Below are 136,292 nucleotides of genomic sequence, written 5' to 3' on the forward strand. Positions count from 1 at the left end.
GCAGAGCAGGCCTGAAGTCAATGGTGCTCTGCCAGCTTCCCCCGGCTGCGCATGTAACCCCCTGCGCAAGAGACCCTCCCACGCCGGAGAGGGATGGCAGGGGATCAATGTGACACGCACCCTTGCGGAGGAGGCGTAACCTGGAGCCCGGTGTTGCACCCGCCGGCGATTCCAAACACCGCTTGATGGCCGGCCAGCGTCACCAGACTCTGATGGAGGGGGCAAGTCAGCGGATGCAATCGGTGATATTCTCTATTAGACCAGTGGTGGCCCACTGGGGCGCCACCTGTGCCCCCCCCCCCCGCCCCCATGTGCCTCGGAGACACTGGAGTCCAACACTTCCTGCTCCTCCCCCGTTCCCCCCCCAGCACTGTCGGAGGAGCTCTGAATCGTGCTCTGTCCCTGCTCCTGCCCCTCCCTCCCAGAGCTGGAATGCCACGAGTCAGCTGTTCCCAGCATTCCGGCTCTGGGAGGGAGGGAGGGAGGGAGGGAGAGGAGCAGGAAGTGCGGGGGGGCGGGAGGGGAAGGGAGCAGTCAGGGGTCCGCAAGCCACAGGTGGAGCCCCTGAGGGCCACCGGCGGCTGCGGCCACTGAGGTGCAGGAGGCCACCCCTGCCGCCCACCCCCCATTCCCGGCTGCCCATCCCTGCATTAGCCCCTCCCCCCCATCAAGAGGCTGGGAAGGAAGGGGGAGAAAGTTCTCCCGCACATGGAGGAATCGGGCCCCGTTACCTTACCGATGACGGTGGGTTCCAGGTCTATGAACACCGCCCTGGGCACGTGCTTGCCGGAGGCCGTCTCGCAGAAGAAGGTCTCGAAGGACGAGTCCACCTGTTCCGTCTCTGGCTCGGCCGGCGGAGCTGCCCTGGCGCTAGGAATGGTCCCATCCGGCTGGATGCCGTGCTCCATGCAGTAGAGCTCCCAGCAGGCGTTGCCCATCTGCACGCCCGCCTGGCCGATGTGGATGGACAGACACTCCCTCTGGAAGTAGGGACACGTCTCGTTACTGTTTGGGGTTAAGGAGACACCGAGCCGGGTGGCAACTAGGTGCTGGCTTGAAGACAGCAAAACACAACTGCCGAGGCGACTGTCGACCTGCCCATCAAACGCCGCCAGGCCCCGTTGTCTGCGGGCGGACTCGAACCGGGGACCTCTGCTGACTAGTGCAGAAGCCTCTACTGCAGGAGCGAAAAGCCAGCTGTTACAGAGGCTAAACGGTCCCAGTGGCACTAGACGGGACAGTGCCCCACGCCCAGGAGGTGTGTGGGTTACACAGACACTTAGCCCCACTACGTACGCAGCAGTAACACACCCTGCTGCTCCATTATATACGATTCCTGGGAGACCGTGCCTCTATCTCCAGTATTTGCAAGGGTTTTGGCCAGCTGGGGTTGAGCCCCAGTTCGAGTCCGCCTGCAGACAACGCGGCCTGGTGGTTTAACAGGGTGCCAGCCTGGGGCTGGTGGGGGACACAGGGCATGAAGGAGAGGAGAGAGGAAATTGTTCTCCTTGGCCTCTGAGGACAGGACAAGAAGCAATGGGCTTAAACTGCAGCAAGGGAGGTTGAGGTTGGACATTAGGAAAAACTTCCTACCCGTCGGGGTGGTTAAACACTGGAGTAAATTGCCCAGGGAGGTTGTGGAATCCCCATCTCTGGAGATATTGAAGAGCAGGTTAGATAAATGTCTATCAGGGATGGTCTAGACAGTATTTGGTCCTGCCATGGGGGCCGAGGACTGGACTCGATGACCTCTCGAGGTCCCTTCCAGTCCTAGTGTTCGATGAGTCCATCCCAGCATTGCAAATGGGCACCTGGTGTCGCACGGCACGAGGCAGCCGGCCCTTTGAACGCCACTGGCCTGTCTCTTGCACGGGTCCATACTGAGACGGCCCCAGGCTGCGGGTTCCGTTCCCTGCCCGTGCGTCTCTTCTCAGCCCCAGCAGGTTCTCAATGCCTCTTACCAGGGGATGCTTCCTGGGAACCGGTTAGCCAGCCTCCCTGGGCCAGGTCCCCTGCAGGAGGGTACTTCACTGGCTAAATGCAGCCTTCCACCAGCGAACGGATGACACAGGCTTGGACAGCCCTCCTCATAGGGCCCCGCGCCCAAGCGCCCCTCACACCCGATCTCACTCCCCCTGCACAGTGCCCAGCAGCATGTGGCTGGCGAGGGAGAACCGAGGAGAAGCCACGGGGGTGGGGTGTGTGTGTGTGTGTGTGTGTACTAAGGAGAAGCCACGGGGGTGTGTGTGTGTGTGTGTACTAAGGAGAAGCCATGGGTGTGTGTGTGTACACTAAGGAGAAGCCACGGGTGTGTGTGTGTACACTAAGGAGAAGCCACGGGTGTGTATGTGTGTGTGTGTGTGTGTGTGTGTGTGTGTGTGTACACTAAGGAGAAGCCATGGGTGTGTGTGTGTGTGTGTGTGTGTGTGTGTGTGTGTGTACACTAAGGAGAAGCCATGGGTGTGTGTGTGTGTGTGTGTGCGTGTGTGTACACTAAGGAGAAGCCATGGGTGTGTGTGTGTACACTAAGGAGAAGCCACGGGTGTGTGTGTGTGTGTGTGTGTGTGTGTGTGTACACTAAGGAGAAGCCGTGTGTGTGTGTGTGTATACGTACTAAGGAGAAGCCACGGGTGGGGGTGGTGTGTGTGTGTGTGTGTGTGTGTGTACTAAGGAGAAGCCACGGGGGTGTGTGTGTGTGTGTGTACTAAGGAGAAGCCATGGGTGTGTGTGTGTACACTAAGGAGAAGCCACGGGTGTGTGTGTGTACACTAAGGAGAAGCCACGGGTGTGTATGTGTGTGTGTGTGTGTGTGTGTGTGTGTGTGTGTGTGTACACTAAGGAGAAGCCATGGGTGTGTGTGTGTGTGTGTGTGTGTGTGTGTGTGTACACTAAGGAGAAGCCATGGGTGTGTGTGTGTGTGTGTGTGCGTGTGTGTACACTAAGGAGAAGCCATGGGTGTGTGTGTGTACACTAAGGAGAAGCCACGGGTGTGTGTGTGTGTGTGTGTGTGTGTGTGTGTACACTAAGGAGAAGCCGTGTGTGTGTGTGTGTATACGTACTAAGGAGAAGCCACGGGTGGGGGTGGTGTGTGTGTGTGTGTGTGTGTGTGTACTAAGGAGAAGCCGTGTGTGTGTGTGTGTGTGTGTGTGTGTACTAAGGAGAAGCCACAGGGGTGTGTGTGTGTGTGTGTGTGTGTACTAAGGAGAAGCCACAGGGGTGTGTGTGTGTGTGTGTGTGTGTGTGTGTGTGTGTGTGTGTGAACTAAGGAGAAGCCGTGTGTGTGTGTGTGTGTGTGTGTGTGTGTGTGTGTGTGTGTGTGTGTGTGTGTGTGTGTGTAAGAAAATGTAGAAGACAGATGGGTAGGGAGAACCATGGAGAGAACCCATGGTTATAGCCTCGCCCAGTGCAAGGAGACACGGGGGCCCGGCCAGCATCTATGGAAATTGGCACTGGAAGAGTTGTCGCCTGGGTTGCAAAGGGCTAATCTGAAAGAGTCTTGGCTCCTAGCTACAGCGTGTGACTGAGGGTCCGATCCGCCAGTAAGATTGTCCTGAGTGGGCGTTGTGGGTCTTACGGAAGAGCTTCGGGGGTTCCGAACCCCCCCCCCCCAAAAGCAGCATTTCTTCAATTGCCACCGATCTAGAGACAGACGCAATGGTGGGGCAAGAGCGTAGCTACCCACCAGCGGCGCAGCAACTAGAAGAGCTGTAGCGACACCCTAGACTTCCCGGCCCGTTGGATGCCTGTTCTGTACTGGAGCAATTCTAGTGGGGGACAGGTCCCTCGGACGCATCCCTTCGAGATCTCAGGCCCGCGCTCTACGCGGCAACCCAAGGGAAGGAAGGGGACGGCCACACATTTGTCAAGACACACAATGTGAAAGCCAGCGGCCAGCTGGCGGGATTGCCCTTGGGGATTGGAAGATCGCCCCCTAGCACCGTAGCCTATGGTTGCCAATTTCACTCCAGGCCTCATCTCTCCCCACAGCTCTGGGGTGTGAGCAGGCCAGTCCCCGGCCATCTCCAGAGGGCGCGGCCAGGCCTGACTATCTGGTGGATATTTGAGGTTACGCCTCTCAGAGTGCTGGCATTTGTACTATGTGCCCAGCCCTGCCATTTCCAGCCTTGCGATAGTGCTTAGCCACATTTTGCGAAGATCACCCCCACGGCCGGTTTTCCCCCCAGCTTTAGCAGAGACAGCTGTTTGGATGACTGGCCTATTATAGCTCACGAGAGACAGCACCTGCTCCCTCCCTAGCATGGTTAGTGGGATTTTAACATGAGTGCGTGGCAAATGGAAAAAACCCTGGCAGAATAGCAGGAAACGCAAGCTGGAAGAATGGTTTCCTTGGGGATGCAGTTAAGAAGTACCAGCTCAGCAGGGTATGCATTCTGTCTCTCTGCACCAAGACAAGCTGCATTTTACACCCTCAGGCACCACACTGAGACAACATGGTTATCCAGATTTTTGCATTTACATTGCCAGGAAAGAGTTAAATTCTTGTAACTAGAGTCCTTAGACCAGCACTTTACGGTCTGCAAAAAAAATTTTCAAAAGCCCCTTTTCTTCATATTTTACAAGATGATTATATCCCCGCCAACAGGCAAAAAACCAAAAATCCACAAGCCTCCTGGAGAATATACTTAGTTTACAATAAGGTGACCCACTTGTATTATTCTTCCTGGGTGGGTATGCGGATTACATGCATACTTAAAAACTTGTCTGTGAAAGCACTTGAGTGTCAGAGCTGTAGAGTCCAGATTAAATCAGAGACGCTAACGGACAATTGTAACTTTACTCACTTAATAGGGATAAACCCTTAGGGATACCACAGACAAAGGCAATATGGCAGCTCCAAAGGAAAAAAGTTAGCCTCTGCAGAAAGAGTTAGTTTCATCCATTATTACACCGCAGTGTTAATTTCCAGGAGGAAGCTCACAAGAAAAACCAAGAGCCTGTCAGAGATTTTGCAGTTCACCAGAAAAAGAAAACCCCAACTCCTAGGAAAAGTTAGACACTTCAGAACTCTTCAGGCACCAGCTGCTCATGAGAGAAAAACCAGAGCATGAGGACCACTTACAGCCATCCAAGTCTTAGCTTTTACCTTATAAGGAGCACATCTCGGTTCAATAAGCTATCAAGCAAGCAACAATTAAAGCAGAAACCTGCTTCCAATTAACACCCCCAGAGGAAGGGCTAGATGGGGAGACCAGCTCCCTGTAGTTAGCAGGAATACAAACATGCATGCCTTACCATGATGACTTTGAGAGCTTCCTAAGGTTTAAGCAAACCCAGCTGCCTCGCCTCTTCCTGGAACTTTATATCCCAGTAAGAATTGACTCCACCTGAATGGAAAGGGGCCCTCTGCTCATTTAAAGCGGCAGAGGCGCCTTTTTGGGGGCTTGCCCAACACACATTCCTTAGGGGCCAGATTCTGGGCGTGGAAGGATGAGGCTGATGTGAAGAGGGCTGGGCGGGAGGCGGTTTGGCCCCCAGCTTTTGCAAAGGGAGAAAGTGGCTGAAAAGTAAATCAATAAGCAAACCCACCCGGTTTGGAGAAGGAGGCTTGTGCTGCTTCGGAAGAACAGACTGGCCCTCCCAAGACGCAGGCTGGCACCTGAGCAGGCACCGGTCTGGTTATTGAACTCTGTTCCACATCCTCATGAGTACAATGGATTTCCGGTAATCCGGAACCATGGGACCTAGGTGGTGCCGGATTATCAAATATGCCGGACTATCAGGAGGTACTATAAGCTGGATATACATATAGGTTACGTCTACACTGGCAGGATTTTCCGGAAATGCTTTTAACGGAAAAGTTTTCCGTTAAAAGCATTTTCGGAAAAGCGCGTCTACATTGGCAGGACGCTTTTCCGGAAAAGTACTTTTTGCAGAAAAGTGTCCGTGGCCAATCTAGACGCGCTTTTCCGCAAAAAAGCCCCGATCGCCATTTTCGCGGGGCCATTTCGCCATTTCGAACTATGCTGTCTACACTGGCCCTTTTGGCCAAAAGTCTTTCCGAAAAAGACTTTTGCCCGAACGGGAGCAGCATAGTTTTTCCAGAAAAGCACTGATGATTTTACATGAGATCGTCAGTGCTTTTGCGGAAATTCTAGCGGCCAGTGTAGACAGCTGGCAAGTTTTTCCGGAAAATCATCTGATTTTCCGGAAAAACTTGCCAGTGTAGACACAGCCACACTGTATACATTATATACTGTATATAAAGTGTTCCTAGCCCTTTTGATTGTACATACTGTATACAGTATACTGTAATGTTTTCGGTTTTTTAAGCCTTTTTTACCCTTTTTGCTCAGATCAGCTGCTGCCGCTGTTACCTTGTGACTCATTTTTGGCCAAAGCTCACTCACTCGTCTCTTGCCATTTTGATGCCGGACTATCAGAAGTGCCGGACTATTGGATGCCGGACTATTGGAGTTTTACTGTACCACACGCTGCCACCAGTGTCATGTGCCCGATGGGGGTGGGGGTGCCACCTGGCCACAGAAGTCTGCCCATGCACTTACCAGGTCAGGTCTATTCTGTCTTATCCTGCCCCCCTTCCTGGCCGTGGGTGGCATTTTGCCTTGCGCAGGGTGCTCGGGCCAGCCCTGTGCAGCACCAAGGAGCCCTCTCCCCCGGACACTCACCTCTCCCTCCCGTGCGTCTGCTCACATGCTTAGAGTTAAGCACCCATGTTCCAGGCCTGGCATTAAGCCCCGCGAATATGAAGGAAGTGTCTAGCTCCGAGGCGAGTTTCCTCAGTCCTCAACTCCTCAGGCTGCAACCAGCCTCCTCGATTTCCAGGGGTGAGGGTTAACTTGGGGACTGAAGTGGCCCACGTTACCGTGGTATCGGGGCACCTCGCAGGCTTCTGTGTGTTTATCCCGTCCGCACCCAGTGAGGTAGGGCAGGTTAGTATCCCTGTTTTACAGATGGGGAAACTGAGGCACGCAAAGATCAAGTGACCCAGCTGAGGTCCCCCAGGAAGCCGGTAGCAGAGCAAGGAATGGAACGCAGGTGACCTACCTCCCAGGCTCAGAGCCTGATGATTGGACTATCCCCCATGGACCTCTCCCCAAGCATTCAAGGCAGCATTCAAACGGGTGGCATAATGGCAAAAGGGCAACAAAAATGATTCGTGGTTTGGAGCAGCTGCCATATGAAGCAAGATTAAAAAGACGGGGACTTTTCAGCTTAGAAAAGAGGAGACTAAGGGGGATATGCTAGAGATCTATACAATCACGGCTGGTGTGGAGAAAGGGAATAAGGAAAAGTTGTTTACTTGTTCCCATAGCATAAGACCTCGAGATCATCAAACAAAATAATAATATATAGAGATATGCTATCTCATAGAGCTGGAAGGGGCCTTGAGTCCTGCCCCCTGCCCTCACAACAGGGCCAAGGACCATCCACAACAGATTTCCCCCAGATCCCTAAATGGCCCCCTCAAGGATTGAGCTCCTAACCCTGAGTATAACAGGCCAATGCTCAAACCACTGAGCTATACCTACCCTGCAAGGCCTGGGCAGAAGGTTTAAAACAAACAAAAGGAAGGTTTTCTTCATGCAGCACACAGGCAACCTGTGGAACTCCTTGCCAGAGGATGTTGGGAAGGCCAGGACTTTAACAGGGTCCAAAAAAGAGCTGCCCCCCTTCCTGGCCGTGGGTGGCATTTTGCCCTGCGCAGGTACTCGAGGGGGGAATAAATTAATGGGGGAATCAATGCTTATTAGGATGGGTAGGAATGCTGCCCCAGTCTCTGTTTGTCAGAGGCAGGAAATGGGTGACGAGAGGGATCACTTGATGATTCCCTGTTGTGTTCACTCCCTCTGGGGCACCTGGCGCTGGCCACTGTCGGCAGACAGGATGCTGGGCTAGATAGGCCTTTGGCCTGACCCAGTCTGGCCGTTCCTGTGGCATAGAAAGGCTGATCTGTTTTTAAAGAACTAGTAGCAAGGCGTTAGTGATATTCGCCCCCTCGAGTACCAGCCCCCCTGGAACCAGGTCAGTATCGGCAGGGCAGGCCATCAAGCCTGGATCCACGCTCGGGCCGTGTCTACGTGGCACCGTTTTGTCGGCGAAAGAGCGGAGGTGCACACACGGACGTGCTGCTCCCGCCGACGTCACTCCGAGCACGTCGGTGTCGTTGGGGGGGGAGGGGGGCGTGGCTTTCCTTACGTTGCCTGGTGGCTGTCGTTCTGGTCAATCTCACGGCTAAGCCGGCCAGCTGGCCAGAGCCCAGCTGCCCAGGAGAGCTGGGTGGCGGGACCAGACTTTGTGTGGGAGCCGTGGACAGCTGGACCACGCTCCCAGCAGGGGGCAAGAGAACCAGGCAGCTGGATCCTGCTACCATCTGGGCCGGGGTGGGGGCTCCCTCAGTCTGGCCCACAGGCTCCGCTGTAATGCACATTATGGCTGCACAGTGGCCAAACCTGGGTCGACTTATCTTGGTCACGTTGCCACAGCCTGCGGCTGGACGCTCTAGGCCAGTGATTCTCCAAGGGTGGTCCCTGACCGTCCCGCAGGTGGGCCACAGGGTCAAGGCTTGGCCAACCCCCCCCCCAGTGGGGAGCCCCAAGCCTTGTGGGCCAGATCCAGCTTGGGGGGGGGGGAAGAAGTTGCTCCTATTGGCTGAATCTGCCAGAAACCAGCCAATGAGAATGGGCTAGGGGTGTGAAACGTCCCCCCTCCCCTCTAGTTTCAAAGCAAAGGGAGCCCTGCAGCCGCATGGGGGTGGCCGGCGGGGTGAGCTAGGGACCTGCCTGGGGCTCCCCGCTGCCTCCGTGGGCCGGATCTGGTAGCTCGGCCGGCTGGATTCGGCCCTCGGGACGTATTTTGCCCAGGTCTGCTCTAGCAAGACTGGCTTCCCTGGGGGGCCCTCTGGGGTCACAGACAAGGCCCTGGAGCCCAGCCTGGCAATGCCTGTAGGGGGGCCCCTGCCTGGTTCCCCTTTTGTTCCAGGCAAAGCACTAGGAGAGGCTCAATGCGCTGGCGTCTGCGCTGGAGGGGCCCAGGGCTCTGGCTGCGGGTGCTGGGTGGCTGCCATTGTCCCACTAGCTCCTGCATTTCAATTCTCCACGCAAGGTGCTTAAGGTTCCAGGCTGGGATGCGGGACCCCCGGCTCTTCCACAGCCTCCCTGTGTGACGCTGGATGAGTCCCTCAGGGCCAAGCAGCCCCCCAACACGTGCAGGGACGTGGAGCCATCTGGGTCCCTTGGGAAGCTGGACCCAGGCCAACAAACCAGGTTTTCCCAGAACCAAAGGCCCTGCCCCATCCCAGAGCAGGCAGGGCTCCACCCCCAGAGCAGGGACCTATCCCCGGCAGGCTGGGACTGTGAGAACGATTTTGGGGACACGCAGGACACGCAGGGCGCTGCTGTGGGGAACGCGGCTCCAGGCGTCACTAGGCCCGTGGGCAGAGGGGTGAGCAGGCCGGGAGGCGACAGAGCCTCCGGGAGACGGAGATTGGAGGCCGCGGCCGCCTCCGGGGCCACATGGACACAGCTGTTGGAAAACAGGAGCTGGGGCAGCAAAGAGCCCCCCGTTCTGAGGGCTGAAGAAAACCCCTCTGCTTAGCGTCTGCCCAAGGACGCTGAGAGGGGACTCACGGACGTGTCGAAAGGCTTCCTGGGGCGACAACGTCCCTGAGAAAGGGCTGGTTCACGGTGCAGAAACGGCAGAACGAGGCTGGTGGCTGCAAGGGGCAAACAGACGAGCCCAGGGGGGAAATGAGGCACAAATGTTTCCCGGGGAGGCTGAGGCACCGTTGGCACAAACAGCCAAATCCAGGGAGGGATTCCCCCTCGTTTGGTGCCTCCAGTGCAGACGAGCGGCCAGTCCGGTGTGTGCGGGGTCAGAACGTGGGTACGGGGGCTGGGACGTGCGGGGGGCAGATCTGACGCTCTCATGGGCCCTCGGGCCTCACGCTCTGCTAACGACTGAGGAGCTGGGGGGGGCGGAGGGAGCAGCCCCTGGGGCGTCACTGCCCAGCCCGCTGGGCCCCAGACCCAACTGCCATTCAGTGGGGCTCCAGGGGAACCCCTCAAACAGCCAGAGGGGCCGGCCAGGGCCAGGACACCAGCCTAGCAGAGTGGCAGTGACATCACAAAGGTGGCAGTGACATCACAAAGGGCCCATTGCATGACCACAGCCTATTGGGGGACAGCGATGACCTCACAAAGAGTCCCTGGCAGCAGCCAATCAGGACGGAGGTGCAAGGGCGGAGCAAGCGCCGAGTTTCCCGCGGCTTGGCAGCAGCGCGGCCCCTTCCCAGGGTCTCTGCGGGGGCCGGATGGAGAATCGGGACCGAGGGGCGGGGGCAGGAGGAGCCTCGGCGGCGTTTCCCCTTCCCTGCGCCCGGTCGTGTGACCCCGGTGGGACGGTCGGAGCCTCGGAAAGGTTTGGAGCCTGCTCGGTCTGCTTCCCCTTTGCCCCCTGCCCCCCGTCTCGCCTTCTCCTGCGTCTTCCCCCTTTCCCTGCCCCGCCAAGCAGGGGGGGTGTTGGGGGGTTGGGGCGGTGGGAGGCGTCACACAGAGCTGGGGCTGGCAGAGCACTGGGAGCAGGAGGTGACCTGGGCCCTCCGTTTGGACGTGTGCGGAGACCCACCCCCCACCCCCCGGGGTCTCGCTGCCGACTGGCCGAGCGGGTGGTTACTGACGGGGGAGGCTGGCGGCCTTTTGTTCCCTTCCAAACCGTTCTCGGGGAGTCGTTCTGAACGGCGCCCAGCCCTGCGGGGAGGGCCTAATGCCTGGGGCTCCGCGGGGGTCTGGCTTGGGACTCTTCCCTATCTGCACCAGCCTTTCAGCTATCAGCATCCAGAGGGCGCTTGGTACGTTGGCAGATGATCCCAAGCTGGGAGGAGTGGCCGGTGCTCGGGGGACAGGCTCATACTGCAAACGGATCTGCACAACGTGGAGAAATGGGCTGAGGCAAACAGGATGCAGTTGAATGAGGAGAAACGCAACGTGCTCCGCTTGGGACGGACCAACCATTTGGCACATGGCGCATGGGAAGCGACTGGGAAGGATCCTGCGGGAAGGGATCTAGGGGGCAGAGCGGATCACAAGGGAAATAGGAATCAACAGGGTGACACTGTCGCAGAAACAAGCAAACAGGATTCTGGGCGGCACGAACAGGAGTGTCGTGAGCCAGACTCGGGAAGCGCTTCTTCCGCTCTGCTCTGCGCTGATTGGTCTTCAGCTGGGCTGTGTCTACACTGGCCAGTTATTCCGGAAAATCAGCCGCTTTTCTGGAATAACTTGCCAGCTGTCTACACTGGCCGCTTGAATTTCCGGAAAAGCACTGATGATCTAATGTAAAATCATCAGTGCTTTTCTGGAAAAACTATGCTGCTCCCGTTCGGGCAATGACGATCGGGGCTTTTTTGCGGAAAAGCGCGTCTAGATTGGCACGGACGCTTTTCCGCAAAAAGTGCTTTTCCGGAAAAGCATCCTGCCAATCTAGACGCACTTTTTCCGAAAACTTTTTCCGAAAAACTTTTCCGTTAAAAGCATTTCCGGAAAATCATGCCAGTGTAGATGTAGCCCTGGAGTCTCGCTGCGGATTAGGCCTCTGTTGGATTAGTGTCTCCAGTTCTGGGCCCCACATTTCAGGGGAGTGGGTTTTATTTCCAGGAAAAGTTATGGAAATAGAGAACAGCAGTTTGAATAGTGTTTTTTTTAAGAGGCATTTCTGGAGTTAAATGTCAGTACAAACCCTCTTTCCGAAGCTCCCTTCTTCCTGCTGGGAGGAGGCAGACTGGGCTTCCGAAACAGTGGATTTGCACTTCCACAAAAAAATCAGAAGAGCAAACGTATTCCCTGGATGCGGGGGGGGGGGGGGGGGGGGGGGGAAGGGGGGGGAAGGGGGTGGTTCTGGGATACCACTGGATAGAGCAGGCCTGAGACGGGCCATGAGAGCAGTTTTCAGGTTCCTAACACTGGGTTCCAGGGAGGAGGCGAATTGTTCCCCTTGGCCTCCGAGGAGAGGACAAGCAGCAATGGGCTTAACTGCAGCGAGGGAGGTTCAGGCTGGACATTCGGGAACACGTCCTGTGCGGGGGTGACACACGGGGATATTTCCGAGCAGACGCCGGGCAGGGATGGTCTAACGGGGCTGGGTCCTGCCGGAAGGGCGGGGGGCTGGACCCGACGATCTCTGACGACTGGTGCCCGTTCGTGGGGGTTGGGCGGTGGCTGGGTGGAGGGGGTTGGGCGGTGACTGTCCGTGTGTCCTCAGGGGGTGGTTGGGGGCAGGACATCAGCCTGACTGGGGGGGAGGCAATGACACCACAAGGGCCGGGGGGGGAAGGGGCTAGGGAAGGGCTGAGCTCATGGAGATCCCCTGACATCAGCTGCAAGGCAGGGCAGCCTCAGAGTCATCCCCCCCCTTCAGGCTGTGTGGGGAGCCCCCCAAAGAGGCGGGGCTGGAATCGCTCTGAGACCGACCCCTCTGGGGTGACCTGGGCCAGCCCTTGGGACGTCCCCTGAGACCTCTCGCCCCCCCCCCCCCCAATCTCACTGCTGATTGGCCGAGCAGGGGGCCATGGACAGGGAGGAGGTTTCCCGGGTGTGACCCCCCCCCCCCTTCCTTTGCAGGCTCTGCACGGGCGGGGTCAGGCCTCCAGCTGGCCCGGCAGGGGGACCTGTGGGCACAGCCCCACACAGGCGCCAGGAGAGCTGGTAGGTGAGCCTGGGCGGGCGGGGGGCAGTTTTCCCTTAGCGCTGGGGGGGAGGGGAGACTGGGGACCCTCGGCAGGGCCGGCAGGGCAGGGCTGTGTTGGACCGTCGCTCCATCAGGGTCAGGGGAAGGAGATGGACGCTGACGTCAGGGCCTGGCTGCCCTTGGGGTAAGGACCCTCAAATCCCCCACACCCGGGGGGGGAGGGGCTCGCTGGCACAGCCTGGGCGCTGGCCTATTGACCGGCCCCACCTCTCCCCGGCAGCGCGGCCGCTCCTGCATCGCCCAGGGTGTCCCGGGGAGAGCCAAGGCCCCGGATGAGACCCCCCTCCCTGCATTGGAGGGGAGTGACCCTGAGCAGCCCTTGGCCCCGGGGGGGCAGGTGGCTCCCACAGGCCGCAGGGCGGGGGGCCGGCAGCGACCCCTGGGGAGGGCAGAGTCAGAGCCGGGCCTGAGCAGGGGGGCCGGGGGGCCGGTTGGAACCGGGCAGGCCGGGAGTTGAGCTCTCCGTGCGGGACAGAAAGGGAGCCAATGGGATTGAGCCAATGGGAACGGCCGGGATCCCCGAGGACGATGGAATGTCGGTCGGGATGGAAGGTCCCATATTGTTGAAACCGTCTGGCAAGCCCAGGCCTGAGCCAGACGGGGCCCAGCTCATCTCCTGGCTCGGGGAGACCCTGGGACGTTACGGGCCCATGTTGCAGCCAGGTTCCCGCCCCGCCCTGGGTCCCTCCTTGTCCCCCCGGGGCAGCTGGGGGTGCAAGACCCCATGGAGGGCCCTGCCCACTGCCCTTTGCCCCAGGAGCTGGGGGTCTCCTTAGCTCCTCTCCCCAGTGGCTCCAGCAGAGGGAAGTGGGCACCTGGCCCAGGGGGGTTGGGAGCTGGCTGCAGGACACTGATGGGCCCGTCTCCTCCCTCCCATCCCAGCTCAGCACTAGAGAGCTCGGGGCCCAGCTGGGACTGTCCCTCGGGGGCCCAGCCGAGGACACCGGCCGGCCAGGGAGGGGCCCGACCCCTCTCCCCACTACTGCTGCGCCAGAGGTAAGGGACCCGCTGGGCACCGGGCCCCTGAGCGCTGACACAGACAGACACCAGGCCAGGGGCCCTGCTGGAATGTGGCTCCCCCAAGCCTGCACCCCCTCCCAGGAATGGGAGCCCTGTCTGTCTCCCCTCCCCCACGCTCCAAGGAGGACCAGCCCCTCCCCAGGCACCAAGGCGCCAGGTCTCTGTGGGGCCAGGGAGGCAGCCCGCTGGGAACCCGGCCCCAGCCAGGGCCCTGGGGCAGCCGGACACTGCAGGGGAACAGCTGGCGGGGGAGGGACGGGGGTGGGAGTAGGGCGGGGGAGGGTGTCGCCGATAGGCTGGGAGGGGTCTGGCCCTGGGGGGCACTGGAGAGGCGCCGTGCCCATCCCAGGCCCAGCTCCCACTGCCCCCTGGTTCCCAGGTCCCGCGTCTGACCAGCCCTTGCTCTCTTGGGACAGAAGGAGCCCGGCCACGAGGACGCGCCAGCTCCCCTGTCTGACCCTGGCCCCAGGTGCCCCAGCTCGGCAGGGGCTGCCCCAGGCAGCTGGGGAGGGAGCCGTCGGCGGGTTGCAGCTTTTCCTGCTCACGCCGGGACAGGAGCCGCAACCGCGGCCGGGCGCCAGAGGAGAGGGAGGGGCTGCCCCCCGCGGGGGATGGAACCCCCAACCCATCCCCTGTCCCTGGACAGGGACCTGCACAGCCTTGTGAGTCAAGGCCAGCTTACGGACAATAGCCATTAGGCTGCACTGCCCTGACTACAGGGGCAAAGAACTGACACTGGCCATTGGGCCGCACTGCCCTGGGAGAAGGGGCTAGTACTGACACTGGCCATTGGGCCACACTGCCCTGAGAGAAGGGGCTAGGTACTGACACTGGCCATTGGGCCGCACTCCCCTGGGAGAAGGGGCTAGGTACTGACACTGGCCATTGGGCCGCACTCCCCTGGGAGAAGGGGCTAGGTACTGACACTGGCCATTGGGCCGCACTGCCCTGGGAGAAGGGGCTAGGTACTGACACTGGCCATTGGGCCGCACTCCCCTGGGAGAAGGGGCTAGGTACTGACACTGGCCATTGGGCTGCACTGCCCTGGGAGAAGGGGCTAGATACTGACACTGGCCATTGGGCCGCACTGCCCTGGGAGAGGGGGCTAGGTACTGACACTGGCCATTGGGCCGCACTGCCCTGGGAGAAGGGGCTAGGTACTGACACTGGCCATTGGGCCGCACTGCCCTGGGAGAAGGGGCTAGGTACTGACACTGGCCATTGGGCCGCACTGCCCTGGGAGAAGGGGCTAGTCCTGACACTGGCCATTGGGCCGCACTGCCCTGAGAGAAGGGGCTAGTACTGACACTGGCCATTGGGCCGCACTGCCCTGGGAGAGGGGGCTAGGTACTGACACTGGCCATTGGGCCGCACTGCCCTGGGAGAGGGAGCTAGGTACTGACACTGGCCATTGGGCCGCACTGCCCTGGGAGAAGGGGCTAGATACTGACACTGGCCATTGGGCCGCACTGCCCTGGGAGAGGGGGCTAGGTACTGACACTGGCCATTGGGCCGCACTGCCCTGGGAGAAGGGGCTAGGTACTGACACTGGCCATTGGGCCGCACTGCCCTGGGAGAGGGAGCTAGGTACTGACACTGGCCATTGGGCCGCACTGCCCTGGGAGAAGGGGCTAGTACTGACACTGGCCATTGGGCCGCACTGCCCTGGGAGAAGGGGCTAGGTACTGACACTGGCCATTGGGCCGCACTGCCCTGGGAGAAGGGGCTAGGTACTGACACTGGCCATTGGGCCGCACTGCCCTGGGAGAAGGGGCTAGGTACTGACACTGGCCATTGGGCCGCACTGCCCTGGGAGAAGGGGCTAGTACTGACACTGGCCATTGGGCCGCACTTCCCTGGGAGAAGGGGCTAGGTACTGGCACTGGCCATTGGGCCGCACTGCCCTGGGAGAAGGGGCTAGGTACTGACACGGGCCATTGGGCCGCACTGCCCTGGGAGAAGGGGCCGGTTACGGACTCCACCCACTAGGCCGCCCTGCCCTGCGCCAGGCTCTGCTGGAGGGAAGCTGGGAGCCCGCAGGCTTTGTGGCGGGAGAAGCTACCGTCCCCTCGGCACCAGGAGCGGCCGAGGGTGGCGATTGCAGTCCAGCACGGGGCGTGTCGCGGCGCAGACTGACGGCTGAAGAACCGGCCCAGCGGCCGCACACGGGACAGGCCCAGGCCAGGTCGCACACGGGACCAGGGCAGCGGAGGAGGAACCGGCCGGCCGGGGCAGAGAGGCCAGACGGGGGCTGCACCTCGGGGACCTGCTGAGGCCTGGAGCAGACCAAGGGGCCTCCCCGTCGCGCCGCTTCCCCCAGACCAGAGCTGGGGCTGCCGGTGCCCGTCAGCCGGAGCGCTGGGCGGAGAAGCCACCGCGACCCCGGCGCCTCGCAGCCTGGCCAGGCCGTTCCCAGGGACACTCCCACCCAGTGCAGACCCTATGGCGGGGGTGGGGAACCTCAGGCGCGGGGGCCGGATGCAGCCCCCCATGGATCTCTCTGTGGGTCAGTAGCCCCGACCCAACAAACATTCCCCACCCCGCTCTGTGGGGGGTAAAGGTCCCTGGGAACCTGACTAGGGCCCCCCCCATTTCACAGCCAGGAGACGTGCAGCGGGGGGCGGAGCGGGGGGAGTCTGAGCTCCCCACGTGGCGAGGGACCGGGGGCACCAGCTGCTCCCTGACCGGGCAGGGATGGGACAGGAGTGGTCCTGCCCCAACACGGGCTCTCTTGGAGGGGCAGACCAGAGCCACCCTGAGGGGCGGGGAGTAATGAGGGTGGAACGGCTCCAGACCTGACCCACAGGCTGCTGGGAAGTGAAATTGACGCTCTTGGGACGCCCCCCACCCCTACCGCACACAAACCTAGTTTGGGCCAGGACCCGCCCGGTCAGGGAGCTGGGAAATTTCCTCCGGAAACCCCCGGGAGCGTGCCAGGGAGCAGCGTGGAAACGGCCTGGCTGTGGGATGGGCGAGGGTGCAGGGGGACGCGATGGGGCCCTAGTTCCGGCGTAGTCCCTGGAAGTTGTGGGAAAGGGTCTGCCGGAAACTCCTGGCCCTGTTGGTCCTCAGGGTCATTGGGGAATCCCCAAGTGCAGCCTTTCTCCAGCGGGGGCTCCCCACCCAAAAGGGGGTCCCAGAGCCAGGGGAGGGGGCTCGCGAGCAGGGGTTAGCTGGACCTGGGCCCTCCTGCTCCACTGGGTCCAAGCCCCAGGTCCTGTTGGTCATGGAGCAGGGACTCTGACCGCCACATGCTGAGCTCGCAAGGAACAATTCCTGCCCTGGCGCCTTCCTACCAGCTCTGGCGCTTCTCTCCCGTCACGCGGTCTCTGGGCTTCCGTGGCCGTGGCTGCTGCTGGAGTCTCCCGCCACCCCCTGTTACACAGAAATCATGCCTGGCTGAAGATGAGTACTCATGGCTCCCCCCTCCCAAAATAGAATTTTCCCCAGTGGGGAGCCCTCCCCGTCCCCAGGGTGAAATCCCATTTCAGGTGTGTTCCAGCACCAGCTGGCAGGGCCACATGTCTCTGTGGGACCGACCGCAGCTTGGGCTTCCAGGGAAAACACAAAGCCATTCACAGATCATTGCCGTGAGCACTGGGCCATTAAGGTCCTTACACATCACTAGTGTCTTTGTCTACGAGACCCAGATTAATAACACAGGGATTGGGGCAGCTGGAGCCATTTTAGTCTGTATCTATGAATACAATGAGGGGTCCAGTAGCACCTTAGACTCGTGGATTTATCTGGGTATCAACTTTTATGGGCAAACCCCACGTCGTTGTGACTTTCCTACGTGCCTCCAACTTCCATCCAGGACACGTCACATGCTCCGTTGTCCAACGCCAAGCCCTGAGACACACCCACACGGGCTCCAGTCTGTCGGAGACAGACACCCCCAGAGTCTGTGCTGGGCATTCTGCAAACTGCACCACGCGCTTGGGGCCGGGAGGACACCGACAAACAGAACCAGACCAGCAACCAGAAGTCACCTCCTGCAGGACAGACCCAAGAAGGAAGCTCACAGAACACTCCTGTGTCCATGTACAGCCCCCCACTCACAGCCCTCCAGCAGCCCCTCCGCCTGGTCCGTATCGCCCGATGACCCCCTCAGCCTCGCACCCACTGCCTAACAGCTGCTCAGGACCCACAGAAACCGCATCCTGCTCCCATCGCCTCCCCAGCTGGGCCAGGAGCTGGGGGTCTCCAGGGACGAGTGTCTCTGGGCAGGGCCGGCAGCACTGGAAGGACACGTGTCGCCCCTTCTGGGAATCCAGCTGCTGCTCGTCCCCAGAGCCCGGATCCTTCCCTGCCATCTCAGCACCCCGCTTGGGTGCTAACCCGCCCACCTCAGCCATTACCCCCCACCTCTGGCCACTGAACCCCCAACCTCCATCATAACCTGCCTAGCCTCTAACCCCCCTACATCAGCCATTAGCCCTCCTGGCCACTAACACGCCCCAGCCATTGACCCCTCCAGCCGCTAACCCCCACCTAGCTCAACCATTAACTGTCCCAGTCACTAGCCCTCCTCAGCCAATAACCTTTAACCCCCCTGGCTACTACTCCCCCCCCACCTCAGCCATTAACACCCCTGGCCACTAACCCCACTTAGCTCAACCATTCACCATCCCAGGCACTAACCCCCCACCTCAGCCATTAACACCCCTGGCCACTAACCCCACCCAGCCATCAACCGCCCCAGCCACTACCCCCCTCACCTCAGTCACTGACCACTCCCACCACTAACCCCCCTCACCTCCAAACCCCCACCTCAGCCATTAACCCCTCTAGCCTGCAATCCCCTTCCTCAGCCTTTAACCCCCCTGGCTATTAACAACCCCAGCCACTAACCTCCCCCCCACCTCAGCCACTAACCCCTCCCCCATCTCAGCCATGAACCCCCCTGGCTACTACCCCCCCCCCACCTCAGCCACTAACCCCTCCCCCATCTCAGCCATGAACCCCCCTGGCTACTAACCTCCCCCCCACTTCAGCCACTAACCTCCCCCCCACCTCAGCCATGAACCCCCCCGGCCACTAACCCCCTCCACCTCAGCCATTGACCCTCCTGGCCCCTAAACCCCTACATCAGCATTAACCCCTCTGACCCCTAGCTCTCTCCGTCCCCCTCAGACACTAACCCCCCCCCCCACCACCTCAGCCATTAACCCTGCTGGCCTGTAACTTCCCTCCACACACAAACCTCAGCCACTAGCCACCCAGACTGCTAACTGCCCACCTCAGTTCTTAGCTCCCCCTGTGATACCCCCCCCAGTTATCAACCCTCCCAGCACTCAACCCCCCCACCTCAACCACTAACCTTCCTGGCCTGTAACCCCCCCCCCCCTCAGCCAATAACCCCTGCCCCCCAGCAGCTAACGTCCCTGTGCTGTCACTTCCCCTCCTCCGCCATTAACCCCTTGGCCACTAACCCCACCCCGCCATTCATTGCCCCCTACTGACCCCCCCTCCTCCGCCATTAACCCCCTGGCCACTAACCCCACCCCGCCATTCATTGCCCCCCCACTGACCCCCCCTCCTCTGCCATTAACCCCCCTGGCCACTAACCCCACCCAGCCATTCATTGCCCCCCCACTGACCCCCTCTCCTCAGCCATTAACCCCCCTGGCCATGAATCCCACCCAGCCATGGGCGTCTGCAGAGTCTCCCTCTGCTCCTCCTCCCTCCTCAGCATGTGCAGCTTGTTCAATCCAGCCCAGTCGTCTCCCACTTGGCCTGCACGTCGCTCTGGAGAAGGAAAAGCCGAGAGGAAACGGGCGCCCGGGGAGCAGAGAAGATCCGATCTGTGGGCGGGGGGCGAGGAAAGTTGCTTTCTTGGGAAATGTACCAGAAAGTTCCCACCAGGGAGCCGGGTCTGTCGCTTCCCCAGAAACACGGAGTCCGGGCTCCGGGTTCTCTGTATCCTGGAGGGTTTGTTTGAGCTCAGAGTTCACAGGGACAGCTCCATAGTGGGGAAACTGAGGGCACAGGGGCGAGGTACAGGGGGTGCATGGGTGTCTGGGGGGGATTTGGTTGCCCGGGGCTGGGCGCACACACACCCGGGGGAGCCATCCCAGCGGGATGCAGGTGATGCTTGTTCTTTGACAACCTGTTCCCACTGTTGAGAATTTGCCCCAGGGGAGGGGCTGGGTGAGTCTGCACCACCGGACAGAGGCCAGGAGGCGGCTGTGCTGAGACCCCCCCAGAGACACAGCCGGATGGTGCCGGTGTAGCGCTGTCTCCCAGGCAGCCACCGGGCTGCACAGGGCAGTGTCCCAAGCAGGCTGCGGCGCCGGAGGCTGCCCAGGAGGGCACAGGGCACCCCTGCCCCTGCCAGGTAACATGCCCTGGGGAAGGAGCGGGAAGCCCCTTTTAAGCCCCACTCTGCTGCTGGGCTTCTGCCTGAGTTGCTTTTCCTCCTGGCATAGGCGGAGGTGGGTGTGCACTTCTTTGGGGGCGGGCATGGGAGGAGGGGGGATTGGCTACTGGCCTATGCGTAGAGATGCCCGGGGCCCTCTGCACTTCCTCCCAAAACTCACCTGTTTGCTGCTCCTGGTTGCCAGCCTCACAGCTGTGAGCTGGCTTTTAAATCCTTGTTCTCCTTGAGTTAGCCCTGCCCCTTTGTCAATGTCAAGGGTGGCAGATGACAGCCTCCTTCAGAAGCTCTCTGCCTTGCCACCAGGTAGCTCAGCTAATAACCCCAAAGGGTCACCGAGTCGCTCCTCCTTCACCTGGAGAGCCCTCACCCTGGCTGCCAGCTCCTGTTACCGCCACCCCAACGCAAGCGTCATGAGGCAGCGGGCCCCGCGTATTAACCCACAAAGCCTATACCTATCTAGCTCACGGTAATAGAGATGTAGCTGTGTTAGCGTGGTCTTGCTGAAATAAAAGATGGGACTATGCAGCACTTTAAAGACAGCTTATTAGGTGATGAGTGTTCATCACCTAATAAACCATCTTGTTAGTCTTTAAAGTGCTGCATAGGCCTGTCTTTTGTTTTATCTACCTCCTAGAGCTGGAAAGGACCTTGTGTTTGGTCCACTGCTTTCTCAGCAGGACCAAGTACCATCCCTGACAGATTTGCCCCATATCTCTAAATGGCCCCCTTGAGTATTAAACTCCTAACTCTGGGTTTAGCAGGCCAATGCTCAAACCACTGAGCTATCCATCCTCCTTAAGTGAGAGTGAAAGGTTCCCACAGAACACAGATGTGATCCTCTTACAGCTCCCAGACACCTCAGGGGATAACTTTGAAAAGCTTAACCCACGTAAGCATCTCTTGGCAGAGTCACCATTGCGGCTTTTCAGGGCGAACTCTTCCATCACCTAAAGCTTGATGACTGACTGTGGCACTCGGGTGCAACTCTCGCTTTCATCTCGAGGAGGTACCTAGGAAGTAAGTGCAAGCGCTTTGCATAGAGAAGCAAATACAAGAAGGCGGTTTTGAAATGGCGTTAAACACTGAGCCACAAAAGCCCTCCTATCACTTGAGCCTGGATGACGTTAAGACTTTCGTCGTCGATTCCAAGGGCAAAAGAGCCCACTGGGGTCATCTAATCTGACCCCAGAATATCCCCAAAATAATTCCTAGAGCAGGTCTCCTAGAAAACTGCCAGGGATGGAGAATCTTCCACCACCTTTGGTCAAAGTGATTTGTGGCATTCTCCAGCAGCAATGGGCAACCAGTGGGACGTAAGTTTGTCGCCACCCAGGCGGGCTCCTGGGATAGGATCGTTTTGCTCACGGCGCTTGTGCATCTAGAATTTGCGGGGTGGGCCGATTGCACCGTAGCGACACTGTGATTGGCTGCAGAGGGCGCACACGGCTCTCACGATGTTGTGTGCTATCAGCCCGCCCCTCACTTCATGTGCCCTGGCTTTATATGAGTGTCCCTTTAGTAAAACGGGCAGGAAAAAAACCTACGTGAGGGGGAAACCAGCAAAATCCGGCAACTCTGTTCATGGGCAACGCTCAACACAATATCTTGCAGGCCACACACAGAACCCCACGGGCTGCATGTGGCCTATGGGCTGCTGGGTGCCCACCCCCCCCCCCCCCGCCTTTGGGTTCAAATAGTGCTCTAAAGATCTAAGTTGTCTCGAATCCACTGGCTAGCAATCTTTGAAGGCAGCATGTGTAAGCGACCGACAGCGCCAAGTGTGTAAATTCTGCAAAATGGGTCACTTGGCATCCTGAAAGCCAACAGGCATCTTCTGTAATCCGCGCACTTAACCATGCGTATGATCTTGAAGTGTAAAGAAGCCGATTTTGAATGCAAACGTGCAGAAGCCCCAGGATGTAAAATCTCAGTTCATTAGTTAACTGGTTAAACACTAGGTTTAACCAGTAAGCTAGGATCCCAGTGGGGGGCTGCCATTGCTGCCTCCTCCCCCGGAAGCACTGGGGCTCCTCTTGCCTTCTCCCAGTCTCCCCATGTGGGGGGTGGGGAGCAGGCTGCTCCACACAGAATGGAAGCAGCCCTGTGCCCACGTACGTGTTAACTGGTACTCAGTAAACATCACCCAATATCAGAAGGGTACTATGTTAGTCTGGATCTGCAAAAGTTACAAGGAGTCCAATGCATGCATCTGACAAAGTGGGCCTTTGCCCACGAAAGCTTATGCTCCAATACATCTGTTAGTCTATAAGGTGCCACAGGACTCCTTATCACCCAATAATCATAGAATCAAGAACCTCGAGAGGCCATCAAGTCCAGCCCCCTAACCTCATAGTGATGCTTCCCAAGTAGCTGGTTAAGCGGTTACCCATTCACATCCCTATGGAAGACCGCTCTCTAATCCAGCCCACGTCTAACCAATGTCTATGAGCCTAATTTTTGCTGAGCAACATGTGCTCCTACAAACCAGCATCGCTCATAATTCCCTTCCCTGCGGGTAGCAGTAAATGTGGTTGGGCAAAAAATAGCTGCAAAGATCAAATGAGCAGCGGCATTAGCGGGGCGTGGCAAGCGGTGGTCAGCCCCACTCGCCAGCCGTGCGGTTTGGCATGCTGTGCGTGAGCTGATCGCACTGCGGCACCGTGCCAGCTTAAAATCTACTCGCCCCGCGAGAAGATTGGGTAATTTGTCGAACCCTGGGCATTAGGCACAGGTAGTAATGAATGGTCTCTAGAGTCCAGCATGGTACGAACTTAGTAGCGCAAGTTCTCATGCATGAGAGACCATTACAGTTGGCTTTCAGGCAGCATCTTCTGTCAACGGCTGCTTCCCTCCTCGGGTTTTAATCTCCTCAGCTAACTACTAGCTTCAGCACATCAAAACGCAGAACAGCAGTTACACTGCCATGACAAGCAGCGCTGTTGATTCATCCTGGGACGAGCTTGGCCCTCCAATGAGAGATTTTTGGAACATCCCCAGGAACAGGCATGTGCTCGCTGGCTGGAGCTATTGTGCTAACGTAGCAGTGGGGTCTGGAACTCTCAAGCTTTGGGGAGCAAGCCTTTATTTTCTGTCCCTGGGGTGCAGATTCTGGGGAGACCGGGGAGCCCCTCCCCCCAGATGCCGGGGGGGGGGGGGGAGAGGGGAAGACAGGGAAGCATCTCCCCCACAGATCCTGACAAGGGAGGAGCCTCAGATCCCGCCAGTCTGCCTAGGGGGCTGGGTCCCAGCATCTTACATGCCCCTTCTTTCCTGCCCCCCCCCCCCCCCCACAGTTTGCATGGGCAAATCTTTGGCAGCGCGGCAGCTGTGGCCGTGGTGATGGTGGGGCAGCAGGGCCATGGGTGCCAGCTGCCCAGGGGGGGCAGTGTGGCCCAGTGGGTTGGACAAGCAGGCCTGAGCTGCCGCTTCTTGCCTCAGTTTCCCCCCATTGAGCCCATAAGTCTTGGCTTGACAAAGCCCTGGCAGGTTGATTGAGTTGGGTTGGTCCTGCCTTGGGCAGGGGGCTGGACTTGATGACTCCTGAGGTCTCCTCCAGCCCTAGGATTCAATGGGGCTATGAGTCTAGGATAACGCATGCGCAGCACCGAGCACGGGGCGCCCAGCACCAGCCTCGCCCCTGCTCTCCCCAGACAGCCCCGCCCCCTGGATGGCCCCGCCCCCTGAGGCCGCAGGGGCCTCAGCCCCGCCCCTCGGTCCCTCCCGTCCCGCCGTCTCCTAGCAACGAGCGGCGGCGCCGATTGGCCGGGAGGAGCCGCCGCCATTTTCAAACCGCTGCGGGGCCGCCGCCGCCATTAGCCCCGAGCTGCCGCGGCCCGGCCCCTCCCCCCCCCCGCGGGCTGCCGGGGCCCGGCCTGGGCATGGAGAGCGGGCCCGGCCCGCGCGGGGACAGGCCCCCCCGGCGGAGACGGAGCAGGGCCAGCGCCCGCCCCCCCGCGCCGGAGGCGGAGACCAGCCCGGGCCGGACCGGGGCCCCCGAGGCCGCCGCCTGCAGCCGGTAGGTGCGGCCCCTCCCCCAGAGCCCGGCTTGCGGGGGGGGCCCAAGGGGGAGCGCCCCTCCCCCCCCAGATCCCGGCTTGCGGGGGGGGAGCCCAAGGAGGAGCGCCCCTCCCCCCCCAGATCCCGGCTTGCGGGGGGGGGCGCCCAAGGGGGAGCGCCCCTCCCCCCCCAGATCCCGGCTTGCGGGGGGGGCCCAAGGGGGAGCGCCCCTCCCCCCCCAGATCCCGGCTTGCGGGGGGGGGCGCCCAAGGAGGAGCGCCCCTCCCCCCCCAGATCCCGGCTTGCGGGGGGGGGGGCCCAAGGGGGAGCGCCCCTCCCCCCCAGATCCCGGCTTGCGGGGGGGGGGCCCAAGGAGGAGCGCCCCTCCCCCCCCAGATCCCGGCTTGCGGGGGGGGGGGGCCCAAGGGGGAGCGCCCCTCCCCCCCCAGATCCCGGCTTGCGGGGGGGGAGCCCAAGGAGGAGCGCCCCTCCCCCCCCAGATCCCGGCTTGCGGGGGGGGGCGCCCAAGGGGGAGCGCCCCTCCCCCCCCAGATCCCGGCTTGCGGGGGGGGCCCAAGGGGGAGCGCCCCTCCCCCCCCAGATCCCGGCTTGCGGGGGGGGGCGCCCAAGGAGGAGCGCCCCTCCCCCCCCAGATCCCGGCTTGCGGGGGGGGCCCAAGGGGGAGCGCCCCTCCCCCCCCAGATCCCGGCTTGCGGGGGGGGGGCCCAAGGAGGAGCGCCCCTCCCCCCCCAGATCCCGGCTTGCGGGGGGGGGCGCCCAAGGGGGAGCGCCCCTCCCCCCCCAGATCCCGGCTTGCGGGGGGGGCCCAAGGGGGAGCGCCCCTCCCCCCCCAGATCCCGGCTTGCGGGGGGGGGGGCCCAAGGAGGAGCGCCCCTCCCCCCCCAGATCCCGGCTTGCGGGGGGGGGCGCCCAAGGGGGAGCGCCCCTCCCCCCCCAGATCCCGGCTTGCGGGGGGGGGCCCAAGGGGGAGCGCCCCTCCCCCCCCAGATCCCGGCTTGCGGGGGGGGCCCAAGGGGGAGCGCCCCTCCCCCCCCAGATCCCGGCTTGCGGGGGGGGGGCCAAGGGGGAGCGCCCCTCCCCCCCAGATCCCGGCTTGCGGGGGGGGCCCAAGGGGGAGCGCCCCTCCCCCCCCAGATCCCGGCTTGCGGGGGGGTGCCCAAGGGGGAGCGCCCCTCCCCCCCCAGATCCCGGCTTGCGGGGGGGGGGGGGGCCCAAGGGGGAGCGCCCCTCCCCCCCCAGATCCCGGCTTGCGGGGGGGGGGGGGGCCCAAGGGGGAGCGCCCCTCTCCCCCCAGATCCCGGCTTGCGGGGGGGGGGGGCCCAAGGGGGAGCGCCCCCCCTAGATCATTTGGTGATGTTGATTTGTCTGTGTTATAATCCACAGCAATGTTTTTGTGATTATGCTATTCCAGGGAGGTGTTCATCTTTGTAGTTAAGTTTCTATCCTGTCGTCATGAAGATATTTGGGAGCACGTATAAACCTTTAATAAATATGCTTTCTTGCCAGCAATTTGCAATAAATTAGACCCCTTTTACCAGGGATCTTAGTTTCCTGTGATTAAACAAACACACACGCACAATTCTCTGTTTTTAAGAAGATGCGAAAATCCACATTTTTCTATCATTAAAATGTAATGCCATGGAGAAGAACCACAGCCTTGTGTGGGCCAAACAGATTCTCTGCCTTCAGAGCTGGGCAACCGGAGCATGGCAGCTGCTGGGCAGGCTCACGGCTCTGAAGGCAGCACTCCTGCCAGCCGTGGAGAAGTAAGGGTGGCGCTACCCAGTGCTTAATCTGTGCCAGCGCTGAACCCTGGAACCTCTAGGCTTGCCAAGTCAGTTAGGAAAGTAACAGAAATGAGGCATGACAGTGATGAAGGCGTTAGGTTGTTGTGTAAGCTGGTGGGACACTTATTTATTATTTGTATTATCGTAGTGTGGCTGTTCCTAACCCTGAACCCCTCTCTGGGCTGTGGCACATTGTGGAGCACGGCTGCCCCTGCGATCCCGTTCTCCCTCCTTCACTCCCTGCTCAGCAGGAGTCTTCCCTTGGCCTCCAGCTGCTCCCTGCCAGTGGCACACACAGTATTATTATGCATTATTAAGTGCCTAGGAAAATATGAATGTGCAGAATGTGTCAGCACGGTCACACCTGTTCACTCCTGCCTCTTTCATTCTGGTGCAATTGAGGCAAAAGCTTTGGCCTCTTTAACAAGTATTAGCAACTATTTTATTGCTTTTTTAAAGTGTGTGTGCAGCAGTTTTTTAAATTCTTGTTAACTTTCATGTGCCTCCCTCCTTTGATTTGCCTGATATACCATGGGCTAAAGTTACTATAATGAATATACAAACAAATTGCCATAATGAATATGCAAATGTTTCAGTGCCCATCCGCCATCCGTTTTGAATGAGTTTGCCAGTCCGTGGTATAAAAAAGGATGGGAGCCACTAATTGTGGTGTTTAGGAGACTTCAACAAACGGAATGAAAAGATTGTTCCTGCTCCAAAGAGCTTGCAATCACAGACAAGACACAACAGGTGGATAGGAGCAGGCTGACTAGAATACAAGGAGACACTGTGACTAGTTTGTGGAAAGGCTGTTTTTTCCTGGCTTTCATCCAAATTACATAGCACTTCTGTTGTGGCAGTCTCCAGAGGCCCCAGGCAGAATCAGGCCATCACTGTACTAGGTGCTGTACAGATACATAGGTATTGATTGGTTGTGTAAGATGACAAAACACATGCAGTGGGCAAGGAAGAGGAAAAAAAACAATCAACTATGCACTGTTATATACAGATTTATTACAAAAAGCAAATTTTCCTCAGAGAGCCTGATTATCATTAACTGGATGGCTTCTTTCAGGCCTCACAAAAGAGATTAGCCTCAAGGAAGATTAGAAAGACAAATAGTGACTCGCAGTGCCCTCCTGGAACTGAGCCATGAAGACAGGGGCAATGCAAGAAGAAACCGTTGTTTCTCCGCTTCTTAAGTCTGGCATCATTGGAGATCAGTGAGCGGGGGAGAGTGTGAGGCATGAGCTCGAGCAGGGCGTGAAGGAAATTGAAGTTGGGGACGCGAAGTTTTACATCTGATGGGGTGCAACAGAAGAGTCACAGGAATGATTCCGAGTAATGCGTGTGTTCGATGTGGTCAGCGCAGCAGGCAAAGACTATCTTGGCAGCTGTATTGAACACAGACTGGGAAAGGATGATGTGGCGGCTAGAGAGGTCAGAAATGAAGGAGTTACTGTGATCATGATGGAAAATAAGGGCCTGGCTGTCAGCACAGAAAGGAAAGGGTGAATTTTCAGGGGAGGGCAGAATGAACAATCTCCTCCCTGAACTATTTTTTCTTCCACTATTTGATCTGAGGAAGTGGGTCTGGCCCACGAAAGCTCATCATCTAATAAACCATCTTGTTAGTCTTTAAAGTGCTACATTGTCCTGCATTTTGCTTCAGCTCCCTGAACTAGTATGAGTCGTCATTGCCTTTTTTTCTTTTTTAAATCCCACCCCCACCCTCCCATACACTCCTCTTCTGCAAGAAGTTCTCCGTTTAGCTCTTAGGTTTATTCATTCTCTCCATTTATCTCGTGCTTTAAATATCTGTTACATTGGATTTTTTATTAGTTTAGCAGCCAAGTAATGCTAGTGGTGTCACCTCTGTCCTTTTCCCCCCTCCTTCCCCTTTCTCTTTATACCCCCTGGCTGTGTCTAGACTGGCCAGTTTTTCCGGAAAATCAGCCGCTTTTCTGGAAAAACTTGCCAGCTGTCTCCACTGGCCACTTGAATTTCCGCAAAAGCACTGACTTCCTACTGTAAGAAATCGGTGCTTTTTGCAGAAATACTATGCTGCTCCTGTTCGGGCAAATGTCCCTTTTGTGCAAAACTTTTGCGCAAAAGGGCCAGTGTAGACAGCTCAGATTTGTTTTCCGCAAAAAAGCCCCATTCGTGAAAATGGCGATCGGGGCTTTTTTGCGGAAAAGCGCGTCTAGATTGGCCAGTGACGCTTTTCCGCAAAAAGTGCTTTTGCGGAAAAGCGTCCGTGCCAATCTAGACGCTCTGTTCCGAAAATGCTTTTAATGGAAAAGTTTTCCATTAAAAGCATTTCCGGAAAATCATGCCAGTCTAGACGTAGCCTGTGACAGGGCTGGATGGATGGAAGGGGGGAGAAGCAGCTCTTAAGAACAAACAAGGGCCCTGGCTAATCAGGGGCAGTCGATATAGCGGCTATAAATCCATTAAGGGCCAGGTGAGCTGATTTCAGGCTGCCATGAGGCCTCTTTAAAAGCCTTCCCTGTGGGAGAGGGTAGAGGAGAGTGGAGGAGGAGAGGAATGAATAACTGATAAGGAGACTCGGAGGAGCTGAGCAGATATTTTGGCCTTGGAAAGGGTTCAGAAAAGGGCAACTAAAATGATGAGGGGTTTGGAACGGGTCCCATATGAGGAGAGGTTAAAGCAACTGGGACTTTTCAGTTTAGAAAAGAGGAGACTGAGGGGGGATAGGATAGAGGTCTATAAAATCATGAGTGGTGTGGAGAGGGCTGATAAAGAAAAGTTATTTATTAGTTCCCATAATAGAAGAACTAGAGGACACCAAATGAAATTAATGGGGAGCAGGTTTAAAACTAATAAAAGAAAGTTCTTCTTCACACAGCGTGTAGTCAACCTGTGGAACTCCTTGCCAGAGGAGGCTGTGAAGGCTAGGACTATAATAGAGTTTAAAGAGAAGCTGGATAAATTCATGGAGGTTAGGTCCATAAAAGGCTATTAGCCAGGGGATAAAATGGTGTCCTTGGCCTCTGTCTGTCAGAGGCTGGAGAGGGATGGCAGGAGACAAATCGCTTGATCATTGTCTTCGGTCCACCCTCTCTGGGGCACCTGGTACTGGCCACTGTCGGTAGACAGGATACTGGGCTAGATGGACCTTTGGTCTGACCCAGTACGGCTGTTCGTATGTTCTTATCAGCGCTGCAGGGGGAGGTAGGGGATCTGACACGGAGTGTTTGGAGGCTCCCATGCCCCCCAGGTGGCCAGAAACTTCAGCCAGGGGCTGAGGAGGACTGTTTACTCAGCCTGGACTGGCCAGGGGCATTGGCCCCAGCACCCCTTTGTTTTGCCAAGAGACAGAAGGCCAAACGCCAAGAAAAGGCAAGTGGGACTTGTACTATGGCCCCTAAACTGCGGGATAGTGGGCAGAACAGGGGTCTGGGACCGAGGAGTGGGACTGACCCTGCCATACCCCTTTCACTGTTCCCTTTACTCTGTGCACTTGTACAGCTGCTCAGGAGAGATTCCAATGCTGCCCAGCTGCACTAGTGGCTCATAGCTAGGTTTGTGTTTCTCCTGGTGGTGCACCTGCCCATGCCTCAGTGGACATAAAATTATTCTGCACATGAATGGAAAAAATTAGAGGAAACATTGCTCCCTTGTGGTTTGTCTGAAATTAGTGATTTAGCTCCTTGGGTCAGAGCTTCCCTTTTATGTATGTTGGGAGGAGCCATTTGGTGGTTGGTAAAATGAGGCACCAGTGCAAGGTTTTCCTTTTCTCTAACTTGGTTGTAACATTAACAAATAAAATGACTTTCCAACTGCCTGGAGAAGTAGTTATTTGTGAACATAATCAGTGTTTGCAGTGCAGCTTTCCAAAAATCTAGACATTTTAAAAAAACCCTTACAGCCACACCGTCCTGTATTATTTTAAGAGAACACTTAACTTGAATCATGAATATGAAATCCTAATTGTTTAAATTATTTTAGAGTCTGTAATTGCACCCAAGTAGTCTTGTCAGTTTTGACAGTCTGTTTTCTTTCCCTGTTGCTTTTGAGCCTCCTTCCATTCTCTGCCTTGGTTCCCTCTTCCTTTCCCCTGTTTGTGTCCTCCCCTGCCTCTCAGGGATCCTTTATCCTCTGGCAAGGGAGACACGCACCACAGCACTTCACTTCATCTGCTGCAGGGAAGAAGCAAAAGAGATAAACCCTATGTCTAACATTAAATCTGTCAGTGACTTCAATTACAAATTCACTGACCTACTTCCTGCATTCTAGCCTTTGTGGATTATTTTTCAGTGAAATTACTTTGAGAACATGACAGTAATTTGAAGGGGTTTCCCAGTCTCTTTAACACTACCTGGATGCATCTAATGATGGATTAAAATTTTTTCATCTATTTTCTTTTTCCATGCTACATTTTTTAAAATTAAATCCTGACCCCTTTGTAATTAATGAGTTTTGTAGTTGCTTTCCATGGAGCCAGGACTTTGCTCTTTGTTGTGAACAAGAAGCAGCATGCCTGATTTTGTATCTTGCCAGCTGATGTCAGCAGAGTTCTGGCAATAGGACAGAATTGTTTAAAAACACACCTTCTGATTCAAAAACAATGAAAATGTAGATTTACTACACCAGGTGGCTTCTACATATTCCCATTCAGCTGTGCTGACAGTGCAGCTCTGGTGGTGGAAGCTAGCGAAATGGGAATTGAAATAGACAATCATAAGGTGAAAGGCCTGCAAAACTACACACAGCCTAGTTACATACACCATAGTAGAGGCTCAAACAAAACCTGTTCCCAAGTTAAAAAAAAGCCATGGGTTGCATCTCCCTATTCTGGGACTCTCAGGTTGTCAACATCCGTGGACCAGCAGGATCACAAATGTTCCTGCACTATAGAGCCCAGCAACAGGGAGGTCTGGCCGTGGGGCAGGAGCATGGTAACAGGACCGGTGACTCATCCAGGAGTCAGGGGGAGGGGTCCGGCCTCCGGGAGCTCTGACCCAGCCACAGCCAGGGAGCTCTGGCCCCAGCTGCGAAGTTCCAGTTCTGGCGCCAGGCAGCTGCGGAGCTCCCTTGCTGCTGCCGGAGCTCTGCAGCTGCCTGGCTCGGTGGCCAGGGAGTTCTGGCTGCAGGCCCAGGTGGCTGCAGAGCTCCGGCCCTGGCAGCAGTTGAGCTGGGGGCAGCTGGAGAGGCCTGGGGGGCTGGGGCCCTAGGTTTGGGGGCAGACGCGCAGTACAAGGCATTAGGGGAAGGGCCTCCCCATGTCTAGCAAATCCCCTTAGGGTGCTGGACCAGAGAGGTCCAACCTGTACAAAAAATGAGTGTTGCTAAAGAGCAGAGTAAAAGAGATGGATAAAGGCAAAAAGGTGTCCTTTCAGAACTGGAATTTAAGTGAAATTAGAAAGGCGCACAAACTCTGGCAAGCCAATTGTCATTAGGCTGGCCTAGGAAGAATTTGAAGAGCAACTAACAAAACACCTTGAACGCTGCATGCAGTTCTAGTTGCCCTCAAAAATATTAGAATTGGAAAAAGTACAGGCAAGTTCAGCAAATGATTAAGGTTACGGAACCGCTTCTGTACGAGGAGAGATTAGAAAGACAGCAGTGGTCAGTGCAACCACCAGCTGACTTGAGAAGGATAGGATAGGTCTGTAAAAGCACCTACATTATGGAGAAAGTGAATGGGGAAGAGCTATGTCACGAGAGCTAGAGCTCACCTGATTAAATTAATAGGCAAGTGGATTTAAAACCAAAAAACAGTAACTCACACAATATGCAGTCAACGGGGTCACAGAGTGCCAAACTTACAACTGCATTCAGAAAAGAATTAGACAAGTGTTTGGTGAATGGGTCCATTAATGGCTATTAGCCAAGATGGTCACAGACATAACGGACGGACACATTATCAATAAACTACAGCCTATATTGGAACAGGATACCATACTCAAAGAGGCTCTGGGAGACAGACCCATAATCTCCTATAGACAACCACCTAACCTCAAGATGATTCTTACCAACCACCACAGGACATACCACACTAATACCAACCCTGGTACCTTCCCTTGCAACAAACCCCGTTGTCTGCTTTGTCCACATATTCATTCTGCTGATACCATTATTGGACCTAACCAAGTGAGTTATAAGATCAAGAACACATATTCCTGCGCATCCAGAAATATAATCTATGCTATCATGTGCCAAAAGTGTCCGTCTGCTATGTACAGTGGACAAACATCTCAGACACTTCGCCAAAGGATTAATGCCCACAAAACAGATATCAGACAAGATCACAAAGAGAAAACAGTTTCTTGCCATTTTAACCAGAAAGGACACTCTCTCAATGACTTAACCACCTGCATTCTGCTACAAAGACCTTTTACATCTGCACTTGAAAGGGAATCCTCTGAACTGTCATTCATTTTAAAATTCGACACTTTCCAACAAGGACTTAACAAACATTTGAACTATCTCACCCATTACCAAGATAGTTTCCCCAATTATCACCTCTAATACCATTAACTCACAAACATCCCACTCTCCCTACCTCTAATATCATCAATTCACAGACACTTACCTTCCTTCCTCCCCCCCCCCACATCCCCCTCCTGTTCTGCAATGTGATTTGTCATATTTGTTCATTTTTTTTAATTGTATCCTTTGGTATATATGGTTGTATGGACTACTTTCTTCCACTATTTGATCTGAGGAAGTGGGTCTGGCCCACGAAAGCTCATCATCTAATAAACCATCTTGTTAGTCTTTAAAGTGCTACATTGTCCTGCATTTTGCTTCAACTACCCCAGACTAACATGGCTACATTTCTATCACTATTCTACAGACATAACGGATTGTCTGAGTGCCACATAACCTTTGAGTGCCAGGCACTGGAACTGGGCAACAGGAAATGGATCACTCAGAATTCCCTGTTCTGTTAATTCCCTCTGAAGCGTCTGACATTTCCCATTGTCAGAAGACCGGTTACTGGGCTAGATGGACCATTGGCCAAACCCAGAATTCCTGTTCTGTTGTCAACAACAGCCCGTTGCATAATCTGTTCATGCTACAGTTAAAAATATTCTTAGGGTGAGTGTATTACTGATGGCTTGCAACATATTGCCATTTTATAATGGTGTGAAACTCTGGGTGGGTAAAACTATCCTGGCTGAAGCTAGAATATCTTAGTCCTGTGAATTTAAGGATAAGCCCAGGATCCTTCCCAAATGGCCATTCTACTCACATCAACTCAGAATTCTTCCTGTACAAGAATAAATATCCAGGCACCTCTCACTTACCTCAGAGGATCCTCAACATCATGGGCAATATCTCGTGGAAAAGACCTTTCAATCCTAGATGCTCTTAGACTAGAACATAAGAGCAGCCGTACTGGGTCAGCCCAAAGGTCCATCTAGTCCAGTATCCTGTCTGCTGACAGTGGCCAATGCCAGATGCCCCAGGGGAGGGATCACAACAGGGACTCAAGTGATTCCTCATTTGTCACCCATTTCCAGCCTCTGACAAACAGGCTAGGGACACCATTCTTACCCATCCTGGCTAATTGCCATTGATGGACCTAACCTCCATGAATTTATCTAGCTCTTTTTTGAACCCTGTTAAAGTCCCGGACTTCACAACATCCTCTGGCAAGGAGTTCCACAGGTTGATTGTGTACTGCGTGAAGGCTAGTACTATGAGTAGCAGCACTGGCTGGTCCCTCTCTCAACCAGGAACGTAATGGCTGAAATGCCAAAATATCTGAATTGGAAGTTAAACATTTAAAAAAAACTGTACTGAAAAGACATAGTTTGGAATGTGCCCTCTACTTTGTCATGATGCATCTCTCTGATTATATTAATAAATAGAAAGCAGTGCAACTTAAATAGGGGGTGAAAAACCTACTAGTGTAACTAGAATACAGAGAATCTCAGAACATGCAATTAAAAATGCGAGACTTTACAAAAAGACCTAATGTTACTTAAGGAAAGGGTGCTTGCTGTGAATGTTTGGCCACTGTGTAAAAGAGGGGGTGCAACTAAATTTTCTTCCACTGGGTGTCACTATAAGACAGTGATGCTGATATTTTAGAGTAATTAAAAGCTCGGTGTTTTCTTTGCTGTGCTTGCTTGTACTTTGAACAATGTTTATGTTAAACATTCAGCGGTTGGACTGCATGTGGATTTCATTTGATTTTTACTAATAAGAGATAGTGTAGTTAGGTTTTTTCCAGTGTAAAAACAAAAACCACCTTTTTAAACATAGTGGTAGAAATAGCTTCTTTCCCTTCCCCATCGCATGATTATTTTTTTCATGACAATTCTTTCTTATGACCAGCTTCTTTCTAACCCACACTGTCTGGCACCAGTTAAAGGTGACTTGCAAAGGTAACCTGAAAATTAAGCCAAGGATAGAAATATGCGCTAACCACCCTAAGCGCTTTGGGGGCGGGGGAGGAAGAATGTAGCCAGGCATGGGGTGTTGATCACATACGTCTAAACTTATAAATAAAAGAAAATCTTTAGTACATTCTGCTGTGTGGCTCCAGCATAAATCCTTCTGGTTGTGGCACTGAGACAAAACTCTGCTATTGCATAATCAGTACGTAAGGTTACAATCAAAGTGTTTTTGCAAATGAGACCTTTTTTTGCAATGATGTCCATGTTTTGGTTGGTGAGGACACTCCATGCGTGTTACTGTGTTTGCTCACTTTACACCTGCGGGTCTCAACATGTGAGATTTTTGTGAGAGCCCAACTGACTTTCAGTGTGGATTGTGCTCCTGAGTCATTTACGCTCTTCAGAAGATTCCAGCCCATTTTGCAAGCCATGTCTGTGTGATTTCCTCTGCATTAGGAGCTTTGTACTCTGTGTGTGTACAGGATAGGACGCCCTGGTGAGAGGGTATATTACTAAATTCATTTTATTACTGATGGGGAAAAGACAGTGACTGAACTGAGGGTCATGCACAGGGCTCGACATATCGCTGAATCTACTCACCCGTGGCGAGCAGATTTCAGCTGGTCACCCCCTTTACCAGCGGGGCGCGCATGCGCAATGCGGGTATTGCGCATGCGCAGTGCGGGGCTGGCGAGTAGATTTCGCTGCCATTTATCAAGACCTGGTCATGCAAAAATTCTGGCTGTCAGTTTATTGCACAAACAGCTATTCAGCATTGCCTTTACTTCCTCACCTAAGTGGTTGCATATTACAGGCAGTCCCCGAGTTAGGAGGCAGCGGGGCGTGAGGGGAGGTGGCTCTACACCCATGCTGGTTCCTGGGGAGAAGCAATTTACTACATTCAAATGGCAACAAAACATATTAGCATTTGATCAAGATGCTTGCAAGCAGATGAAACCCTGGGGTGCGTAGACCTAAGAGTTCACTTCAGTGTGATCAGGCAGGTATTAGCAATGAACTCTCGAGGTATTTACTTCTTTAGACCCTTTAACAAACAAGTTATTGCTGGTTACTTATCTTATATTAGTTAGTTCTTAGCTGAAGGCAGTTCACCCTTATTTCCAGTCCTAATTCAGATGAGATTTAGATCTCCTTTCTTCCCTATTTCTTCCTGACCGTTTTTCCTTTTCCTTTGGATTCATATAGGCCCTAACTTTGGAAATAACTGCGAGGATGGGAAAGTCCATGTTGACTCTTTGTAAGGCATAGTCTCTCTTATTTAAAAACCTTTGCACTCAGCCCTGTCAGTCAGAGGCCACTTTTTAGACTCATCTCTTATTTCATTAGTCATCCCTTCTGGCCTTAGAACTCTTCCCTTTCAAGGCCTTTCTTTTGCCTGCTAGTTAGTGTCTTTACAACACATCGCTTTAGCCAACCGTAAGCTAACTTCAGTTCTTTACTGCTGGGCAAGACAATAGCCGATGAAATTCCATGTTGATAACTGTAAACTAATGCGTGGCTGGAAAGTATAATCCAACTATATGCACAAAATCTGCTCCTTGTGCATGCGCCTTGTCGGGGCGGGGCAGCTTGCGTGTTCTTATGATCCCGGGAGCTATGCCGGCAGGAGCTTAGTGCTCCTGGTAGGTTCAACCAAGCCGGAAAGGTCAAGGGGGGAGGAGCCAGACTAAGCATGCACACCGATCTTCCAAGGCTAACAATCCTGACCTAGAAAAAGTTTTTGTTACGGAAACAGCAACAAAGAATTCCTTCATGTGTGACGGCCTTCCACAGTCGCTTACAGTGACTTGTATGACTGCCAGTGGTGAAAGCAGAAATGAAGCTACGGACATGAAGATGGTAGTCCTGAGCGCCAAGATTAAGACCAGAATTGGGTTCTGGAATGACCGTACCATGTATGAAACGGGTACGCTTGCACAGATTGCAACGAAACGTTACGAACTCAAATCAGGACCTGCGTGCACAGTGCAAACAAGACAACATGACTACCATCATTATGAAAAGATGCTGGAGATGGATTGGGCACGTGCTCAGGAAAGATGGAAGCTCTGTCACAAAGGTTGCTGTGCGCTGGACCCCTGAAGGGAAGCAGAAATGAGGACGACCCAAGACAACATGGCGTCGGACTGTTGAAGTGGAAATGAAGAGCATGAATCACACTTAGGGCACTATTGAGAGACTGGCCAGAGACAGACAGAAGTGGTGTGGATAGTTCTCTGAAAACATCAACTCAGTGTGCAACAACTGCCAGAGTGTTAAGAACCATTACGAAATGACAGATAAGACCATGCCACTGTATACATTAAGGATGTTAAATTTAGATTAATTAACTAATCAAATAGTCGATGGGATTTCTATTTGATTAGTCTATAAGGGCGCCTCTACCTTTGAGCTGTAGCAAGAGTCTGGTCGGCTCAAACACTGGTTCAAAAGTAGAAGCCCTGCAGGAAGCCAGGGGCCAGTGCGGGGACTCTTGCTAGCCCCGTGCTCCCTGCAGCGTCTCAGCAGGGGCTCCTGTATAGTTCAGAAGGAAGCCCTGCAGGGAGCGCAGGTCCAGGTCACCCAAGGAAATGGATAGGCAGCAGGTTCAAACCAAACCTAATGAAGCGCTTCTTCATGCTGTGCACAGTCGGCCTGTGGAATGCATTGCCAGCAGACCTCATGAAGGCCAAAAGTATAAGTGGGTTCAGAAAATAATTAGGTAAGTTCTTGAAGGACAGGTCCATCAATGGCTGCTAGCCAAGATGGTCACAGGGACATAGCTCCATGCCCTGGGTCTCTAAACCTCTGACTGCTAGAACTGGGAGTGGACAACAGGATGGGCCACTAGAGAAATTGCTTTTCTAGTCAGTCTCTCTGAAACATTGGCACGGAGCCGTGCAGTGCGGCTGCTGTGGTGGGGGGGAGGCCCCGAGGCCCAGCAATTTAAAAACACCCAGGGCTCCTAGTCCTCACCATTACTGCTGTGGTGGCAACCAAAGCCCTGGACCCTCTAAATTGCCTCTGGAGCCCCACACAGCGTGGTCCAGGCAACACTGAGAGCTGCGCCTGCCCCTTCAGCCCGAGGCTCCACCCCTTCTGGGGGGCCCAGAGCGGAGCCCCTTCTTGCTCAGGGCATGGCAAAATCTGTCGCCAGCCCTGGAATCCGAAGACAGGATACTGGCTAGACCCATGGTCCCCAACGCGGTGCCCGCGGGCGCCATGGCGCCCGCCGGGGGATTTCTGGGCGCCCGCTGGAACATCTGGGTTGGCCCCGCCCCCGGCGCGCGGCACACGCATGGTGCCGGCTCCAGGCCCGGGACGCATGGGCGGCCCCTCCCCTGGTCGCACGGCACATGCGCAGGGCCGGCCCGGGGCGCGTGGGCAGCCCCAGCCCCGGCCCCAGGGCACATGTGTGGTGCCGGCCTGGGGCGTGTGGCTCGTGGGCGGCCCCGGGCGCACGGCACATGCGCAGTGCCGCGCCCGGCTCCCGGGCGCCCGGCTCGTGGGTGGCCCCGCCCCCGGGCGCCCGGCTCGTGGGTGGCCCCGCCCCCGGGCGCCCGGCTCGTGGGTGGCCCCGCCCCCGGGCGCCCGGCAGCCACGCAACGTTGGGGACCACTGGGCTAGACAGACCACTGGTTTGACCTAGTGTGGCAATTCTCATGGTCCCTCCTGCCAGCTAAAACACTTGTCCAAGCCTCTCTGCCCCCATTTTCCATCCTAGTTACTGCTGCCACCTTCCTTTGGCCTCCCAAGAAGCTGTGTTGCTTTCTGTCTATACAAAATGATATGGGCAGCTGTATCTTCCTTGCTCATTGGCCCAGTCTCTGAATCCTTCCACTGGCTCCTCGCTTAATCCTGTGCCGTTCCAGAGTCTTATCCTAGCATTTCAGCCCTTCCACGGCTCTGTGTCTCTGTCTGTATGATCAGGTGCTCAAATGGCACAGAGCGCAGGACTGGGACAGCAGATGAAGGAAGGGAGTGTTGAGGAGACTGGGAGCTAGGCATGTACGAGGAGGAAGGCTATTCTGGGAGCAAAAGGCAGCATGGGATAGTCACAAGAGAAATGAGGAGACACCAGCTGTGTCTCAGCACAAAAGTTGCTTCAGTTTAACACAAATCTCTCTTACCAGTCGAATAAAAACCGCACAAACTCTGTGTGTCCTAATAGGCCTGCTGCTGACTTAGTGATCTAGCATATCTGCCAGCAGTGACTGTCAACACCATTTGTTTCATTGTTGACATGCGGAGTTGCCTAGAAACCCAGCAATAAGAGGTGGGTGCTTACTTACCTTGCACGAGGTAAGAACAGAGGTAAAAGGAAGCAGGCACGCCTCATGCGCAGCTCCAGCAAGAGCTAGTTGAGCTGTGGTAAAAGCCAGCAGGGAGCTATTTCAAGAGCTGGCAGGGATCCGGGTTGCAATAGGATAGTGCCTGTAAGAAATGTTAAGTTAGGATGCATCTACCTTGCAGGGCTTAACTCAAAATAAGCTATGCAAATTGAGCTATGGCAATGGTGTAGCTTATTTCAAATTTGGGAGTGTCTACACAGCACTTATTTCAAAATAGAGCACTCTTTCCCCCTACCTCCCTTACTCCTCGTACAATGAGTGCTACAGGAGTTGGAGTAAGAAGTCCTCTAGCTTGACAGTATTTTGACACTTTCAACATAACTGCCTTCTGTGTAGATGCAGGCTAAGTTATTTTGGAATAGCGTTGCAGTGTAGACGTATAAGAAAATAATGCGAAAAGGACTCTCCCAAGAGAAAGCAACCCATATTCAATAGAAATACTTTTCTTATAAGGCTAAGGTATATCTTTAATTCATCAGAGTTTTAAAACATGAGGTCATTGTGCTGCCATGCCACCCACGCTCTACTGTCTGTGTTTATCTGAACCTCATCTGCTTAAATTGTACAGATGCTGCACTTAACAGCCCCACCCAGCAACGCTTTTCCGCCCAACCCTCAGGCTTGTATTCTCCTTGGCCTTCAGTAGCTTCTAATTTTTCCATCTCCCTTTCAGCGTCCCCCCTGCTCTGTATAGCACATGGGACCCAATGTTTGTCTGTTACGCTGTCCTTAATCCACATGCCCAAATCAGATCTCACTTCTGCTCATAGGTCCCATTCTCTCTACCCTCCAAAGCAAGCTGGATGCTCCTTTGCTAGCCGCTCCCAGGATCAGCAGGTGAATTTTAGTTTCCCAGCAGGATGGGGGTGGGAGAAGGATGGCCCCACACAGCAGCAACTGATGTGCCTCCTAAGCAGGAAGCAGCGGTGGCATGATCCTTCCTGTCCCCCCCCAAGCTGAGTGCCACTGTGTACGTAGACTGGGCGGGCACTCAGTGTAAATAAAGATTGTCTGGATTGGGGGATGTAAAGTCCTGTTTCAAATGTTAAACTATGTTTAAGTGGCCCACGGCGCAGGTGGGGGCTTGTCTGGCCAAGGGCTGGTTAACCGGGTACCTCGGTAAGCATGCTGGCAAGGCAATGCTTACCAGCTAACTCTTTACCTCCCTACTCTGGATTGCTTCCGATCCAAGCAAATGTTGTTTGTTTTTTATAAAATAAATCCACATACTGTGCTCTAGTTATCACAAATCCCCTGCTCTAATGCTGTACAAAGGGTACTGAGTGCTTTTTATGGACAACAGTTCCTTTTTAACTATACCAGCATAGTTAAAGCAGCACTCCTGGTGTAGATATACTGGTATGCAGCAGGGATGTGAATGGTTAACCTGTGGGCTGGAGCAGCCCCCCGCCTGACATGGGCTCCAGCCCGGCAGGGCCCGCCATGGTCGGGGGTACTACAGCCAGTCCGGCTGGAACAGTCCCTGCTCATGCTGCAACCCTGCCAGAGCAGCTCGGGCCTGGCGTGTTGGGGTTAGAGGCGCTGTGGGGTCCCCCATCCTGTCCACCTTTGTTTAGGCAATTAACCGATTAAATATAATGTTTGTGATTAACTGATTAAATGGGATTTTACATCCCTAATATACAGGTGCCTTTTCTTGGTATAGCTTATTCCTGAACAAGAATGGGAATAAGCTACATTGTGTATGATGCCTTACATCAGGTTAGCTGCATCTACGCTGGTGGTGTATTATTAAGTTGTTTTAATTACTTAAACCACTAACTGAAATAGTTATGCAGGTTGGACCTCCCTGGTCCTGCGCCCTCAGGACCTGACTGGTCCCAGATGAAAGATTATTCTGGACTAGGGGATATCGTTTCAGGTCCCCTGCTTCCTGCTTCCTCTGTGCCATCCTCCCACCTGGCTTCCTGGCCCTCCATAGCCCATCTGAGCCATGCATCAGCTCCTGGCGGGCCCCCTCCCCTGCATCCCAGCTGAGCTGTGCGCCAGCTCCCGCCCCCTCTCCCGCAGCCCAGTTGAGTCATGGCGCCCACCCCGCTGCAGTGTGCCGGGACAAATCTGTGGTCATGCTGGACCACGGATGTTAGTGGACTGGAGAATCCCGGATTTTAGAGGTGCAACATGTACCAGTGCGAAATCGGTGTAGACCAGGCCTTAAATAAGAGAGAGTCTGTGCCATCCAGCTTTAAAAGTGAGTCTGAACTGGTCTCTTGTGATGGCTTCTTATGTGTTTTTGAATCAAAACTTGTTCCCACAAGAACTCAAAATATCTTCTCTAGTTTTGAATATAAACATTCTCAGCTGGCATAGCACGTGGAGTGGAAATCTTGCTTTTGTGTGTTCTGGGCACATTGAATTAGTTGGTCCTTCTTAGTCTCCCATGAGAGCATTCAAAATAGAGACTTGAGGCTTAAGTGGAGAAAGTCACATAAAATACAGCTAATACCAGCTAATTCTGGAACACGCTTTTTGCCCTCTTACTGGAAATTTTCCACTGGTCTGAAGTTCACTGGAAACACAAATAAGTTTTAAGACCATGTTTGGGCTACAAACTTTTGTTGATGCAAATGATGATGGCACACAGTTGTCAATGTCTGTGTGTCGCTTGTGCACATGTATGCCTGCCTGTATTAGAGCAGTACATACTCACCAGGAAATGCACGTGAGGATGCAATGTGCATCACTAATGAGTATCCTAGTGCAGTGTTTCTCAAACTTTTTTATAAAGTACCCCTTTAAAAAAAAAAAAAAAAGTACCCCCAGTACCTACAGTTTTCAGACACACCATTTTTTTTTCTACCATTGCAACACATTTGTTTAAACAACTTAATCATAGCCAGGCGGGCGATGAAATTTTTGGGTGTAAAAAGTACAAAAATAATTAAAGCGCTGTAAAACTTAAAACAAAACTTCAGGTTTCTCCAAATTTCAGTTGTTGACGTACCCCCCAGACTTCTCTTAAGTACCCCAAAGGGAACTCGTACCACTGGTTGAGAAACGTTGTCGTAGTGTGCCGGGCTCTGCTGCCTGCTGCAATGTCTTTTGGGAGCTTTTTTTGCTGTTCTCTGGGTAGAACTGAATTGGGCCTGGATCTCTGGGAGCTAGAGGTCCAGTTCTCTCTGACAGAAGTTCTGTGCTGGGAAGCTCTGTTCTGCTCTCAGCGGTGCTGTAAGTACAGGACACATGATCCTCTGGGATGTGCGGGGCTGCGGGAAGGACTGCAGGATTAAGGTTTCTCTGATGGCAGATTAAGGGACATTCATAGAATCATAGAATACTAGGATTGGAAGGGACCTCGAGAGGTCATCGAGTCCAGTCCCCTGCCCTCATGGCAGGACCAAATACTGTCTAGACCATCCCTGAGAGACATTTATCTAACCTACTCTTAAATATCTCCAGAGATGGAGATACCACAACCTCCATCTACCCTGACAGTTAGGAACTTTTTCCTAATGTCCAACCTAAACCTCCCTTGTTGCAGTCCATTGCTGCTTGTTCTATCCTCAGAGGCCAAAATGAAAAGTTTTCTCCCTCCTCCTTATGACACCCTTTTAGATTCCTGAAAACTGCTATCATGTCCCCCCTCAATCTTCTCTTTTCTAAACCAAATAAACCCAATTCTTTCAGCCTTCCCTCATAGGTCATGTTCTCTAGACCTTTCATCATTCTCGTTGCTCTTCTCTGGACCGTCTCCAATTTCTCCACATCCTTCTTGAAATGCGGTGCCCAGAACTGACACAATACTCCAACTGAGGCCTAACTAATGCAGCGTAGAGCGGAAGAATGACTTCTCGTGTCTTGCTCACAACACACCTGTTAATGCATCCCAGAATCATGTTTGCTTTTTTTGCAACAGCATCACACTGCTGACTCATATTCAGCTTGTGGTCCACTATGACCCCTAGATCCCTTTCTGCCGTACTCCTTCCTAGACAGTCGCTTCCCATTCTGTATGTATGAAACTGATTGTTCCTTTCTAAGTGGAGCACTTTGCATTTGTCTTTATTAAACTTTATCCTGTTTACCTCTGACCATTTCTCCAATTTGTCCAGATCATTTTGAATTATGACTCTATCCTCCAAATTAGTCGCAACCCCTTCCAGCTTGGAATCATCTGCAAACTTAATAAGCGTACTTTCTATGCCAATATCTAAATCGTTGATGAAGATATTGAACAGAGCCGGTCCCAAAACAGACTCCTGCAGAACCCCACTAGTTCTACCTTTCCAGCAGGATTGTGAACCATTAATAACTACTCTCTGAATACAGTTATCCAGCCAGTTGTGGAAAAATAATTTAGGATTGATAGTGGCAGTTAAGGTGCAGCTGCAGACGATGGAGCAGTTTCTTGTGGAACTGAGAAATGAGCACTGATTAGGAGGGTTTCATGATCATGCAAGTTATGGATGTAAAATCCTGTTTAAACAGGTAAAAGCAGTGCTGTCACTTCAGTTAGCCATTGAGCCAATTAAGGGGGCCAGCAGGGGTCTGGTTAGAGCAGCCTCCGCTACAGGCAGGGGCTGATCTAGCCCAGCTGCTCCTGGCCCCTGTGTGGGGGGCCCCCCACCACCAAGGTTCCAGGCCCCTGCAATTAAACAGTGGCCGTTGGGGGGTGGGGAAGGGGCCTGGTTCCCCCAGCACAGGCGATGGCTGCTCGGGTGAGGCTGGAGCACCCCTGGACCTGCAGTAGGCACTGGGGGGCTGGAGCAGCCCTCTGCCCGTAACCAGTAAGCATCACCTGGTTAGCCATTCACATCCCTCCTATGAAGATCTTCCACCTCCCTTTTTTCTTTCCAGGATTTCAAGCTCTTCTGTCAACTAGTTTCTCTTCGGGTAAAGTTTTCTTTTTCTAGGTGTGGTCTTAGATCTGGGAGCATGGTGAGTGCGGCCCCAAGAGTCTTAGTCTCATTTTTACTCTGTGTCGCACGTTGGGATTCCTGATTGGGGCCGTCAGTTAATACAGAACTGGACTTTTTTTAACATGGTGGGACCATTTTTGTTAGGTGTTAAATTAAGATTCAAAGGCATAAGGATGAAGGCTTGCGCCGTTGGAGATCTCAGGTGAAATGTCATTCACTGGGATAATCTACCTGTTTCATAATGTTTGCATCACTGTAATACACATAATCAAATAGCAGTGAACTGATGTGAATGCAAAGAGCAAGCTGCAGTGAAAACAAGAAAGGGTTGGGAGTGAGCGGGGAAGGAAATACAGGCAGTCCCCGACTTACGTCGGATCCGCACTTACGAACGGGGCTTTCTCGCCCCGGAAGTCGGGGCGAGAAAGCCCCGTTCGTAAGCTGCTCCGGTGCCCCTGGTCTGCTGGAGACCGTCTCCAGCAGACCAGGGGCACCGGGCGGGTTCCCGCGCTTCTGAGGCTTTGCCAGAGCAAAGCCTCAGAGGCGTGGGGAACCGCCGCTGCTGCCGCTTCAATCTGGGTGCCTGTGGTCTGCTGGGGACGGTCCTCAGCAGACCACAGGCACCCAGATTGAAGCCGCAGCAGCGGCGGGGTCCCTCCCTCTGAGGCTTTGCCAGAGCAACGCCTCAGAGGCTCTGCTCCCCGTGTCCCTGGTCTGCTGGGGAGGGGGGGGGCGCAGCTAGTGTGCTCCCCTCCCCCCCCCCCCCCCCAGCAGACCAGGCTTTTGTTTTGGACTCTGGGGCAGAGCAGCTGGGGCGCTGCCGATTGGTCCTGCAGCGCCCGCTCTGGGCACTACTGGACCAACCCTGCAGCACCCCAGCTGCTCTGCCCCAGGTCTTGATTCAGCCGCTGCTGGTCAGTTTCAGCAGCGGCTGAATCAGGACCCTGGGGCAGAGCAGATGGGGTGCTGCTAGGTTGGTCCAGTAGCACCCAGGAGCGGCGCTACTGGAGCAACCCAGCAGCACCCCAGCTGCTCTGCCCCAGGCTCCCCAAGTCAGCTTCTGCTGAAACTGACCAGCGCTGACTACAGGAAGCCCCAGGCAGAGTTGCTCTGCCCCGGGCTTCCTGGAATCAGCTGCTGATCAGTTTCAGCAGCAGCTGACTTGGGGACGCCTGGGGTTCTTAAGTTGATTCTGTATGTAAGTCAGAACTGGCGGTCAGTTTCAGCAGTGTCTGAATCTGGACGCCAGTTCCGACTTACATACAGATTCAACTTAAGTACAAACCTACAGTCCCTATCTTGTACGTAACCCGGGGACTGCCTGTAAAGAATTGCTGCCCTGTCTAAAGAATTTATTTTGGATCTTTAGTTGGACTTAACCTTATGGGAACTACCAGATGAAAGTGTTTCTGCAGCTTCCCGAGTAAGTCGTGAAATACAAGTACAAAGATCAGGTGCTGACTAAGGGGTACACATTTAGTTAAAAAAACCTGAAATAAGAAAGCTACATTAAATATGAGTTGGAAAGACGTTGCATTAGCCAGGAGGGTGCGGGCTCCCTTGTGCTATATAACGTAAGCCCGGAAGGATTTGATTTTTATCAGAAAAGGTCGATAACCCCATACGCACCCATCAATAATAATAGAAATGTACAGACAGACAAACCTGAATTCTGCCAAGTCTCTCTCTACTCTGTAGGGATGTTAAATTGTGTTTAATCAGCTAATTGAGTAGTCGATGGAATTTCCATCAACTACTTGATTAGTTGATAACGGGTGGAGCTGCAGAGCTAACCTGGGAGCTAATCCCATTGAGGCCCTGCCTTTTAAATGTATTAAGCAGGCTCTTAATACATTTAAAAGGCAGAAGCACAGCTGGGGGGACCCAGCGTGAGCCAGGAATCCGCTATCCCAGCTCCCATCCGGTTCCCCCGGCTACGCCTCTGTCTCCCCTGCCCCTCCATGGAGACAGTGTTGGGGGGGGAGGCAGAAACTGCCTTTTAAACTGGTTCCCGTTTGCTGCCTTTCTCTGATAGATGCAGCGGGGGTGGACTAGTCGAGTCACTGCTTGACTACCTGATAAGCATGTGCTTATCGGGTAGTTGACTCATTGCTTACATCCCTAATACCCTGTTGAAACAAATCCAGATCCGATGCGGGATGCCCATCTTGTGCCCCTTGTGGATTTTTACTTATGGCTATTCTGCCCAAATAGAATTAAAGGCATGGAGCCCTGATATGGCATTAATATGTACACAGTCTTTTGTGTCCATCTTTCCTTTTCCCCTTCCCCCCAGCCCCTGACTTGAAACAGTGAAACACAGAACACTTTTCAGCCGGTCAAAGAAGTACACTTAAAAACCATTATGAAAATAATTTGACCAAAGTATTCAATTTTCTAAGCTCCTCCTAGATGATTACAGAAAATACGCTGCGGATATACCCGTCGGCCATGCCCACGCCAGGCGTACAGAAGTGGCCGCTTGTTGTTCACTGCTATTTATCCCTCGGCACTGGAATTCTAAAGGCCATCACTTCACTTTGTTCTGGGATGAGATCGTTGGCCTAAATTGTTTCTGCAGTTGTCTGGGGTCGAATTCTGAGGGCAAATTCTATGCGCTCTTCATGGCTTCAGTAGAAGCCACTTACACGCATCTGAAAGTCCCATTGTTTACTGCAGAAAGACACTGAACACTGACAATACTTCCTTGGGCTTGTAACTTGTCATGCTGGCTTGTTTCCTCTCCTAGGCTGTTCTATCTTCAGTGATGTGTTAAACAGCAAATAGCCCAAACTCCCACCAGCAAGGTAACACTCGTCTCCTCTGCTACCTTGCCAAACAGGGGTAGGTCCCTTTGCCTGCTTACATATGGATTTCTGGTTTTGAGAGTCCTTTGCAGCTTACTTTTCGGATCCAATGCCAACGCCCCATTTTTGCTTTTTGGATTTTGGGCATTAAGCTGAGCGTACCTTTGACATGGAGATCAGGACTGCAGGAGGCAAGCCACGGTATTTAATACAGACTCCTATGTTCTCCAGCCCTGTGGGAAAGGCAGACACGACACGACTGATGGAATTATTTTTGGCTGGTTTTGGTAAGCGCCTCATTTCCTTAAGCAGAGGCAGCACACCTCAGCCAATGTCTCTGGGCTTTCAGGCAGTCTCAATATCCTCTCTCAAATTTGGAGAGCTTTGCCTCTGCAGAATATAGTCGGAGCTCTTACATCTGGAAAACATTTAATGTGTTCACTTACCCTCTCCAGTTCTCTCTACAAAGTTAATCCGGAAAATACCTTCTTTTAAACCCAATTGCTCCCTGCTTCAGCCTCCTCCTAGTGGTCTCTTTCCATTGTTCTTTAAGCCCCTTGTGAACTTGGGGAGACTACCTGGTGCATGTTACTTGTATGCTTGTGTTCCCTCCAACTGTGTCTGCTCAGCCTGTCGTGAAGGGAGGGATATGGGGAGGAATGATACAAGTTCATTGTCTACCAAGAGCAGTCTCCCTTTTCAGGAATGCAAATGAATAACTAACCGCAGCTAGGAGTCATTCACTTCTGGGTTTCTTGGAGAAAACGAGCCGGTCCCCTTAATGTGGCATTGTTCAGGATAATTGGACTCCAACGGGTCTGTCTGCACTGCAGCTGGAAGCAACCCTCCCAGTCTGGGTTGACAGGCTCACGCTAGCTTGGCTTCAGCTAGCGTGCTAAACGCTGCAGCAGAGATATAAGCGACTAGTTGACTATCCGATAAGCAAAAGCTTATCAGATAGTCACCTAGTTGCTTTCCCCCCTTGCTGCCTCTATCAGAAAGAGGTAGCGGGGGAGGGAGGAGAAGAGAGGGTGCTGGGGGAGCCAGTTTAAAAGCCAGTTCCCTCCAGCTCCGTGGGAGGGGGTAAGGGCACGGCGGTCGCATTCCACCTTTGAAATGTACAAGAGTCCCTACTGGGACTCTGCTGGCCTCAGGCTCCATAAGGTGTTTCAGTCTTTGGGGCTCTTGCGCATTTCAAAGGCGGAACTTCCGTCTCTTGCTACATTTCACAGCGTAAGCGCCCCTATCGACTAATCAAATAGTTGATGGACATTCCATCGATTAGTTGATTAATGTCATTGTAACATCCCTACACTGTAGTGCTGATGTTGCAGTTCTGAGAGACACTCTGGCCAGCCACCCGAGCTCAGATGCTGGAGAGCCCAAGCTGCCACTCAAACCACAGCGTCCACACAGCTCTTCTTAGTGTCTAAGCTCAAGCCAAGTTAATCGGGTCTGAGCCAGGCCGGGAGACTTGTTCCAGCTGCAATGTAGACATACCTTCATAGCTTGTCTGGATGGGGAGGTTGCATCAGATTAGTTTGTTCACTCTACGTGCAACAATTGAACTATATCAAACTGACATGCCTCCACCCTGCTTAGTTATGGTACTTTCCTTAGTCAGCCTTGCATCCGTGCATCTCCCCACTTGTTCAGATTACCAGTGCAGCACGCCAGGCAGAGGTCTGTGCTGCTCTAATGTGTCTTGCCATGCCTTGTGGCCTGGCCTGCCTCGTGAAAGCTGCTGGAAAACTGGGGTGTGAAGGGCTCAAACTAGCAAACGCCCGTGATTCCTCTCCAGGGCGTTTGCTAGTCACAACTTCCACTGATTTCAGATCTTCAGCATCTTCGCCTCCCTTCAGCTTACAGAGACGTGCCTCTGAAGAACGCCAACAGAAGCCTGAGTCTCTTGTGGTGTCCTGCTGGGGCAGATTATGTTGAGCATGGCCTATCTTCTTGGCATGGTTCTGTCCAGGCCAGGAGCTATCCATTTGGAACGAGTTCCTGGATGTTGGATTTGGCTATTGTATGTCAGTTACCTTGAGTTGAAAACCTCTACAGGAAAGGGATTTGTCCCAGAGGATACAAGTATTGAGAGCAGATTGGGGATAGGGATATAAAGGGTTAACCGGTCACCCAGTAAGCATCACCCTTACCCTCGCTGACTGGAGCGGCTCCTGCCCAGGCATTCCTAGTTAACCAGTTAAACTTAACGTTTAAGCTGTTAATTTTTTAAACAGGATTTTACATTTGTAGTTTGGGACGCTTGCTCAGATTTGACCTGGTTAGCGTGGGATGTTACATCACAGGCTTGTAAAACAATTCAAAGGGAAAGGGGGATTGAATTGATGACTTCCTGACATCTCTTCCAGCTCTATGATTCTGTGAACTGCAGCTACTGTCTCAATTGCGTTCTCAATTGATGTATCTTTCTCCATTCTCAACTCTCAGATACCCTTTGCGACGAGGCAGCTCTTTCACTTTCCTGACTCCTGGGCCCCACTGGGACTTCACGCTGGTGAGTAAAGCCTGTATTGTAATTGTTAACAAGCATTTGACATGCCATCAGAAATAATCTAAATAAACAAGCAGGTAATGTTCCTTCTTCCTGGATGAGGGAGAAAGAAACATGCTGTTCTCTTTCTGGTTAGGCAAATACAAACGCTTCCTCATTGAGCCATTCTGAGACTCTTGAGTGGCTATTGTTGGCCTTCACTTATTTGTACGCTTGTGGGTCTCTCAAGATAGTCCTTGTGTTTATTTGGGCTACAGCTTTTGCTCACTTGGCAGGAAAAATGTGACTGGGCTGGTACTTGAAACAGGATTTAGAACAGGCCTACAGAGTAATCTTTTGTAACAGAGAAAATCTGTATCTGATTTACAGGTAGAATAACTGAAGCAACCATAAACCTTACTGTAGTAACCCTGGTGCTATATTCTGCCTAATTCCTTCTTTGGCTTGCCTTCCTTTGGTCACGCATTAGGGCAGGTTGTGTAAATAATAATGCAGCAAAGTAGGGGAAATTAAAAGCTGACTTAATTCAAAAAACCCTCAAGTTTTAGCTGGTGGATACAAATTAACTTAATATTCATTTTTGAACCACAATGCGGATTAGATTCACTCAAGCCATCCTGCTCCTGTGTCACAGATTGAAAGCATTTGAAGCAATAATGTTATTTCTGTTTTCTGTGTGTGCTTCCCTCTGCTTTTTTCTTTGGTATGCTACTGCTTTATTCTCTGATGTTAAGTTAATGTTGCTAGATTTCATACCTCACCAATGAGAACTGCAAGGAGACTGATGATGAACAAATTAACTGTTTATCTACATTCCCCCACCAGTTCCCCCTATCAGTCACAACTACCTGTTCTTAATCTCTCAGTGCACTTTGTTTCTCCTTCATCCTGTGACTTACTGGAGACAAGTTCTGGGTGAACTCGAGAGAATTCTTCAGACTGGGGCTTCTCTCCGCATGGTTACCAACAGTAAGGAGGGCTCACGTGTTTAAGGAAGGATTCACTTTACTTAAATGAGCATGAATATGTGACGAAAGCAGCTCAAAGAAGGCATGAGGCGGGAGGATGAATCCCTGGGTTCTGTTTTCTTTGAGCCTGCATCGTTGCTACAGAGTTTAGGGCCACATCTACCCTTGGAAGGCTTTGCTGGTGTACTTATATCAGTCCCCGGGTTACATGGATCCGACTTATGTCGGATCCCTACTTACAAATGGGGTGAGGCAACCCCGCACTAGCTGCTTCCCCCCAGCAGATCAGGGAGACGCGAAGCTAGCGCCCCCCTCCACCCCCCCCCCCAGCAGACCAGGGAGACGTGGAGCGGCTTTTCTCAGCAGACACCTCAGCTTGAGAATAGAGGACTGGGGGAAGTGAGGTGTGGGAGAATAAAACTGAGCTCTGGAGAAATGTTTGGCTAGAGTTTCCCCTACAATATGTACCAGTTCCGACTTACATACAAATTCAACTTAAGAACAAACCTACAGTCCCTATCTTGTACGTAACCCGGGGACTTCCTATATTAGCAAAACATCTGAGGGGTAGCTGTGTTAGTCTGTAACTTTAAATACGAGTAGTCTTGTGGTAGCTTGCAGACTAACAAATAGGTACGACCATGAGCTTTTGTGGGTGAAACCCACTTCATCAGATGAGTTGGAGTGGAAATAACAGGATCCAAGGTGTGTGTATATAACAGCAAAAGCAGTTATCTGACAATTGCAGGACCTGGGTTAATGAGGCTAATTAAGTGGGCTGGATGTGTCCCATTCATAGCTTTTGATGTGAAAATGTGGATGTCAAAGGCAGGGGAAATTGGCTTTGTAGTGCGTTAATCAGTTAATATCTTTTTTGAAGCCCAAGTGGACAGTGTCAAATTTGTAAATGAATTCCTGTTCAGCAATCTCTCTCTGCACATCTAGTGTGAATCCAGCTATACCAGCAAAACTGATTTTGCCACCGGAGCTTGTTCGAGCCAGGGCCCTTCCTCCCCAAATGAAATAAGCTATGCTGGTGTGACTGCATCTATACAAGGATGTTTCCATGGTACATCTATGTTTATGGTGACCATATTTTCTGAACCAAAATTAGGGACCTGTTAGCCATGCCCCCTGATTCCCATTAGCCACGTCAGCCTGCCACAAGAAATCCCACTCCTGGAGGTAGTACTCCCGGGGTCAAGATGGACAACATGACTGGAAGTAAGGGGTGTCATGTGACTCCTCTAAGAATGCCTTCCATTGTCCTCTATCAACAGGGATAGGTTTGGGCCCCCTAGGACCTTCCCATGCAACTCTGCTGCAATTGCATTAACCTAATTTGCATTGCATTAACTGGGGAGAGGCCGGGTTTGCCTCTGTTTCAGTGATTCTCAAATGTTTTGGCCTGTGAACCACCTGGCTCAATGTAAACCTTTCTGCGGACCAACAGTTGCTAATGGAAACTCACCGTTAATTACATAATTATGCCGGAGCTATTTTGCTAGTGCTGCTGCTAGGGAGAACAGTTTAATTTAAATTATTAAACAGATTAAGTGTTAACTTTCTCATGTTAGTTTATCAAACTTCATTTTAAATAAAGCAATATATTAATTTATGTCCAACTCGCAAGGTTTCAATGTTTTCTTCATGACAAGGGTAGGGAGCCTTTTTTGGATCGGGGCCACTGACCCACAGAAAAATCAGTTGGGGACCACACAAAGTGAGAAGCAAAAAAACCTCCTCCAAAGCCGCCCCCAACTAAGACATCACGCTCCTCTGGCGCGCCAGCCACACGGGACGAGGGAAAGAGACCGGGAGGACTGAGGTTCAGGGCTTTCCATAGGCCAGATTTATTTTTCTGGGCTTCCAGAGTTAGTGGATTTTATGGACCCCCTTAGGCTCTGGGGTGGGACAAAAATGAGGGGTTCAGTATGTGGGACAGGGTTGCTGGTGTGTGGGATAGGGATGAGGTGAAGGAGATAGGGTGCAGAAGGGGGAGAGATTGCGAGGTCTGTGTGGGAAGTGGGGTGCAGAAGCAGGCTGGGGGTAGGGTTTCTGGACAGTTGAGAGTGTGTCTGGCCAGGAGTTAGGGTGCAGGAGGAAGGGAGCGTGTTGGAGCAAGTTGTGGGTGCAGGATCTTGGTGGGGGAAGGGGAGTGAGTGAGAGGGATTGGGGTGTGGGGGTCTGGGCATGAGGGGGATGGTTACCTGGCTTTGCGCCCCCTTGCAGCAGGGGAAGCCTCTGGACAGTGCACTGCTGCTCCCCCAGTGGGGTGGAAAGGGGGAGAGTGCTCACCTCCCCCCCCCCCCCCACACACACAGCGGGGATCCTGGTGCAGCTGCGAGGGTGCTGTGGGCGGGGCGTGAAGAAATCCCAACCTTCCCTGCCAGACCAGGCTCGTTGCCTGCGGGGAGGGGAGGGGCGGGGGAGTGAGAGCAGCAGTGCACAGACCGTACCTGCTGAGCCTGAGCGCATCCTGTCCTGCAGCCGCCCCAGCTGGACTCGGCGCAGCCCCTGCTGGGGCTGAGGCAGCAACTCCAAAATCCAGAGGTCCGGGGCAGCTCCTTCAGGTTTTGCCTTGGATCCCATGGCGGCAGCGGCAGGAGCTGCTGTACTAACAAGCAGCCTAGTGGAGGAGGTGGCGCTGCCAGACCAGGGGCTCCGTGTGGCAGAGGCAGTCTCGTGAGGGGAGGGAGAGAAGCGCACGGTGGTGGAGCAGTGAGTGGTGTGCTGGCTGGAAACCGCGCTCTACCGGAAGCCAGCCCAGCTGCCCCCCAGAAAAACTCCAATGGGGCCGCTGTACTGAGCAGATGAGGCTGCTGCGCCACACGAGGAGCAATGGCACGGAGCCATTCATACCTGCAAGCCGGTGTCCCCATCAAGTGGCAATATGTCCAGCGGGGCTTTCCGGGACATTTCACTACTTGATGGGGACACTGGGATAGAGTATTTAAATTTGGAACATATGGTCAGCGTATCTGTTGGTCACCACATCACACTTCATCGCACCCCTGAGCGACGTGGCTATGCTGTCAAAGTTTGCAGTTTAGACCTGGCCTATTTCTCGGGTTCCAATGGGCAACACAGCCACCTAACCCAACCTCTTTTTCCCCCATTCCCATGTCTACATTAGCCCTCCTCTCAAACATTGCATGGCATGTTCACAGTCAAGGCCCAGGGGATTATGGGTAGCCACACTAAAAGTTGGGTTCCATCTTGACGCTAATGTGGGACCAGCTCACTAGAAATCTTTGCATGGTCCCATATTTGGCACCAATATGACCATATTGCTTTTAGAGAAGCAAGGTGGGCGAGGTAACAGTTTTCCTCTCTTGACCTTGTCAAAGGCTTTCTGGAAATCTAAGTATACTAGATCCGCTGGATCCCCCTTGTCCGCATGTTTGTTGACCCCCTCAAAGAACTCTAGCAGATTAGTAAGGCATGATTTCCCTTTACAGAAACCATGTTGACTTTCCCCTAACAAATTATATTCATCCATGTGTTTGATAATTTTAATCTTTACTGTAGTTTCAACTAATTTGCCCGGTACTGACGTTAGACTTACCAGTCTGTAATTGCCAGGATCACCTCTAGAGCCCTTTTTAAATATTGGCGTCACATTCGCAATCTTCCAGTCATTAGGTACAGAAGCCGATTTAAAGGATAGGTTACAAACCATAGCTAATAGTTCTGCAGTTTCCCATTTGAGTTCTTTCAGAACTTTTGGGTGAATGCCATCAGATCCTGGTGACTTGTTACTGTTAAGTTTATCCATTTGTTCCAAAACCTCCTCTGATGACACCTCAATCTGGGACAATTCCTCAGATTTGTCACCTAACAAGAATGGCTCCGGTTTGGGAATCTCCCCAATATCCTTAGCTGTGAAGACTGAAGCAAAGAATTCATTTAGCTTCTCTGCTATGACTTTTTCATTTTTGAGGGCTCCTTTAGCATCTCGATAGTCCAAGGGCCCCCACTAGTTGCTTAGCCGACTTCCTGCTTCTGATGTACAGTAAAACTCCGATGGTCCGACACTTCTGATGGTCCGGCACCATCAGGAACCCGGAAGTGCTCTGGGCAGCCGGACCATTGGAGCTGCTCTGCCCCCAGCTTCCCCGATTCAGCCGCTGCTAAAACTGAACAGCGGCTGAATCGGGGAAGCTGGGGGCAGAGCAGCTGGAGTGCTGCCGGGTTGGTCCCGTAGCGCTGCAGGACCAACCTGGCAACACCCCAGCTGTCCCCGATTCGAAACTGTCCAGTGGATGACTCCAGGAAGCCAGAGGCAGAGCTGCTCTGCACCGGGCTTCCTGGAATCAGCTGCTGGTCAGTTTCAGCAGCAGCTGACTTGGGTACACCTGGGATAGAGCACCTGGGGTGCTGCCAGGTTGGTCCCCGCAGCACTGAGGTGCAGCGCTGTGGGGACCAACCCGGCAGCACCCCAGCTGCTCTGTCACAGGCGTCCCGATTCAGCTGCTGTTGAAACTGACTAGCAGCAGCTCTGCCTCGGGCTCCCTGGAGTCAGCCACTGATCAGTATCAGCAGTGGCTGACTTGGGGACACCTGGGGCAGAGCAGCTGGGGTGCTGCCAGGTTGGTCCAGTAGCGCCAAGGAGCGGCACTACCAGACCAACCCGGCAGCACTCCAACTGCCCTGCCCCAGGCGTCCTGATTCAGCCGCTGCTGGTCAGTTTCAGCAGCGGCTGAATCAGGGACGCCTGGGGCAGAGCCGGGCTATCGGAAGGGGAGTCTGAGGGGTCTGGGGTGGCATCCCCCCCACCCCATCCCAGACCCCTCATAGCCCCCCCTTCCGATAGTCTGGCATATCTGATAATCCGGCACCCCGAGTCCTAAAGGTGCCAGAGTATTGGAAGTTTACTGTACTTAAAAAACATTTTACTATTACTTTTTGAGTTTTTGGCTAGCTGTTCTTCAAACTCCTTATTATATTTTTACATTTAATTGACAAAGTTTATGGTCCTTTCTATTTTCCTCACTAGGATTTGGCTTCCACTTTTTAAAAGATATCTTTTTATTTGTCACCGCTTTTTACCTGATTGTTAAGCCACGTTGGCATGTTTTTTAATTTGGGGTACACATTTAAGTTAGGCCTCTATTATGGTGTCTTTGAAAAGTTTCCATGCATCTTTCAGAGATTTTACTTTTGTCACTGTACCTTTTAATTTCTGTTTAACTAACTTCCTCATTTTTGTGTAGTTCCCCTTTCTGAAATTAAATGCCAGCGTTGGGTTGCTGAGGTGTTTTTCCCACCACATGGATGTTAAATTTTATTACATTAGAGTCACTGTTTCCAAGCAGTCCAGTTATATTGACCTCTTGAACCAGATCCTGTGCTCCATTTAGGACTAAATCAAGAACAGCCTCTCCTCTTGTGGGTTCCAGAACCAGCTGCTCCAAGAAGCAGTCATTTAAGGTATCAAGACATTTTATCTCTGCATCCTGTCCTGAGGTGATATGTACCCAATCAATATGGGGATAGTTGAAATCCCCCACTATTGCGTTTTTAAATTTTATAGCCTCTTTAATCTCCATTAGCATTTCATAGTCACTATCACTGTCCTGATCAAGTGGTCAATAATATATCCCTACAGCTATATTCTTATTATTGGAGCATGGAATTACTATCCATAGAGATTCTATGGAATATTTTGGCTCATTTAAGATTTTACTTCATTTGCTTCTACATTTTTCTTTCACGTCTAGTGCCACAAGGCTACAGCAACACAGAAAACAGGGTACAGTATTATTTTTTGTTACAAGACTTTTGCCTGAAAACAGGCTCTGTGATCTTTAGGAGTTTGAGCCCTGATGCACACTCCACACCTGAGGACTTCCAGGCTGACAATAAGCATCAGGAAGGACTTTTGTTCCTTAGGTATTTGCCAGCTATTTTCATGCAAATGTTCCTAGTGAAACAGAATGGGTGGGAGAAAAGGAGATGACTTGAATTATTTGCAGCCTGAAAAACACTGTTTTCCTCTGATGCATTACTGGATCATGACATTCAGTCCCTGAGGGTTGTTTAATGCTAATACTAATGGCGTCGTTTTGTGTCTGTCTTTATCCAGGTTTGCTTACATGTTTTGGAAAGACTTTTACCTCAGAGTTTCATTTAAAAATGCTTCATGCTTTTTCCCAATGCCTCTAGAGTAGCCTAAATAATACTTCCTGACTTCTTTTTTTTACAGTCTAATACCTTTCAGAGAAATATCTTTTCCACATGACCCGCCTTTCACGAGGGTTTTACATATCATGTCTTTAATTGTGACTATCGCTAGCCAGACACACGTCATAAAACAGTATTTATCATGGTTGCCCTTCTGCTATGCTGGTTAAGCCTCCGGCTTTGAGCTGTTTCAACAGGTGGTTTTCTTGGAATTTGTTTCTGTCCTGGTGCCATGTAAGAATGATACAGCTGGCTCTGTGGTCAAATGTCTACATTTTGAATGAAACTATGTTGGGCAGAGGAAATGGGGAGCCGAGCAATGCAGCGCCTATTACCCATGTCTAGCCAGATTAAAAACAAAACCTTGGCTTGGCTTTAAAGTCTGGGGCTGTGTGTTAAAGACATTAATACACTTGACTTACATAAAGGGAGAGGAAAATCTTCAAACCCAAAAGGTGTGGTGTCTTAAAACCTTGCATTGTGGCATGTTCTATTAAAAATCTGTTTTGAACTTTTTATTGAATTTAATCTAAGCAGCCAATGTGAGTATCAAACCAGCCAAAACTCTTTTGAAATAATGAACTGAAATCTGTACACGCCTCACAAATGAAATGCTGCACACATACGCTGTAAAAAGCTTTCCCTTAATCTACAGATGGACCTCAGTCATTTGGCTGGGAAGTTTGTATATTGTCTTTTAGAACTAAAATATTCGGACAGAGTAAAAGTGACTGGAAACTCTAACTTTGGTTAGCTGAAACTGCAGAAGGAGGGAAGTACTTTTGTGAGCTCATGGATTACTGTACTTTGTAATTAACATGTAATCGTCAATTTGTCTGACTGTAATTGTTATCCTGTAGAAACAGCATAGTATGTACTGCTAAGACTTATTGGGGTAGAAAAGTATCAATGAAAGGACTGTAAAACAAGGTGGGATTTCTGGAATCCCGAAGGGGAACTACAAGATACAATGTAGGATATATAAGGGGACTCTCACTAACATTACTAGAATTCTCAAGGCCTCCTTAGGCTTCGCTGAGGAGCCCATATGTGCTGGTGGGGTTACCTCTTGGGGAATAATGGAATCATCGAAGTCCTCTTCAGGATTCTAGAACCCCAAATCCAATTGTCTTTTAGTGGGAGCTGGCACCGTGCTCCCTTAGGGCACATCTATACAGCAGGGCTAAAGTCGAATTAAGCTACGTCAATTGCATAGCTGAAGTCAAAATAGCTTAATTCGTTTTTCGGCGCTTTCTACATAGCAGGACGTCTGAGTGAGCACTCTTCCTCCAACTTCCCTTACTCCTCGTGGAATGAAGGTTACAGGAGTCGGAGTAAGAAGTCCTCCAGCTCGCCATTTTTTAATTTCGAAATAAAGGCTTGTAGTGTAGATGCACACTATGTTGTTTTGAAATAACGTCAGTTATTCTGAAATAAAGCTGCTGTATAGACGTACCCCAAGATTCCTGTGAAAATCCCGACTTTGTTATTAACTGCTGAGCTTGGAAACCATACAAAGTATCTAATGTCCTTAAGTAAATCCCTGAATCTATTCAAAGTGCTAACTGCCACATGGATGCACTGTCTCCATTGCATTAGTTTTTCCTTGCTGTCTTTTCTTCACAGCCATAATTGTGGGGAGCATAAAGGAACAAATAAACTTACAAGTGTATGGTGTGTGAATGCAGCCGAATGACACGTCCAGGTGGTTTTTCCTAATTCTGCCAGTGTTGTAAGGAGAGCATCCTTAGATTGCTTCCAAAATGAGGCATGCTTTCTAAAGTGTAATCAAAAGGATCAACATGATCGGTTTCTTTTATTACAGAAAAGGAAGCGGAGGGAGAAAGATGACGACGTTGTCAGTCTTTGCAGCCTTGATTTTAAGGTAAGCCAAGCATTCTGCTGTTCAACATGGTGCTCTACCAGCTTCATCTGTCGGGCTGTTGTAGTTTATAGAGCCCCCAGAAATCCCCCAGTGGTTAATGTCTTATGAAAGATGCCCAAAGGAAGAGTATAAGCACGTTCCAGTGACCGGCACTTGAGATGGAAAAGAACAGTGGTAACGATGACACTTCAAATTCTGGTTTCATTAGCATGTTTCACTTAGGCATATACACCATGGCGCTTTGAGCAAATTGGACTTGATGCATGTAATGTTTTCATATCGAAAGCTTCAGTGTGCTTATGGTTAAAATGTGGCTCAAGTAAATGTTCTGGGCATTATGTGGTGGGAATCAGAAATCTGCTTCCCAGGAGACCATCCACCCCAACCTAATCCTTTGGCAAGGGAAGATTGTTTGTTGTAGTGTGGTTCTTCTGACGGTCTCACTGCAAGCGAGTTCTGAGAACAGAGGGAGAAAGAGGAATGAGCTATTCCTTCTGGGAAGGAGTAATTTTTGAATTCATAGCTCACTAGGCTTTATGGCTTTTTAATCTTGGCTTCTAGTTTTTTGGTGGAGAGTTATTTGTCTGACGTACAGTCGCTCTTCTGTGGCCTTTGTCATGCTTATATTTGTGACTGAGCGTGACATTATAACCTCCTTATGTTGCGTTCGGGAGTGTCACAGCTTGCTGCTTTCCGTGAATAATCACTCTGTACAGAGGAAAACATACCGTGGATCCACTGTTCTGGACAAGCCTCTCTCTCTTTGTCTGGTATTTCAGTGCATGTTCCTTCAAATCAGTCTAGAAAGAATACCAGGGCTCCTGTGTCACATGGTGGTTGGGTTTTGGGGGGGTTCCCCAGGGCTTGTCTATGCTATGAGGGCTGGCGTGCCATAGCCATACTGCAGTAACCCCCTTTTAAGGGTAGGCCAGGCCCATGACTCCTCAGCAATTCTAGGAGTGCTGTGTTCCGTAAATGTGCCAGCTGGAACTTTAAAACAGTTCCAAACATTCTGCTGGGTTGGACAGAAATACCCAAACTCTGACACCGCGGTGGGTCACTATTGGGGAGAAAAATGAAAGTTATAGGTAATTTATTTGCCTTTTAATAGAGACTTTTCTCGGGTGTTTTCTCAGGCCCATTCAATGTTGAGTGTGTCTATTTGCCACATATACCGGCACCATGTTTTCCCCTCAGTGGTATCTATAGGAGACTGGGTCTGGCGCCCCCTGGAACAATGCCCACAGGTGTATAAGGTACCACCAGCTGGCCTCACCCTCGGTTCCTTTTTACCCCCAGTGATGGTGCTGGAATGTTCCTTTGCTCTAGCAAAGCCTTTTTCTCTCCAGTCTGTTTGTTGTGAACTTTCTGCTGTACAAAGTTAAAGTTTATTTTCTTCTTCGAGAGAGATTGCTCATGTGCATTCCATTTTCGGTGTGTGTGCCATGTGCACAGTTGCTGGGAAGATTTTCCCTTGCTGGATACCGTAGGATGGCAGGAGAGACCCCTCGAGTGACGCCCATATGGCTAGGTATAAGCACCTGCTGACCGCCCCCTCCATCAGTTCCTTCTTCCCACCAATGCTGGTTGTCAGCAGGCCTCACCAATGGCCTTTCTGGCACATGTCCCTGTCCAAGACGTTTGTCAAGCGGCCATGTGGTCTTTGGTGCACACGTTTACCTCCCACGCTGCCATTCCCTTCCCTCCCACACCTCAGAGTCCAACCGGGGTCCTCCATCTACGGCACCAAACCTCCTGCCGGCGTCATCAGGATTCTCCTGGTACCTTGGCTCCCCTGCAACTCGTGGTGGTTTGCACTGATGCCCTATGGGCACAAGCTGGTGTCCGTAGGCTCCAACAAACCTTCAGCCCCAGTCTCCTGTCCACCAGAGATGAAGGCTGCCCTGCTGGGAATCTCCCAAACGCTCTAGACAGGAGGGTGGATGCCCCACTGAGCAGATAGTTGAAGTGGTGACATCTATTGTGCCAGCACTGTCATTCTCTTCCCCAGATGGCAGGCCCCAAGGATGATGATGAAGGTTAGGATGAAGGGCCTTCCACTCTCTTCTGAGGATCTCTAACTGGATTAATTCCTGCGTCCAGACCTGTTTGGAGTTAGCACAGGTCCAACCGCTGCCTCTGAAGGCCTACTCGACAAGAGCACAGGTGTCCCCAGCAGTCTTCCTGGCCCATGTCCCCATCTAGGACAGCTGTAGAGCCATGGCAAGGTCTTGGGTGTTCACACATTTACAGAACATTATACTGTCACCCAAGAAGCCAGGAGTAATGCTGGTTTCAGCACAGCTGTGTTACAAACTTCAGCGACTGTCTAGGAAGGAGTACTGCAGAAAGGGATCTTGAAGGTCATAGTGGACCACAAGCTAAATATGACCCAACAATGTGACGCTGTTGCAAAAAAAGCAAACATGATTCTGGGCTGCAATAACAGGAGTGCTGTGAGCAACACACGAGAAGTCATTCTTCCGCTCTACTCTGCGCTGATTAGGCCTCAGTTGGAGTATTGTGTTCAGTTCTGGGCACCGCATTTCAAGAAAGATGTGGAAGAATTGTCCAGAGAAGAGGGGGGGAAAATGATTACAGGTCAGAAAACATGACCTATGAAGGAAGACTGAAAGAATTGGGTTTTTTAGTTTGGAAAGAAGAAGACTGAGAGGGAACACGATAGCAGTTTTCAAGTATCTAAAAGGGTGTCACAAAGAAGAGGGAGAAAAATTGTTTTCCTTGGCCTCTGAGGATTGGACAAGAAGCAATGGGCTTAAACTGCAGCAAGGGAGGCTTAGGTTGGATATTAGGAAAAACTTACTAATTGTCAGGGTGGTTAAACGCTGGAATAAGTTGCCCAGGGAGGTTGTGGAATCTCCATCTCTGGAGATATTTAAGAGCAGGTTAGACAGACACCTGTCAGGGATGATTAAACAGTGCTTAGTCCTGCTGTGAGGGCAGGGGACTGGACTCAACCTCTCGAGGTCCCTTCCAGTTCTATGATTCTATGTCCATAAACTCCTGCCCAACTCAGTTGGTACTGCTTGAGAGTCACCTAACAAGGAATGGACATGAGCAAATGTAAGTGGTCTCAGTGCCATGTAATCCACACACCTAGGCTGTATCTAGACTGCAGGGCAGTTTTTTTTTTTAAAGTAGCCTTTTTCCGAAAAAAAATGCACCTGCGTCTAGACTACAGCCACATACTTTCGAAATTAAATCGAAAGATCGCGGCTTTTCTTTCGACAGCGGTTCTCCTCATTTCATGAGGAAGAACGCCTTTTTTTGAAGTGCTGCCTGGGTGCTCTCTTTTGAAAAAGTGGCTTGCTTTTTTGAAAGTACTGCTTGCAGTCTAGACGCTCTTTTTCGAAAGAGGCTTGCAGTCTAGACGTAGCCCCTAGTGTGTGTGGTTCACACAAGTACTTGAAGAAAAAAAAATCCCTTTTTCTGTAACTGGCGCTCTTCAAGATGTCCATTCCATGACTCCTTCCCCACTGTCTGAGTTCTGGCAAGAATGAACTGAGGATGAGTTGGGGCGGGGAGGTTTCGCGTGGAATGGACACATCTCGAACACCAGTCTCCAAGACACCTCCTGAAGAGCACCAGCTATGGAAAAAGAAAACTGTCTTTTCTGCAGGGAGGGAAAAGCCCCAAAGCACAAAGAGTTAAAAGCTCACACAGTGTCTTTTGTTGGACTTGACATTTCACCTTCTTTTTAAATGGTCTGTCACTCTTACTTGGTAGCGTTGGGGTCACACCTACAAATTACACTTTGACACCCTTTTAAAAATGTTATTAATAGCTCTGATAATGCCTGCCCTTACGTTGTGTGTATTTAAAGTGTGTACGTGCCTTTTAACACAGTTGGCACAGTTTCGAAAACCCTTAAAGCCATTCGAGTCAAGGCTTTAGGGTAACATTTCATCCAGCAGTAAGTGCTCAAGTCATTTTTGACCAGGGGACTGAGGATGACTACAGGGGTGTGAAAAGCAGCGTGTACCAAAGCGCTGCGCTATAACTCTAGAGTGTGGGTGCTGTGGAAGCAAATTAAAATAGCCCTACTTGCCATTTTGAAGAGAATTACATAATGTGAGCTAGGAACCTTGTAGTGTGCTCCCCCAGCCTCCACAGGGAGGAGTTATTGTGCGGCACTTAGGTGCACCTTGCTATTCGTACCCCAATAAACCGAACCGAAGCATAGCAGGCCAGTGTAGACATAACCTTAGACTCCTAAGCTGCTGAAGTGCTTCTGAAAATGTTACCCGTAATCTCATCAAATTCATGAGTTGTTTAATCTAGTATTTGTAACTATTGGAGTAGGTTTTTAAAAAACCCTACTAAACCCTGTCCCCATAAAACCTGGAGATAGCTGTATCAAATGCATAAATTGTGAGGCCAGACGAGACAATTAGGATAATCTAGTCTGACCACCTGCACTACACAAGCAGTGCACTCCTAGCCCCGTTTTACAGATGGGCTCTATAGCACAGAGAGACTTGTCCAAAGTCACACAGGAAGACAGTAGTGGAGCAGAGAATTGAACCCAAATCTCCCAAGTCCCGGACTAGTCCCCTAACCACCTGAGCATCCTCCCTTAAATTAATTAATATAACATATTTATAACTTTAATATGGGGGGGGGGGGGTTAACGACCATATAGGGAGGGACTGTTTAGCCTGAATTTGTATTTTTTGAGTTCTTGCTAATGTCCACTCCACTTAGGCGCGTATGCGCCATGTGCATGAGTTCCGGAAGGTTTTTACCCTTAGCAGTACCCTTTGGGCCAGCCAGGGAGACCTCTGGAGTGGCACTGATATACTGGCGCATACATACCCCTGCTGGCCCGCCACCCGCTCAGTTCCTTCTTGCCGCCCATGACTGTTGCTGGAACACTTGGCTTGTGATTTGCAAGTGCGTAGGTTCCTACCTCTGACCTGTGGGCACAGCTTGGGAATCACGTTAAGTGGAATGGACATAAGCAAGCACTCAAAGAAAAAATGGTTACTTATCTTGTAACTGTTCTTCTAGATGTATTGCTTATGTCCATTCCAAATCCCATCCACCTCCCCTTCATCAGGACGTTAGGCAAGAAGGAACTGAGGGGGTGGTGGGCCAGCAGGGGTATCTATGGGTGCCACTCCAGAGGTCTCCCTGGCTCGCCCAAAGGGTACTGCTACGGGAAAACAGGTTCCGGAACTTGTGCACACACTTAAGTGAAATGGACATAAGCAACGCATCCAGAAGAACACTACGAAGTAAGTAACCGTTTTTATCTTCCTCAAAGGATTTAGGTTTGTCCCTTCATATTCTTAGAACACTGACCAAGACAATTTTAGTTTTCATGTGCCAATACATTGCCGGTATTTTAAATTAAATGGAAGAGCATTCAAAGCCCAAAATGATAGAAGCTTCACATTTTTTTTGTTTGATTTTTGTTTTCAGGAGAGCAAGTGGGATGAAGTTTTCCTCCAATTTTCAAATAAACTAGGCTAGCCATGGCCGGCTCGCGAGCCACATGCATCTCTTGGGCCCCCCCTCCCCAGGGTGTGGCTCGCAAAGCCCCTCCCCCCCCAGCTCGCAAAGCCACCCCCGCCCTCTCCTCCTGGCTCCCTGTGCTCTCCGGGGTAGGGGAGCCGTCCGACGCAGCCATGAAAGATGGAGTATTAAAGATGGTGTCGGCCGTCAGGAGCCTAATGTGGCCAAAAAGCTTCTATAAACATTTTTTCTTAAAGGGGCAGTCCTCTTTTTTATTGTTGTTGTTGCCAAAAAGTGACAAGAGACTCTTTTTAAAAGAGCAGTCTTTCCCCCGCCCCCTCTTGAGAACTTTGCCCTGGCTCTTTGCGCTGGATCCACTGATATCTCGTCTCTTTGCCTGGAATGGGTGGGCCACCCCTGGACTAGGCCAAGTTTAAGCTCTTTATGAATGCTATACTTCTCACAGTTTTGGGGCACACCAGAAATCCTTTGGTGATCCCACCTCTTCCCTACACTTTTTAGTGGGGGAAGCAACCACAGATCTATATATATATAATGCATTTTAACTGTTCCTGTTACGTTTTGTCAAATATATTCTCAGCACGTACAGCACACTGCGTTCTCACAGCTCTGTTATGCGAAGGGGGGAGTGATTCATTTTGAGATGTTCCTTAGTAACCAGTTTATGACCTTGCTGTATCTGATAGGGAGAGGACCAGGGCTGATGGTGTGCCTTGCCAGAAGCAAAATGAAGCCATTCTGAGTAACATTCGTGACTCAAATCTTGCTTGGCCTATAGATTTTTAGTGATTGTGGAAGGATTGGGAAAATAGAGTTCTCCTAAGGTGGATGTGTGAAGGGTACAGCTTTGAAAAGGGGAACTGTGCAAAGGAGATGCAAATGAACTTTATTTCTCACCAGTACATATTTTTATGGGGCCCTCTCATGCGAGTACGTGTTACTCAGTGAGTATGGCTAGGGTTTTGTCCACACTAACGCTGGAACGTCCATCGGTATTGGCAGTAGAGGGAAATTATTGCCAAGAAACTTCAGTGTAGACAGTTCCAGGGTGGGCAGGCCTGAATTTCTAATGTAAAAAACAAGCTGAAAAACCAGATCCCTTCTTGGGCCTTATTCTCCAGCATGTAGCATTTTAAAATCATTACTGGATGTTTTTGTAAAAGATAGGCTGTAGTTCAACCCTAAGTTATTGGGCTTAATGCAGGAATCATTGGTTGAAATTCTGTGGCCTGGATTATGTAGCAGATCAGACTAAAGGATCACAGTGTTCCCTTCTGGCCTTACATGTATGAATCCCTATGTCGTAATGATGCACCAAAGGCGCATATATCTGATTCTCCCTCCCCTCAACCACTCGCTCTGTCCTCATGCCTCCACCCTTGCCAGCTGCAGATGCGTTTTAAAAGAGAACTAGATCTGCTTTTGTCAGGTGTGGCAAGGAACGTTCATGCAACAACTTGCCCATTCACGGGTTGGAAAACAAATATTTGAAAATAAACGTTAAAACTAGCTCTGGCTGCTGGTCAGTCCTACAACATTTGAGACATTTGCAGTACAGTAATTTCTCATTTAACACTATAGATATGTTTCAGAAAATGATCGTGTTAAGTGAAAACGTGTTATGTGGGGTCAATTTTCCCACTGAAAATAATGGAAAAGGTGGGGGTTGCGTGTCAAGCGATGGTGTCTGTTGGGACCGGGACATAAGGTTGGGGTAGAAAGGGGACTGGGTTACAGCAGGGAGGGGAGGTGTTTGGCTCTGGAGAAGTGAAGGGGAAGAGAGAGGAAGGGGATTGGGTTGGAAGTATGCCCCTGTGACAGGTCTGCCGGGACCTGCACTGCATCCGGCAAGGGGGGGGTCACTGGGGAACGGCGCAGCGAGCGGCGAACCCTCCGCCGCTTTGCAGGGAGGCGGGGGGAAGCCCTGTGGAACTGCTGGCAACGGGCCGGCTGGGGAAATTGTGTTATTCCGGGGACGGTCATGTAATTCAAAAAACATTCCTTTAAAAAAAAAATCGTGCTATCGTGAAAATGTGTAGTGGGCACGTGTTAAATGAGGAATTACTGTACAGGAGTTTAAAGTGATTGTGCAAACACATTTCTGACTTGTACTAATACTTTGCTGGTGGGACAAATGTTTCATAAATGTCACAAGCCTTAAGTTCTTAATGTTACATCCATGTCAGCAGGATAGAAACTGTACCTTCATAGCCTGGGATCACATACAGCTAGGGTCCCAGATATCAAGATCATGGTATCTGGCTTTTAACAGAGGTCTCAAACGCTAATTTTAGAATAAAGAAAATATGTCTGTCTATACTAGTGCTCTGCTGTGTGGAATATTTGAACTTTCTTTTTATTCATTTCCATTATAATTAGAGCCCTCATGTCATACCAGTAAAAGTCAGGCTCTCAGACTACATGTAAATACTTCATATGACCCAGTAATCTGCTGATGTCATGTCCTACTTTTGTCTTCCTTCCAGAGTACTGCTCTGAATTTTTGACATAGAATATAAATATCTGCAGTGGAATGTTAAATGCAGAGCAGGGGTAGTAAACAATTGGACTGCACAGATAATGGTGGCTGACTTCATTCAAGTTATAAAAATACAAAAAGACATATGCGGCGGCCTGACTGTTGGCAAGGTCTGATTCAAGTTATGGGCCTGTTGTTCATGGCAGGATACAGGCGCCGTTAAAAACAGCTAAGTAAAAGTCAGCGTTTTTAGTTGGGATCCAGCATCTAATAAACTGAAATTTAGTTGAAAGTTATTTGTGGTGTTGGGGACTTCGCGTTTTGGAAACAAATAAAATGTTTATTCTGCAAAAGGTTCTGGATACTTGGGTTTTCCTGGTGACTTTTCAGCCGAACGGGATAGAACGCCACAGGTTATTTCTCTTGTATCCACTTGTCAGTAAGGTCACAGACCCTATCACTGATCCAGCAGCTTAAAGGAATCTCTAAAGCTGACAATCTGCCCAATGAACTGCAGGGTTGGGGGTGTTGCCATCGCACCAGCTCTACCCACCTCCCCTTAGCCACTGGTGTAACGGGTGGGACTGAGACTTCTGCTCTCTGATTCTTCTCAACCGCCAGAAATGCTTTTGGCTGTAAGTTAAAATATCTCTGATTTATTCTACCTAGTCCACATGGTCCTCTGACCAGCCCCTGGACCCAGGCAGGTGTAAAAGTGGCTTTAATAATAATCCTGCCTTTTCTATAGGTCTTTTCATCAGTAGACATCCTACCATTTACAGTCTTGTTTAATGGACTTCGCCACACAGCCCCCCGGAGAGGCATGGCCATCCTGTTACCCCATTCTACTGACACGGAGCTGAAGCACAGAAATGCTAAGTGACTTGCCCAAGATGACTTAAACCCGTGGGACTCTCTTCCTCCCCCTAAGGTTAGAGCACCAGCGCTAGCTCCCTGCTGCAGGGGTGGGGGAGCCCTGAGTGTTGCAGGCTGAATCCAGTTTGCGGGGGAAGGAATCAACTCTTCATGCTGCCATTCCCAACCACCTGCTGCGGCTGGGGGAACAGCAGTACAGGAAGCTGCTTGCCTGGAGGCTTTCCCCGCTGCTCCCATTGGCTGGTATCCTGGCCAATGGGAGCAGCAGGGGGCGGTGCGTAGGGGGTGCGGAGCTAGGTAGGCGCCCACTATACCCTTCATGAGGGTGCCAGACCCCACACTTCTATTGTCCACACACACACACCCTTCTACTAAGACCCTGCACCCCTACCCTCAGCCCGCTCCTGCATCATGCCTTCTACCCAGACCCTGCACTCCCACCCCCTCTTGCACCCATATTGTCGTCATAGGTGGTTGCCTGGTGGTCTATGGAAAGATTTACGTTGAGCGGAGTAAGCCATGGGCCAAAAAGTTTGAGAACCACTGACCTAAACCAGTCTATTAGGAGCATCTTGAATCCTACAGCATATTTTCTCTTCCCCATGGTGTGTTTATTAAAAAAAATCAGCATTTTTGTGATGTAGTGGGGGGTGCTGTCTACTTTCTAACCTTGTGTTTCTGCCTGTCTTTATTGTGTTGTGTGATTCCCAATGACTCGCTCCAAGTTTGTATTGGCCATACGCATAGACACCTAAGGGCCAGCCTGAGAAGATAATTCTCTTCCCAGAGAGCGACAAAGGGATATAGGCAGGGCTGCCTGGGGGCCAAGTGACCAGTTCCTGGGCGTGTGGGTTAATTTCGGCAGGGCAAGGATGAGGGAGGATGTTTTAGACCAAGGAAGGGGATGAGAGGAATAAGGCAGCCTACCCTGGCTCCTGTGCTAGCATCGATCCTAAGCTACACTGTGTCTCTCTGAACCAGTAAACCTTGTTCTACCTACCGGATGAGTCACATCTGGCTGCAGATGGAGGTGCAGGGTCAGGGGCTCCCCATTGCGTCTTCACAGTTCTCCACTGTGAGATCCTTAACAATGCATTGTTATAAATGAATTGTATACGCCCGGCATGTTTCTCAACAGCATGTATCATGTAAGGAGCGTCCGTGTGTCACAGTAAGAACTTTACATTTCCATAATTGAACTTCAGCGTCATCAGACTTGAGTTGCATCACAGCAAATCAGACCTAGACGCAAGATGTCACCTAGAAAGGCATGCAACTGAAAAGGGAACTTCCTGCAAATGGGTCATGTGAGTCAGTAATATGTGGCACCAGGTCCTTTCCCTCAGGGCTCTGGAATAAGAAATTATCATTAGCACTTAATAACAATGTATGTAATACTTTCTAAAATGCTTTCAAGATGCAGAACATTGTATTCTAAGCTTCTAATTAGTAATCTAAGTACCTGTGCTTGTGTGTCAGATTCCACATAATGTTTCCCCTTGTTGGTGCATATCAGAGCCTTTTCTTCTGTGAGGTTCGTAAACATTTAAATTAATAGCTTCTCCCCCTGGAAGGAGCAAACACTGGAACACCTCAGGCGCTGGTATCAGAGCCAGTTGCGTTCAGTGTCCTTCACTTCCAATTCCTGACTATATATAGTAAAACTTTCTGGCTATCCAAAACTACTTGGGTGAGGAGAAATTAGGGGTTGTGAGAAGCTTCAAAAGAGCTAATCAGACTGGATGACTGAACACAGATGTCACTTGCTGCCCAGCACTGTGCTTCATGGGGAGACTGGCTTTCTAAAAACGGCCAAGTGTCTGAATGCACTAAATGGCAATAACTTACTGAAAACACATTCATAGGAAAGACTTAGGTTGCAGCTGGGCTTGTGGAAATCCTGCAAATCCTTCCTCACTACATCTCGAAAAGATCGGCTCTCGGAAGTTCCGTGGCCTGTGCCATACGGATAAGACGAGGTGATCAAATCTTGGTCCCTTCTGGCAGAGAATCTGGAATCTGAGACTCCTTAGTGAGCTCACGAACCCTTTCCTGGAGAGCAGCAGCATCTACTCTGCTCCTGAATAAAATGGAAGCACGGGGAAATAGACAAGGATCCTCTGTTGCAAGATCTCAGAAGGGCAGTAACAAAGTGACAGAGAGACTAGAATGTGGAAGGGGTTTGATGGCCCAGTGCTTGTGCTTCCAAGTTGGGAACCAAGGTTGAAGCATTGTGTTCTAGGCCAATATGGGCTGGCAGAAACTTCTGCGTCTAGCAACCACTGTCTAACCCCAGGGCAGGCACGATACGTCTCGTGGGTCAGATCCAGCCTGCGGACCACCCTGCCAGAACCCTCAGGCACAGAGAAGCTGCTGCTTTAATCAGTTGGCTGCTCCCTGTAGCGCTCTGCTCTGGGGGGCGGCGTCCTGTGATCTCCCCACAGCCCAATCCTCAGCTCCTATTGGCCAGAAACAAACAGCCAATAGGAAGTGACCCCAGCTGATCTCTTCTCTCCTATTGGAGATGTTTTAAGTGGTCTGAGGCTGCAGCAAGCAGGGATCCTACAGGCCGGGAGCCGCCTAGGTAAGCATCTCGCAAGCAGAGCCTACATGTGGCACCCCAGCCCTTCCCGCACCACAACTTCCTGCCCAATGTCCCCATCCAAACCCTCTATACCCACCCCCTGCCCAAGGTCACAATTCCCTCCCAGACCCTGCACCCCCTACTCTACCCTCACCCCCCACCCCCAGGCCAGAATCCTCTCCTGAACCCACACCCCCTCCTGGATTTTGCGCCTCAGTCCCCTGCTTCAGATCACAACCCCTTCCTTCACCCAAACTCCCTCTGAGACCTCCCATCCTATCCTGCACCCTAGTTCCCCTACCCATGCACCCTTCTGCATCCATCCTACACCCCGCAGTGTGGCCCATGACCATTTGCCAAAATTTTGGAGTGGCCCCCACCAAATGTTATTGCCCACCCCCTATCTAAACCGACTAAAACATCTGAACGAGAATGGCCAGTGTATCCTGGGAAAGGCTTGCTGGTGTCGCTAATACTGACACACCCTCCGAGTGGAGATGCAGGATACTGGCAAAAAGGTGGTTTTGCAGGTGTGTCTTGTACTGCTTCCCCAAGTGTGAAAAGCTGTACCGGTGAAAAGGCATTTTATGGTGGTGTGAAAAATAGCAATGGTGTAAAAAATCACCCCTCGGATTCTACCAGCCAAGTGTAGACTTGGCCAGTGGGGGAGGGGAAGATTTTGAGGTAACTTTCAGTAAAAAAAAAAATCCCTGCTCTGAATTGCTCAAGTTTCACTTGCTTTGTGTCTGTCAAGTCAGAATCCTCCTGGCTCTCCAGTTGTCCATAGGATCTGCTGTGACATGTAAGAGATGCATTTTTCAGGGTTTTTTAAAGCTTATGAAGGCAGGGGGGAAAAGCCATCTTTGAAGGAAAAAATCTTTCCATTATGCCCATAAAAATGCAACCCCTCTTCCATGCGCCTCAGAAATTTCCACCCAGCCTGCCAGGCAGAAAGAAACTAGTTGATCTCTGTTGGAGGGCCAGGCATTCCCGATGTACAGTCTCAGGCTTGGAGGTGGGAAGCGGTAAGTCTTGAGACACACCAGGACAAAAGAAGTGGAAGGAGAAAGTGTGACCCATAATGGGGGTTAGGGAAAGAGGAATTCACAAGGAGGTCTAATTGGTTTTGTTGCTGTCCAGTAGTTGAAAGCAGCCAGTTGTTATCACCCCTCCAGGGCGGCTGCTTTCTCCACCCCAGTTTGGGAGAAAAGAATTCAAGGGTGGGGAGAGACGGTGATATCAGACCACTCTTCCCAGAGGAAAGCCAAGGGTGCTTCTGTGCCATGTAGTCAACTTTGGGAATTCACTGCTCTGTGACACACAGTCTGAGCAGGCTTTTAAGTGACCATAAAATCCTCTAGCATTTATCTTAACCAGCCCAGCTGCAATGCTTTCAGGATGCAGCCTTCCCTTTCAGGATGCAGCCTCTTTGCCTGCGGGGGATTTACCCTGGCCCCTTCTTTATATAGTACAAAACTAATTCCTTCTTTTGGAAGGTGTTTTCTAATACGTGCTAACACTTAAATGGGGACACACCTTTCAACTCCATTGAAATGCATTGGGTTAGGACTCGGGACTTTTGGGGTGCAAGGAAGCAGCATTTGGAGAGAGAGTCATTTGGCATCTGTTTTTATTTTCGTTTTCTACTAACCGCTGAAGCATTATGTACTGGCTAGCACCAGAGGCAGAATTAGATTAGACCAGTGGTGTCCAACACGCTAGCTATTGGCCACATGTGGCTATTTGGCCGGTTGAATGTGGCTAGTTGGTTTGAATAATGGGGCTAGTGCGCTATCGCAGTAGCAGAGGCTACTGCTTCAGAGCTGGTTGGACACCACGGATTAGACTGCCTAGGCACAGCATTTAGACAAACCAGGAAAATGCTGTTCCAGCTGGCTTAGATCTCTCTCTGCTTGGGTCTGGGACTTACTGCTCCATCTGAGAACTGGTCTCTTAAGCAGAGCCATACCTCTTTATTAAAGCCTGCTACGCTGCTTAATGTGGAGGGGAAGAAACTAGATTTTCAACTCCTGGTACAAAAGGTTTCCTCCTCCAGTGTGTAAGCTGAGAGGCGTAGGTGTGTCCCGAAGTGTTCTAACAAATGATGCACTAGAGCACGCCCCTGGAACATATGTCCCTGGCCCTCCTACTGCCTTGAGGTCTGCGGGCTTTGAACTCTCAGCTCAGAAGGCAGGCAGAGCTATCCCAGGGAAACATGAGCGAGAGCCTCCAGCAGGCTTCTGATCGCGCCAGGGGGGAGTTTCTAGGGAAGTAGCAGGAGAGGCCATCCAGAGGTGGATTAAAAGGCAAGTGCCCGAAGGAAGGCGACAGCATGGTGGCGCATGATGAAGTTGGAGGTCTCCTGCCCATTAAAAGGACGATTCGAGTCATCGATGCTCAGAATCAATCTTTCCGCGAACAAGAGGTGAGGCTGACGGGTTAGTTTGCCCTTTCTGGCACTATTGTGCGGACACTTTGATCTGCCTGTAAGTTATTGTTAAGACTGAAATAGAAGGCAGACCAGTTTGCATACTACCAGCTGTGTGCGGCGGTTTTGTCTCTTGTCAGCTGTTATAAGTGTGGGTTGTGTTGGAAGACGAATCCTTTTTATGGCAAAACGACTCTGGCATTCGCATAATCAACAGGCTAAGTGCTACTGTGCTAGGCATTGTACCAACACAGCCTTAAAGAGCATACAAAACGCTGATGCCTGCTGAGGCACGTAGTTCTGTACAATCTCATTAGCTAGAGGTAGACTCCCGTCAGTTAAACAGTGGACTTTGGAGCTTGCACTACCTAATACAGATATTTTCTGATGCATGTGGATTAATTTTTAATTTGTATTAGACTTCTGCTTTAATGGCAGTTTTCACAGGACTTCCTTAGCTCTTCAGGTAGCCCAAGGAAGCCGAAAAGTGCATTGAAGGGCTCTGCCAAATTTGTGTTTTATCCCTTTCCTCTGCTAGGAAACCTTTTAAATCAGGACTTGTCTTAGTCGCTCTGCTTACTTTGGACTTGATTTTAACTTTGACTTCTAGGAGTTATATAGATAGTTGGCATTGTGCTACAGTAGCAAAAAGAAATCTCTTTGGATTATGATTAAAGACGCACCATTGAGAGTTTTAGATGGTTTTATTTTTGTTAGGAGAAGAAACATTCTTGAATATAAATATTACATCAAATGTCTGTATAAATTTTAGCTAAAAGCTGGCACTGTGTCGTATTTCTTCCTCATCTTTATAGTAAGTGAGAGTATTTTGGAAGTGTTTTTTAATACAAGCAAGGGAACATAAAATTGAGAACTTCTTGCTAGTGTTTCAAGTTTATTTGTTTTTCTGCCAGTGATTGGATACAGTGTTTCTCCTCTGTATCTTGAGAATTAGTTTTATTTTGTTTTTCTTTGAGTGTTTTAAATATTTTATTAATTAAAACATCTTAAATCTGATGGGTAAAACTTTCAAAAGCACTTCAGTGATTTATTAACTTAAGTGATTGAGAATCACCGAAGTCCCTTTTAAAAATGGCTAAATCCCTTAGATACTTTTTGGAAGATTTTATCTTGTGTAAGTGCCTAATCCTGCAACAGTGTATGCCTGTGAGCTACATGGCTTATGTCTGGTATGAGTAAAGTTAAATGTGTGCTCCAAGGATCAGTCCCTAAATTGGATTGATTTGTTCCTTCCAAAAGACTTTTTCTAAACCATGCTATCTAATGACTCGCAGATTTTTTTTCTGATAAGGTGTGGACTGTGTCTGTAAACAAGTAAGGTTATTAAAAAAAAAAAAAAAAAAAAAAAGGGCTGGTGAATCAGTTTGCATTCCTGGAGGATTATTGCATACCTTAGGTGTTGACGCAAGGCACAAAGTCCAGTAGAAATGTACTGCCAATGGCCGCGTTTCTCAAACTGTGGATCCCGACCCCCCGGGGGGTCACGAGCAAGTGAGAGGGATCGCGGTATCACAAAGTTTGAGAACCCCTGGCCTACAGTATCATCTTGTTAAAAGATACAACTTATTTAAAAAAAGTCACACCTGCAGTGAAAGTCTGTTTGACACAAAACATTCTGTTGAAGGGTTTTTTTAGTGTCAGCTTATAAAATGTTGCTAATCTTGCTTTCAGCAGAGAAACGTAAATGCAACCTCAACTAAAGGGTCACTTCTGTCATTTCATAATACATAAGACAATCTAGATGCTGGAGAAATGAAATAAATCTAGTAAAAGAAGTTTAAGGAATGACCCTAAACCCTTGTTTGTATTGGTGTTGTAGGATGCTATTAATGTTAAGATGTGTATGGGGCATTTCGTTATTATTTTGGTTTGGGGTGTCAGTCAAGAAAAATCAGTGGAGTTTAGTGTTTACGCCAGGGGCTTAGTTACTATCACGAGCCACTGAAGTCCTTTATCTGTAGAACAGGTACAGCAGAGTACTTCCCTTTACTCCAGTAAGGAAGTGAAAAAGTGGCTTAATTTCTGTATCTGTTCAGTACTTGCACTTTGCCGAAAGTTGGTCGCTCTGAGATCTGGACAGCTATCTGCTGAGAACTGGACTGAGATCAAGCAAACTCATGTCACAAATCTTCAAGTGACTGACTGTCAGATAACAATTACCTCTCCTCGCTTTGACTGGGTGGGTAGTTGAACTAGTGAGTTCCGTTGCTTTTGAATCTCACTGGTAACATTTGGCAGTAGTTTGTGCTGTGAATATTTTTTCCATTTGTCACCAACTTTTCCCATGTTTGCAGCCCGGGTATGATTTTGTAGGTAGAATATATCACTTCATGACACAATAAATGATCCTTGTAAAAAAAAATAATTACTGTGAAGGAAATACACAATGCAGAATTAGCATTTTAATTCCTTGTGCACTTAAAAATAAAAACCACTTTGGACTTAATCAGCTACAAAATGTGGCTTTTTAAAATGTGCCACATTTGTACCTGTGAAGGAAGGGGGGGGGGGGGGGAGTATTGTCTGCCTCTTTGTTTAGCTTCTCAGTGAAATGTGAAAGCATTGCTTTCAACCTGAAATCTTTGCATGCAATGTCTAGCCTAGACGTTTGTTTGTTTAAAAAAAAATCCTTGGAGAAAATGGGTTTCCAAAGGAAGCAGACATGCTGTTAACTGTTGCACCGCTGACACTTACCTAAAACCCAAGAAAATTCAATAAATGATCATCTTTTCTTGAAACTGCTGATTTCTGTAAGTTGAGCTACCAACAGCTGGCCCCAGGAACTGTTTCCAATAACATCCCCCTCATATAAACGCCATTAGTTTTCATGAAGTTTACTTCAGAGATGAATTTGGCCCAATGTGGAGTTGCAAGTTAAACCCAAAGCTGAAATGAACCTGTGAAAACATGGTAAAATGCACTGTTTATCCTCTGAGGAAGGAAAACCGGTTTTTGCAAAGCTATGTGGTGTTATGGTAGATTCTGTTTTGGATGATCTTTCTGAGTCTCTCTATCTTTGACTTACTTGGCAGGGCACATGGTTATCTACAAAGCTTTCTGATTGTGTTAATTCATTACTGGTGGATGGTTTGGACAAAATTCTTTCTTCCCTGCCTTAAAGGAGTCCTTTGGGGCGTACGGCTTTATTCTCTGTTTAAGGAACAGAAGAACTTTGGCTATTTTCACTTCATTCTAGTGCTTGCATGTCTGTTTCTATCAATGTAGCTGTGCTGGAGAGTGGTAATTTATAAATCCATTCAAACACGGAGCCCCTTTGTACTGTCTTCGCAAATGGAAAGGCATGCCTTCTGCCAGACCTTGTGCATATGCATATGTCACTTCAGTCTTGCACAGATGTGCTGCAAAGGCATTCGCATGTGTGCAGTAGTGCATAGACTGTATCATTGTGTCCCATATCTGGAATGGGCGCTCCTTTGACCCTTCAACAGACTGAGCTGGGGAATATTACACACACTTCCCATTGGAGGCTCTGCGAGCTCTTCCGCTATTCGTTTTCGGAGCTTCGTTCTTCCTCCTCGTTTCATCTGTATTTCTGTTCCTGGGGGGATCTGCATATTGGGCTCATGTCTGTATAACTTCTGCTTATGTTCCTCATGAGTCCTCGGGCCTGTCTTAGCTTCTGTTTCCCTCATTCTGGTACTTGAGTACAGGCTGTAGAATCCATGCCTTTGCTCCCATCTGATCATTCATTACGGTGCCCCCTCTTCCAGCGAGTATGGGCCGACCTTTCTAAACGTTTGATTAATCCCTTTTTTGATGGGCGCTGTGTATTTCGTACTGTGAAATGGGTCCTCCATTGCAAGGAATGGTCACTAGGACATAACCACTATGTTGAGCATAAACAAAATGGATAACCCACTTCCTGCTCATTGTCATTTTTGTTTGCAGCTCTTTCCTGATACCTGTAATGTCTTCATTGTTTTAAGATCATGTGAATGTGGCATGAGCCATCTTGCGCTGAGCTGAAATTCTTTTCGCCCTCTATTGCATGCCTCGGTTCCTTCGAAAAATAAGTGCTGCTTTTTTCCCCCTGCAACTAACGACTTCATTTATACCTTGCCCCAAATCACCTCTTGCTTAATACTGGATATGGAAAGATACAGTTGCTCTTTGTACTGTGGCCTCAGTCTGATCTCCTCTCCCGAGGTTGTTACCCCAGTGTACCGCCACTGCCTTTGGTGGCGCTCGTCTTCACTCCCACTGTGGCAATGGGGGTCTAGATCCTGCCCCATCTGTGCCTTTTCTCCTTCGGTTCTGTCCCTCCCTTCTGCACAGAAGCAAAGAACACGCAGTCCATGGCTTTTCGGTGCAATCCGAGACAGGAAGTGGCTATTGGAGGGGCCCCATCTCTGTCCCTTATGTAATCTTTTCATTCCCCACCTTTTTCCTCTCGCTGCTTCTTACTAAGGAAGAATCCACCATAATGAACCCAGAGTGGCTGATAAGACTTTGATAAAATCAGCTGATTAAGGTAACTGATTATGTGTGTGGTCTAAATCTTCCTTTAAAGAAAACAACAATAGCATCCCAGTCAATTTCAGCAGCGCCATTCACTATAGGTGTGTGACTTGCCATTATTTTTATGTGTACAGAATATTTGCAGTTTTTCTTCTAACATCAAACTTTCATTCCATCCGTGCCTTACGTCCCACTGTGCGTATCTTTCCTCTAGGACAGTGACGCTACACCAGGAATCATATGTTGCAGTTACCCTAGCTTGCTGAAACAAAAGACAGGACGAGGCAGCACTTTAAGGACTAAATACCCTAGCTTGGTTATTTTATTCAAGTAATATCTGGCATTAAGAGCTTCCAGCCTCAGGGAGGTGATGGCTTTCCTTCCAGGGAGGGTTTGCACTGGAACAGAGCTGAATTATCCAAAAGAGACTCTGTTCTCTGAACAACTTGTTTGCAGCTGGAGCGCGGGCTTCCTGTTTAAATATTGACAGTGTTGGGTTTGGCTTTGGCTTTTGGCGGGAGGAAGGCTTCAAAGCCTGGCGCTTTTCTCTACCCTTGGAACTGGAAATGTGTTTATGCCTTCAACAAGCCTGGGCAGCACGGAGCCGGTAAGGCGAAGCCGACCACAGTCAGTGCAATGTGTTCTTTTTTGTTTGTAACTTACAGGAGCCGAGTAACAAGCGGGTTCGACCTCTAGCTCGCGTCACGTCCTTGGCAAACTTGATCTCCCCCGTACGAAATGGTGCAGTCCGGCGTTTTGGTCAGACCATCCAGGTAAAGCAAATGGAATGGATGCCATAATTTCAAGGCGTTTCTTGGGGAGATGGCCCATACTCAGTGCACAGAGTGGGCTGCAGGTTCCTAAGCCAGCCCTGGCTCCGCGTGAAAAACTGCCTTGAATGCACACTCTAAAGTCCTCCAAGGTGTCTCAACGTAGGTCAAATTGGAGGTGCTCCAGGCATGATTTCTTCTATGCTCCTGAGCCACACCAGCACAGCAGGAGAGGCGGGGAGTTAAAACCGTTGAGTGCTGATTTTATGGCGGTAATATAAAGTATCCATGGAGTGGGGAGTTTAGCAAGGGGGAAGGAATAAACCAGATTAAAAGGAGGGAGTCAACAGCTACACAAATCAGTGCATATTCTAGTCATTAAGGAACAGCAGTGTGTGTGTAGTGCAGCTACACCAGACTGGATTTAGAACCTGAATATAGAGGCATTGAGCCGTGTTGGCATCACCCAGGCAGAAGAGGAAGGCAGAGGGGCTGGGAGTGGGTATGGAAGCCGCCAATGGACATCTGCAATACTGGAAATAAACTTTTTTTGTTTTTGTTTTTTCTTTTTTCTTCCCCCCCTCCCCTAGTCCTTTGCCCTCCGCAGTGACACCAAATCCCCAGGCTGTTCCCGCAAGTCATGTAGCAGATCTGCTGCTCCAACGCCTCCCAAGAGACGCAACAGTGTCCTGTGGTCAGAGATGTTAGACGTCAACATGAAAGAGTCTCTGAGCACCAAAGAAATTAAACGCCAGGAGGTAGGCTGTCCAGCAGCCGGAAGGAAAGGGGGGGGAGGCGTTGGTTGTCCTGTTTGGGGGAAGAGGGAAGCAGATGAAATGGAGGGAGAAATTGATGTTCGTTAAAGTGATTGTGCTCTGCTATGTGCCCTGGCTTTAAGGAAAAGTCCAGGTATGTTAACTGTCTGAAGATTAAGGGTTCCCTTGCTAAAACGATTAGTTATGCTGAGTGCCTAATTTCTGGTGCCTTGAGGGAGCCTAGTTTTTCAGAAGCCTCTGCTAAGCATGTCCAAAGTGATTAGTCATCTTTGAAAATTTAGGCCCGAGAGATCTTTTCTAGGCCAGATTTCTTCCTCTAAAAGCCCTTGCCAGTGGGTTAAGGGCCAAATGGGGAGGCCTTTCTATGCTTTTTACTTGACCTTCATGTTCTTTTCAAGTAAAAACACTTTGTATGTGCAAGTGGTGAGTTAACAGGTTTCATTTGGCCGTTAGTTTCAAAGCTGTCCCGCACTTTCAAGCCGTGTGCCTTTCTCCGCCCCAAGGGAGAGGGAGGGTTGACTTGGGACGTAGCTGGAGTGCAGGCGGCAGAGCCTGGCTTGGATCAGACTGTGCAGCGACTTTGGTTTGTTATTCACCCTCAACGGTTTTTATCAAGAACTGAACAGAGACAGGGTATAAAGTACGGAACGGAGCAACATGTACCCTTGCAAAGAGCAGCTGGACTCGTTGCCTGCTTGGGGCTTTAAAGTAAAACAATAACTCGTCGCCTTACCCCCCCTCATCCCTTCCTCTCTCTCTCTCTCTCCCCCAGGCGATATATGAGCTGTCCAGGGGCGAACAGGATTTAATTGAGGATCTTAAGCTTGCCAGAAAGGTTCGTAGTTTCCCTCTTTCCTTACGCTCCATGATCCTATCAAAAAGCTTCCTGAGGTCACCTGCATGTGCGCGCACAGAGTGGGGCTTTGAACCCCCCAGGGTGTGGCATTGAACCGGGGATGTGAGCCGGCCTCCAGTCACACGGGGTGGGTGACGTGCTCTGCCATGATCTAGTTCCAGGAACAACCCTTTGGGGTGCTTGGGAACCTTCTTTTGGGGTCCCAGTCCCTGGATATCAAGTCAGCGGGACTGTAGCTTCCATGAGTGCAGGAGCAGGCCTGTGTGGCACATGGGACCTTCCAGCTCTTGATACCTGTCGAGCGACAGCTATTGCCCCAAGCAGACGCTGCACCCCAGTAACGTTCTTTGGGTGGCTCTTGATGCCCTTTGGTGCTCTTCCTTGACAGGCTTATCACGACCCCATGCTGAAGCTGTCCATCATGGCGGAGGAGGAACTCACACACATCTTTGGGGACCTGGATGCCTATATCCCGCTGCACGAAGGTAAGAGCAGCTACTCTGTTTGTTTTCAGTGGAGCGCATCTCTCTTTTCGCACTCACCCCCTACCATCCCAGGAAACCATTCCTGAGGTGCTCACGGCGGCTCCCTTTTGCTTGTTCGTTTCAGACTTCTTGGCCAGGCTAGGAGAAGCAACGAGGCCTGATGGAACAGTGGAGCAAATTGGGCCCATTCTTGTCAAGTGGGTGAGGACACTTTGGTTATTGACTCTCATTAACGGGCAGGTGTGGAACCGGGATGAGGTTTGAATGTATACGCTACGGAGCAACAAGCTCTTGTTGACTTCAGTTGAATATCTGGGGTGAAATCAGATACTGAATTCAGTGGGGCCAGAATTTGACCTCTGCGTTGACTGAGGTTTGGGGTGTCTGCATTTTCAGGCCCTTTTATAAGTGCAGTGATTGCCGTTTGTCTCCATTTAACCTCAATCGCCAAAGGATTGGCTGCAGAGTGTGCATCTTCCATTCCCCCCCAAAATTAACTGCCAGTCTGCGATTGAAATCTTTAATTTGTCTTGGAAAATCAAATATTCTGTTGAGAGATAATCAAACTGCATAAGAATGACGTGTGCCTATAAGTCAGCACTTCTTACAGGGCAGTCTAGCTAACCGCTGCCGCTCTGGTGTTCTTTCAGTTGCCAGGACTCAATGCCTACAAAGGCTATTGCAGTAACCAATTGGCGGCCAAAGCTCTTCTGGATCAGAAGAAGCAAGACCGGAGAGTCCAGGACTTCCTCCAGCGCTGTCTCGAATCCCCCTTCAGCCGCAAGCTCGACCTCTGGAGCTTCCTGGATATTCCTCGCAGTCGGCTGGTGAAATATCCACTGCTCTTAAAAGAAATCCTGAAGCATACTCCGAAAGACCATCCCGACGTCCAGATTTTGGAAGAAGCGGTAAGTAATCTGAAGCTAATCCAGAGCCGTGTAACTGGGGTTATAAGGAAACTCTGAAATCCACAGTTTTTCACAAGAGGCCCCATCCTGCAAAGGGAATGCCAGTGGCGTTCAACAGGTGATTTATCCTGTGATTTACAGGAGCCACGTTGGTTATTACAGAGGCGCTTAAAGCACGGGCAAAGGAAAGCAGAAATCCCCATGCCAGCAAGCTTTTAAACCACTGTGTTTCGTAGATCTCCATAATCCAAGGAGTCCTCTCGGACATCAACCTGAAGAAGGGCGAATCGGAGTGTCAGTATTACATCGACAAGCTGGAGTATCTGGACGAGAAGCAGAAGGACCCTCGAATCGAAGCCAGCAAAGCGCTGCTGTGCCACGGGGAACTGAAAAACAAGAATGGGCAGGTACATTTGGTCCAATGGCCGAGGTCTCCTGAGAATTTGAAAGCTTTCCTCCCCCTCCGTCCCCGCTGCTTGTTAGCCAGGGCAGGGATCCTGAAACCCTTAGCCCAGGTTTGGAGGGTGCTAAGGAACCCAAAAACTATAACAAGAGCGATGTGATGTCGGGCTTTATTCTAATTGTCCAGGAAAGCTGGTTGTGGCCAGTGTTTGTAAGGGCCTTCGGAGGTTGTAAAGTCATTAGCATCAAACTCCCAGAGAAAGCGTGCTCTGCATTTCCCACTCCGCCATAAAGAGTTTCCTGGCTTCACGTTGCCTTTGAACATGCCAGAACCATCCCAGTGATGTCATCTGGCCCCAAGCTCTTCCCAGCAAACGTCTGCACAGAGCTGCTTGCGTGGAAATGAAGTGCCCAAGGTCTTCTCTTCTTCCCAGGCTTGTCCGCCCCAAAAGCACACTCAGGCCCATGGTCTTCTGACAGTCACATCAGGGCCGTTTCTTACTACAGGGTCCTGTAACAGGAAATGTAATGAGGTTCACGTAGGTCAGGCTGCAGAACAGTGTTACCTCCCCCCAGAAGGATGTTTTGAGAAGAGCTGGTTTGAATCCAAGACTTAATATTCACACCAGGCCTGTCTGCTTTTTTTCCCCCTCCTCAGAAGCTCTACGTGTTCCTCTTCCAAGACATTCTGGTTCTCACTCGGCCAGTCACTCGTAACGAGCGTCACCTGTACCAGGTGTACAGACAGCCGATCCCAGTCCAGGAGCTGGTGCTGGAAGACCTTCAGGACGGCGATGTGAAAATGGGAGGTTCCTTCCGAGGGGCTTTTGGCAATTCCGATAAAGGTACAAAGCGAGCCAATTAGCCCCCATTAGTAACGCGCCCTGGTCAAGCCCCTCAGTACACATGCTTTGAGTTTAGACATGGGGAAGTGTCAGTAATTCTTGTCTGTGCGAAGGCTCGCTCAACAGGCAGGAGATGTGACCTGCCTTCGCACCCTTCTAGGTGAACTGTGTCTGAAATGGTGAAATCAAGCATGCCCACTAGCTGCTTTGCGTTCTCCATTTGGAAATCACTTGCTGGTTCCCTGTTGTGTTCCCTCCCTCTGGGGCACCTGGCATTGGCCACTGTCGGCAGACAAGATACTGGGCTAGATGGGTCTTTGGGCTGGCCCAGTCTGGCCATGCTTACGTTCTCCATAACCAGCGCTGTTCCGATGGTTCTGACAATAGTCTCAATGGATCCCTGGAGGGGCAATTGGCAGAACTGACTTTCTGTTTCTTCTGTTTATCTTTAGCTAAAAATATCTTCCGCGTTCGATTCCAAGACCCTTCCTCCGGCCAGTCTCACACGCTGCAGGCCAACGACATCTTCCACAAGCAACAGTGGTTCAATTGCATCCGAACGGCCATCGCGCCCTTCCAGCGGACAGCTGCTTCCACGGAACTGAAAGAGTTGCCCGAGCTCAGTGAAGAGTCGGAAGAGAACAACCCGTCTGCCTCCAACGTCCAAGTCCCGAGGAGGCAGCCCGCTAGGTCGGGGGTCGTTCACATGGAGCTAGACGAACACCCAACCGAGTGTTGTTCCATTATGGACACAGAGGAAGCCAAGAGCAGGAAAACCCACCGAACACAGTCTGGGCACAAAAGAACAAGAGAGAAATCACTAAGCAAGAAAGGGAAAGAAACATTAGTGTAAAGGAGCCCAGGGATTCACTCGTGGGAGGACTGTTTATTTATAAATAATGTGTACATTTGTTTTCTTGTAACATGGACATGGTGGCATTACTCTGATGAACATAAACGTCTTGTATGTTGTTGAATGGCAGCTACTGGTAATGCAGTTATCACTGTTAATCTGGAGTCTGTTTTTTGAAGAAGCTATGGCAACCTTGATTCAGATTCTTAATGCGAAATAAACAAGGATTCAGAAGTCCTAATGCTTTTGACTCTTATTTAATGGCAGAGTTGAAGGGTAGACTTCCGTTTTCCAAAACAATGTTATGGTACCCTATTTAAAACTGGAAATCCTCAAGTAATCTGTCCTGGCGACCGTGTAAATGCGCCCCCCCCCCCCCTCCCGAGGGCAACTCGGCACATTTTAGGCTATAGATTGTGCATAACTTATGGATCAATGTTGCAAAAGAACTTTAAAATTAGACCTTAAAACCGGAGTAATATTGTATTCTTGCCCTTATGACAGGCATGTTTTTACAGTGTTTGTTTATTTTAATTCATGCAATGCCAAGTTTGAAAAAACAGACCCCAGATTCGATACCTTTTCCATTTTACCTACTGGAACTCTGCGTCTTTGTTTGCTCGCTGTACATTCCTGGGTTTCATTTACATAACCTGCCAGGTATTGCATTTTTTATATTTTAAAATAGGGTTTTGTAGGACTTTTTGTTTTGTATTTTTAATTATTTTCAGTGTATTGTATTTTGAGACTTTGAACTTGGCATTTCCTTTAAGTTCTTGAGCTTTCGGGTTCAAAAATGTCTGTGTGCATGTGTGTGTGTGTTTGTATTTTTGTTTTTTACAATCAATTCACAGCTTTGCAAAATGAAACCAAGCCATAGTGTTTTGAGGCGATGGGAATGAGCAGAGGTAATTATCTTGGTGTAGCATTTTGAGTTGGTTACGAGAAGTCTGGTCAGTAGCTGGTGCGTGCTCTAAACTACTGAAAGAGAACTGTGTGGATAAAAGGTGAAGGCTTTAAGAATGTCGTGGAAGGTTTGGGTGGGGAGAAGCGATGTCAATGGCAAACAGAGAGGAGAAAGTTCACTTTTTGTCAGAATGAAATGTCTTCTGATTGCTGGAATATGACAGTCCGTTCTGGAGGGGATATTGTATGTCGGAAAAGGCTGGAGAAGAGAAGGGATGTGAGGTGATGGCGAGAAGAAATGGAAAATGAGTGAGTATTTATACTTGTTGTAATTACAAGTTTACACATTTTGGTGGCCTTTATAATCCTAGAGATGAGTGAAGGAAGGTTGTTCCTTTCGTTAAAACAGTAACAAAGGCACATCATAATGAGCCTAAAGCATGACGTGAAATTGGCTGTCAAGAGGCTGTAACTCAGCTGTAAAGGGTTATTGTGTGCAAGATGTTGGACTGGCAGTCATGGAACTAGGAAGAGACTGTAAATAGACACAGCCAAATGAGTGGTTCTCTGTAAATGTACTGTACAGTTGCCAGTGCCAAGTACAATTAAATTCCTGACAGCATCTCGGTTGTATTGTGTGTGTTGATGCAAGGGGGGAGTGAGTAAATCGTCATAAATATTGGGCCTGGATACTTCTCAAGAAGCAATATTCTTGTTCCAGCAAATGTTACTGATTCAACTAACGCACACACAAGCAGCTCCATCCAAACCAGGCCTGCTTGTGTCCAGAAGAGCTCACTCGCTCAAGGGTTCTGCAGAACGAGGTGTTACGAGACGGGATAGAGCACGCGGCTGTAAACACAGACGTCCTTGTCACACACCCGTAACCTGGCCTGTAGCTCCTGGGAGCCATGATCAAAGTCCTCGCTTTGTGAAGTCTAGCGCTGGGTAGGCTCAGAATTCCCCCTGCCCAGGTAGGCCTAACACTTGGCTAGCCACCAGCCTCATTTTCATTGCTTTAGCGTCGAGATCCCAAAAAGGAACCCTTGACAGTGGTAAGCTTCCATGCAGGACTCCTTTGATACCTGTGTATGCAACTTACCTTGCTCTCAGTCATAGGGGGCTGGAGGAGACCTCAGGAGTCAGCGAGTCCAACCCCCTGCCCAAAGCAGGACCAACCCCAACTCCATCATCCCAGCCAGGGCTTGGTCAAGCTGGGAGTTAAAAACCTCTAGGGATGGAGATTCCACCCCCTCCCTAGGCAACCCATCCCAGTGCTTCCCCACTCTCCTATTAGTTTTTCCTAATAACCAACCTAGACCTCTCCCCCATGGCAACTTGGGACCGCTGCTCCTCATTCTGCCATCTGCCACCACTGAGAACAGCCTCTCTCCATCCTCTTTGGAACCTCCCTTCAGGCGTTGAAGGCTGCTATCAAATTCCCCCCAGCAGTGTTTTTAAGTTCCTCAATTCCTGAAAGTACAGATGCAAAACAATCTTTACATGAGGGGTGTCAATGCCCCCAAATACCCCCTCTGAGTTTTTTTTCACCGTGGCTTTTCCCAGAGATTGGAAGGCGCTGGCCATTCTGGGATTGAGCTGTTTTAAAACCCAGCCTGTTAAAATCGTCCAACAGGTATTTTGCCTGGGTGGGGTTGAGCTGGTGTAACTATTTTTAAACTTGCATCTGACGAAGTGGGTCTTTGCCCACAAAAGCTTATGCTCCAACACTTCGGTTAGTCTAGAAGGTGCCACAGGACTCCTCACCGCTTTTGCAGATTCAGACTAACACAGCGATCCCTCTGATATTTTTAAACTTGGCTCCGTCTTTTTAGACAAGGGGTGAATGCCTCATTAAGAACAGTCTGTACAGATATTAAGAACAACAAGAAGTCCTGTGGCACCTTATAGACTCACAGATGTATCGGAGCATAAGCTTTCGTGGGCAAAGACCCACTTTGTCAGATGCATGACAGATATTACTGGTCCATGGGAGATGGCTTGCTTTGCCAATTGCGTCTTGGCGCATTTGCAAGCCGTCTCTACTGACATGCTTTTTATTAAGGGGGTTAACAAAGAGAACAAACAATATTGTGTGAGCAAGGACAGAGTCCAATTAATTCCCTTTCCCTCCGTCCCCCCGTGGTCGGAGAGCGGTGGTAGCATCCAGTCCTCCCCCAGAAATCAGGTTGGACCCAGACATATCGGCGAGAACTCTACAGACATTCCATGGAGGTGTAAAAACGACCCTGTTGCTGCTTTCAAACTCACCCTGTAAAAATGCGGAGGAGGGACCGGGGGAGAGTCCTTATTTGGCAAAGATTTATAAATAACTCTGAAATGAATAGACACAATCTGCTAAGGAAAGCTAAGGGGGAGGTGGGGCAGCATTCCCCAGTCTCTCGCGGCTTTGGGACTGTCTTTAGACACGTTGGGTTTCTCTCTGGAGGCTGCATAGATTCAGAGGGAGCCGGGGCTATTCACCAAGGATTCCGCTCAAAAAGAGGGATCGGCCAGTGAAGATAAGACACCTGGAACTATCGACGCAGGTCAGCACGTGTGGCATCCGCGGCGCAGATGCGGGTACAGGGCGCCCCCCATAAGGCACCCGGTGTACATCCGTTCCGCACTAAAGTCGTTGACGCGTGTAGGAAGTGATGCGCTGTACGTCCTCCCGTTCCCCGCTCTGAGGTTGCACACACATTTTTGCGCAAATGGAAGTCAGCCGCAGGGGGAAAAATTCCCACTTTCAGTTTTGCTAGTGTGAGTGCCGACCAACTCCTTGGCCCCGTACAGCACACAAAGGGAGTCCCTGCCCGCACCTCCTTGCACAATGACGCTCGCTTCCTATAAAGTTCCCTCCAGCCTTTTAACGCAGGACCCTAGCTACTGTGTAATTGACGAGCTGTGTAGCTGCATGAAACCTTAGCGGTTACATGACTATGCCATAGTCCCTAGGGGCTGGGCTGGCAGCCAGTGCACTCCCAGCCCCATTCCCGAGGGCCCCCTGTCGCTCTGTGCTGCTGCCCTTTGCATCAGGGGCACCAGCATGGGGTGGCAGCAGCCCCTGGCTGGGGCGGAGGGGGTCCGAAGTCAGCACGGACAGAGGCTGCTCCTTGGGATGCGGAGAGTTCGGACCCACCACAAACAGAGGCTGCTTCACGGCAGCCGCCCCTGCATCTCCGCACTGCTGCCTCTGATAGCAGGGGGAAAGTTTGGGGTTGACCCAGGAGTGAGTTCTCAGAAACCAGGAGGAGGAACCACCTCGCAAGGAATCTATTTTGCAGTGCTTGGTTAGAAGCAAAGGATTCATGGGGGGGGGAGGGGGGGGCGCACTGAACCACAGACAGGTCAGCTGGGTACCACCCACAAGTGAGAAGCAAAGAAAAATAAAATAAAATTTCCCCTTGCACACCAGAGTCTGCAGGGGCCAGGCTAGTAGATTTCGTGGGCTCCTCTGGGGTGGCCAAAAATGAGATGTTCAGTTGTGGGAGGGGGGGCTGCCAGGAAGCAAACTTGGGGTGTGGGGTCTGGGCAGGAGGGAGGGAGCAGGAGTGGGTTGGGGGATGGGCCTGGGAGGGTGGTATAGTGCAGGAAGGGATTGAGGGCTGGACAGGAGGTAGGGTGGAGAAGCGAAATGGGAGTGCAGGGTCTGGGCGGGGGGGTGGGGGGAGGCTCAGGGCTGGACTGCCAGCTCCCTGATACTGGGTGAGAACCCTGAGCCGCCAGGGCCAGGCAAGCCAGGGGCCAGATCAGGCCCCATGGCCGTAGGTTCCCCACCCCTGGAGTAATAGCTGCAAATATTGCCGGAAAGGTAAGACGAGAATCCATCCGGGCATGTGTGGGAAAGGGACTTGGAATCATAGAATCATAGGACTGGAAGGGACCTCGAGAGGTCATCGAGTCCAGCCCCCCGCCCTCAAGGCAGGATCAAGCTCCGTCTACACCATCCCTGACAGATGTCTATCTAACCTGTTCTTAAATATCTCCAGAGAGGGAGATTCCACCACCTCCCTTGGCAATTTATTCCAATATTTGACCACCCTGACAGTTAGGAATTTTTTCCTAATGTCCAATCTAAACCTCCCCTGCTGCACTTTAAGCCCATTACTCCTTGTCCTGTCCTCAGAAACCAAGAGGAACAAATTTTCTCCTTCCTCCTTGTGACACCCTTTTAGATATTTGAAAACCGCTATCATGTCCCCCCTTAATCTTCTTTTTTCCAAACTAAACAAGCCCAGTTCATGAAGCCTGGCTTCATAGCTCATGTTCTCTAGACCTTTAATCATTCTTGTCGCTCTTCTCTGGACCCTTTCCAATTTCTCCACATCTTTCTTGAAATGCGGTGCCCAGAACTGGACACAGTACTCCAGCTGAGGCCTAACTAGTGCAGAGTAGAGCGGCAGAATGACTTCACGAGTTTTGCTTACAACACACCTGTTGATACAACCTAGAATCATATTTGCTTTTTTTGCAACAGCATCACACTGTTGACTCATATTCAACTTGTGGTCCACTATGACCCCTAGATCCCTTTCCGCCATGCTCCTTCCTAGACAGTCGCTTCCCATCTTGTATGTATGGAACTGATTGTTCCTTCCTAAGTGGAGCACTTTGCATTTCTCTTTATTAAACCTCATCCTGTTTTCCTCTGACCATTTCTCTAACTTGCTAAGGTCATTTTGAATTATGTCCCTATCCTCCAAAGAAGTCGCAACCCCACCCAGTTTGGTATCATCAGATCGCTTTTCCCCAGAAGCGTGTCGGGACATCGGGCAAAGAGCTTTATCCGACCGTCCAATAAGACGCTTGCAAGACTAACACCTGAGCTGTGCGCTGCACCTCGTTAGACACTTTACTCCGTGTAGGGGAGCCAGAGTCAAACCCCCGGAAGCAAGCGTCAGTCCCAGGCGTGCGGACTCATCTGGGATTTGGGTCTTTCCCCTGGGATTTTCGATGGATGGTTTTTGTCTAGTTCTTCCTGCCCTGGGAGAAAGATAAGTTTGTGAGCTGACCCAGAACTAAACTCCCGATTTTGCTAAATCGAACTAGCGCATCCTCGCTACGGGGAGGCATGAAAGGAGTCCAAGGCAGGCTCCGTTAATGTGGACCCACGACCTCGCTCTTAGAGCCCCCGGTAGCACTGCTGCTATTTCAAAACTTCCCCAAGGAAAGCTTTGGGGCTCGTTATTTCGAAATAACAGGCTTGGTTGTATGGACACTCCACTTATAAATTCGACTTAAGGGAGGGGTGACTTCGAAATAACGCTCTGAATCTGATGCTAGAAGGCCAGGCCACATGCTGCTTACAGAGCCCCTGAGCTACAAGCAGGGTCCGGAAATACTCTAGACCGAGTGGTGTTCCACGGAATCCCACGGTTCCGAGAAGCGAAAGTAAGAGTTCTGCGAGAAAATTCCACTTAGCGCTGCGCACTCAGTCCATCAGTGGTGTGAGCGTGTGTTATTTAACACTGGAAATCCCCGTACTCACTGTCACATGGGTGACTAACAATACAACTTACTATTATCTACACATATAATTTAAATGATTGATACCAAAATTCCCCGTGGATCATTGGCTAAAAGAAGGAACTTAAAAAAGACAAAGCGAGTACTTCAAACACTCCTGTTACTGAAACCAGCAAGGAAGATACCGAGGCAGTTCAAGCTAATTATGAAGAATTACAGCCGAGTTATAAGAAAGGCAGGTCTGCTGAGGACTATTTGTCATTTGGATTCACAAGCAATGGAAATAAAGATGGTCCAGATGCCCCGTGTGTACTATGCAACAAAATATTATCTAATGGTTCGTTAGTATCTGCTGCATTGCGAAGATAGTTTGAAACATTTTGTTTTTAAATATGTGCAATTAAATTAAATGTTGATCTCATGACCTTGTTTAGCATTTGTGTATTATTAGCCTTACTTATTTGTGGTCTACTTTTTCAGCTCCAGATATAAGACGGTTATTAAGAGTTCCACGAAATTCGTTCGCGTTTAAAAGGGTTCCGTGGCCAAATAAAATCGGGAAACACTGCTCTACGCTGACAACGATCGCTTGTATCGACCACTGCGGTAAAATCGCACCTCAGTTTGGTTCCCTTTCAGCTGAAGCCCCCCAAGAGATTCCAGCGAGACAGGTTGGGGTAGAAGGAAGTGGGCCGGCGTAGACCGAGAAAGAGAAAAGCCTGAGTCACCTGTCTAGCGATGGCAGCTGAAACCAACATATTAGCGAGATGGGATTGTCTAGACACGGTGGAAAGCGAAAACCGCAAGGGATGGATCCTGGAGTGTCCGCTCTCCTAGAGGGACACCGGAAACGAGGAGCTGAAACGGGGTAGGAGTCAGAGAAGATCCCTCACACCTAAGTCAAGCGGCTGGAGTGGTTGATTTCTGAGGGAAAATCCAAAGCCATAGATGCTGACAAATGATGAGTAAGGCGTCAGTTAGCTGGGGTCCCTTACTCATCCACGTCTAAGGCTTGAGAAGCGAGAGAGACTTGCGGTGTGAGGCTGTGACGTGTTCTCCAGGGGGAAGCGGCAAGATTCCCCTACCGCATGGGACCGTTCAAGCTAGGTGAGACAAAACGATGGAGAGCAGATTGCAGGGCCGCCTTGGCAGATGGGTTGATGCGGCTGCTTCAGAGGTGTTTTCTCATGTCTGTGGTTCTTACCCTCCTTTTGGGGCTCTCCCTTTGGAACAAAGACCCTTACATCACAGTCAACCTGCGGAACTCCTCGCCAGAGGATGTTGTGAAGACCAGGATTTTAACAGGGTTCAAAAAAGAGCTAGATAGATTACTGGTGGTTAGATCCATCAAAACTTATTAGCTAGGATGGGTAGGGATGGGGTCCCTAGCCTCTGTTTGTCAGGGGCTGGAAATGGGTGACAGGGATCACTTGATGATTCTCTGTTCTGCTCACTCCCTCTGGGGCACCTGGCATTGGTCACGGTCGGCAGACAGGAACCTGGGCTAGAGGGACCTTTGGTCTGACCCAGTCTGGCTGCTCTGATGTTCTTATAGTGAGATGTGACCCTCGCCCGCCCCCTGCAGATCTCTTCCTCTGGCATCTCTGAAACCGAACGTTGTTACAGCCCACGGGCCAGAAAAGGAGCGAGCAGCCTCCTCCGTTTGCATGCTGAGCAGGGCCCCAGCCCTCTCCTCCCCGCCCGGCTCTGAGTGGGGTCGATCTGCCTCTCGTCATGCCGAAGGGGGAGGGTCGACGGGCGGCCGGGTTTAGACCTTTCACCGCTGCCGTTGTCAAGCTCAATGCAAAATCATCCTGATTCCCCAAAGCCAAGTGAGGCCAAGTACAAACAAGCCCCGGCGTGTGAGCCTGCCAGAGCCCGCGGAGCAGGAACGGAGTCGTGGTGCCCAGAGGGGCTGGAGCTCGGCCGTCTTTTGAGCATGGCTTGCTCTGACTGGTTCGGCGCTGGGGGTGGTTGTGCACTAGGCAAATTGGCATGTTAATTCCTGGGCCTGGTCCCGTTTGCATTTCCCTTACACGTCCCCTCCGCATCTGTCTGCCTACCTGTCCACCCATCCCCATCCTGTCCGTCTGTCCATCCATCCACCCCCATCCATTCCCCCCGTCTGTCCGTCTGTCCATCCATCCACCCCCATCCATTCCCCCCATCTGTCTGTCTGTCCATCCATCCACCCCCATCCATTCCCCCCATCTGTCCGTCTGTCTGTCCGTTCACCCCATCTGTCCTTCTGTCCATCCATCCGCCCCATCTGTCCTTCTGTCCATCCATCCTTCCCCATCCTTCCCCATTCACTCCATCTGTCCATCCATCCATCCATCCATCCCCATCCTTCCCCATTTACTCCATCTGTCCATCCATCCATCCCCATCCATCCACCCCATCTGTCCGTCCATCTGTCCGTTCACCCCATCTGTCCTTCTGTCCATCCACCCACCCCATCTGTCCATCCACCCATTCCCATTCATCCATCCCCATTCACCCCATCCATCCACCCAACCCCATTCACCCCATCAATCCGTCTGTCCGTCCATCCATCCCCATTCACTCCATCCATTCATCCCTCTGTCCATCCATCCTCCCATCCCCATTCACCCCATCTGTCCGTCCATCCGTCCATTCACCCCGTCCATCCCCATGCACACTCTCTCTCTCTCTCTCTCTCTCTCTCTCTACCCGCATACTCCCCCTCTATCTGTGTCTCTATCGATCACAGGTTGAACCTCTCTGGTCTGACACGCTTGGGCCCTGACCGGTCCCAGAGGAGGGATTTTGCCGTACTAGGGGAGGTCATTGCTGCCCCCCCCTGCTACTGGCTCCTCAGCCCTGGACTGGTCACTGGCTTCACTGCCCTGCTGGTCCCCCCATCCCGCTCCCTGCTGTGCCGGGCAGCCCAGCTCCCAGTGCACAGCCCCTGCCACGTTGGGCAGCCCCGCTGGGTTGTACGTGGCAGCCCAGATGCAGCACGCCAGGCAGCCAGCCCTGCACCGGGACGCTCTGGTCCTGGAACAGCTGCTGTTGCCAGCGCAGGGAGCCCCGGTGAACAGAGGTTCAGCCTGCGCGGCTCACGAGTAACGGCAGACCCAAATGCCAGGCTGCTGACACCCAGCCGCCCGCTCGGCACTGGCAATGCAATGATGTCACTAAGTACCCGCCTCTAATTAGGGGCGCCATTAACGCGGGGCACAGGCTGACACCCCCGGGCCACGAGCTGGCTTTCCCAGCGAGGCGCCGGGTATTCCTCGGGAGACGGGAGCCGCTCTCAGCCAGACGGACCCGGACGTGGGAGGAGGGTGACAGGGCAGGAGCATGTCGACAGTGAACATCTTTAGAGCTGAGCGGGAGGCCGGGGCAGTCCGTGGAAACCCTCTGTTCACCGCACTTTGCCTCAGCCTGCCCAAGAACTGAATTCCTCCGTCTTCCTTTAGCAAGACGGGAGTTCCCAGCACCATCATGCCAGCCTGCCTTTCGTGTGCGAGCTCCAACGTCCATCGCGGGCCCAAGAGCCTAGAAAAGGGCAAGAAAACCATTAGAGGTTTGGAACGGGTCCCGTAGGAAGGGAGATTAAAAAGACGGGGACTTCTCAGCTTAGAAAAGAGGAGGCTAAGGGGGATAGGATAGTGGTCAGTAAAATCATGACGGGTGTGGAAAAAGGGAATAAGGAAAAGTGATTTACTTATTCCCACAATGTGAGAACTCAAGCCCACCCAATGAAATGAATAGGCAGCAGGTTTAAAACAAATCAAAGGAAGTTTTTCTTCACTCAGCGCACTGTCAACCTGTGGAACTCCTCGCCAGAGGATGTGGTGAAGGCTAAGACTTGAACAGGGTTCAGAAAAGAGCTAGATTGATTCGTGGAGGTTAGGTCCATCGATGAGTGGGAATGGTGTCTCTGTTTTTCTGGAAATGGGTGACAGGGGAGGGATCACTTAAGGATTCCCTGTTGTGTTCCCTCCCTCTGGGGCACCTGGCATTGGCTGCTGTGGGCAGACAGGACACTGAGCTAGATGGTTCTTTGGTCTCGCCACGTCTGACCGTTCTTATGTTCTTAACCCAGCACCGTCCCCCTGTTCTGTGCAATCCCTCTGGCTTTGGCAACCGCGTTGTTTTCCGACAGCGTTTGCTTGTCTCCAACTCCTTCCCTCCAGCCCTCGCTCCGGGCTGCTCCCTGGCAGCCGGCCAGGCTCTCCGGCGTAAGAACACCGGTCGGGTCTCAGTCCATAGGGAGCGGGGTGGGGGAGAATCGAGTCAACCCACCAGCAGTTCTGCAGCAAGTCGTTACGCAAGATCAGATGCCAGCGTGCGCAGCTGCCAGAGCCGGCCCCAACCTCCCTACGGTCTCAGGTCGCTTTGGTCCTTAGCAAACAGGTTCCACCAGGCCGGCGATAAATCCAGGGAAACGGCCCGTCTGGCTGCTGATAGCCCCGTGCAGGCTTGTCATTCTTTCCAGATGAGGTACGCAGCCCGCTCTGCAAACTCTCCGCATGAATCTAGCTAGCTCTTTTTTTAACCCTGTTAAAGTCCTAGTCCTCACCACATCCTCCAGCAAGGAGTTCCACAGGTTGACAGCGTGCTGCGTGAAGAAAAACGTCCTTTTGTTTGTTTTAAACCTGCTGCCTATTCATTTCATTGGGTGACCCCGAGTTCTTATATTGTGGGAACAAGTATAACATGTGGGAACATTTGCTGGCTGGGAGCACGCAGAGAACACCGCCTTCCGAGTGGGCTTGGAGTGGTTCCTGCTTCCATGTCTCCACAGCTTTGTTTGAAATTCTCTATCTTGGCTGCCTGCCAGCACGCTGGAGCCCTGGTTAAAGGTCTCCGTGTCTCCACAGGCGGTCTGGCCGGTTGTAGGTGGGTCAGACAACTGTCTTCCGTGCTGTTCTCTTGGCCTGGGCCGGGTGGGTGTCAGGAGCCGATTGAAGGCCGGATCATGTTTGATTTGGAGTGGGTGCTGTCTCGCTGGCTGGCTGATGAGGAAGCTGAATGGCACCCAATATGTGCAGTCTGACAGCTGGGAAAGCAAGCACCCAGCAGGCAGAAAAAGGCAGGGGAGCTGCGTTATTCAGGCCTGCAAGTAACGTACCAAACAGCGGCCAAGAGAACCGACGTGTCGGGACATCAGCGCAACGTGGGCTCCCCGATCTCAAGTGGCAAGGCGGAGAGCTGAGGCCGCCGGCTCCAATTCCGACTGCTCCCCACTGCAGAGGGGGCATGTCAGGGGGAGGATGGAGGGTCCCTAAGGGACCTTGTGCAGGCGAGACTCTAGCCTCAGGATGTACGTTTCCTGCGTCTGAACTGCTGCCCACACTTGGCACACAGAGTGTCAGAATTCATTCCAAACGGGAGAGAGAATCAGACAGAGAAGATCTTACTGCCGCTGTACGAATCCATGGTGCGCCCACATCTGGAATACTGCGTGCAGATGTGGACACCTCACTCCAAAAAGAGATCCTGGCATTGGGAAAAACTCAACAAAAATGATTCAGGGTTTGGAACAGCTGCCATTGGAGGAGAGACTAAAAGACGGGGACTTTTCAGCTTAGAAAAGAGGAGACTAAGGGGGGATAGGGTAGAGGTCTATAAAATCGTGACGGATGTGGAGAAAGCGAATGAGGAAAAGTTGTTTGCTTGTTCCCATAACTCTAGTACGAGGAGGCCACCAAATGAAACTAATAGGAACAAGTTTCAAACAAACCAAAGGAAGTTTTTCCTTGCTCAGAGCACCGTCAACCTGTGGAACTCCTTGCCAGAGGATGTGGTGAAGACCAGGACTTTAACAGGGTGGAAGAAAAAGCTAGATAGATTCCTGGAGGTGAGGTCCATCAATGGCTATTAGGATGGGTAGGAATGGTGTCTCTAGGCGTCATTTGTTTGTCAGAGGATGGGAGTGGGTGATGGAATGGATCACTTGTTGATTTCCTGCTCTGTTCACTCCCTCTGGGACATCTGGTATAGGATACTGGGCTGGATGGACCTTTGGTCTGACCCAGCATGGCTGCTCATGTTCTTCTGCCAGCCCTGTGCAAAGGGGTGACTTTCACCCCCGTTTGCCTGCCCAATTGATACGTGCCGTGGCTCTGACCACTCGGGAAATGCCACGTGCCGTTCAGGCCCCCGAATCGGTTGCGCGTTGTCCTCTGTGGCCTACAGCCCAAAAGGGCTGGGCTTGAAATGAGATTTAGGAAAATCAAGGGGAGGAAGCAACTATCTGTTTCCTTTCACAAAGCAAGGGAAACTGTCTAGCCCAGCGCAGGAAATCCTTCTAATCCGCCTGGAAAATCACTGGGCCTTTTGTTTGGCAATTTTTTACATGTCGGCTCTACCCTGCAGCCTCCACGGAGAGCTATCAAACAAAGAGTTATCTCAGGAGCAAAACTGGGAGGCCGGGCCCCTCCTGCAGCAGCCGTTGCGGTGCGCACAAGAGCGGGCGGAACAAACGTCTCCTTCAGGGCTCTGGGCAGCACCAGAGCTGGCGGCTGAAGAGAGCCCAGGATAAACGCTCTGAAAGTATTGCCAAAGCCGCTGTGAGCATGTTCACACCTGGCCCCTGTTACCTGAATCTGGAATGTATTTCGCCGCACAGCCCTCCTGTGAGGCCAGGAACTCCTATGGCCCCATTTGACAGATTGGAAACTGAGGCACGGAGAGGCAAAGTGACTTGCCCAAGGGCATCTGGACGGGTTGTGACAGAGGAACTGAACTCCGGTTTCCTGCATGCCTGGCCACGCTTCTTCTCCAGAGTGATAGCCCCATTGCTCCTACCAACCCCTCTCGCCAGCTCCCCACCCGCCTCGCAATGCTCTTTGGCTCAAGCGTTTACACACGCTAGATGTTCCCCCGGCACACAGCATGCTGGGACTCTGAAATATGAAGCTGTGGGCCGATTCGGCGGCTGTGGTCTGTCCTAGCCCTCCTGCCCCGGCTTCTCGGAGTCAGGCTGACGGCTGGGGTAGCCGCCATTTTGTGTTCCGTCCAGACGCAGCCTGTTACCAAGGAGACGCACACTCTGTGCTCTCACACGGAGACTTTGCCTCAGTTCCCTCTCGCTTGGCTGTTTTCCTTTGCTCGGAAGTGAAATTCATTTCGGGTGACACTCACCCCACCCAGACAGCCCCTTTCCGCATACCCCCGGCAAATCCTCTTAAATCCTCAATGTAGGGTCATTGGGTGGACTATGACACATGGCTCCCATGCAGCCTCTCTGTCTGGTCTGGGCTAGGCCTCACCCTTAGTCCAGCTTCCTAGAAGCATGTTGAAAATCGCATGCTGGCCCTTTAGACCAGGCACAAAGGGCTCTAGCAGGCCAGTATCCCAAGAAAAATTCCCTCTAGTGCAGCGACCATGAAAGACTGCCACAAAGCTAACTTCAGGGACCCCCCTGCAAGGCCTGGCGAGGGGGTGAGCCTGGAAACTCTCTGGGGGGTGGGTATCATAGGCCCAGGAGGCTAAGTCTCCCCAAACAGACAGAGGTGACCAATGGTCGCTATAATCGTCTCCATCCATGTGCAGAATAAATTTTGTTCCGTGCACCGAGGCATGTGCAGATGTGCACCACTGGTAGAAACACAGGCTGCCGGCGGTGGGCACTCTGCTAATCCATTGGGTGGCACCTGAGCCTCTCCTGCAGCCACCCAAGTGCTCAGTTTATAGGGAACACCGTGACCCTGCCCACACTGCACCCTGAGGCCTGGCTCTTGCGTCCCGCTCTATCCCCGTAGCTCTGCCCACGCCCCCTCACTCAGCAACTTGGGACTTAGAGTGGGTGGAGCCGGCTGACAGGCGGGCTCCGGCCAATCAGGGTGGGTGGAGTGGGCTGACTGGCAGGCCTAGTGGTTTGGGTTGGCCCGTGGGCCGGGACTCAGCAGGCTGGCTGAAATGGGGCTCCTCCAACCGCAGCCGGGGTCGGGAGGAGCAGAAGGAGTGGGGGAGGGAAGGGGTCACAGGGGGAAGGGGCTCACACGCCGCCCATGGGGCCGCCCCACAGAGGACAGCTTCACTAGGGGCTGTAGAGCTCCTGGCTCTGAGGGCGCCGTTTCGGTGCCGGGGCCACGCTCCGCTCTGCGCCCGGTCGGATGGCATCTCAGGGCAGACGTGTCCCTGTGCCTGGGGCCCAAATCCGGACCTAGTGCCCAGCGAGCAAGGAGCCGGAGGAACCGGCAGGGCTAGACCAGCTCCAGGGGGTCTGTGCGTTGGGGGTGGGGCGAGGCGTGTAAACCCACGGGGGGACGGGACAGCAAACTCCGGTTTTCAGCCGGAGCTTTGTTTAGTCTGGTGAACTCAACCCTGTGGTTAGGTGGTTCTTGCTGACGGAGACGATCTCATGTCCAGCTCCAGGGCAGCCTCCTCTGGCCTCATGCATGCTCTGTCTTCACCCTAGCATCCCCCCCTGCACCCCGTTTCTTCTTAAAGGGGCAGCTCCCATTTCTCTTACCGCATTTATACCCCTGTTAACCAAAATAGATGGCAGAGAAGCAACACCTATTCTGACTGACGCTACAGCCCCTTTCGGAAAGATCGACTCCAGGCTGCTCCCGACAGCCGCAGCCTCGTTTCTCTGGGTCCTGCTGTGTCTTGAAACGGTGACTCATTTATCAACAGGATGTGGCTGTGGCCGTTTTCCCTCCTCTGGTCTGTCTCTGTCAGCGCACGCCAGGCCAGCTTGTTGTTTCATTTCAGGCTGGATTCAGCGAGTAGCCGCGGACGGGGGTCTCCGTGATGCCGGTGGAAATCTGCAGGAAGGCCGCTGTAATGGAGGGGCTTGAAGCGGGAAGGGCCGACAGCCGCCGCAGGCCAGGCAGCCCGTGATTTTGGACGTGACCGGCAGTCGTGGGGCCATTTTGGGACTGAGCAACGCCAGGGCGGCGCGAGGACCCAGCGGGTGTAAGCGCCTAAGGGCGGGGACGTTGCCGTAGCTCGTCAGGTATTTTTACCACCCCGATGCACGGCAGGCCCAGGACGGCAAGGTGCGTGGTGCCTCCCACAGAGCTCCCTCAAAGTCAAACCTGGGTGAGGCTGGACAATTCCAGGGGCAGGCTTGTGGCCTGGGATGTGCAGCGCCATGAGGTGCCCTTGCAGGAAGACTGGAGAACATAAGAACTTCAGAACCGCCACACTGGGTGAGACCAAAGGTCCATCTAGTGCAGCGTATTGTCTGCCGACCGTGACCAATGCCACATGCCCCAGAGGGAATGAACAGAACAGGGAACCATCAAGTGATCCAGCTCCTGTCGCCCATCCGCATCATCTGACAGAAGCTAGGGACACTATTCCTACCCATCCTTGTTAATACGTATTGATGGGCTGAGCCACCATCAATCTAACTGTTCAAGTCCCGGTCTTCACAACATCCTTCGGCAAGGAGTTCCGCAGGTTGACTATGTGTTCTATAAAGAAAGATTTCCTTTCGTTGGTTTTAAAGCTGCTACCCATGAAAAGACTCTAACTGTGCCTTTAGACCAGTCCTGGAATTACAGTCGTTAGCAGCTTAGGAGGTGGAACTGAAGTTAGCAGTGAACACAAGTTAGTTGTGAACTTGGGCAACTCAAGCCGCAGCTCAGGGCCTCAGTTTCCCTGCCTCAATTGGGTTTTAGATTAGTTCTCCTCCTCCTCCTCCTCCTCAGGAACTTTAACAGAATGATTGTGAGCTAATTAGTCCCACGCTCCTGCCGTTTATTGCCCTTACAACACGTCCCCACTGAGTTCGGTCGGATTCATCTGAAATCCGAGGGGTCTCCTTCCCGTTCTCATTCACACCCCTTTTGCACCTCTGACAGGGGCAAGGGGTCTGGGCCCAATGAGAATCTGACCCTTTGGCAGAAGAGAAATCACAGCAGAGATTCACAGCTGTCTGCCCTCACATCATGGGGTCCTTGGAAACCCAGCTGCACAGCATGAGGGAGCTGGGCGTGTGGGTTTCCAGCCCCCTCCTGTCAATTCCTCTTGTTAGTATCCCAGGGTTTGCACCTCCGCAGCTCCCCCTCCTCCCCTCCGCAGCTGGTTTCACTGAAACAAGACTCATCACGTCTGGCCAGGATCCCTTCTCAAGATTTTAAAACATACGTCATAAAAGCCCCAAGGAGATTTCCCTTCCAGCCAGCTCATCGTCCGCAGCGAGAACATGCCAGCCTGAGAAAGTTACATGGCGTTAACGCTCTGAAATCTCCGTGTTCCCGCACCCAGGAGATTTATTCTGAATTCGCATCGGGGTAGCACCCGGGAGCCACAATCTGTGACCTGAGCCCTGCCGCGCTTGGAGCTGTACAAACACGCTCTCCAACTGGCACTGCCCCGTTGGCAGCCGGCGCTGGCTCCGAATCAAGCTGCCCGCAGGCCGAACAGCAAGAGCCGTGACTGTAGGAGGGAAACAGACCGGCATTCTGCGTAGACCATCATCATCCCCTAGCAGAGCCAGGGAAACTGAGGCACGCCGTGACTTGCCCCAGCTCCCCGAGCCAGGCCACAACCGAGCTAGGCTAAGGACCCTGCTCTGTTAACGCCTAGTCCTACCACCTAACCGTGGTACAGCCGCTGCTGCAGGGAGCATCCCTGCTCTGAGACCACAGCTGTGTTCTGGGTAGCCCTGGGTTTGACAACCAATATGAATTCCTGGCTGGTGTTACATGACAGAGACAGCTGGAGGCGGGGGTTGTCCCGCAGAAATCTGAGCCCTAAGTCTGTGGGGGGGAATAAAAGGGGGGCAAGGGGAACCTACTATATTCTCCTTGACATCACCAATGGACTCTCTTCTGTCTAGATCTCGGTATCTAGGCAAGAAATCCTCTCCCGATGGTCAAATAAAGGGTCCATGGTGACATTCTCTTTCCCTGTGATGCGGCTGAGCTCCCGGGCACTGTGTAGCGAGAGAGACACATGGCCAGGCAGATCACTGAAAATATTGTAGTTCCTCTGCAATATTTCCACACGCCCCTCCGCAGATACGTCTGCCCCTGCTCTTCGCCTCTTGTGCCCTGCAGGCAATGCTGCCATTACTCCTGCTTGCAGCACAAGCTTTGATCCTCCCTCTGACTTCACCGGGGCGTGCAAGCCGGCTCCAGGCTCTCAGGTGATGCAGAGGGTGTGGAAGCTGCCATTCCAGTGCGCAACTCAGGCTGAACGCACACCAGAAGCCATTCCCTGCCCGTGCCCACGCGCTGGTCAGACGTGCCGAAGCAAGGCACACCGACCGTGTATCGCTCCGGCGGTTGTGCGACACGGCAGCTTGGAAGGCGCCGGCATGGCCGAGTCGCTGACGGAGGAGCAGATCGCGGAGTTCAAAGAAGCCTTCTCGCTCTTTGACAAGGACGGGGACGGGTCCATCACCACCAGCGAGCTGGGGACTGTCATGCGGTCGCTGGGGCAGAACCCCACCGAGGCCGAGCTGCAAAACATGATCGGCGAGCTGGACACTGACGGCAGCGGCACCATTGACTTCTCGGAGTTCCTGTCCATGATGGCGAGGAAGATGCGGGACACGGACAGCGAGGAGGAGATCCGGGAAGCCTTCCGGGTGTTCGACAAGGACAAGAACGGCTACATCAGCGCGGCCGAGCTCCGGCACGTCATGACCAACCTGGGCGAGAAGCTGACGGACGAGGAGGTGGATGAGATGATCCAAGAGGCCGACCGCAACGGCGACGGGCAAGTCAACTACGAGGAGTTTGTGCGGATGATGACGGAGAAGTGACGGCAGGGCCGGGCCTGGCGCCGCGAGGTTTCACTTTCGCTGGCTTCCTGGCGTCGGAACCCGCCGGTCGCTGGGCCTCTCCCTCGTGCCTGTCTCTGCTGCTCGGATGGGTTCGTTATTCCCTTGCTTTATGCTAACTCCCGGCTGCGCCTCACCCTGTGTGTTCGCTTTGCCCCGTGGCTCACCTCTGGCCGCGCGGCGGGTTTATGCCTGTGGCAATGAGGTTTCCTTTAGAAACAGGTGGCCCGGTGGCTTCGGAGTCTACGTGTGCTCAGGACAGTCAGCAAAGGGGGCCCACTAAGCGAGTCGATCCAGCCCACGGCCGCCCTGCCCCTCCCCTGGCCCCAGACCAATCGAGATCTGGGAACAGGTGAGTGCATGCCCCCCGGCTGCCCCCCCCCCCCCGGCTGCCAGGGGCATGTAGTGCCTAAAGCGAACCACCAGCTGTTCCGAACACCTGGTGGTTCTCTCTAGGTGCCGGGGGGCAGCGGGCAAAGACTTCATGTGCTCCGCCCTGCCCCCTGGTCAATCAGGGTTTGTGGGTGAGGGGAGCATGGAGGTGTCCTGGCCCCGCCCCTTCCATCTGAGGCCCCGCCCCTTCTGGGGTGGCCTGGGGCCACTTCAAAAATTTGTCAAGTGGCTCCCCCCTCTAAAATGATTGTCCACCCCGGTCTATGTGCCTGCAGCTGCATGTTCATCATTAGCAAAGAAGAAGGGCCAAGCTACAGATCTTGTGTCTTGTTCTGGGACTTCTCCCCCCCCCCAGAATCCTGCGACCCCCGTCGGGTTGCACCCGCCGGTGCCTGCCTCGGGGGAGTTTCGGTGGGATCGCGGCGGGGGCCTCTCCGAGGTTGCCTTTGTGCGGTGGGTCCCGCAGGGCTGGCTGCGGAGTCCCCGTGCGGAGGCCGACCTCCGCTCAAATTCGGACGCTGGACGTCAGCACCCGTGGGCAAGGACTCCCCCTGCGGTGCCCAGATCCCTGAAATGACTTCCTGCGTTACACACTGGGGACTGGCTGGAGGAGATCTGTGGACACTTCCCCCAGGAACGTGTGGCCAGCCGGGGAAGATGCCGTGCCCAAACCTTCGTCCAGCTGGCACGGCTGGGCAACCCGGAAAGGCGGGCAGAGGAGACGGATGAGCGAGATGTTTCTTTTCGGCTAGTGGTTATTTTCAGGCAACGGGAAATCTGACAATTCAGGCTGCTCCAGCCACATGCAGAGGGCAGTACGGGTGGTGTGGCACGTCCGTTACGTTCCCTTTAGACTTCGGCTGCGGCTTTACACCCAGGTCCACTCTATGTTATAAAGGCAACGGGAAGCCGAAAGCTGTAACGCTGCAAATGTGGGGTGGGGTTGGTTGTTCAAATGGGGGGCCTTTTTTCTTTCCCAAGGGGAGACTGACACAGGGGTGTTTGCGCTCATTTTTTCCCACCGGTGTGCGGAATAACGTTTGCTCTGTGCACCGAGGCATGTGCAGATGTGCACCACCACATGCCACCAGCCATGGGTGGCTGTGGGCGTGCTGCTGATTTCTTGGGCAGCATCTGAATCTCTCCCGGGGGGCTGCCCAAGCGCTCAGCTTATGGGGAACGCTGGGGGTGTTGCCTGGGCTTTGCATGGCACGAGAGAGGGTGATATGCCGAGGGCCACAATACGGCTTACGTGGCGGTTAGATTCCACTTAAATTCACAGGCCCCGATCCTGCAACCTGCTTTACTCACATTAGGCCTTTACCAGTCAATGGGGCTGCTAGCTGGGGGGGACGGGGGGTTGACGTTAAACCAAATGTCAGTGTTTGAAGAGTGGGGTCTATATGGCTGACGTAAGTGGCTTGTAGGTTTCTGTGCAGGGCTGGAATTCCGCTCCCCCAGGAATGCTTCTGTACCCCTAATTGCCTGCCCCGTGGCATAGCCATGCTGCTGGAAACCCCCACCTGTGCCCCACAAAAATATTCCTGCTGCTGTGTCTGCACCTTCCATGGCCGGTAGCCGAGCGTTTGCCGAAGGAGCCGCTTCGGGAGCCCGCCTGCCTGCTCACCGCCAGTCCAAGCGCTAGCTTTGTTGCCAAATAAAGGACTGTTTTTTGCCTCCAGCGGGCGTCCAGCTCTTCCTGTTCTCCACGGCCGTCTAGAACCCACAATAAGCGTCGATCGCATGGGGCTAAGGAGAGGCTCAGCTTGGTTGTCCAACATGCCCGGCTGCTCAGGCAAGATGCGGCCCTGGGGCCGGACGCGGCCCACCTTACACTTGGATTCGGGTCATGGACGGGATCTGGCTGCTTTCTGTTTATAGCCTGCGGCTCGTGCCACTGAATTTCCAGGCGGTGGCTCAGGCCACAGGATCCTATTTCAGTGGCTCCCAGTTGTGGTGCTGCCCGGCAAGGGCTGAAGCCGTGAGCCCTTTAAATTCCCAAACTTTTTGGCATCACGCCCCCTTTTTGATTTTTGAGAAACCCTCACGCCGCCGCCCCCCCCCCAAAATAGCAACAAAACTTGTTGAGCAAAAAAAAGGAACTGACTGGGGTTGAAAAAAAAGTCAAAAGTCGCGGCCCCTTTAATTCCCGGGACCCATGTAAAGGTGCCAGTACTCAGGGGAGTATTCTGAATTTTTTAACCGGACACACACACCCCAGAATTTCGGCGTGCCCCCCAGTTTGGGAACCTGTGCTCTAAATAGTCACGGCAACCCCGGACAGCTGCCAGGCAACAGCGTCGTGGTGGAACTGGGAGCCGCGAGCTCTTTGCTGTGTTTCTACTTCAAAGCCTCCGGCCCCAGACAACTCAGGGGGAAGGGGTGGTGCTAGTCCTCAGCCCCGCCCCTTCCACCTCAAGCCCCACCCCTTTGGGGGTGGAGCCAGCCCGTGACCACGTACCAAAATTCATTAAGTGGCCCACCCCTGTGAAAATTATTACCCACCCAGGTTAGGCCCTTTGGGAAAGCTCACAGGGCTGGGAGCCGGATTCAGCTGAGCCTTATCTACAGCTCCCAGGTCAAAGAGGGCACCAGGTGCTACCAAAGCAGGATGTGTTGATGCAAATGTCTTGTCAGGACCCAAGACACCAGTGATTCAAGTGCCAGGGGTCCCTACGCTCCCCTCCTCCACACTCTCTAGCGAGAGCGCAATTCATCTTCCCATCAACACCCTATGGTCCCAGGTCGGTGTTCGGCAAATGGGCCCCCTCTTCAAACGAACCCCCCCGCAGCCAAAGAGCCGCTTGAAATCCAGCTCCAGATCCGGAATCGGCATCGAGGTTCCATCCTCACTGGAGAACCCGGGGGCCAGGCTGGGGGCAGCCCTACATGGGTGGGACATTAGGAGAAACACTGCAATAAATCGCCCAGGGAGGTTGTGGAATCTCCATCGCTGGAGATATTGAAGAGCCGGATAGACAGACACCTGTGAGGGATGGTCTAGATGGTGCTTGGTCCTGCCGTGAGGGCAGGGGACTGGACTTGATGGCTTCTCGATGTCTCTTCAGTTCTAGTGCTCTGTGATTGTATGAAAACTGAAGGACGAAGACTTCCTCACAGTCCCAGTTCTGGGGAGCAGTGCAGGAGGCAGAATCATAGAACAGTAGGGCTGGAAGGCACCTTGAGAGGCCATCTAGTTCCTCACCCTGTGCTGAGGCAGGACCAAGTCAACCTACATCATTCCTGACATGGGTTTGTCCCACCGGTCCTTAAAAGCCCCAGGAATGGGAATTCCACGACCTCCTATTCCAGACCTTATCGATCCTTGTAGTTGGAAAGTTTCCCTACTGTCTAACCTAACCCTGCTGCAGGTGTATCCCATTGTCCTATCTTCTGTGGGCACAGAGAGTGGCAGCTCATGGTCCTTGTTGCAACAGCCCTTCATATGCTTGGTATCAAGCCCCCCACCCCCAGAACTACAGGGCTGTGTCTAGACTGGCAAGTTTTTCCGCAAAAGCAGAAAACTTGCCAGCTGTCTACACTGGCTGCTCGAATTTCCGCAAGAACACTGACGATCTCATGTAAGAAATCAGTGCTTCTTGCGGAAATACTGTGCCGATCCCGTTTGGGCAAAAGTCCTTTTGCGCAAAACTTTTGCGCAAAAGGGCCAGTGTGGACAGCTCAGATTTGTTTTGCGCAAAAAAGCCCTGATCGCGAAAATGGCGATCGGGGCTTTTTTGCGGAAAAGCGCGTCTAGATTGGCATGGATGCTTTTCCGCAAAAAGTGCTTTTGCAGAAAAGCGTCCTGCCAATCTAGATGCTCTGTTCCAAAACTTTTCCGTTAAAAGCATTTCCGGAAAATCATGCCAGTCTAGACGTAGCCCAGTTGTTTTTACCTTTCCTCACACTGGAGGTTTGCGAAACCCTTTAGCCCTTTGATAGTTCTCCACTGCACCCTCTCCAGTGTGTCCACATCTTCCCTAAAGTACGGCATCAGAGCCTTCCCCAAAATCAAGGGGGCTGGGGACCTGCCCCCTCCGTAGCCCCACCACATCCCTCCTCTTCTCCCTGAGGCCCTATGCCTGGCCAAGCTAGAGGCAGCCGAGGGACTAGTAGGTTAGGATTAGCTGGTGTTTTTTTCTTTATTTTAATTTCGCAACTTACTTTGATCTGTCTGTTTTCACTTGCAACCACTTAAATCCCACTGTTTGTATATAATAAAAACACTTTTGTTTATCGTCAAACCTGGTGCAAATAATTGTTACTTGGGAGAGGGAGCAACCATTGTGCATATCTCTCTTTCACTGCTAGCTGGGGGTTTGCTCTGTAACACTTTTACACAGAGTAGGATGGATTTATTTGGGGTTGGTTTCCCAGCTGAGTCCTCCCACAGCTGAACTGGTTCAGCATCCATGTTGCGCTGAAGGGGAGTGGTAACCCCAACTCTGAGCCTGGGGGAGACCAGAAGATCTGGCCCAGCAGGACAGGGTGGTGGGGAATCCCAGAGAGCAGGAAGGCAGACATCAGTGGCTTGATCAGCACACTGGGGGACAACCCCAAGTGGATTTCTGTGATCTCACCTGCCACACCCTCCTCAGAGTATTTCCTGACTGAAAGGCTCAGCAAGCGTTTGGGCTGTCATGGAAAGTCTCTCAGGTCAGATAGGTCCCCCAAAGAAATCTATGAGGTGACTGCGAACCCGTCCTCTGAGGCCCCATGGTGCATGGATCTCTAGGGCAGTGGTCCCCAACTCAGTGCCCATGGATGCCATGGCATCTGCGAGGGCATTTATGTACGCCTGCTGAGTGATCAGGGCCGGCCCTGCCCTGGGCGTGCGGTGCATGCACGGTGCTGGCCTCGGGTACGTGGCGCATGGGTGGCCCTACCCCCGGGCGCGTGATGCATAGGCAGTCCCACCCATGGGCGCATGGCGCATGGGCGGCCCCGCCTACAGGCGCATGGCACATGGGCGGCCCTAGGCGCGCGGCGCATGCGCAGTGCTGGCCCCGGGCGCATGGCGCGTGCGTGGCCCTGCCGCCAGGCACCCAGCAACCCCAAAATGTTGGGGACCACTGCTTTAGGAAGTACGTATGTGGGAGGAATAAGGTAACAGTTCAGGCTTCTGTTCTCGTTTACACTACTGTAAATCCAGGAATCACTTCAGTATGCCAGTGGAAGGAAGCTCACAAAATAACTCCCCCTTTTTTCCTTCTTGGTTTGCTTGACCAAGTTGGGCCAAATTCCACTTTTAGTTACACCCATAAAAACCCACACGCGTTCCACTGAAGGAAATGGCTTTACACTGGGGTAGCTGAGGGCGGGATTGAGTCTTTCACAGGGTATGGAAGGTTTATAAAATACAGCCTGGGCAAAATCAATGCCTGGCACATAGTCCTTTACTTTGGGCCCTTTGCGGCAGACTCCATTCTGTTGTGTTGGCAGGCTGTGTTCCCATAAATATTGTATAACAATACAAAATGTAAAGGGAGGCATTTGCCAAGCAGGTGTAACCCCCAGACCTCGGTACAATTTTTGCCTCTGGACTTCTCGTCTCCTCCCCGAAAACATTTCCTTCTGTTGTTCCTGAGCCTCTGACAAGTCTCGGAGATGTTTATTTTTAAAGGAATCTGCTGAAGGCTAAGTTGGCCTCAAATCCATTCCAAATGATATACTTGTTTCAATAAATAATCCTTTTCCCTTCTCTCCTGCAGCCCTCTTTCAATCTTCTGTTTTATTCGCCGCCTGCTTGCAATCAGAAAATGACATCAAAGGAAAGGCTGAAAACCGGGTCTGGCTGGAAACTAGGCTTGGAAAAATATATGAATCAAGGAGTCCAAAAACGGGTGAAGTTAACTGCTTGAGTCCTCATGTAGGTGTCTAGGATGCCAGATTTTCTGTGGCGTTGGACATTGAAGTCAAAGGAAACTTAATTGCCCATCTAGATGTGGAAGTAAATGAGAATTAGGTGCCTTAATGCTGTTGAGGAGCTAGGCCTCAGAGCCTAACTTTAGGCAGCCATTTTGGAATACCATGGCCACAGCTCTGCACGCTGGTTCCACTACAGCCAGTGGGGGCTAGCCCCACAAGCTTGAACCATTTTACGCAGGGGAGGGCCTGAGCACGAGGAAAGCAGCACAAGTGTGGAGCCTGGAGGTGCGAAGGAAGAAAAAGGGGGGGACCTAAAAGCATGAGGAGAAATCACGCAGCTGCCTTCCCCCTGTGTTGTCCGGGGGAATGAGAAGGAGCAGAGCCCTAAACGTGTTCAAATGGCTATTGCTGTGTGGCCAACTCTCACAATGTTACCACACAAGACTCACCCTGTTTGGGGAGGGAGGGACGATTCGTCAAGCCCCATCTCCTGGTGTCATGGGACTGCATGATACTCCCTACATTCCATTTAAAATATATATATTCCAGCCCCTTTCGGCGGCAAGGAAAGCTCGAAACTGTAACCCTCAGTGGTTCCAGAAACAGAAGGCAAATGCAAAAATGCCACATTGGTTGTCAGATCTCCTGATTTTTAACTTGGGGGATTTTTCAGCACTTGGCTCGCTAGCCAACGAGGCGGACGGTACAATTTTTGTTTCAAGACTCAAAACAATGCACATCTCCCCTGGTATGTGGTTGGGTTACATGCTGGCAGCTCAAACCAGGTTTACTTTTGCAGTGAGCCTTGGACTGTTTTCAAGCCACCCTGAATTAATTGGCTAGTCACTGACCTAGCAAGATGACATGTAACCCACACACCTACTGGACTAGCTCACCCATCACTTACAGCGAGAGAATGAAGTTTGTTCTACAGCCTTAGCTAAGAGCCCAGCTGCCTTTTAGCTCAAGCTGTAGATCAGGGCTACTCAACTTTGGAAGCCTCGGGGGCTACAAGGATACTCCCAGCACATGCCGAGGGCCGCAACTTAAGCGCGGTTGCATGCACATGCAAATATATATGCAAATATATGCAAATAGCTTCTTTCACACTGGCCGGCATAAATACTAAGATTAAGACACGATTACACAACACACAGCCCCATTTCAATCAGTTTTGCTGATATTAATACAATGTAATATTTACCCCATTTCCACTCATAGGACAGCACTTTTAATGAGCAACGACAGTCCAGGAATTTAACTACTAAAATGCATCTCAACATAAGACCGTTATACTGACGCCTTTTTCGTTTTGGCTCCCACCCGTGGGCCATGTGTTGAGCCCCGTGTAAACACAAACTGCGCCGTGGGCCACAAACAAACGGGCCACAGGCCACATGTGGCCCACGGGCTGTGTGTCGAGTAGCCCTGCTGTAGAGGCTCATGCCCTAAGGTCCCAGTTTCGGTTCCACCTGTTGGCATTAGGCACACCTAGGCGTTCTAGGGTGACTGTTCCTGGAATCGGGGAGGTTGCTGATAGTCACAGAGAGCTTGTAGCTCTAATCCTAAGATATTTTGGCCTTGGAAAGGGTTCAGAAAAGGGCAACTAAAATGATGAGGGGTTTGGAACGGGTCCCATATGAGGAGAGGTTAAAGCGACTGGGACTTTTCAGTTTAGAAAAGAGGAGACTGAGGGGGGATATGATAGAGGTCTATAAGATCATGAGTGGTGTGGAGAGGGTGGATAAAGAAAAGTTATTTATTAGTTCCCATAATAGAAGAACTAGAGGACACCAAATGAAATTAATGGGGAGCAGGTTTAAAACGAATAAAAGAAAGTTCTTCTTCACACAGCGTGTAGTCAACCTGTGGAACTCCTCGCCAGAGGAGGCTGTGAAGGCCAGGACTATAATAGAGTTTAAAGAGAAGCTGGATAATTTCCTGGAGGTTAAGTCCATAAAAGGCTATTAGCCAGGGGATAAAATGGTGTCCTTGGCCTCTGTTTGTCAGAAGCTGGAGAGGGATGGCAGGAGACAAATGGCTTGATCATTGTCTTCGGTCCACCCTCTCTGGGACACCTGGTGCTGGCCACTGTCAGCAGACAGGCTACTGGGCGAGATGGACCTTTGGTCTGACCCAGTACGGCCGTTCGTATGTTCTTGTGTGAACTCCAGGGCGGCCCTGCTTTTCAGCTCTCTTCTTTCAGAGTCGTTATTCCAAATCACCCCTCCCCCACTTCCCAAACACCCTCAGCCACAAACCGCATGGGGAGGGGTGTTATGAAATAACCCTTTCCACCCCCGCCCCCCCCGCCACGCAATCACAGACATTCTCCCCTGGTTTGAAGCCCCTCCGGGGAGCTGCTAGGTTCTATGCAGGCAGGTCACGTTTTCTGGCTCCTGCCTGTCTATTTTCCGACTAAAACAAACACAGCCAGAGCCTGTTTTTCCATCAGCGTTCCCCTGCCTGCACACGAGCCGCAAAAGCAGCTAGTTAAGAACGTCCCCGTGGCCCCAGGCCTGGAAGAAAACAGAGCGAGCGACGGGAGGGGAAAATCCAAAACACTTGCCTCTGGAGGGCCAAACAGCTTTGCCCTGATGCACAAAAGAATATTTCGGGGTCACATTCATGGGGCCTGGCTCAAGCAAAGTTTGGCAAAGTCCCTCCTGGAGTTTGCACCCCCACACCCCATCCTGTACCCCCACTCACAGTCGAGAGCCTACACCAAGGATCCAGACTTACCCCCCACAATCTGCACCCAGCCCCCACCATGCCCACATTCCCTTCCAGAGCCTGCCCCCTTACCCTCCTGCACCCAAACTCCCTTTCAGTGTTTGCACCCCCTCCTGCACCCCAATTCCCTGCCCCAGCCAAGAGCCTGAACCCCACATCCAACTCCTGCTCCTGCACCCCCATTTCTTGCCCCAGCCCAGAGCCTGAACCCCACATCCAACTCCTGCTCCTGCACCCCAATTTCCTGCCCCAACCCAGAGCCTGAACCCCACATCCAACTCCTGCTCCTGCACCCCAATTTCCTGCCCCAACCCAGAGCCTGAACCCCACATCCAACTCCTGCTCCTACACCCCAATTTCCCACCCCAGCTGAGAGCCTGAACCCCACACCCAACTCCCTCTCCTATACCCCAATTTCCCACTGCAGCCAAGCCTGAACCCCACACCCAACTCCCTCTCCTGCACCCCAATTTTCCACCTCAGCCCAGAACCTGAACCCCATGCCCAACTCCCTCTCCTACACCCCAATTTTCCACCTCAGCCCAGAACCTGAACCCCATGCCCAACTCCCTCCCAGAACCTGCACCCCCTCCTGCACCCCAATTTCCCACCCCAGCCGAGAGCCTGAACCCCACACCCAACTCCCCTTCCTGCACCCCAATTTCCCACCCCAGCTGAGAGCCTGAACCCCATGCCCAACTCCCTCCCAGAACCTGCAACCCCTCCTGCACCCCAATTTCCTACCCCAGCCGAGAGCCTGAACCCCACACCCAACTCCCCCCTGCACCCCAATTTCCCACCCCAGTCGAGAGCCTGAACCCCACACCCAACTCCGCCTCCTGCACCCCAATTTCCTACCCCAGCCCAGAGCCTGAACCCCACACCCAACTCCCCCTCCTGCACCCCAATTTCCTACCCCAGCCCAGAGCCTGAATCCCACGCCCAACTCCCTCCGGAACCCCCTCCGGAACCCAAATCCCCTGCCCCAACCCAGAGCTGCACCCAGCACCCAACTCCCTCCCAAGCCTTAGGCAGCTGCGGGGGGAAGGACTTTGGGTTGGGGAGGAACGGGGACTCAGGGTGTCCATCAAAATCTTCCATTGACCCAGCACCGTTCCTCTTGGCCCCACTGAGCAAACAGCGGCTACCTCGCGGGGGAGAGGCGAGCGGGGAGATCTGTCTGGTGTCCTCAGCCCGAAGGGCCCAGCGTGGGCCTCACGTCACAGGCCAGAGAGCCTCCTCCACCCCCCCTTTGACAGGCCTCCCCCTCTGACTGAGTTCTTCATCGCCTCAGCTCTTCAGGGAAAGGCCACTTCGCGCTTGCCCGGGAGCAGTAAGAGGAAGAGACCGCTGCCCCAAACGGCCCGTCGTCTCCCCTTGCTGCTTTCCATCCTCCTGGAGCAGGAGCCTGGCTGGGGGGAGCCCCATGTGCCCAGAGTTCCCCAAGGAGGAAGAGCAGCCACCCCCATGTAGACAGAGAGCTAGGAACGGAGCCACCTAAAGACCCACCTCAGGCATGCACCCACCACGGCCAGTGAGTTGGATGTTACTGGCGCAATGCTGATGGACATCCCTTGAGGATGTTGCTCATCGAGGAGAGCGAGGAGAACTGTCCATAGGAATTTCGGGAGGGGAATTATTTGGTGCGGCCCAAGGATAGGGCAACTCAAGGTAGACTCATAGAATCACAGAACACTAGAACTGGAAGGGACCTCGAGAATCATCAAGTCCAGTCCCCTGCCTGCACGGCAGGACCAAGCATCATCTCGGTCATCCCTGACAGGTGTCTATCTAACCTACTCTTAAATATCTCCAGTGATGGAGATTCCACAACCTCCCAGGGCAATTTATTCCAGTGTTTCACCACCCTGACATTCAGGAAGTTTTTCCAAGGTCTGGCCTAAACCTCCCTTGCTGTGATTTAAGCCCATTGCTTCTTGTCCTGTCTTCAGAAGCCAAAGAGAATAATTTGTCTCGCTCCTCCTTGTAACACCCTTTTAGATACTTGAAAACCACTAACATGTCCCTTCTCCGTCTTCTCTTTTCCAAACTAAACAAGCCCAATTCCTTCAGCCTTGCCTCCTAGCTCATGTTCTCAAGACCTTTCATCATTCTCGTTGCTCTTCTCTGGACTTTTTCCAATTTCTTCACGTCTTTCTTGAAATGCGGTGCCCAGAACTGGACACAATACTCCAACAATACTCCAACTGAGACCTAATTGGTGCAGAGTAGAGTGGAAGAATGACTTCTCGTGTCTTGCTCACAACACTCCTGTGAATGCAGCCCAGAATCACCTTTGCTTTTTTTGCAACCGTGGGCACATGTAAACTACATTCCTCTTTCGAAAGAGGAATGTAAATGAAGCCGATCGAAAATGCAAATGAAGCGTGGATTTACACATCATGTGCTTCATTTGCATAATCACGTGAGAGCGCTTTTTCGAAAGAGGGTTTTTCAAAAAAGAAACCACAGTCTGGACAAGGTTCTTTAGGGGAAAAAAGCCCTTTTTCAAAAGAACCTGTGCTCCTTAAAAAATGAGGTGTATGGGTTCTTTCGAAAAAGCGTTGGTTTTTTTCGAAATCTCCCTGTCTAGACTGCAGTTTCTTTTTCGAAAAACCCTTTTCCAAAAACACGCTCTCCTGTGATTATGCAAATGATACACGAGACTTGTAAATCCATGCTTCATTTGCATTTTTGATTGGCTTCATTTACATTCCTCTCTTGAAAGAGGAATGTAGTTTAGACATAGCCAGTGTCATGCGGTTGTGGACACACCGGTATCTATTGTCCTCGCTGAAATTCATTTCCGTGCAAAGAGCAGTCCCTCCAATGAGTCTGGATCAATAGGGGTATGTCTACACTGCCACCTTACTTTGAACTAGGTAGTTCGAATTAAAGCTCCTAATTCGAACTACTGCGAGCAGGGAGTTCCAACTACGGGGCATTTAAAAATGGCGCCCAGATGGGAAGATGCAAATAAAGCCTGGGATATTTAAATCCCGGGCTTCATTTGCAAGTTCAAATGCCTACATTAGCCACCCTAGTTCGAACTAGGGGGCTAGTGTAGACATACCCTAGGATCGGAGTGGGACTTAGCGGGGTACAGGACTGATCCAGCCCTGGTCGAAGGCTGAATTTCACCCAGGGCTATTTTCATGCATTTACCGTTAGGAAATAAAGCCAGAATTTGCCTGTGTGAACTAAGCCAGAAAGCCATGCATGAGTATTATCTTTAGGAGCCATAAAAGCCTCTAAATTTAGATGTCCATAAATGTAATTATTAATGGGGCGTTTTTGCTGCAAAACGGCACCTTTTATTTTTAGGCCTGACCTTTTTCTCCCTCGTGCTTGCTATTCCTGGGATGTTTCATTCCCCCGAGCTTTCCGACATGGCTTCTTTAGAATTGTTTTCCTTCCCCATGGCCTTTAATGGTTCCCAGCAGCTCGCGCTGACTGCGAGCAAACGTGGACCGCGTCCAGAAATGGCAAAGCAAGTCCAAGGAACTCGGAGGGCTGTTTTTGGTGGCACTGGCCCAGGCGAGGACGTTGACTTCTGCTTTCTGTGTTGGAAGGAGCCGAAAAGGGAAACAGATTGTCTGCGTGATCTGGAGAGCTCTTTGTTTTGCTCAAAGAGCCGTGCTAAAGTGATTATCCTGGCCAGAGCACTCCCGCTTTGATCCTACCAGCGATGTGCGTACAGTTCCGGACGTTGTGCTCATCAGTGTTATCAGCCACCCCCACGCTCCAGCTCTGCCTTCAGAAACCTCCCCTTGGCCCCAGATCGAGAATCATAGAACACTAGGACTGGAAGGGACCTCGAGAGGTCATCGAGTCGAGTCCCCTGCCCTCATGGCCGGACCAAATACTGTCTAGACCATCCCTGATTGACATTTATCTAACCTGCTCTTAAATATCTCCAGAGATGGGGATTCCACAACCTCCCTGGGCAATTTATTCCAGTGTTTGACCACCCTGACAGGTAGGAACTTTTTCCTAATGTCCAACCTAAACCTCCCTTGCTGCAGTTTAAGCCCATTGCTTCTTGTCCTATCCTCAGAGTCCAAGATGAACAAGTTTTCTCCCTCCTCCTTATGACACCCTTTTAGATACCTGAAAACGGCTCTCATGCCCCCCCTCAATCTTCTCTTTTCTAAACTAAACAAACCCAATTCCTTCAGCCTTCCCTCATAGGTCATGTTCTCTAGACCTTTCATCATTGTTGCTCTTCTCTGGACCCTCTCCAATTTCTCCACATCCTTCTTGAAATGCGGTGCCCAGAACTGGACACAAGACTCCAACTGAGGCCTAACCAGCACAGAGTAGAGCGGAAGAATGACTTCTCGTGTCTTGCTCACAACACACCTGTTAATGCATCCCGTGTCTTTTCTGAATAAGACGGAAAAGATCTTATTGCCTCTATACGCCCACACCTTGAATCCTGCTTACAGATGTGGTTGCTTCATCTCCGAAAAGATCTCTTGGCGTTGGAAAAAGTTCCGCAAAGGGCAACAAAAATGATGAGGGGTTTGGAATGGGTCCCATATGAACAGAGGTGAAAAAGACGGGGACTTTTCAGCTTAGAAAAGGGGAGGCTAAGGGGGGGATAGGAGAGAGGTCTATATAATATCATCACAGGTGAGGAGAAAGTGAATAAAAGAAAGTTATTTACTTGTTCCCATGACATAAAAGCCAAGGGGCACCAAATGAAATTAATAGGCAGCAGGTTTCAAACCAGCAAAAGGAAGTACTACTTCACGCAACACGCAGTGAACCTGTGGAACTCCTCGCCAGAGGATGTTGTGAAGGTCAGGACTTTAACAGGGTTCAAAAAGGAGCTAGATAAATTAATGGAGGGTAGGTCCATCAATGGCTATTAGCCAGGATGCGCAGGGATGGTGTTCCTAGCCTCTGTTTGTCATAAGCTGGGAATGGGTGACAGGAGAGGGTTCATTTGATAATTCCCTGTTCTGTTCATTCCCTCTGGGGCATCTGGTATTGGCCGCTGTCGGTAGACAGGATACTGAGCTAGATAGACCTTTGGTCTGACCTAGTATGACTGTTCGTATGTTCTTAGATTTCCTTGGCTTCCCCAATTTGCCTGTTTCTGTCTCTTGTCTTACATGTTAATGGCATGTTCTGTGGAGCACCCAGCACAGAGGGTCCCGGGGGGGGGGGGGGCACGGTGAATGCAGAAGACGAATCAGGGTGAGATTCCTCACTCTGTGTTCTCACCAGGCCTGTTAACATTTCGGTCTGTTAACACTACCGTCGCAGGGTCAGCGGGCCAGGCAGTCTGCAGCCAGCAAGAAGCGCGGGTCAGTGGACCCTACCTCACCAGAGGCCCCGCCCATGAAGTTCCTGATTGGAGGAGACATTTGGCCTCTCTGATTGGTCCAGATGCACTATTTAAGCGTGAAAGAGGCCCAGGAACAAGATGGATCCCTGGCTGGCGGCCATATTGGATCTGCCTTCTTGTGCGATGCTGAAGGACTTCTCGTTCCAGATCCCTGCTTCTATACCCCGCCCCAGCTACTGACTCGGGTTTCAACCCCCGGCTTAGCTCCTGACTCTGGTTCTGACCCCCAGCTCCGGTCCCTGGGTCCTACTCTGACCCATATATTGTATTGTCCACATCCCAGTCCGGGACAGCTGCTCTGAGATGCAAGGCCAGATAATGTCCCTCCGTCTGTCTCCACTGAAATCAGTGACGCTACCAGTTTACACCGGGCGTCGTGGCTTCCCAAGGAGCAGTAGCTACTCTGCAAAGGGACATTTTTTCCTCACGGTCCTTCGCCGCCTGGGTGGGGTGTTGACATGAATTTGCTTCTGCCCCAACCGTGCCTCTTTCGTGTCCACTTTCCCCACACACGTTTCCCCCCCACCCAGATCAAAATGTCACCGCCACCCACCGGGGAATGGGCAGAAACCGACCGTAACGTTCTCCCGGGCGAATATTCCCCTCAGAAGTCCTTTCTGCTCACCCCGACGGGAAGCAGCCGCCGCCCCATGGGACGTCTCTGACCACCTGCCGCTCGCCAATGCCCCATCCTCCGAGCGCATGGCGGTACAGAGTGAGCATGGCCTACCAGGGGCAGAGAACTGTTCACGGTTAACTGGCGGGTTAATAACATGTGGGCTGAGGCGGGGGACATGTACTGAACTCGTCTGAGTAAACGTGACGAGGCTGCCGGCTGCCGGGAGGGCAGGAAATGAGGCTGAACCCAGCGAATAGTTAAGACAACGAATTCGTAAGAGGTTGATGCGGCAAGTCCCGGCAGGCCAGGGGCGGCGGGTGCGTTCCTAGTACACGTGGAAGCTGCACCTGGGGACAGGAAAAGTGAGTCATGGACCCATAGTCAGACGGGACCACAAAGGTCTCCTGGTCCCACCCTCTCCTCAGCGGAGGGTCTCCTGGTCCCACCCTCTCCTGAGGCGCGTGGCAGGCAGAGAAAGGAGGCTCCACCTGCGTGGCTGCCACGCTCCCCATTTCAGCCTCATCCTACACCTGGACTTCTAAGCGCACCGCTCCACACCGGTGCCCTCCCGGGTCCAAGCCACCGGGTGGGACATCCATGCTCCCTGGACGGGGAATCTTCCAGACACCAGCTTTGAGCCTCCTCCGGCCTGGGCCACAAGAGTCCCAAATAGGGCTGCCAGGTGTCTGGTTTTGAACCGGACAGTCCGGTATTTGAGCTTCCTGTCCGGGAAACCAATTGAGAAACTACCGGAGATAGAACTGTCCTGTATTTTCTAATGAAGTAACTTGTATTATTCTGAGTATCAGTGCGTAGTTGCGCACTGCCTGGCAGGTCGACATGCTCACCCTGTGTGAGTGCGTCTACCGGCCAGGCAGCGCGACACGACGCAGTAGAGAGGAAGGGGGTGGGGGCAGGCTGGGGTGGGGCGGGATGGAATCCTCGGGGCCGGATTCGCCCGTGCACCCTGCCAGGGCTGTGTGCGGGACGGGCAGCACCCCGGGACCTGTGTGCCTGGGCCAGCCCTGCTCCCCGCCGGCCAATTCTCTCCCCTCCCTGTCCCCCCAACCCCCAGCCAGCCCCACTCCCCCCGACCCCCTCCCGGCCAACCCTGCTTCATAGAATCATAGGACTGGAAGGGACCTCGAGAGGTCATCGAGTCCAGCCCCCCGCCCTCAAGGCAGGACCAAGCTCCGTCTACACCATCCCTGACAGATGTCTATCTAACCTGTTCTTAAATATCTCCAGAGAGGGAGATTCCACCACCTCCCTTGGCAATTTATTCCAATATTTGACCCCCCTGACAGTTAGGAATTTTTTCCTAATGTCCAATCTAAACCTCCCCTGCTGCACTTTAAGCCCATTACTCCTTGTCCTGTCCTCAGAAACCAAGAGGAACAAATTTTCTCCTTCTTCCTTGTGACACCCTTTTAGATATTTGAAAACCGCTATCATGTCCCCCCTTCCCGCCAGTTGGTCTCCCCCCGATCTTCCCCAGCCAGCCCCACTCCCCCCGACCCCCTCCCAGACAGCCCCGCTTCCCACCGGCCGGTCTCTTCTCCCCAGATCTCCCCCAGCCAGCCCTGCTCCCCCGACCTCCTCCCAGACATCCCTGCTTCCCGCCAGTTGGTCTCCCCCGACTTCTTCTCTGGCCTGCCCCACTCCCCCTGACTCCCTCCCGGCCAGCCCTGCTTCCTGCTGGCCAGCCCCCCCCAGTTTCCCTCAGCTAGCCCTGCTCCCCCCAACCTCCTCCCGGCCAGCCCTGCTCCCCGCCGGCTGGTTCTCCCCCCAGATCTTCCCCAGCCAGCCCCACTCCCCCCGCCCCCCTCCCGGCCAGTCCTCCCCACCCTTGATCTGAGACCGTGTGTGTCCGGTATTTTTCTTGAAGCCGTCTGGTAACCCTAGTCCCAAATGCTAGTGAGGGAGCAGCGTAGCCTGCTGTGGAGAGGGTAAAATGCATCACCCTAGGCTGGCCCACCGCTTCCCAAGCTTGAGTCCCTCCCCAGGCAAGCCCCAGCCACCGCAAGCCCCGTCTGTCTTAGCTGGTTGAGGGAGGCCGGTGGCTTGGGGGAGAGGGGAGATGGGAGTCGCCGGGAGAGCCCTTCCGATCAGCGTTCAAGTGTCAATGCAGCCAAAACGGGGCCCCGGCCGCTCACCTCCGGGTGCATGGCGGTACTGAGGGGGCATGGCCACCCTGGTCTGTGCCAGGAAAGGGCAGGTCTCAGTTCGGCCTCCCTAGACGCAGCCATCCGCTCTAGAGTCCGGGAGGGCTTAGCAGTCCTGGGCTCACCCGCTGTCCTTATCCTCAGAGCTCCCCAAGGCCTGGGTCTCCACAAGACCCTCTCACACTCCAGGAGAAAGACCGTGACCCACAACGATGCTTCTCTGGCCCCATGGAGTTCCCGGCAGGCGGGAAGCTCCGCCGTGTGTGGGGCAGAGTCTCTTCCAGGGGCGGCCGGGCGCTCTGAGATGAGCTCCCCGAAGGCTGAGAAGAACCACCGCGAGCCTCGGCCCCGTCCATCCCGGGTGAAAGGTCTCGGTGGGTGGAGAAGACCTGCCTTCTCTAATGTAAACACATAGCAACGGTGTGTGTATTCAAGCCCAGATCCCGGCCAAAAGACGACACGCCTCTCCTCCGGGGGAGAGATCAGAGAACAAACAAGGCACGGCGGACGCTAGGCATGTTGTGTAATGTACTGCTGGAAATGGTAGGACACCGTAAGAACATCAGAACGGCCACACTGGGTCAGACCAAAGGCCCGTCTAGCCTGGCATCCTGTCTGCCGACCGTGGCCAATACCAGGTGCCCCAGAGGGAGGGAACACAACAGGGACCCATCAAGTGATCCCTCCCCTGTCGCCCATTCCCAACCCCTGACAAACAGAGGCCAGGGACCCCATCCCTACCCATTCCTCCATGAATTTATCTAGTTCTTTTTTGAACCCTGTTCAATTCCTGGCCTTCACCACATCCTCTGGCAAGGAGTTCCACAGGTTGACTGTGCGCTGCGTGAAGTAGTACTTCCTTTTGTTTGTGGTCATGAGCTTGGTATGAGAAGAGAAGAGAAGAGAAGAGAAGAGAAGAGAAGAGAAGAGAAGAGAAGAGAAGAGAAGAGAAGAGAAATGGGAATGAAACGAGAAGAGGAAGGGGAGGAGAGGGGAGGGAAGGAGAGGGAAAGGAAAAGACTCATATGTTTTTCCGGCAAATAACAAACGGGCATTGTCACACTAGGGTGTGCGTCTTACTCTGCCCAGCTACTAGAGGGGAGGTTATTAGGTGATTCAAAATTCCAAAGAGGAAGCAGAGTGGAGCAAAAAGGGATGGTCCCAAAAATTTCTATGCACCTGGCTTTGGACAGGTGGGTGGATTTCAACATCAGCCCTTCTTGGCACAAGCCCGTGGGTGAGTCATGCTGACTGGGGGAGACTTCCCAAGGCAAGAAGGCATCAAAGCAGTGAAAGAGGCACCGGACGTTTAAAAGGCCTTTGAGACGGACCTTCCCCCGGCACATGCCTGGGTGGTGTCTGCCCATGACTCCCAGCCCCTTCCCTCGGATTTGGCCGCTCCCGGCCGGCGATCCACCTGGGAACCGCTGGTGTTGTTTTGCACAAGGCAGGGGCTGTTGCAGAAAGTGACTCAGATGCTGCTGGGAGGGAGGACCTGGACACGTCTGGCTTCAGCCTTCAAACCGGGTCGGCCCCACAGAGAGGCCGGAAAGTCGCCACAAGTCAGGTTAATATCGTTAGGGCGAAGATCCTCTGAATTTCAACCCCACGGGGACCTCCCCCGGCCATGCTCCATCCCCCACCAAAGTGCCCCTCCCGGCGCCTTCCTTGCGGGGAGGAAGGGTGGATGTAACCTCTCTCTGGAGCCCACCCACAGCTCTGGACTTGCCTAAAGACACTTCCCGGCCCCAGCCCCGCCTAGGAGCTCCTGCAATCCTTAACAGATTTATCTTCCCAGCACCTAGGGGCTACGGCCTGGTCTCATCCCCATGGGGCAGGGGGGACCCGATGCACCAGAGGGGACGGCTACACTGCAAAAGCCACTGGCAGCCCTGGACTCGGGCTGTTGCTTTGTTGTTACAAATCGCCCGGTAGAGGTTCCCGCTCACGCGCTGAGTCCCACCTCCTCGAGCGGCCGACAGGCACCCGAGTGCCGAGACTTTTGCCGATAGGAGTTAGGCGCCTCACTGCCTAGGAGACTTGCCAAGAGCACCCCAAGAGAGCGGGAACACAGCAGGGCGGCAAACCCTCGTCTCCTGAGCAGTAGGTTACCGCCCTAACCACTAGGCCGACCTACCCCTCCCAGGCCTGGACGCGCAGGGTGCAGGGCTCAGCATAAGAACCTTCGCGGACAGGTGGGGTCCTTCCTCCGACAGTCCCAGCGTCGTCCCCAAGGTTTGGATTCGGCCCTAACCAGCGGCAAGTGTCTGTCCCAGGAGAGCCGTGCTAGCTTAGTGCTGCCTGAGGAAGGGGCCGTGCCCCTCCCGGCCCCCGAACCGCAGCCAGTCGCCATCACTGTCAGTGGAAAATCCCCGCCAGCCCCGTTGTGCCTCCCCGCCTGCGCCGGAGCCTTCCAGCCAGGCCAGACGAATGCAAAGCAAAGGGGGAAGGGGCTAGCCTGGCTGGAAAGCCCTATGAGGCCTGGTCTGGCGCTGCATAGAGATGTATACATTGGCAGCAGGCTAGTCACCCCCTTTCTCAGGCAGCGGGCCAGGGGCGTGAGGCTGCAGCCCAGAGTGAGGACAGACAGCTGGCTGGATTGTGGGCCCAGCGTCACAGCTAATTACCGGCCGGTCAGACCCCAGGGCTGGATTTTGGAAGTGCCATCTGCTTTCTGCTCTTACGGGAAGTTACTGCTCAGCTGGGCCCAAGAGCCGGGTTCCTCATCTTCCCCTTGTCGCAGGGAGGAGCTGTGTCGAAAAAGAATTAATAATCGGCCTCATCTTCCGAGGCTCTTGCGGTCTGTGCTCACAGCCATCCAGGCCGTGAGATAAAGGAGCTTCATTGTTCCCACAGTAAGGGTGGGAAGGAAGGAAGGAAGGAAGGAAGGAAGGAAGGTCCCTGCTCTGCCACAGGTGGCCTGTTTGACCTTGGTCAAGTCACCTAGCCACTCTACGCTGCCGTGTCCCCATCTCTAAAATCGAGATAACAGCACAGCCCCCCCACACAGGAGTGTGGTAGGATAAAGGCAGTGGTGAGGGGCGCTGATATTGTGGTGCAGGAGGTTGTGTAAGTGCTGGTGATGAATCAATGGAGACATGGAGCGTCTGGTCTGGAGTGTGTGCATGTGTGTGTGTGTGTGGTGGTGATATCCAATTCAGACATGGCACCACACTATAAATACCCCTGTAGCACAGTGGCAGGAGGCAAGTTGGAAATTACAGCTCCAGCGTTAGCGTAGATACACGCCCCTCCTTTGAGAGAATAAGGAACTTGCCCAAGGCCACCGAGAGAGTCAGTAGCAGAGCCAAGGATCTCATATTATATTAAGGCTCCATCGTTTGCTAACAAACCCAGCAGACCAATACGCTGGTTTTTCATTCACGCTCACAGACATTTTGCTAATGAAGATTTTCCCCCCAGTGAACTGCGGGGTACCCCCCAAAGCTACATTTTACCCAGGAAAATGCCCACGCCAATGCCATGGTCCAATTCCTCCATGGCACAAGTCAAAAGCAAGCGTTTCATTTGGGAAACATAGACGTGCCGAACCTCAGCGGTCCTCCTGGGCCAACACACAGCAGCCTGCTTTGTTCCGCCATTTCTGAACCGCGCAATTTTCAGGGAGTTTTGGCTCCAGGAACATTTTCGATCTTTCGATGTTTTTGTCCCGTTACGGGGCAAAAAACGCAATGTTGAAACGTTGGCATTTCCTGTGGGACAGGAATTCCATTCTCCACACAGCTCTACTGGCTGTCAGGGCTGGTGACTTTCTAGAACGCTTTCTCCTGCGCTGCCATATCCACCCGCAACAGGGAATCCAGAAAGAGTAGCCTGTTTCGACTTAGGCTTGAAATAAGCGACGCAATTTGCGTGGCACAAATTGTGTATCTTATTTTGCGTTTCGGGTGCTGTGCAGCTGCACCCCTAGGATTCTATGATTATGCAGCCCTGTGTTAAAGCAAACTCATTCTCCTCTTGCCTGTTCTTTGGTGGTTCTCGCCCTCAGGACCACTTAACCCGGTGGGAGGCGGATGCGTGTGTCTTGTTTTCCTGGCTCTAACTCTGCTCCGTTCTATTTCTAAGCATCTTATGGGAGGCAGCTGCTACGTGGCAAGGCAAAGTGGCCGCAGCGTGGTCTGGAGGAGACACACACTCTATGCTCTCTCTTTTGCTCTGAGAAAAGCCAAGTGCATGGGGGACACATGCTGACGTACCGACTCTCCCCCGCCCCCCCGGCAGACCTCAGACCCTTCCTTGCGGGTTCTTACGGGCAACGTGTGCAAACTGGAAGCTTGGTTTGAATCCAGGTCTTCTAAGAGCTTGAAGGCAGATCCCTGAGATCTGCTCTAACCGGGGTGCCACGTGGCGTGTCATGGTCTGGCGCTGTGGCCTGTCGTGGAAGGGAAGTCAGACTAGGTCCCTCTGAGCTTCCAGACCCGGTCCGTGAAGAGTGAACGGCTTTTCCTTGTGTCAAACCGGCTGTCAACTCGCTCCGTCTGCTCAAAACCAACAAACCGCCGCTGGTTACGCAACCGCCCAACGGCTCCGCGGCTGCAGTTGGCTGTAACCTGATCGGGTGTGTAAGGGGAGGCGGGAGAGACAGCGCCCGGGGCGGAGAGCCGAAAGCCAGAGGGTTATTGAACAAACAAAGTCCGTTGGGTTTCGCAATCCCGTCTCGCTCCTGAAGGCCACGGCCTGGCAGCGGGCAAGCCTGCTTATCAAGGAGAAAGCTGGGCGCGTCTCTGTATGGACCTATCTGATGTACCTTCAACCCACCTTTACACCCACACGCACAGCCCTGTTCTCGCACACACCAGCGCACGGGGCTCCTCCGTGAGCCAACGCCGGCGCTTGCACTGACGGACCTTGAGCAAATTCCTTCCTTTCCCGCCCTGCAGCCGCCTGGCCTAGGTAGACTGTAGATTCCTCAGCGGAAGGCCTGTCCCAGGCCATGTGTTTGTACAGCACCTAACGCCAGGGCACTGAACAGCTACAAGGGGGTAACAGCGTTCGGCCTCTGTTAGCTGCGACTGACTTGAAAGCGGGTGCGGCCAAGTGGGGATTTTATTCCCATGTGAGTTCTGCTACAGTAACCCGGTGGGCGTGCCTCAGTTTCCCTGGGCACTGCACCCATGCCAGATTGGGGGGGAAATGGGGAATTTTGGGTGTGACAATATCCAAATGGCCGACGCCCTTCGTAAGTTGAGCCTGAGAGGGGGTGTGGCCAGGTGACACCTTTTGCCCGGGGAAGCAGGACCAAGGCTGGAGGAGGAGCCCGGGTGAGAGGCTGGCACCAGGACAAGTGGCTCTGAGCTCCCCTCTGCCCACGCTGGCTGGCGCGCTGCTCCCGGTCCCTGTGCTGACGCGTCCGTTCTACGCTGCGTCGCTGTCGCCGCGTTCACCTCCAGGCCTCCCTGCCGGCTGAGAGCCACCTCTGGCTGCGGGGGGAGGGGGCAGGGCCCGGGGGCTCCCCCACGTTTTGGGGCTGCATAAAAGGCAAAGGGGGGGTTCTGTTGTCACTCGCCCCAGTGCAGCCCATCGGGAAGGGCAGAGCTGAGCCTGCGCCGGTGTTGCTCTGGCTTTGAGCCGCGGGGGATCCGCTGCCCCCGAGCGCCAGAACCGTAGCGCCAAGAGGGACGGGTTCTCAGCACGGGAAGCCGACCCAGTGCCGGGCTCCATGGACGGGGCTGTTCCTTTCCTTCCCCCCGGGCCCGGCCAGCAGCCCCTCGGGGCAAGGCGACGCGCCTCTGTGCCGGCAGGCGGGCCGAGGGGGCCGGTGTCGGGGGACAGGAGGGGTGGGCGGTGGGGAATTAGAGACGGGGCGGATTTAACTGCCTCGGGGGCCAGGTCGCGCCGCGTGGGACCCTTGCCCCGACGACTTGAACCGTCGGGCTCCGGGCAAACCTCCGGGCAAACAGCAGAGCCACGCCACCGAGCCCAGAGATTTGGAGTCAGGCGACCGTCAGCCCAGGCTACAGCAGGGAAGCAAGAGGGGGGCTGAACCCGTGAGGGGGGCCTGAGTTTGAATTGGGGGGGGTGAAACTGCGAGGTGGGCCCGAGTTTGAATTCGGGGGGGGGGGCGAAACCACGGGGGGGGGGGGGGCCTGAGTTTGAACTGGGGGGGTGAAACCGCGAGGGGGGCCTGAGTTTGAATTCGGGGGGGGGGTGAATTTGCATTGGGGTGGTGAAACTGAGAGGGGGCCTGAGTTTGAACTGGGGGGGGGGTGAAACTGCGAGGTGGGCCTGAGTTTGAATTCAGGGGGGGGTGAGTTTGCATTGGGGGGTGAAACTGAGAGGGGGGCCTGAGTTTGAACTGGGGGGGGGTGAAACCACGAGGGGGGCCTGAGTTTGAATTGGGGGGGCAATTTGAATTGGGGGGTGAAACCGTGAGGGGGGCCTGAGTTTGAACTGGGGGGGCTGAACCCGTGAGGGGGGGCCTGAGTTTGAACTTGTGGGGGGAGGTTTGGATCCAGGGTTTTGGTTTTCCACAGGACCGGCTTAGGGCTGGGTCTGAGCCTCAGGCTCCGAAGGGCCTTGGGCGCCAGAGCTGAGGTGCCGAACTGAGGCCAGCCACGTTTAAACCGCCATGGAGCGTCCCCACACAGCCCCAGGCGGAGGGCAACACAGGGAAACGCCCCCAAACTGCCTATGCCCTCCGCTGGCCGCTGGGGAGGGCTGGGGCTGCGGCAGCCTGGCTCTCCAGCTGGCTAGGAAGGGTGGGGCTATGCCACTCGCTGGGCTGGGGGCAGTAATCTGGGATGGGGGCCAGGCTTGCCTCTGTGGGGGAAGGGGAGAGGTTGGGGGAAGGGGAGGGGCCTCGGGCTTGCCTTCCCCAACTGGGCCTTCACCATGCACCCAGCATTGCCCTGGTTTCACCAGACGGGTGCTGTGGGCCACAGAGATCCCCTTGGGACTGTCACTTGACGTTCTGAAATGCCACTGAGGCTATCTGCCTAGCCCCACCCCCCTCCATCCCCTGTGCGGCTGGGCCAGAAGCTCTGGTCTCCCCCAGCAAGGCACAGAGTTGGGGTCACATCCCACAGCAAAGCCGCACAGACACGACAGCTGCTCAGCGCTGGGAAGGCTCAGCCAAAGAGACTAGCGACAGCCCCAGTGGGACCTGACCCCCCAGATACATCCATCTCACTCTGCATAAAGTTTTGTCAGAGCAAGCTCATAAAATGTTCGCTTCCTTTATCAATGAAAGTGAAAGATGCTCAGCTGTTTCCCCCTTCCTCCCCCCCGGAAAAATATTTACACTGGGTTTATTAATAAACACACATGATTGTAGTAAGTTTAAGAAGCAGGATTTCCATTGTGGCAGGTGATAGCGGACAAATCAAAGTAAGTTAACTAAGCAAACTAAAACAAAACACACCAGCTAGGCCTAATCCACTAAGAAACTTGTGACACGTAATTTCTTACCCTAACACTAGTTCTAGTCTTTTCTCACACGCCTCCCAGCTTGGCCCTGATCCTACCCCCGGTCAGGGATGTTTCTAGCAGTCCCTTTGGATGGTTAGCAGGGATGCCTGGCATCCGGCAGCTACTCCTACTGTTTGGTTGACCACTCTTTGTAATCAGTTCTCACCTTAGTGAAAAAGCACAGTGCTCAATATCAGTCACGGCATCAGGTAACCTAACCACATGTCCTTGTGGGGACTCCTAGCCCCTCGTCCTGGCTGGTTCCTAGGAAAGACAAACCCATTTACAGATGTTTCTTCTTATCCATGAGCCTCAAGCTTGAGACAAACCCTTTATTAGTGTTCCCTGTAAGCTGTGAGCTTGTGCGGCAGCTAAGGAAAAATTCAAACGCCACCCAGCTGATTAGCAGAGTGCTCGCAACTAGGTTTGTGTTTCTATTGGTGGTGCACATCCACACATGCACTGGTGCACATAAAATTATTCCGCACATAGATGAGAACATTCCATACATGGGTGGAAAAGATTAGAGGGACCCTTAGTGGCACTCATATGGCATGTCTAGATTGGCAAGTATTTTATATTTCTAATAACTACGGAAATGATACAAGCTCACAAATAAAATATACGCACTCGGCAGATTATAACTTTTTAAATGAACCTTACAAGAAGGGCACCACGTTTCAGGAACGATGGGGAGAATTTGGAGACGGTCCAGAAAAGGGCAACAAGAATGATGAAAGGTCTAGAAAACAGGAGCTGTGAGGGAAGGCTGAAAGAATTGGGCTTGTTCGGTTTGGAAAGGAGAAGACGGAGAGGGGACATGATAGAGGTTTTCAAGTATCTAAAAAGGTGTTACAAGGAGGAGGGAGAAATATTGTTCTCCTTGGCCGATGAGGACAGAACAAGCAATGGGCTTAAATTGCAGCAAGGGAGGTTTCGGTTGGAGAGTAGGAAAAAGTTCCTACCTGTCAGGGTGGTTAAACGCTGGACTAAATTGCCTAGCAGGGTTGTGGAATCTCCATCACTGGAGCTATTTAAGAGCAGGTTGGACAGACACCTGTCAGGGATGATCTAGCTGGCTCAGGGACAGGGGATCTCCTGGTGCAAAGAGCCCAGGCCTGGACAGAAATGAAGACTGCCCCCTTCCCACGCAGGCAGGCGGGAGCCCAGTGAAACGTTCTACCCACCCACCCACCGCTGAGTCAAGCCCGACGGCGGGAGCTCTTTGGACGGCACCTCTGCCCCCTTGCAGGGAAACCAGCTCTTTTTGCAGGGAAGTCACCTCTGCTCTCTTGCAGGGAGTAGTCTCCGGTATCCGGCTGGGGCAGACAAACCAGACTCCTGCCGGGAAATCGAAGGGCTGGAAATTCTCCACTGACAGGAGAAGACAGAGAATAGCCCCTGCCTTGCGGGAACAAAGGGAAACCCGTCTCAGGTCCACCCATGCAGTGAGACATACACGGCTCTTCTTGTCCACAGGGAGGGTCAGGCCAATGCCAAGCCCCAAAGGGCACCCAGCCCCTGGCCCCCAAACCAGAAAAGAGCGCCCAGCACTGGAGACCTGCTCAGTAGACAAACTCACAGGTACCTCCAGTCTCACCTACCCGGTCCTGTACCTGTCTGTACGTCTAACACCCTCTCACTGAAGCACACGCACCCCTTCGCACGCTCGCACGCACTGAATCCCGTGACACGTGCACGTAGCCACATTCCTGTTCATTCAGACACACACGTGAACTCAGATTCACACACACACGCTCTCACGCTCCTAGAATCGTGACCCGTGTGGCGAAAGGGAACAAAGACCTTGCGGATTTAGCTCGTGCCTGGCCCCCGTCCTGCCGCCTGCAGTGTAACACGGCTCCACTCGGAGCAATCTCCCCTACTGCTGGGTTTGACTTGTGTTTTCCAGTGACGTGTGTGTTTGGGGCCGTTTGCTCCCGCGTTTAGAGGCTGGAACTGCCGAGGGCCGGGCGTGGCCGGAGTCTGAGCAAGACAGCCGCTGCACCGAGGCGTAAACTGAGCCGGCGTTCAGGCTGGCACAAGATCGCTGGCTCACGCCCAACGCTGCTTCTTACCTGCCCTGCGCCGAGCGTTGTAACAAAGCGCTCTTTGTTGGGGCCCGCACAAACACCTTCTTCGACCTGGGTGTTTTCCTTCCACCACCCACCTCCTGAGACGAGTGCCAGCCTGCCTTCCCATATAAAAGTGCGGCCCCTGTCTGACCGGGTGCTCTCCACATGCCACTGGTGGCATGTGCCAAACAACGCTGGGCCCATGGCTCTCTCACAGGGCCCATTAGCAGCAGCATTCCCTGTCAGCGGCTGCACAGGAGAGAGTCCAATGCCACAGCTAGGTTTTGTTTCTACTGGTGGTGCACATTCGCACGGGCCTGGGTGCACAGAACAAAAATTATTCGGCACACCGGTGAAAAAAAACCAAAACAACCAAACAAAAAACACTGCAGGCAGCTGGAAAAGCTTAGAGGGAATATTGATTCCAAAGGGTGGGATGGGGGGGAGGAGATTCGCTGTGTTATTTTGCCCGGCTGATCGCTTCCGGGATGGATAGTAGCCCAGCGGCTTTGGACTCACGCTTTGCTAGTGCACCCCCATCTCACTGACATGGCCCCCAAATGAAAGACCCTCCCCCGCATTCCCCTCGCACAGCAGAGCCTAGGGGGGCCCAGGCTAGTAGATTTTGTGGGGGGAAAGCCTCCAGGAAGCGATTTACTGCACCAGGCGGGGGGAGGGGGAGGTGCTTCCTCCCCCCGCCCCACCAGGCAGAGCCAGTAGGTCGGACCCGGCTCTGGTTTGCCTGACTCTCCTCTCCCCACAGTGGGAAGCCGGCGCTGGAGCTCCAGCTGTGCGCGGAAGGGAGGGGCTGTCTCCAGCTGTGTGCGGGGGGGAGGGGCTGTCTCCAGCTGTGCGCGGGGGGGAGGGGCTGTCTCCAGCTGTGCACGGGGGGGAGGGGCTGTTGCGCCGGCGTGGGCTCCCTAATGGTGTGGGGAGGGATCGCGAGCCTCCGGGGCCGGATCCAGCAAGCCAGAGGCCGGCTCTGCCCCCTCCCCGGGCCGTAGGTTCCCCACCCGGGCTATAGCAACTCGTGCGCTAAGCTCCAGCGGTTCTAGGTTCGTTCCGCCTGGGGGTGTTACATAACCGCCGGGAAAACCTGCCGGGGTGACTTCCGCGGAGAGCTGTTTGTCTTTGGGGTGGGGAGTGACCGGCCACTGACCCGCCAATGTTCTTCCCTTTAAGGTTTAATGTTTAGCCTTGTCTCTACAGCCCACAGGCCAGGGCCGGGCCGCCCACTGTTTGCTTGTGCCGATCGAAACCGTCCTTCGCCTTTCCCCGAAGGGGGGATTGCAGGAAGGGCAGGCTCCACGACCCTTGAAAGGCCTCCCCCATTTCCGGAGGCTTTGCCTCAGGCCCCTCCAGACACCACGGAGATGGCTTGCTCAGTGGGTTTGGTTTCCTTGCAAGCTCTTGCGGCCTTGTGACTCACAAGGACTCTGGGCACAGGCGCCTCACCCGGAGCCCAACCTCTCCCGCCACCTGCTCCTTCCTCCGCCCACGAGGGCTCCGTCTCCCTGGCAGCGGACGGAGGCCGTGAGGTGGCCATGTTGACTTTGCTCCTGCAGGAACTGCAGCCCCGGGCGAAGCCTGTTTTCTCTCCCCTGTTATCTCGGGCACGACCCCCCCCCCCCGTGCCATGGCGAAGGAAAACGATTCACGACGGATGGTTCGAACAATGGAGCCCTTGTCATTGGTTTCCTTGGCTGCAGCCTGCCAGAGTCCTCTGCTCCAGGGAGTCGGACGGTGCCTCGGCACGGCGCGGCCGTGGCCAAACCTTCCGTGTCTCCATGGAGGTGTGCCCCCAATGCCCTGCTCTCCATGGGGCGGGGGAAGTAACCTTAGCGTAGGTCCTGCTGTCTCCCTCCCCCACCAGCAGGCAGTGTTCCTTCCACTGTTTCCATCCACATGTGGAATAAATTTTATTATGTGCACTGTGCAGATGTGCACCACCCCTAGAAAGAAATGCTACCAGCTGTGAGACTGTGAGACATTGTGGGCATCTCTGGTGGGCATCTCTGGCATCTCTGGGCACCTCTCCTGGGCACATGCCCAGGGTGTTTGTGCAGTGCTGTTCCTGAGCTGTGGCAACGCTCTGCTCCTCTGAGCCAGGAGAGCTGGTGACAGCCCTCAGAGCTACCCTTATCAATGCAGGGAGCTGAACCAAGGCCCAAGGAGAGGGGACAGTCTGCTGCCCATTCCCTCAGTCCTCAATTCTACGCTGGGCCTGGGCAGAGGGGTGAATTCGAGCATCTGAGCCAGGCCTCAGGTCCCAGCCAGGAACGGAAGTTCAACAAGGACAAGTGCAAAGTCTTGCACTTGGGGATGGCTGGGAAGCGACTGACCAAGGGGATGAGAAGCTGGAGATGAGTCAACAAAGCGCCCTGGTAGCCAAGAAGGCTGAGGGCCTATTAGGGTGTGTTAGGAGGAGCATTGCCAGCAGATCTAGGGACGTGATTATTCCCTTTTCTTCAGCACAGGTGAGGCCATGTTGGGAGTGTTGCTGGTGGGGGGGAATGTGCTCAGGGAGCCAGAGAGGCTGATGTGTGCCCCCTCTCTGCATTGTGGGATCGTGCACTGGCCTGCCTCCTCCCCTCCCTGTGGTGGGGGGAGGGGCCTCATCTAAGGGGGCGGGGCTTTAGGTGGGGCAGGGGGCCTGGCTCCCGCAGCCCCAGCTGCACCAACCACCCATGTCTGCAGAAGAGAAGAGTGAGGGGGGATCTGAGAGCAGCCTTCAGCTCCCGGAAGGGGGGTTCCAAAGGGGATGGAGAGAGGCTGGTCTCAGTGGTGGCCTTGGGCAGGGGTTGGACACGATGACTCCTGAGGTCTCTTCCAGCCCATGGATTTTATAATTCTAAGTCAGGTCTTTCTACTCCCGGGCCTGACGATTCTCCATCCCTCGGCTTCTAACACCACCGGTGTGTCTACACTGCATGTAAACGGCATCTTCTTAAATCCGGTTCGCTAACCTGCATTTGCTGAGGCTGGGATTGCAGTAAAGACACAACAAATTGGGTTTTAACTCAGGTTACCAGCACGGGGAAAACAGGTGGTGGGAGGCAGCAACACTCCACCCCCATAGGCCTACAGTAGGCATTCCGGGGGGCGGAGTCTGGGAGGGGCTAGGCTGGAGGTTTGGGATAAGTATGTCAAGGACTAGTTTTAAAAAAATTAAATTTAAATTTAAAAAATTTAAAATTGAATTTAAAAGTAATTTAATTTTAACTGTAGGCGAGTCGACTAGTTGCTTCCACCCTGCTTTGCTGCCTCTCTCAGCACCTGTAAGGGCTCCATGTGGTGCTGCTGCTTTGAAACGCCACAGCGGTGTTTCAAAGGGGCAGCGCTGCACGGCTGATCCTGGGCTCTGTGTGGTGCTGCCCTTTGAACCACCGCCGTGGCGTTTCAAAGCAGCAGACCCCGGGATCCGTGCAGCATTTCCGCAGAAGCCACAGTCAGATAAGGAATTCTGAGCTGACCCCGGGCTCCACATAGCGTTTCCACAGAACCCAGGGTCAGCTGGGGAGTCCCGAGCTGCCCGAAATTCCATCAACTATTCGACTAGTAAATTAACCGATATTTAACATCCTTAGTTTGGGAAAGCAAAGCCTTTCCCCACCTAGCATACCCGCCACCCGACTGTTCCCCAACTGTAAATATTTATACTCCTTCCTCTAGCCCACCCATTCTCTGATTTGTCCGTTTTGTTTATACGCGTTTTCGGGCAGTGTCTGTCTGTTACTGTGTGTGCATACAGGATCTGACACAATGGCTCCTGTTCTTGGTTGGAGGTCTCTACGTGTAAGAACCATAATGCCAAACAGCAGAGTCTGAAATTATTCCTCTCCTTGTTCATCGAAAAACTGTCCCGTGTCCCAAAAATGACCCCTTTTCCCCAGAACTGTAGACATCCTCAACCTCATTCATTTCTCGCCACAAATTCCGCGACATTTGAAATCGCCTTTTTATCTCCAGTTTATCAAAATGGCTACAGAAGTCGCTTATTTATCTTGGTAAAGGCAACACATCCAGGAATCATTTTGATAATGCTTTTAGTAATGTCTATAAAAAGCTCAATTTTTTCCCCCAAAACACCCGCCTTCGAAAGGAAACTCGCTTTGGCATTTTAAATGTTTTCATGCAACTGGCTTTTTGTTTTTCAACCAGCTCTAGTAAAGATCGACACTGTCATGAAAGGAGAAGCAAGTCTTGATTATCTGGAGCGTGTGTTGAATGCACGTTTCTTTATTCACCCTCGGTAATATTCTTACGCAAATATGATCTGTAGCCTGAGAAATGCAAACCCTCAAGAGAACCGGAAGGGTCACGCAGGCCAGGAGGTGGCATGTGATAGCGACAGCTTCGCACTGCTAATACTAACCAGACTTGGTTAAATGTCTTCATGACAGCCTTTCTCTTGGCCAAGCCAGCCAAGAAAATTCTAGGGATATGAAGTACGAGGAAACCTGGATTTCTGTTCAGAAACAAGTCGCAAAAAAGACTGGAAAAGCCATCAGGAGAGACGCCGAGTCAGCCTGCTAAATATGGATTCGAATCGCTCGCCAACGTCTCCCGCGTGTTTTCTCTAATCAAGCAAAGATTTTTTTCCATGGCTGCCTCATTTCTGCACAGTGCTATTTGGCACTGTGCACTGGCTTCCCAAACTGTCTGTGTCCCTGAAAGGCCATTAAAAGTTAAGTGAAACAAATGGGCTTTTCGAAGTGAGAGAAAAGGCATGTCTCCAAACTGGGAGGGACTAAGGATATTTGAGAACCTGGCAGCTGAACATGAGAGGAGCAAAGAAGCAGAGGCAGAGAAGAGAAAGACAGAATATAGAAATTACCCAGTGACCTGGGTCATGGAGTGTCCTGTCTCGGATCCAGCGTAGAGAGAGCGGTGTTCCCAAGACTGCTCCAATTCTTTAGCTTTCATTCAAAAAGGAACAGCCAAGCGTATCCCTCGCTGCATCCATCACGACTCACTTCAGGTGGCCTGTCCGTGGGCAAAGCAAACGCCTCCCCAGCACCGGTGTGCACAGACGTGCAACACACGTGCAAAAGGTTTCACTTTTCCCAGTGCTTCCACAACAGATGAGAACTAGAAACGGCTCCTCCGTGCCTTCTGCTCTGTTGTCATGGAAGGGGGCTTAGCACCGCCAGGGATCCGGCCCTGAGAAGCCAAGGGGAGTTTTGCTGCAGCTTTCAGAGGGGCCAGGGTGTGAGTGAGGAAAGACTCTCAGGATGGAGAAGGGCAAAGGAAGATGCAGAGGGGGTGGAAAATCACAGCACAGTGCATTTCAAGCCAGGCGGGGAGGATGTTGGGCCCACACACAGCATGTGCTGCATGGGGATGGCCCGTGCCGTGGACCATTCTCACGCTGAGCCAAGGGCTTGGATGTTCCTTATGGCTAAGACTCTTGGAGAAGGGCCAGAGGGCTCAGTTAGCTGTCTGCAGGCAAAGTAGCAGCCAGGGTTCCCTGTCAGCTGGGCGCTTGTGCGGCCGCTCAGGAGAAATTCATTAGCAGAGCGCCCACAGCTAGGTTTTTTTTTGCTTCTGGTGGTGGTGCACTTTCACACATGCCTTGGCGCACATAACAATTTTATTCTGCACATAGGCAGAAAAGATTAGAGGGAACGCTGGTCCCAGGAGGTACCATGGCAGGCAGTGCTCCTCTGCTCTGCCCCATGGGGCGAGCCACAAGAGGGATTTTCATGGCCGTTTCACAGCAAGCTACTTCTCAGCAGTTCCATAAGCTAATGGAGCTTCTCCCTCCAGGAGACAGCTGGGTCCGGACCAGGGTTCCCTGTAAGCTGCGTGTTTGGGAGCCGCCCAGGAAAGATTCAACTGCACCCAGCTGATTAGCAGAGCACTCACAGCCTCCCACAGTCAACAGCATGTGTTCCTACTGGTGGTGCACATCCATTTTTGCATTGGTGCATGGAACAATATTTATTCCGCACATGAATGGAACTAAATTAGAGGGAACATTGGTCCAGACCGGGCACAACAAAGGGACAGGAAAGCTCCATCCCCGGTGCTCTGAACACATCTCAGCATGGGGGAGAGAGAGCACGCCTTCCATTACTCCAAAAGGCCCATGGCAATGCTGTCCTGGCCCCCACTTCTGCGCCGTCACGCTTGTCCATGCACTGGCCTCGTCGCCGCACGGCCTTTCCAAAAGCACCAGCCGCCTCCTGACATGCAGCACGCGTGCGTCCGGCTGATGCAGGAAACCGGTTGCACTTCAGAGCTGGAAACAGGAGCCCCTAGGCCCGAAAACATCTGGAAATCAACAAGGCAATGTTGGCCCGTTTGATCACGCCGCATCGTGCGGGGCTTGCACGCAGGCATGACTTCAGCCTGCCCCTCCCACTTCCAGGGGTACAGCGCTCCGGGGACGTCGGGGGGATATACACAGCGAGTTAAAATAAGCCAGGTGTCTCTTTACCTCGCCTCCGACCCCGTCCCCTCGTTAGGAAAGACATTCAACTCTATTTTTACAGCCCTGGGTGGAGACACAGGCCCCCTCTGTCTGTCTGAGGGGCTGTCTGGGAAGCGTTCGGTTTTTTGAGAAGCGTAGCAGGAGCTAACCCCCGGCACTCAGCCGATGTTGAATAAAAAGACACGGCCACGCCGGAGCAGAATGGCGGCTTTGTTCCCCCCCTCAGCCCCTGCCTCGCCGCCATCTGGCTCGCTGCCTCATAAAGCGCGGTGGCTGTAGCGACTGAAGGATTTTACCCTCCCCTCCTCCTCGTGTGGCTTCTTGGAAGCCCTGAGGGATGCTGCCGTCTGCAGGGAGAAGGAGCCATTTTGGGCCGGGTTCGTTGCCGTGCGACAAAGACCCGACCCCCCGCCCGGCCCTGCCCGCGTGCATGTTCAGAGAGGGGCCTCGTGTTCTGCTCTTTTTGCGCGAGAGCATCAAGCGCCGGGGCGGGGGGCTGCAGGGCTTATCCTGACACCGTCCTCCTCCTCTGAGGTAAACCAGTGGAGGGCCGGGGCCGAGGGTCTGACGCCCAGCCCCATGAATGCACCATGGAAGCAGGCTACTGTTCTTTGTGGTGTTTCACTCCCTGCCACGCCCCATGCTCGGGGGTAGAGGGCAGGGAGCATTGAGCCCAGTCGGGGCCTGATAGGCCTGGGTAGGGGGTGACGGTACGGGTGGGGAAGGCAAGTTCCCAGCCCTGCCTCTAGCCACGCCCCTTCTGAGCAAGCCCCGCCTCTAGCCACGCCCCTTCTGATCAAGCCCCGCCCCATGGGAGCCAAGCCACTCCCCCCCAGTGCCACGTGGCACTCAAAGGCAGAAACGCTCCACCCCCCGCACGTCTACAGGAGGCATTCTGGGGGCGGAGTCAGGCTGGCCGGTGACACCCCTGCTGACAGGCCAGACCTGAGCCGTTCCAGAGAAGACGTAATCCCGCAGCGCCCAGAGCTGACTGTAACGTGCCGCAGGAAGGGAGCCGCTGAGAAGCGATGATTCATTCAGGAGTCAGCGTTTGGAAAAGAGTGGGAGAGACTCGGGCCTGACAGAGAACAAGAGCCTACAAGCACAGCCAGGGCCCGCCCTGCAGAAACCTTTCCGGAGGGGTGTTCGTGCCGGCACTCTCAGAGGGGCAGCCGTGTGCGTCCGTCACTGTAAAACCAACGAGCACCTTAGAGACGAACATATGAATTTGGTCATGAGCTTTCATGAGTAAAACTCACTTCATCGGATGAGTTGGAGTGGAAATGGCAGACTCCGGCTGGGGTGTGTCTAGACTACAGGGTGTTGTCGACAAAAGTGGACTTTTGTCGATAAAACTATACCTGAGTCTACACTACTGCCGAGTTCTGTCGACAGAACTTGGCAGTTTTGTCAACAGCGGTAAACCTCATTCTACGAGGAAGAACGCCTTTTGTCGATAGAGTTCTGTTGACAGAAGGTGTTATTGCATCCACACAGTCCTTTGCGTCTACACTCTCATGTCGACAAAGCGGCTTGCTTTGTTGACAGAACTGGCTGTAGTCTAGACGCTCGTTGTCGACAGAAGCTTTGTCAACAGTATCTGTCGACAAAGCCTCTGGGGTACGTCTAGACTACGTGTCTCCATCGACGGAGCCATGTAGATTTGTTTGTTCAGCAAAGGGAAATGAAGCCGCGATTTAAATAATCGCGGCTTCATTTAAATTTAAATGGCTGCCACGCTCTGCCGATCAGCTGTTTGTCAGCAGATCGGGGCAGTCTGGACGCTCCCCTGTCGACACGAAAGCCCTTTATCGACCTCCCCGGTAAACCTCATCCTACGAGGCATAACGGGGAGGTCGATAAAAGGCTTTCAGGTCGGCGCGGGAGCATCCAGACTAGCGCGCTGAGCCGACAAACAGCTGATCAGCTGTTTGTCGGCTCAGCGCGGCAGCCATTTAAATTTAAATTAAGCCGCGATTATTTAAATCGCGGCTTCATTTCCCTTTGCCGATCAGCCTAATCGGTGTGGCTCCATCGACGGAGCCATGTAGTTTAGACACACCCCTGTTGACAAAAGCCTGTAGTCTAGATGTACCCCAGGGGTGTGTCTAGAGTCTAGACGACAGGGTTTTGTTGACAAAAGTGGACTTTTTGTCGACAAGAGTTCTGGCGACAGAAGACGTTATTGCATCTACACTGCCTTTTGCGTCTATACGCTCATGTCGACAAAGAGCCTTGCTTTGTCGACAGAACTGGCTGTTGTCTAGACGCTCTTTGTCGACAGAAGATTTGTCGACAGTATCTGTCGGCAAAACTTCTGTCGACAAAAGCCTGGAGTCTAGACATAACCCAGGGTATATATAACATCATCAGAAGTTACCTGTTAATTGTAGGACCGGTGTAATCAAGCTGTAAGAACATAAGAACGGCCGTACTGGGTCGGACCAAAGGTCCATCTAGCCCAGTATCCTGTCTGCCAACAGTGGCCAATGCCAGACGCCCCAAAGGGAGGGAACAGAACAGGGAAGCATCCAGTAATCCGTCTCCTGTCGTCCATTTCCAGCCTCTGACAAAGAGAGGCTGGGGTCACCATTCCTACCCATCCTGGCTAATAGCCATTGATGGGCCTAATCTCCATGAATTTATCTAGCTCTTTTTCGAACCGTGTTAAAGTCCTGGCCTTCAGCCATCGACAAAACTGCTGAGTTCTGTGACAGTGCGGACGCAGTGGCAGTGTGGACGCAGGGGAATAGTTTTGTCGACAGAAGTCCACTTTTGTCGACAAAACCCTGTAGTCTAGACACACCCCTGGGGTACGTCTAGACTACAGGCTTGTAAAGTCCTGGCCTTCATCACATCAAATTAATTAAGCTAATTCACAATTTCAAGCTAATTAAGCCAGGCTGGATTAGTCTCATTCAGGATGTGAAAATGTGAATATCAAAGGCAGGGACATGGCATTTG

General features: G+C 52.5%; 3 protein-coding genes and 1 long non-coding RNA gene across 5 annotated transcripts in view; 3 read left to right on the top strand and 1 right to left on the bottom strand.

Moving 5' to 3' along the window:
• LOC102446337 (tubulin alpha-1C chain) overlaps positions 1–5,418 on the bottom strand; it is a 10,103-nt gene extending 4,685 nt beyond the window's left edge. The window contains exons 1-2 of the mRNA XM_006116672.2: positions 5,254–5,418; positions 737–980 (exon numbers count right to left, since the gene is read on the bottom strand). Coding sequence (XP_006116734.2) covers positions 737–980; positions 5,254–5,256 — 247 coding nt within the window. The 5' untranslated portion in view covers positions 5,257–5,418. The remainder of the gene's footprint in view (positions 1–736; positions 981–5,253) is intronic.
• A 4,868-nt stretch (positions 5,419–10,286) lies between these two features.
• Positions 10,287–13,791, top strand: LOC142826479 (uncharacterized). The gene is made up of 3 exons (XR_012900638.1): positions 10,287–10,398; positions 12,597–12,680; positions 13,606–13,791. It is a non-coding gene; the product is annotated as an uncharacterized LOC142826479 (long non-coding RNA).
• A 10,133-nt stretch (positions 13,792–23,924) lies between these two features.
• NET1 (neuroepithelial cell transforming 1) lies at positions 23,925–83,686 on the top strand. Of its 2 annotated transcripts, XM_075925038.1 has the most exons (12): positions 23,925–24,140; positions 48,795–48,861; positions 57,838–57,897; positions 76,929–77,036; positions 77,624–77,791; positions 78,582–78,644; positions 79,054–79,150; positions 79,275–79,351; positions 79,801–80,058; positions 80,295–80,465; positions 81,119–81,305; positions 81,758–83,686. In XM_075925038.1, exons 1-12 carry the CDS (start codon positions 24,004–24,006, stop codon positions 82,156–82,158), a joined length of 1,794 nt encoding a protein of 597 aa, XP_075781153.1. In that variant the 5' UTR covers positions 23,925–24,003; the 3' UTR covers positions 82,159–83,686. The 2 variants fall into 2 exon arrangements, with proteins under 2 accessions (XP_075781153.1, XP_006120373.1); XM_006120311.4 differs by lacking the exons at positions 23,925–24,140; positions 48,795–48,861; positions 57,838–57,897 and adding an exon at positions 71,484–71,760.
• A 15,629-nt stretch (positions 83,687–99,315) lies between these two features.
• CALML3 (calmodulin like 3) lies at positions 99,316–102,717 on the top strand. Its single transcript, XM_075925057.1, has one exon. It carries the CDS (start codon positions 99,620–99,622, stop codon positions 100,235–100,237), a length of 618 nt encoding a protein of 205 aa, XP_075781172.1. The 5' UTR covers positions 99,316–99,619; the 3' UTR covers positions 100,238–102,717.
• The last annotated feature ends 33,575 nt before the right edge of the window (positions 102,718–136,292 follow it).

This window comes from Pelodiscus sinensis, chromosome 1, assembly GCF_049634645.1.
Source record: "Pelodiscus sinensis isolate JC-2024 chromosome 1, ASM4963464v1, whole genome shotgun sequence".
Classification (NCBI taxonomy): domain Eukaryota; kingdom Metazoa; phylum Chordata; order Testudines; family Trionychidae; genus Pelodiscus; species Pelodiscus sinensis.

What these genes read in the sequence shown, in the direction of transcription:
- NET1 (XM_075925038.1), top strand. Translation starts at nt 24,004, where the DNA reads ATGGAGAGCGGGCCCGGCCCGCGCGGGGACAGGCCCCCCCGGCGGAGA. An exon ending in TTTGCAGCCTTGATTTTAAG is followed by an intron (nt 57,898 to 76,928) that starts GTAAGCCAAGCA and finishes TGTAACTTACAG; the next exon opens with GAGCCGAGTAACAAGCGGGT. An exon ending in TCCAGATTTTGGAAGAAGCG is followed by an intron (nt 80,059 to 80,294) that starts GTAAGTAATCTG and finishes TGTGTTTCGTAG; the next exon opens with ATCTCCATAATCCAAGGAGT.
- CALML3 (XM_075925057.1), top strand. Translation starts at nt 99,620, where the DNA reads ATGCAGAGGGTGTGGAAGCTGCCATTCCAGTGCGCAACTCAGGCTGAA.